This window comes from Micromys minutus (genome assembly GCF_963924665.1).
Source record: "Micromys minutus genome assembly, chromosome: 31".
Classification (NCBI taxonomy): Eukaryota; Metazoa; Chordata; class Mammalia; order Rodentia; family Muridae; genus Micromys; species Micromys minutus.
This window is the reverse complement of record NC_137966.1, coordinates 2,627,690-2,771,868: the sequence shown is the minus strand read 5'-3', so window position 1 is coordinate 2,771,868 and position 144,179 is coordinate 2,627,690. Positions and strand designations below refer to the sequence as shown.

Genomic DNA, 144,179 nt, shown 5'->3' with positions numbered 1-144,179 from the left:
GGGGCTTGCTTACAGTTTTAGAGGATTAGTTTGTCCTCACAGTGAGAGCAGAGAGGCGTGGCACAGAAGCAGTGGTGGAGAACTCACTTTAGGCGGGGGGGGGGGGGGGGGGGGGCAGACAGGCAGACAGACAGAGACAGAGAGAGACTGGGCCTGACAGGTTGGGCTTTTCAAATCGCCAAGCTCACCCCTAGTGACACGCCTCTGTTGGAGACTGGTTCTAATACTTTGATTCAATCGAGAATCTTCCTGTCCAAACGCTAAATGTCCTGGTCCCCAGTTGGTTTTTTTGATAGATCAAGATGCCAGCAGCCAGTGGCTAGGCAAAGGGAGATAGGGTTGGAGTCTTAGAGGAAGGAGAGAGGAATCGCCATGAAGCGGTGGGATACGAATGGATGTAGGAGCTGCAAGAGGTAAAGCCAATCAGCCATGTGAGATTTTGGGGAAGTGTCCAGTGGCCTGGGATAGCAGGTGGAAGATTAGAAGTGCCCAGCTATTGAGCTAGATGGCATATTAAAACTGAGCTAGTGTGTGTGTGTGTGTGTGTGTGTCTTTGATTTGTGAATCCAAAGATTCCCTGGGCAGGTGGTTGGAAGTGCAACCCACTGGGGGAATAAAGCAGAGTAGCTAAAAACTCATGTGACATGCCTTCTCCAATAAGGCCACACCTCCTAATCCTTCCCAAACAGTTCATCAACTGGGAACTAAGCATTCAAATAGATGAACTTACAGTGGCCGATCTCATTCAAACCAAGACACCGAAGAACATACATAGAGAAATACTACAAATACACACATAAAAGATGTTCTACATCCTACACATAAGAGGGTTGAAAATTGGAACAACATTACATAGCCATCAAAATATCTATATTTTTTATAAAGTGGGGGAGATGTTGGAAATAAGCCTCAGCAGTTGAGGGCACTGCTGTTCTTGCAGGGGACCTGGATTCAGTTCCCAGCACTCCAGTTCCAGGGTTTCCAGCACCCACGTCCTGCCTCCTTGAGCACCAGGAACACACAGCAATGCACAAATACTTCTGTAGGCAAAACATGCACACACATACATTTTTAATGATAAAAGAGCCGGTGAAATAGCTCGGTGTGTTAAAGGTGCCTGCTGCCAATCCTCATGGCCTGAGTTTGAACCAGGTGCCTACAGTGTGGTGGAGGAAGAAAACAGACTCTTGCAGGCTGCTCCCTGTCTTGGGCTGCTAAGGGCTCAGAAAAACTACATCATTTATGCGCTGCTGGTGAGACAATTTGCTCTCCGGAAGCGAGAGTAGCAACCACTGATCAGCCAACAGTCACACCCGAGCTTTTCTCTTAGGGAAAAAGGGATGTGTTCGCACCAGTGACTGTCGGGGATGGCTGGTTTTCTTCCCGGTGCCAGTCACTCTAAACTGGAAACAGCCCATATGTCCTCTAGTAGATGGGTGAATGGTTCAGCAAGCCTGCACATCCAGACTGTGAAATGTTGCTCAGTAGTAAAAAGGTACAGCCGATGGATACATGAACAGGCAGAAAAAGAACTATATATATTTTTTAAAAATCCATTATGCTGTAGAGATGGCTCAGCAGTTAAAAGCACTGACTATTCTTCCAGAGGAACTTGGTTCGACTCCCAGAACCCACCTACTAGTTTATAATTGCCTATAACTCCCGGATCTAACACCCTGACACAGACATATATGTACTCAAAACACCAATAAAATAAAAATGAATGATTTTTTAAATTGCATCATTGAGGCCAGTGGGTAAGGAGCTTTCTACCAAGCCTGATGACCTGAGTTAGATCCCCCAACCCCACTGTTGTTCTCTGGTCTCCAAAAGTGGATTGTGTTTCAAGAGCGTGTGTGTGTGTGTGTGTGTGTGTGGGTGGGTGCGTGCGTGCGAGCGCACCCAAATGAAATAAATAAACAAACAAATAAATAAACATTTATTATTCATTCCTTTAACCCAAAGGCCACCTAAAAGAAGAAACTATTAAATACATAAATAATAGTTACTAAAGTAAGTACTTACTGCCTATATGTATGTGGGCCTGTTCTGGACACAGGGAATAAAACTGAATAACACAAGACAATTATGGCCAGTGGAGCCCATTGGAAAGGTCTCAGCAAGCAGATCACATAGGGAGATTGGGATGTATATCTATCACTCTCACCTTGGGAACTGTTGGACTGAAGGTTTTAAATAAATAACTCAACATAAACAGAAGAGAAATGACAGCTCCAGGTGGCCCTGCAGAGATGCCAGTCGGAGGGACCAGGGTATGACCTTGCACTGAAATCGGTCTCAGGATTAAACAACAGCAACAAAGTGGGTAGGAAACAGCTCAATGGACAGGCACACCCCAACCTGGTTTTAACACATTGTAGATAAGAGGTAATCCACAGGCCAGACTAGGGATGTCTCTCTCTCCTTTATCAGCTGTGTTCTGATAAATTGACAGGGAGATTTTAGCAGCTTGGGGCCTGGGAAGTGGGGCCTCCTAAGCCTGCAGCTCTGCCCTCCTCACCCCACCCCAGGGACAGACACTCTTCCAAATGCTTTGCAAGCGACATCTCATTTTGCAGTTAACATTGTTTTTGTGGCAAAGGTCTCTTGTAATCCAGGTCGACCTTGAACTTGATATATAGTAAGACAACCTTGAATTTCTCATCCTCTGGTTCCTCCCTCCTAAGTGCCAGCATCACTATATCAGGTTTTATGTAGTTCCACAGACCAAACCGGCAGCTTTGTGCACATTAGGCACACTCTACCCACTGGGTCACATGACCAGCCTTTAGACAATATCTCGTTTAAACAAATACCATCTGTACAACAGTCGTAGGATCTCAGTCCTAACAATTTGGTTACAATAAGCCAATTCCCTATAAGAGACACCTTCAATTTTAGATTTTTTTTTTCCTCTCACAGAAATGTCCAAAATGGACGATAGAGTTGAGGAAATTTAGAGTGATCACATCCACTTCGCAGATAATGAAATCCAGCCTCCTATGCTTAGAAGCCAACAACGAACGCTGACTCTGCATTGTACTGCGTTTGCAGGGGACCTGGGTTTGACTTCAAGTAACCACACCAGGTAGCTCACAAACGCCTATTAACTCTCGGCTCCAGAGGACCCCACCCTCTTTTCTGCCCTCCAGGAGTTCACATGCTTACATGGCCCTCACATACAAATACACATAACTTAAAATAAAAATGTAATAAAGAGGCAATGATTCAATGCATACTGTCAAGCCCTTGAAAAAAATCAAGTTCTGATGAAAAAAATATATTCACATGGTTTTATGTAAAAATTATTTCAATGTCTGAAAAAACATTACTGACAAAAATGTATAATTTTAAGCAAAAAATGTTTAAAATCTGTACATTTATCTTTGTTTTGTAAAATAAAAAAAAAGAATAAAAAAAAAAAAAAAAAGAGGCAATGAGCAAAGGACTTGGACCCGTAGCCATTTCTTCTAGAAATTCCCACCATTAAGTGGCTTACAGCTCATCCAAAGCTCAGTGCGGAAATGCTGCAACCATCCTCTCTCCGCCACGGAGGGTTTGTCTCAACCCTTCAACAGTGGGCCCTGGGTTTGGCAGGTGGAAGCTTCTCTCTGTTGACTCCTTGCTTCACAGTTCTATTTTTGATGGTACATTTTAGACGTTTGCTCGTTAGAGCCAACGTGATCTTGACATCCTCCGGGTTCTCATCTCTGCAGCACAAACAAGACAAAATGCTTCCCTCGGACAAATCTTTGAATAACACAGAAGCATAAGAAAAGTGGGCCGTGCCCTTGCATGCCTGGAACACAATGATAAAACCCCTCTGTTTGGTTGTGTGTTTCCAATTAGTTGGCCACAGCTTGGGACTTGGCAGCTATAGGTCACAGATGAGAAAGCACTCTGGGTATCTGCATGAACGTGTGACTGAAGCCAACCAAGTCCGGGAAGATTTGCAAAATGAGATACCTGTTTCTAAGAACACCGCAATATTATCAAGCTGCAATAGGCAGAGAGCTCGGTGGGGAAAGTCCTCATCCATGAAAGGCTGAGGAGCTGAGTTCAGATTCCCATCACCCATGTGAAGAACTGGGTGTCGAAGTATTTGCCTGAGGTCCCCACACCGAGGAGCAGAGACAGAAAGATCCTGGGGTTCGCTTTTCAGTTCTGCTGGATGAACTGGGGAGCCCCAAGTTCAGTGAGAGACCCACCATATAGGAAGCAGAGAGAGCTCTGAGCAAAGACTCAGCCGTGTGGGCATTGCCCACATTAGCAGGCCACCTTAAAGACCCCAGAGATTTAGACCCATGAAAGAATGGAAGAGTCTTCACCTGGAGTTTGGTCCAGAGACAGGACAAAGCCTTCCAGAATATGTCTGCCAAAGCTTTCTCTCCTCCTGGATGTTTGAGGCCGGAACACTGCTCTAATACAAAGATGTCTCCACTGAAATTAGCTAAGCCCGACTCCTTGATTCAAGTGTAGCATAAGCCCAGCCTCATGTCAGTATATTCGCTAACCCCACCTCTTTGCTCAAATCTGCACAAGAAACACACTGAGCTACCTGGGTGCTGTGGTTTGTCCAGGGGAGAGAGCTAAGACACCTATACTAGATTGTCACCTGTGTGTCTGTCGGCTTTTGTCTTTTCTGCATTTCCCTCCCCACGCCCAGTCAGTTCCTGCTACTGTGCGTGGATGTAGCAACACTATCTTAAAAAATAAATAAATAAATAAATGGAGAGAGCCCAGGCAGTGCTGTCAAGTTAATGCCATCAAATTTCAACAGAGAAGTTATCCAGACTGACAGTCTGTGGCTTGTAGAATTTTATGCCCCGTGCTGTGGTTGTTGCCAGGGGTTAGCACCAGAATGGAAGGGAGCAGCAGCTGCATTGAGAGATGTTGTTGGAGTTGGTGCAGTCGATGTCGATAAACATCAGTCCATAGGAGGTCAGTATGGTGCCCAGCGATTTCCTACCATCAAGATATTTGGAGCTAAATGAAAACAAACCAGAAGATCACCGGGGTGGCAGAGCTGGAGAGAAGCCATTGTGGATGCCGCCCTCGGTGCCTTGCGCCAGCTCGTGAAGGATGGCCTTGGTACTCGAAGTGGTGGGTACAGTTCTGGAAAGTGGGGCAGAGGCGATAGTTCAAGTAAGAAGGATATGGTGGAGCTGTCGGATGACACCTTTGATAAGAATGTCCTTGACAGTGAAGACATACACATACACATTCATGAACACACACACATTCACTCTCAAACATTCATGAACACACACATACACACAAAGATACACACATTCATGAACACACACAGATACACACATTCATGAATACACATACATCTACCTCACACTCACACATATACACTCACACATACATGAACACATACACTCACAGAGACACATTCATGAACACACACAGACACACATATTCACAAACATTCACACACTCACAAACACACACATACACTCTCTACAAATCTCAGAAGGCACAACCTGCTCCCTGGTAACTCCCCCAGCTCCCTCCGGTCCCTCAGTATTCTCAGTGAGAGGTCACTTTGATGATTTTGGAGTCTGAGTGACGGAGGTGACAAGAGACATTGGAAAGGTTCCAAGTACCGGGTCTGGAAGGCTCTTCTTTGGTGTCACTTGCCTCTTGGGCTTAGTGATAGGAATCGTTGGAGCATTCTGAGTAGAACAGAGTCGCAGTCTGACTTGGATTATAGACCGAAACGAACAAGGACAATAGACATTACATAGTCAGGCGGTGTCATAATCCAAACAAGACACGGTGATGGCTGGATCCGGGGGTCACAGGGAGGGGTGGAGCAGTGATGTGATTTGAACTGTGACTTTGATAAATTTATACATTAGCTCCAGTTGCTGTCTGCAGACTCCTCGGCCTTTTCTGTATATAGGAAAAGATTTAGAAATAGGGCTTACAGTTCCACAGCCATGTGACTGTAATCAATGGCCCCAAACTACACATTTAAGCATTGCATTTAAAAGGCTGTGTGTGTGTGTGTGTGTGTGTGTGTTTTCTCGGACAGAATGTCATATATCTCAGGCTGGCATAGAACTTGCTAGGGATGACCTTGAGTCCCTGGTCCTCCTACTTCTCGAGTGCTGACTCTTAACAATATGGCAGTTGTGAGCGCTGAGTAACTGACTATGTAAGGAACATAACTATTGGTAAAGAAGACAATGGCCAGACTTGGCCTGGGTGTTCTCGGGAGTCAGTGCATGTTTTGAATTGGAGAGGTCTTTAAAGTGCCTAAACTTAGTTATTTTTTTTAAAGATTTATTTATCTTATATACATGAGGACACTGTCGCTGTCTTCAGACACACCAGAAGAGGGCATTGGATTTCATGTGGTTGCTGGGAATTGAACTCAGGATCTCTGGAAGAGCAGACAGCGCTCTTAACCCCTGAGCCATCTCTCTCCAGCCACCCCCCCCTCTTTTTGCCTACAATTACTTAAATTGGACACATTAACAGATACTATGCAATGCCTGGTAGAGATACATGTTGTGTGTTCTAACAATGTTAGAAATTCTTTGAGAGGCTTCGGAACCTGTCACTGTGATGCTTCGTGCCTGCAGTATTAATGCCATAGAAGCTAAGTGGAAGGCTCACTGGGGGTTTAAGGGCAGCCTGGGCTGGATGGTGAGCACTGACCAGGTCAGCAAAGCCTACATAGCAAGAGCCCATCTCAAAGAAACAAAGGAAGAAAAAAGGGAGGAGGAGGGGAGGGGAACAAGAGAGGGGGAAAAAGCTAAGCCAGATCAAGGCCAGCACACATCTGTAATAGGATCAGCAGTTTAAGGCCACCCTCAGCTACAGAGAGAATTGGAGGTCAGCTTTGACTTCTTGAGACCATAATCCAAAAAGCAAACAACCTCTAATTTTTTTAATAAAATGTATAGCATATTGTCACCTACAGTTGCCCTGCCTTGCAATAGACTCCCCCTTCCCCTCAGCTTCCTTTTCCCCAGCCCTGGGCACTTTCCCCTACTCGCCTCTGCCATTTAACTCAACTCCTATAAAACAAGCTCTAACCTTCTCTGGGTGAGTGACAGCTCCAAGGCCTGGTCCTCAAACCCGATCTTAGCAACCCAGGGTTAAGGGATGGACGGGTGGTGGAGAGTCCCTTGGTCACCAAGGCTGTCGGTAAACAAGATAGAACCTGAATCTCACCATCTGGGTGACCCACACAGTTTTAGGAGGAGGATGAGTGTCTCTAAACTCACACCGATCTCCTTCCGATGCTGGCCTGGTCCAGGGGCTCCGTTGTGAAGCCTGGGATGTACCTGGGGCCATGGTGTCTATAACCACTGGGTATCACTGTGGTGGGCCTGTCAGTGCTGGCTTTCATGCTCTACTCCCCATGGGTGACTCCCTAATGCACCCTGTACAGCCTCAGGTGAGAGGGGAGTGGTGGCCGTGTCAGTTAACTAGCCTAAACTGGTTTCAGTGGCTCATTGTGGTACTGACCCTGCAGAAGTCCCATGGTTTTGCCCAGAAGTAGTTTTTCCCATGGTGGGCCTGGTACTGGCTTTCAAGGTAGAAGTCCAGAGCTGGAGGTGTCTCCTACCATACTGATAGGGATTGGGGGAGGGGTGCCTTCCCCGAAGCAAATTTTCATTTTGTTTGACTAACAGCAGGATGCTCTCTCTCTCTTGATTACCTTCAGTTCTATGAAGTCAGTTTGGTGTATTAAAAAGCAGGTCTGAGTTGGCATGTCTGTGGAGCAGGCTCACTGGAGAATCTTGCTGGGCATCATCTTGCCCTGACCCCAGGACATGATTAAGAAAGGATAGGTAGAGGGCGTGGTCACAGGTGTACCAACAGGAGTCACAGGTGAGTCACACATCCCTTAACCCCAGGCTACTTAGCTGTTGCCAGGTCTGTGTTTGAGGACAAAGCTTTAGAACTGTCACTCCCAGAGAGAAGAATCTTGAGAGTCCTTGCTCACTCACAGAAGGTTAGATAGAGTTCATTTTACAAGCACAGTGGAGCTGCTTGTAGACCTTCCTCTCGTTCTTCTGGGTTCTCACATAGAAAAAGGACACATTAAATATTTTCGTGGAGAGGAGACAGAATCAAGCCGCCACCTAAGAGAAAGGAAGAGTGGATAAACTAGGACAATGGTTTCATTCCAGATCCACATGTCAGACTCACCTGGAGGACTTGACAAAGAGGAGTGCCCCAGACTCAAGAGGGCCAAGCTGGGACGTGAGAATTCTGATCACTTACAAAACCCCAGGTTAGACACATGTTACTGGTCAAGGGATTGCGTTTCTTTTAGTCAGGGTTTCTATTCCTGCACAAATATCATGACCAAGAAGCAAGATGGGGAGGAAAGATTTATTCAGCTTACACTTCCATATTGCTGTTCATCACCAAAGGAAGTCAGGACTGGAACCCAAGCAGATCAGGAAGCAGGAGCTGATGCAGAAGCCATGGAGGTATATTATTTACTAGCTTGCTTTCCCTGGCTTGCTCAGCCTGCTTTCTCATAGAACCCAGATCTACCAGCCCAGGAATGGCACCACCCACAATGGGCTGGGCCCTCTCCTCTTGATCACTAGTTAAGAAAATGCCTTATAGCTGGATCTCATGGAGGCATTTTCTCAGGGGAGGCTCCTTTCTCTGTGGTAACTCCAGCTTGTGTCAAGTTGACACAAAACCAGCCAGTACAGCCTTTAAGAACTGCTGCTCAAGAATACAGGAGGCTTGGCTAGCTGTGTGGAAGACTTACAGTGGGAGGCTCAGCTCTGGACCATGAGTTCACTGGAAGGCTATCACTATGACTTTGTGACTCTCCAGCCAGGATCAGCTGCTTATTGGCTGGTGTTACAAACAGACTGTTCAACCAGAGTCAAAGTCCGGCTGAGTGCTCGTCCCCTCAAGACACCAAAGAGTCAAGAACACTAAAGGTGGGTTGTTGGGAGGTAGGGGATGACTGACTGGGACACCTTGGAGTTGAATCTGGAAGAGGTAAAGAAAGGAGGAGAGATGGAGAGACCGGGGAAGGATGATAGGTGTCTAGGGCTTAGAGGAAGTGTGTTGGGGATAGTGGGAAACAGAGTCAGCAAGTGGTTCAAAGTTGTGTTTGTGGGTAGGGTGACACCAGAGCTGGTGATTGCGGGAAAGGACAGAGTTTCTTCAGGTATGCCTACAGGACTGGATGTTGAAAACTCCAAGGATCAAAGCAGACTCTGTGCTAGAGGTTGACAGTGAGCCGGGCATCAAAATCTTCAACTAGTCTGTGCCGCCTGGTGACTGTAATAAAGGAAAAGAGGTGGGAGGTGTGTGTCAGCGGCACAAAGTTTATAGCCAGAGAACTGAATTTGGCAGGAGCAGTCGGGTCCAACTGTCTGTCTGCCTGTCCATCTGTCCGTCTGTGCTTTGCTCCCTGGCCTCTAAATTAAACACCTGGGAAACTTAAAGCACATAATTGGCCTGGCAAGGAGCCCAGGCTCCGAGCCGTCTTTAAACCCCTCAGGAAATTTGCGTGAACAGCCATGGGAAAGAGCTAAGAAGTTGAAAGTGGGTACTGAGAGGGCTGACTTAGTGGCGTCTCTTGGGACACAGCGTCAGGATGAGGTAGAAAAGACTGAGAGGATGTGAGTCCGAGTGGACAAGGCAGGTCTGGGAGGACGAGTGTCTCATAGTCACAAGGAGGGTCTTAAGGCAGTAATGAGAACACAAGAGGAGGCGGATAGACTCACCAGAAATACAGGGAAGATGGAGGTTGCCTTGGTCATGGTGTCTCTTCATAGCAATGGAAACCCTAACTGAGACATTAGAGTTCATCTACAAAAAGATAGTCTACAGGCCTCCAGAAATCCAGAACACCAGAAACCCACTTCTGTCTTAGGGTTTCCATTGCTGTGAAGAAGAACCGTGACCAAGGCAAACTCTTATAAAGGACATTTAACTGGGGCTGGCTGACAGGTTCAGAGGTTCAGTCCTTTATCCTCATGGCAGGAAGCATGGCAGCATCCAGGCAGACATGGTGCTGGAGAAGGAGTCGAGGGTTCTACATCCTAATTCTTCTGACTAGAAGAAGACTGGAATCCTCTGGCAGCTAGGAGAAAGCTCTCTTCCTCAATGGGCGGAGCCTGAGCATAGGAGGAAAACTTCAAAGCCCAGTGACACACTTCCTCCAACAAGGCCACACTTCCTAACAGTACCACTCCCTAATGGGCCAAGCATATTCAAACCACCACAAACGCCTATAACCTATAGTGAAAATAATGCAGTTCAAAAAGAAGAAGAAGAAGAAGAAGAATAAAAGGTGCCTCTATCCTTTTGGCAATGAGCAAAGAGACATCTTGTTTGTGATATTGTTCATATATTAGTCAGGGGCAGAATAGGTGGCAATCTATTGCTCATTCTGAAAGACCCCCGAATTGGGACAGCCCCTCACTCTAGTACCGGGAGAATGAGAACCCGAGAACTCACAGAGAGCCTATTTTGCTACAATCAGGCATGAGGTTTATTGGGGGTTGGGGGGAGGCCAGAGCTCTGGGGACAACACATATCTCACACAGGAGATAGGGGACATATTTATAGGGAAAATTACATAAGCAGTTAGCAACAAGCACATAACAATTTCATTGGTTCATTCAAATTGGCACTCTCTGTCTGCTTTTGGATACGATTCAACTCCAGATCACTCTGTTCTGGGGCACTCTGACATTTATACTAGTTTTTCTCAGGACTGCAGAGTCAGACCTTATCGAGACCAGGTGGTCTTCCGTTTTTGTTCTCAGCCTTGAGACATACCTGTCCTCAAGGCAGGGTTTGTGGGGGCTAACTTGAAATTTTAACTCTTTCAATCCTAACTTGATGCCTGGCTTGAGGGCCAAACCTGTCTTATGCCTAGGCCTCATAAAAATCAAATTAAATCTGCTCAAATCCAGGCAGCACAGACCAGGAAGAGGAAGACAGAGAGACCTGCAGACTGCCACCCCCAGACCATCCCTCAGCACACGGTACAGGAGACCCATAGACATCCACTCACCACTATGCCATACAACACAAATGGAGGGTGTCACCCAGGGCCCACCAGCCGTGTGGCCAACCTGCACATGGTTGTGAGCATGTAGTGTTCAGAGAAAGAAGCAGAGCATCTTAAGTATTATGAAGAGAGCTGTAACTGGAAACTCGGGAGTAAGGAGGAGTATGTAGCCTGTTGGGATGGGCCAGTCCTGCCACTTGGGGCCATGATGAGATCTCAGGCCTGGCTGCTACTGAGAGCCACATCTGAGTCCAGGGCTATGCAGCGTCAAGGGTCAGTGTCAATGTCCCCCCGGCTAGTATATACCACTAGAGAAATAGGAGATGTCCCTATTTAGGACAGCTGCTAGGAAGCACATGGATGTCCAGGAGATGTGGCACTCGAGAGAGCTGGCCCCATCTCTCATCAGTGGCAGCCCTCTGGAGAGTAGGCCCGGAGCCTCACCTAGACAGCCTGGTGGAGGGGTGTGGGTTGGCCTGAAGGTATGAGTGTGGAAGAGCTGATCCCACCTGTGCCGTGTGGTACAGGTACAGAGGTGGTGCTACCCGTCTCCGTGACCCCGTGCCACCCCTTGACACCTCCAGCACTTGTCAAAGCTATGCCTGACCCTCACCAGCTTCAGCAATCAGAAGAGTGGGGTCCTGCACCTCACCTGGACAGAACCACAGAGTTGACCATGGTGGCAGGGGCACAGGTGAGCCAGCCCTGGGGCAAGAGCATGGGAGAGCTGGTCCTGCCACCTGTGTGCCAAGAGGTGGCATGGGGGTGGGAGTGGTGCTCCGCCTCTTGCCCCTCACTACCTGAGGCAGTTGGGAAAGCTGCCCTTGCCCCTCCACAGCTGCAGCACTAAGAAGAGCAGGCCCCGCGCCTTGCCTTAGCATCACAGTAGAACTGGTCCTGCTGGTGGGGTGAGGGTGAGCCGTTTCCCAAGGAATAGCTGGTCTTGTGACTCATCTCTTGAAAGATAGCACGGTTTAAGGGATGAGGGTGATGCCCCCTCACCCCCTCCGCACCCCTAACCACCTACAGTAGTTGGGAGAACAGGCCCTGGGGGTGGGGTCTTGAGAGTGGGTGAGCTGGCCTGCTACTTATCAGATGCAGCGCTTGGGAGAGTGGGCCGCGCGCCTCATCTGGACAGCAGCGTGGAGCTAACATGGATGGCAAAGGCATGAGTGAGCCAACTCCAAAGGTGTGAGTCCAGGAGAGATGGCCCAGCCAATTACAGGCTGCTGCACTTGGGAGAGCAGGCCCTGTACTTTGACTGGGTAGCCCAGTGGAACTGGCTCTGGAGGCATGGGTCAGGGTTTCTATTCCTGCACAAAACATCATGACCAAGAAGCAAGTTGGGGAGGAACGTGTTTATTCAGCTTACACTTCCACATTGCTGTTCATCACCAGAGGAAGTCAGGACTGGAACTCAAGCAGGTCAGGAAGCAGGAGCTGATGCAGAGGCCATGGAGGGATGTCACTTACTGGCTTGTTTCCCCAGCCTTGCTCAGCCTGCTTTCTTATAGAACCAGGTCTACCAGCCCAGGGATGGCTCCACCCACAATGGGCTGGGTCAGGGATGGCACCACCCACAATGGGCTGGGCCAGGGATGGCTCCACCCACAATGGGCGGGGCCCTCCCCCATTGATCACTAGTTGAGAAAATGCCTTACAGCTGGATCTCATGGAGGCATTTCCTCAGCTGAGGCTCCTTTCTCTGTGATAGCTCCAGCTTGTGTCAAGTTGACACAGAACCAGCCAGTATAAGGCATGAGTGTGAGTGAGCCACCCCGAGGGCAGGAGAGCTCACCCTGGTGGTGCACACAAAAGAGAGCTGACAGGGTGACCAGCTCAGCTGCCATCCGGGCCCTGGTCCAGAGTCCTGAGCATCCCCAAATCTACATCATCTGGGAATGCTTGGGACATGAGAAAGGGCCAGTCCTGCTGTCCAAAGGAGTGGGATTTCTAGGACACAGGGCAACAGCAGGATAACTAGGAGGACTTCCAACAGGGATCCAATATTGATGGTGTCACAGAAGCCATCTGCTTCTCAGACCAGAGCAGTGACTCATTGCAAGCGAAGATGCGTGGACAGCCGGATACACTGTGGGACACACTGTGACGTGAGCAGCTCCCACAATGAATTTTCTTTTTCTGTGCTTCATTTCTGTTGTTGTCTCTGTGTGTGTTTTATTTGGGGGATAGGTGACAAGGGTGAAGTACAAGGGGACAGACAGATGAGCAGGACTGGGGTTGCTTGATGTGAAACTCACAAAGAATCAATTAAAATTTTTTTCTTTAGGGGCTGGAGAGATGGCTCAGTGGTTAAGAGCACTGACTGCTCTTCCAGAGGTCCTGAGTTCAATTCCCAGCAACCACATGGCTCACAACCATCTGTAATGGGATCTGGTGCCCTCTTCTGGTGGGTCTGTAGACAGCAACATTGTACTCATCTATAAAATAAATCTTTTTTTGAAAAGTTTTTTTTTAATGCCTCTAAAGCAGAAAGCATGTCTGAAGACTTTCCAGAAAAGATGGCGCTAGCCAAGGTTTAGAAGAAAAGTAAGGTTTCTCCCGTGGTGGTGGGGTGTGGAAACACTCCCAGCAAAGACAGCAATATGAACCACTGTATTCCTTCTAATAAGGAACAAGTGAGAAGGTGGGGACAGCAGAAGGGACACCAAGATGGCACCAGTGGGCTCGGAACTACTCTTTGGGATACTGGAGCTAGCAGGGGCGGTTAAAGAGTGTGGCGAGGACTAGTCAAAGGGAGGAGCCCGCTGAGGAGACTTCTGTCAATGAACCCTGACACCACAGGGTCCCAGCTCTCAACTAGCAGCACAGAATGCCAACGCAGAGACGGAGCTCGGAGGTCAAGCCAACTCCTTTCCCAGTGACAGATGGAAAAGCTGCATCTGAGGAGATGTCAGATGCTAGGCCATACAGCAAGCGAGGGCAGAGGCGAGCCTGGCTCCCGCGCTCCCATGAGCAAGCATGACAGTGTGCTTCCGAACTATATATTCTCACGAGAGAAAATCGGAGGTCGGAGCAACCCGACATAAGGTCTGAAAGCAGCCGGAAAAACATATGCAGTAAATTCAGCAAAACAAGGCTTCCTGGTTTTCATTTATAACCTTGCTTTCCTTAGCAAGACTCTAGTATGTCAGAGATGGAAAAAGGACGGTTTCTAAGTGCTAGAGAGAGGGCCCAGTGTTTAAAAGTATTTATTACTCTTGCTGAGGATGGGCTTTAATTCCCAATACCCACGTGGTATTATACAGCCATACAAGTAACTCCAGTTCCAGGTGATTCAGCGCCCTCTTCTGGCCTCCGAGGGCGCTACATGCATATGGTATACATACATACATGCAGGCAAAGCACTCACAAATAGAATAAATATAATTTTTTTAAAGTTTAAGGAAAGCTTCTAAAATTAAAAAATAAAAAATGAAAGGCACTCCTATGTTTAAATTTTTTAATTTTATTTTTATTGATGCTCACCGTGTATGTATATGTATGTGTTTCTATGTGTGGATGTGGGGGAGGGTTCCCACAGAGACCAGAAGAGGACGCTGGATCCCTGGACTTGGAGTTATGGCAGTTATGAGCTGTTCAAAATAATTGCCGATAACAAAGCTCCATTCCTCCGCAAGAGCAGGATGCATTTTCAACAGCTGAGCCACCTTCCCAGCACCAGATACTCATATTTTTAAAAGTCTAGTTTTTCTGGAGAGCAAAGATGTATGAACAAAAACCGTGTGTTTAATCTCACAACTTGAGAGCAAGTGGAAATACACACATTTTATGTTTTTATACCTATACATTTTCACATATTCATACATATTTTGCATTTCATATAGTCACCTATATATTTCTCATATACTTATAAATACTTCATATAGTAATATACATACATATGACATATGTGTATATGTCAGATGCTAGTCCACACAGCAAGTGAGGGCAGAGGCGAGCCATATGTGTGTGTGTGTGTGTGTGTGTGTGTGTTTGTGTGTATACATGCATGCATTGGGAACTTAGACTTGGTGAGTGCCGTACTCTAACATGGTCATCAATGTATGTTGGTAGAGTGCTCTTGGTGGTCAATTTATTATCTGTCTCAGAGGTCACAAAAATGTTGCTAATGTTATATGAATGAATGAATAAATGAATAATTATGCAGAGTTGGCTCACCTGATTATGAATACTAATGGCTTCCAGGAGATGCAGTGAACAAGTTAGAAAGCTGGGTATCGTTGCACAAATCCTAAGGATGGATAAACAGGGCAGCCCATGGCGGAGTTCTTCCCTGAATGCTGGAAACTCAGGGGGAGCAATGTATACTCAGAGTCAGAGACTAGGAGAGCATGATGCTTTGACGAAAAGGCATCCAAGCAGAAAGGATTCTTTCCTATCCAGCCTCCCTCTTCCGTCTACAGAGCCCAAAGTTATTTTCTCCCAGAAAGACTCTCCCAGTCACACAGAGAATTGCTCACTCTGTGGGCACCCCACTGCATGATGAGGTCGACACACAAAATCAACCATCACACCTTTGATCACAGCAATTCCGAGTCTAGAAATGTTCCCGGCCAGCCCGGGCTATGGAATGAGACTATCAAAGAAAAAAGAGGGACGGGGAGAGAAACAGATGGACAGGCATACACAGACAGGTTGGAGTGGGGAGGCAGTTAGCTAGCTATGGAAGACACTTAATGAGACATGAAACATGTCTTTATTTTTTTAATTGTATGTGTATATTTTTGCCTGCATGTTTGCCTGTGCACCTCATACATTCAGTGCCCTTGTATTTCAGATCCTCTGGAACTGGAGTTACAGACGGTTATGATGAGCAGGTGCTGGACACCAAGCCTGGGTCCTCTGGACTAGCAGGCAGTGCTACTAACTGCTGAGCCGTCTCTCCGACCCGGAGAAACTATGTTTCAGGGCTCTTGGTGCTTATCATACAGAGAGAAAAGCCAGGATCTACATTAGAGTTACTGATAGATCTGATAAATACTAAAATACTTAATAATCTTAAAACTGATTAAATACGTCACGAGGCTGGGGTTGTAACTTAGAGCTATCATACATGTTTAGCCTGAATGAGGTTATAAGCTCAGTCTCCACTATCATGATAGACAGACAGATAAATGGATAGATGGATGGTTGGATAGATGGAGAGGTAGATAGATGATAGATAGATAGATATATAGATAGATAGATAGATAGATGATAGATAGATTAGATAGGTGATAGATGGAAAGGTAGGTGATAGATTGATAAATAAATAATTTTCATGTTAAAATATTTTACAGCTATTAAAATGTTTTTGGGAAGCCAGAAAGATAGCTAGTTCATCAGAGATAATGGTATCTCATTGCCCGAGTTCAATCCCTGGGACCCACACAAAATGGAAGCAAGAACCAACTCCCCAAAATTGTTCCTTGACCTCCACACAGGAATGCTCATGCGAGAAATGCTCATGAGTACACATGCTTACACACACACACACACACTAAATAAAAAAATAAAATGTTTAACCAAAAAAATTTTTAAAAATTTGTTTAACCAAAAAAACATTCTGAGAGATTTAAGTGACTTACAAAAACCCACAGGAGGTAATTTGGGACTTAAAAGTAGCAAGACATTAAACTATGTATACATCTGATGACAATCAACGATTCCATACCAGTTTGACTCATACTTACGTGGTTATCATTTACGTGATATACATCACAATCATTCATACCTAATATGGCCCGATAAAGTGGGAACTGTTACAATTACCATTTGTTAGCAGACTTCTCAGCAATCATCAGTGGGATAGAGTGGAAGTCAAAAGGGAACCTGAGGCCGTCTTACCCAGAGCCTTAGCTCTCCCCCTCTGAGCTGGTGGAACACGGGGCGTGGTGGTGCATGCTTGGTGGGAAACGCAGAAAGCAAAGCCATCCATCTAAATGTTGTGGCAGGTAAGGTTAACTTCCCTTCTCAGGAACTCAGCAGTAAAACCCGGAGCCTCCCCAGCTCCCTCCTGTCCCTCATTCGAGTCCACCTGACAATCCTGCTAGCCCAGGTTTTCAATTCCACTCAGCCTGTTCCCTTCTTCCACCCTTTGGCGGTAGCCTTGTGTACCTAGGCTAGCTTGGGACTCCCCACCTGCCTCCTGAGTGTTGGAATTAAAGCCACAACACCCAAGGACATTTTTAAGAAACAGATTTACTGGTCCTTCCTTCCACTCCTCACATCTTCCGGCTCCTTTCTCTTCTGTCTGCACACCTGAACGCTTTGGCTTCCGGGTGGCCCCAGGGAAATGGGGCCCTGTGGATGGCCATTGGTTTCCTCCACTTAAAGGAGTCTGGTCTGGTCATTTTTTACTGTTCAGTCTCAGCCTTCTTCCTGACCATTGTCTGTCTGTCAGGGGAGGGAGGCCTGGAAGGCTCCCTCGGGGTCTTTGAAGTTAATGGCTCCTTTTATTTCCTCCCGGTGCAGTGAGAAGTTCTTGCTCCCCTACACCCCACAGAAGCCTAATGGGGCTGGCACCTTGTTTAGAGCTCCCAGGCTGGGGCTGTGTGTGGCCTACGCGGAGTTAGAAAGAAAAACTACATTTTAAAATCAGGGTATAGAGATATCACTCAGGTACCACAGAAATTTTCACAGAATTTGCTTCAGGTGATAGAAAGCAGCGCCCTGAGAATTCGAATTCTTTTTAATAACAAAACTACATTATTTAATTGCTACAGTCATTTTCAATGTTATTTGCTCATAAGCGGGAGAGAATGTACCGTCAGTGGAGTGGCTTGTCATTTTAATCAGACAAAATAACACAAGACTACGGTAGCCACCCTTAAGTCTCCCTTCACTTCAAACTAGGAAATGGTGCCGCTGAAGTTACAGAAATCTGGGCTTTCTTTTCACCTTCACGCTAGCTCCCTCAACTCGACAGGATGCTTTCAACAATCCTTTTTAAAAAAATGTTACTTACCATATGTGTATGAGTATTTTGCCTGCCTGTGTGTCTGTAAACCATATGCATTCCCGATACCCTTAGAGGCCAGAAGAGGGCGCTGGATCCTGGGACTGGAGTCAAAGGCAGATGTGAGTCATCAGCCGGGTACTGGGAATCAATCCCAGGTCTTCTGGAAGAATAGTCGCTGCTCTTAACCAAAGAGCCATCTATCTCTCCAGCCCGATCTTGATGGCTTAAAAATATATGCTTAGGGGCTGCTTGCCCCCTCCTCCTTCTCTTGCTCTTGTTCTCTTGCTCTCCCGCCCTTACCCCTCCTCTTCCTCTTCCCTTCCCTCCTCTTCCTCCGCGTGCTCATGGCCGGCCTCTACTCCCCTATTCCTCTCTTCTCTCTTCTCTCTTCTCTCTCTCTCTCTCTCTCTCTCTCTCTCTCTCTCTCTCTCTCTCTCTCTCTCTCTCTCTCTCTCTCTCTCTGCCTCTACTACCCTCTTAACTCCCCCATGACTTGAATAAACTCTATTCCATACACACACACACACACACACACACACACACATGCTTATACAGAAAAGTTCAACCTATCACTGTGTACTTATCGTTGATCTTTATATCGTAAAGTTCCCATTTTAATTGCAAATATAGGCCTAGAGCTCTCAGTGGATAAAGACACATCCTGCCAATCCTTATGACTTGAGATCGACCTCTAGGACCCATGTGATGGAAGGAGAGAAAAGACGCGTGCCTGCAGCCTCATAAAATAAGTCAAGGCAAAATAATGTTTTTGCAAGCATAGCTTTAACCTACACTCAGAACCACTGAACTGCACAACCTCCTGAGTTGTGGTCGTCCATGCACGGGTGTTTAATTCTCACACAGTGGTGGAAATACTACAGAAAATAAATGTTACATGAAATTCCGATCAGCACTCCCTGCCGTTGGCTTACTGATGAATTAAGCAGAAAGAAAGAAAAGGGAAAACGGGTCGCCCCGTTGCTTCATTTCTCCATAAGAAAGCATATGACAGGCTTTCTTAAAATGCTATTCCCTCTGGGGACAAACTATGTCCCCAAACGATGTGATAAAGTGACTTTTATCTTGGGAACACAGTCATTGTGGACTTCATTGGTTAAAATGAGGCTGTCCTGGAGGCTGGGAAGGTGACAGCACTGTTTAAAGGCCATAGACTAGGAATTGCTCAGAGAAAGCGTACAGGCAAGAACAGCAATATTGGGGAATCTCTGAGTGTGATGGAGAGACCCTGCCTCAATGAATAAGGAAGCGTGATCGGGGATGACTCCCATAAGCCTCAGGCTATGTACCCAGGTCCACATGAACCCTTCACACAAGTCCCCACATGCTCAAATATGCACACATACACACATGCAAACAGAAAAAGAAAACGAGTCTATACAAGAGTGGAGGGGCCCCATAGTGCAATATAATCGGTGTATAACATGTCCAGGGAAGGACAGGAGGAAGACCTTTACCACACAGCACAGTTTGGTGCCATGTGACTACCCACCAAGGCCACCTGCTGACAATGGACTTCAGACCTCTGCCGTCCAGGACCGAGAGATCACTTCCTGTGAGGTGCTTGGTCACAGAGGTTCCAAAGTCATAACACCTTCTTTCTGTCCCCAGCCAATGCCTAACCTGTAGATTTTAGCGCACCTGCCTTTAACTCCCCTAGAATCTCATGCATCACAGATTGGCAGGAATTCTAGGCTCTCAAAGCACACGAGATGTAATATCCCAGTGGTTACAAGGACAGAAGAACACATCTTATTGCACATATCTGTGGCCTCGCCCACAAGGTCAGCTATTCTAGAAAATGTCATCACAGAACACACGATCAAAGATAAACTCTTAGAGTGTCAACAGACTAGGAATGTAGTTCAGTAGCTGAGTGTGTGTCCTGGATTTGACCCCCAGAATTGCCAAATAAAAGCTTACATGTGTGTGTGTGTATGTATAAATATATATACATATGCACATACACACACTATATATTTTTTTCCAGCAGGACAGGCTGAAAAAGAAAGACACACTATATATATAGTGTATATGTGTGTGCGAGTGCATGCATGAGTATGTGTGTGTGTGTGTGTGTGTGTATGTGCCATATAACTACATAGATCAGACACATGTATGTAGCTGGTCCTGAAGGAAATTCACTTTCATTTTGAATCTTGTTGGTTTTACTTTTATTTTTTTAACTTAAAAGGGTAATGAGGACCAGCTTTGCAAATGTTCTTGACTCTGTGTTTTGAAGCAAAATGCTACATTTTTAAAAATTCTTCTTGTTTGATTGTTAAGCTTAATTTGAAGAATTATTATCTAGACCAGGATCTTGGAGGACTTGGAAAATCCTCTTTTTGGTTCTTCTGGACACATGGCTAGAAACAGTTTGAAAGGGTTACTTAATTTTGGTCAAAGACCAGAGTGTGATAAGGTAGCCTTCTTCCTTCCTTCTGTCCCTATTAATGCAGCCAGCTCTCAGGTTCCGGGTTCTAAATCATACAAAGGCCAGAGGAAATGCTACTCAAAGTGTTGGCTTCACCTTCCCATAAGAGGCTCTTCTGAAGGAATTGTGTTAGCTTCAGGCCCAGGACCTTCTCCACAGTTCAGTGATGGCTACAAAAAGCTGCAGACCGTCTTGGTGTTCAGCAAAAGAAAATGTTCATCGTGATACATTCAACTGTGAGACACCAGGGTACCATGCAGCTCTGTGGACATGGCCATTAAAGAACAAGAGTAAAGGATGTTCATAGTGTGTGCCATCAAAGGAACAATGTCTATCTAATCTTCATCAGCTGCTTCAGAAGATTTCTTTATTTTTATGTATGTGCCTATGTGTGTGTATATGCTACTGTGTGCAAGTGCCCAAGGAAGACAGAAGAGCTGGGGTTATAGCCAGTCTGCAAGAGCAGCAAGTACTCTGAACCACCAAGTCATCTCTCCAGCATCCTATTCCCATGAGTCACCTTTGAAGGAAACAAGCTAATGGCTACTCTTAGTAACAGAAGAGGACCAGAAAGAGCTTATATCACATGAAAGGGGGGAGATGGGAGGAAGGGGAGAGAAAGTTTATTGTGGGGTTAACAGCCAGTAGTAACGTGGTGGAAATACTAGACTAGGCTGTCTCTAAGTGAGATTGGAATGGGCAGAGTTCTCTTCTCACTTTATCCGTGGGAAATCTGAAGCTAGCTACAATGTTTTTGCTTCAAACCTCTGGTTTCTTAACTGTTAACATTTGAGATGGAGGGCAGGGACGAGCAGTCACTATAAGTTCATAATAAGCACTTAATAAGACTTTTCTGAATGATCACAAACGTTTGGCCTCACTGGGAGAAGCAACCCCAGCTACATTGTTTCCAGCAGCCAGCACAGGAAATCGCCTCTGCTAAAGGGCACCTGTGGGAAGCCACCGACCTCTAAAAGCATCAGTTTATTGGCGAAATGTGTTTTTATTTTTCAGAGATAGTGGGAAAATGAGGGAGCCCTAAGGAGACACAAAAGACGGCCGGGTGAGTGTGTTTAGACTCCTCTAAGAACAGCTCCCAGAGAAAAGCCCCAAGTGTGCGTTTCTCCTTCCGTTATCAGCTTCCTCGATAAACTCATACCTAGTGTTTAGAAAAGGGAGACAATAAACTAGTGAAGGATCCAGGCTTTTCTTTTTCCCATATTGCCAGAATAGGAAGAGTATTGCGAAAGAAATAGTGTTTTTTTTCTTAATTTAGCAAACATAAACAATACTGTAAGCCCTGCGTTGCTAGAGCTAGCCCCCACCCCATCCCCCACCCCCAGCAAATGTAGCATACAGGTATTAAAAATAACATTTGCTCTTTTTTTTCTCTAGTTATGAAAGCAATATATGTTTCTTGTAGGAGAGTTAGAAAACACAGATATACTGGCAGGGGGTAAATTAAAGATTTTCCAGGACTGAAGAGGAAAGTGGGAGGTAAAGAATGCTTGCCTGGGATGTGCCAGTCCCCAGGCCCCCTCCTTAACACCTTCCGCTGCTCCCTCCCCGCCCCCCATAAATATCACTCTGATTATAGTCAGTACTTTATGGATATTTTTCTGTTTCTTTTGTGAGTAAACATGTCAGGAAGTAGTAAAAACATATTCTAGCCTCCTGCTTACTCAGCACATTGTGAATGTTACCCTACCCCCAACTCATGACGTATTCATTCCTTTCAAAAAGATCTTTATAGAAAGATCATCTTTAGCCAGTTCAGCTTGCCACTGCCCGTGTGTGTGTGTGTGTGTGTGTGTGTGTATGTGTGTGTGTGGTGTCTTGGTTTTGTTTGTTGAGATGAGGTGTCATTGTGTAACCCTTGGCTGGCCTAGAACTTACCATGTGCACCAACCTCTTAAACTCACAGAGGTGAAATGGTTTGATCAAAGGATACTTTTAAACTTGTTGATTTATGTTGTTTTTCAGAAAAAAAAATGGCATTTACCCACCTTAGGAGTTCTGTGCTAAGAATAAACCCTTGACAGTGGGGGAGGGTTGATGACTGAGACCAGTGAGTGACCAAGCACAGGTGTGAAATACCACCGTGGAGTTCATTACTTTGTATGCTAACCTACAAAATTAACAAACACAAAAACAGCCTTGTGTTTGTTAGGGAATATGGGCATGCATTTTTTTTTTCCTTGATGGCCTGCCTATCCAATGCTTTTCATCTGCTTCTGCAGGAGGGTTTTAGGTCATATTGATTGATCCAAAGATATACATCCATATATATCAAAATATGTTAATCCCAGATTGTTGTTTTCTTGTTTTTTTTGTTTTTTTGTTTTTTTTAAATGAGGGCTCATAAATGCTAAAACTACTTTTCAGTGCAAGTTCATCACAGCTTTAAGAAAAGAAGTCTCACATAACCTAGACAGGGCTCAAACTTCTGTGTGACGCAGGCTGCCCTTGAACTCCTGCTGCTCAAGCTACAGCCTTCTGAGTGCTGATATCTCGGCCATGCATCGCTATGACGGGCTTTCAAAGCTAAATCACACTTTTTAACAGGTAGAATTTGACTTGTGGCTTCGTGGTGGTGGCGGCACACACCTTTACTCCCATTGCTCAGGACTCTAGTCCTCCAAGATCTCCCGCAGAGCTCCAAGTTCGAGGCCAGCCTGGTTTATAGAGCAAGTTCTAGGACAGCCAGCACTACACAGAAAAACCATGTCTCAAACAACAAATTATATATATAATTTGTGTATAATATCTTGTAGAAAACTAGGCAGAAAGCCTTTTTCATGGTGATTATTTATTGACTGGTGACTTTAGTAGCAATCCTCTTTTATACCCTTTCTCATTTAATCATAATGTATCCCCAACAGATTATTGAAGTTTGTATCCCCCCTCAAGCCTGAAGCCTCCCTCTAAGTGGTTGAGGTTGGTAGATTTGATTCCAAGTTAGTGCAATCACCAAAGGGCTCACAAAAGTCAGCACAGCGGGATGTTTATGCCATTCTACTGCGGACTCCAGAAAATACCTTTCTGAAAATACGTGAATTTAAAGGTCTTTCTATCCCGCGACCTGCCATAATGTTTTCCTGCAATGCTCGGGACCGATGCACGCTTAAGAACACAATAAAATACTGAGCCCCCTTTACAAAGAGGAGCTCGTGCGTATCCAAGGATGGCTTTTCTGGGGCTCCTGTAGGAATTGTTTGAGAATCTACCTCCCATCGCAGGACAGGCTGAAAAAGAAAGAAAGACAGGTGGAAACGTCTGCAGGCTGGCAGGAGCAACCCATGCGGAAGTCAGAACTTTCTGGGGGCGTCCTGGCCGCTGGATCCACGCGCAGCGCACGCAGGTGGCGCCGCGTCCCCCGGTCCCCAGGATCAAGGGGCGGGGTGACTGGGAACCCCCACCCCCAACCTCAGAGTCCCAGGGAAGGTGAAGCCTAGCCTTCCTCCTGGGCGAGGGAGGAGGGTGAGCAGGAAGCGCAGCCCAGGGCCGGGGAAAGAAAGACTGCCATTCCCAGCCCCCCGCCCCGCGGGGCGCGGGGCACTGGCGGCGCATGCGCGAGGTCCGGCCCCCAATTCCCCGAGCGAGGGAGGGAGGCCCCCGGCGGCCCGAACTGCGAGCCGCGGCGGGACCGAGCGCACGCAGGGGCGCGCCGGTGGCCGGGCGGGACGAGCTGCGGAGGCAGCGGTCGCGAGCACGCGAAGCTAGGGGCCGGGAGGTCACCGGAGGGCACTACGTGCCCGGTGCGGGAAGGGACCCGCCACCCGCGGCCCCCCACGCGGGGACAGCGATGCGTGAGTCTCGCCCCGGCTCGAGGGCAGGATGTGCTAGCAGGACAAAGGCTGGGAGGCGGGGGAGGAGTTGGGGACTCAGAGCCAGTGACCCAGTCAGCCCCGGGAGAGCTACTGCAGCCGGCAACTTTGCAACTTTTGCAAGAAGGGGACATTGGATAGTCTGCAAGTTGTTGCACACAGTTCCAGATCGCCCCAGGTTGGGCGGGCGGAGGGAGGGGAGAGGGGACACTACTGGCTCTTCAGGACAGCGGGCGACAGCCAACTCCACGGTGCAGGGCAGGAGGGGGCGCCCGTCCGGGACTGGGACAGGGACCGTGGAGGATCAGGGTCACTGAGGGAGGGTTGGAGGAAGTGTCTCCGATCGCTGAGGCTCCTGGTGCCCTCACAGGGTGCGCCCCGAGATCCCGGTAGCCTTATATCTGCGGCGGTGATGGATGAACCGTGGTGGGAAGGGCGCGTCGCCTCAGACGTCCACTGCACCCTGCGCGAGAAGGTCAGTTCCTCCCCACCCTTGTCACTCGCAAGGACTGGGTATTTAAACTCACTTTCGCTCTCGTGTCTCAGGACGCCCCGCGTGGGAACTCTGAGCTCTTGGTGGCTTTCTGTTTGTGCGCCTGCTCCTTTACCTTCATGGGGAGTGTGGTCTTCCTCCAGGGAAAGGACCTGGAGCTTCAAGAACTTGAAGTTTGTTTTTTCAGGAGTGCAGAGCTCCAGGCAACTAAATGAAGAATAGTTCGCATCCCATTGGGTTTCCTCCCGAGATTACTTTACATGGTACAAGAATGGACTTAAAAAAAAAAAAAGTACTGAGTGTCCATTTCGGTGTGTAATTCAAAGACGCATAATACAGCAGGCTCTGCATACTATACACGATGCTGATTTTTCCTTTTTATGTAATAACGATGTAGCAGTTGCTTTTAAAAATAACCTGATTAGACTGGTGTGCAGCTCAGTGGTAGAGCAGATGCCTAAATACATTTATGTAAACATAGTAAAGTTACATACAGTTCGGGGTCAAGAAACATTAGGTAGATGGTGATAATTCATTGTTAAGGCAGGAACCGAATGACTGGAATTTAAGTCAGGGCTGGCGGTAATCCCAACACTGTGGAGACGGCAGAAGGCTCTCCACAAGTTCAAGGCCAGCTGAAGCATCATAGTGAGCTGCAGGAAGGACAGGTCTACACAGAAGGACACTTTGTCTCAAAACAAGAGGGGGAAAAAAACTCTAACCTTAACTGAAAGAGGTTGCTAAGCTAAGGGGGAAAACACATACTCCCCTGCCAGTTGGCCTCCGGTGGTAGAAGGTAGGTTGGCTGAAACTTGATCCCCTCTCAGTCCTCCCGAGGCTGCTGTTGGCCACTGGGAAGCTGGGAAAACCCAGAGGACTGGAGGCTTCTCTGTTTCTTGCTTCCCGTACCTGGGCTGGGAAGGGTTGTTAGGCGTGATGCAGGGAAGCAGAGCTACTGTAACAAAGTACTTGAGGCTGAGGGCATCCTGCAGCAAAAATGTATTCTCGGATGTTGGAAGGGTTTGGAAGCGGAGGGTGGGGGGGTCTTTCCTTTTGCTTTTGAGACAGGGTCTTGGTACAGAGCCCAGGTGAGCTGTATACTTACTGCAGCCCAAGCAGTCCTCAAATTCAAGAGCTCTTAACTTCCTCACAATATCTGCCTCTGAGTCATCTTCTGAGGGTCTGTGTCAGTTTTCTCATAGGAGCCCACCTGAACACAATAAGATGTAATCATACTCTAACTGGTACATCTGAAGTAAGTTCTCAGATTCCAGGTGGATGTGAATTTAGGGGAGAGGTATTCTCAATTGGTTTGTCAGGCCAATGTAGGACGGAAGTTGTCTTATTGGGGCCCGTGGGTCCCTGCAGAACGGGGCTCCCAGTTTTGGCTCATTCATACTCTGACTGTGGCAGGCCTGTTATCAAGTCCCTAGATTCTCAGGCATGTTGTGTGTGTCAGGTTTATTTTTCTCTTTTCCTCTACCTGTTGACCTGTCTCTCCCTGGCATAGCCTTCTCGTGTTGCTTTGTTCTCTCCAAAATGTTCCAGTCTGGGGACCTGGAGACAAAATCGGGTCCTCGTGGTTCTTTGCAAAAGCAGGGCATGGGAGGGAATACATTTAAAGAAGCTCTCAGAGGCAGGAGGGTCAGAAGTGCAAGGCCAGAAAGGCAGACCAGGGGAGGTAGGGATGTACATGAAATGGGATATTCTTAGCCCTTTCTAGAAATATTGGCTGCATGCAGGTAGGGAGGGCCACTGGAGAGCATGTCTTCCTGATTTATCGTAGCTCAAGTGGTTGCCATTGCTGCAAATGTATCTTAGGGTATGGTGGGAAGGTTTTGTGGAAACAATGTAGCTCCAGAGAGTTACTTCCCTGAGATACTCCAGGCTTGAAGCTGACCTTAGGGTCAAATCTCACATTCTTTTAGTTACATTGTCCCACTTCCTCCTGATACGGTAGACTGTATTCTTACTGTATTTTTTTTTCATCCGTCTTCAAAGGTATTTAAGAATGTTTGGCTTGATAGAGTTTTGAGTGAAAATAGATGGTAAAGGGACTGGTACCCCGCTGGTCTCCTGTCTTTGAGGAACAAGGGCTGGCCTTTTGTTTTTCCCAGACAGGATAATTTTTTTTTTTAATTAAACATCAACCCTAATAATGTGTTCCCACTAGTGCGGAACAACTTTACAAGTGCCTGGCACACGCTGGACACTCACCCTTTGTTGTTGCAGACGAACACAAAGCACGTTTGCATACAGACTGTGCGATTGTTTTTGTGTTACGGCCAGCAGCCATCCTCTCCTGGTGGCTGCAGAGGGTACAGCTGCCATCTCAGGAATGGTAGGAGCTGCACTTTGCTGGCCGAGAGAGTCTGGTGTGGCACCATCCTGACTCTATGGAGGATGTAATACCATGGAAACGCATCGAGGTGCCGAATGCAAACTAGCAACGGAGGTATTTCCCGAGCTGACTGTTTCACCTCTTCCCCACCAAAATTCCATTGTGTCAGCTTCTTGCTTCAAGACCCATAGTACTTGAAATAAAATTCCCAGGGGACTGGAGAGATGGTTCAGTGATTACGAACACTGGTGGCACCCGCAGAATACCCAGGTTCAATTCCCAGCACCCACATGGCTGCTCACAGCAATCTGTAACTTCTGTCCTAGGGTATCCAACCCCCACTTTTCTGCTCTCTGTAGGCGTTGTGTGCACCCAGTACTCAGCTGTACTTGTAGGTGAAACACCCACACACATGATAAATCGCCAGTCCACACTATTATCCTAGAGTTCCTGACGTGGCCTCCTGGCCCCCATTCTTATCTTGTCCCTTCTCCCTCCCTTGGAGCCACACAGACTTCCTTTCTGTCTCTTGAATGTGTCAAGCGTCTCTGTGCCTCAGGCCCTTAGCAGTGGCTGTTCTTTTGCAGCCTGTGTTTCTCAGTCTGTCTCGTAGTAACCTCCCAGTAATTCATTCTTCACTCATGGGAGTATTAGAGAGCATCCTGTTTTCGTCTCTTCATAGCATTGACAAGGGTCTGACATTGGTCTACTGGTAGTTTGCTATCTTTCCTCTGATTCTAAAAACATATGCTTCCCAAGAGTCTGGCTAAGTCTGTCTCAGGCCGTTCTGAGGCCTCTGGGCCTAGAATGGAGGTTTCCCTGTATGTTCAAATGATGAGAATGAGTCAATCAATATTTTCTCCTGTAAACTGGGGAGAAATCGTTTCTAGGAATATAAGGATCAAGGGAGATAATCGAAGAGTATGTAGAAGAGATGGGGCTGGAGCCCTGCCTTGCCCCTTAGGATTGTTGTGGGGGAGACCGATGGACCCCTTCATATAATGTGCGCTCAGCTAAGGCTTGGGTTTTTGTTTCTCATGGGGTCCCTTAGTGTGACACTGATACCTATAAGAATGGTGTCTGAGGAGTCTGGGGAGGTGGCTCAGTAGGTAAAATTCTTGTCCTGCAACTGTGAAGACCAGAGTTCAAATCCCAGCATGCCCACAGAAACCAGAAAGGCAGGGTAGCCCCTTATAATTCAAGCACTTGGGAGGCAGAGAGAAGCTGTTGTAAGGATAATAGGAGTTACAGGTTCAGCAAAAGAAATTTATTCAATAAATAAGGCATGAATGGAGAAAACAACCCATGTTAACTTTCAGGCATGTGCACACTTACCTACGGGACGCTAGACATGCAAACATGTGTGCGAGCCATACGTGTTCCATTTGGGTTGTTTGTTTGTTTTTCTTTAAAAAGAGATCTTAGCTATGTGTGGTGGCACACAACCACAATTCCAACACTTAGGAAGTGGAGGCAGGAAGATCAGGAGTTCAAGGCCAGCCTTGGCTATGCCGCAAGTTGGAGGCCAGCCTGGACTACTTTGGAACTTATCTTTCTTTCCTTCCTGAGGTGGGGGTGGGGGTGGGGGGTGTTGATATTGTATGAGGCCAGTGGGTAAGGCTCAAAGTGAAAGGGCCAAAGCAGTTTGCTTAAAGCCCAGGGATAAGATGGCTTACCCAAAGGAACTTCCGCCCAGCCTGAATAGGCAGCAGGAACTAATTGGGGGATGGGCATCTTTCTACTGAATGTCTCTGGAGAAAACGTCTCCCATTTCTCCCTTTCCAGGCCACCTCTATCCACACGAAGCCTTAAGTTCCTCCCTTGGTCCTTCTCAGTCCTGAAGGTCTCAGGAAGACCCCTTAATCCTAAAACCCTCTGCCCCTCAGTCCCGCCCCTTCCAACCTGTCCACTGCTGGTTGATTAGTGCAGCTCCTACAGGAGCATTGGGTTCACCCATGCACTGAACATGGGAGAGGATCATATCATGGCCTGGAAGATGGCAGTAGTGATATTTTTTACGGCCTATACCCTCTTGAGTAGCCGATTAAAACTCAGAGCTATTTTTTTGAACCCTCAGAAAAAAATGCATCCTCCTAAGTTTAAAGTTAATACAGTCCTCGGTCTTCTACCTGATAGGTTGGCATAAGTTTGGGATGCACATAGACTCAGGCTCAGACAGCACCTGCCCTGAGGCTCACCTTCCTCATCCCAGAAGCTTTGCCCTCCCCACTACGTGTCACAGTCCTACTAATCTTGCACTTACTTTCTTGTGATCGTTTTTTTTAACCGGTGCAGTAGCTACTCCCTCCAACTGGACTATGAGCAGCTTGTGGGCACTGTGCCACAACATTCCCAGGCCAGTGTATGGTGTAGAGAGAGCTCACAGACTGTTCCCTTTCTTGATACAAGCGCAGCATGCTGAGGGGCTAGAGAAAGGAACCAGTGGACCTCACTGGGCTGTGCTGTATAGCTGTGTAGAAGTGTGTTTCTGGGACCCTGTACCTGGTCTTTGGCATTGAACTGGGGTTGAGGGCAGTGTGGGCTCCTGGTTCAACTGAGGCAGATCAGACCCAGGAGCAAGGGGGAGCACTTTCTTGGCTCCCTAGACACCTGGGTACTCTCCTCTCAGATAGTGCCGGGAGGGGTCATGAGAAAATAATTAGTCACAGGGGCAGGTGTCCTGCCCTCGACCAAAGTACACTGTAAGTAGCTTGGAAAAATGACCACATATTGAGCTCAGATAATAGTAATAATTTCTCCCAGACTGCAGTCACGGGGATCTATTTGCCTTCCTGATTTTATCCCCGGTTGAGCAGCAAACAGAGATAAAGCTTGCTCGCATCCCCTTTGGACTTAGGTTTATAGCCCTTGATCTCCAGCTAGGAGGAGGGGGTTATAAAACCAAGCAAAGACAGTGTGTGAGGACCCTCCTTCGTGTCTGTGGTTTAATGCTGGCTTGGCATGAAGACCTGACTTTGGAGGTTTTCGGGGTAGATTCTTCACTCCCAGAGGCACGAGGCTGTCTCCCACCTTGGCATGGCACAGTAGTAGATCTAGTTTTCTGGGCTCTAAGGAGAATAAAGCCTGGAACCCTTTCCACTAGATATTCCCCATCTCCTGGGATGGAGTCACAGAGTGCCTCAGAGTCTGCTTATCCTGCCCCAGATTAAGATCTTCTTGAGCACCATGCCCAGGAGCATTTCTCCTTCTCACTGAAACGACAGTGCACTGAAAAGACCTTGCTGTGAGAGGCTTGTTTCCACTGACTTTGGTTCCGTCTGTGTTGCCGGGGATCAGACCCAGGCAGGGCCTATAGTTGCCAGGTGAGCACTCTCCCCAGGAAGCCATGTTCCCAGCTCTGCCAAGCCATGTCTTTTGAACCAATGGACTAGTAAAGGACAGTTTTAGTAGTTTGCAACTGCATTTATTACGGTTGTCCGCCAAAGCAGTGACAACAGAGGCTCCGTTCTTTGATGACGTCACCTGGAGCTACTGTACTTAAGGGATGTTTTACACCTTGCTAGCTAGCATCTGTCTGTCTTTATCTGATGATCCTCATCTTGGTTCCAGTGCTGAGGTTCGCCCATTTCACAGTGGGGACCTGTAATAACTGAATAACTGTCTTAAAATTACTTTTTGGGAAAAAAATGTTTTAGCAAAGAGTAAAAGCAAGCTAAGCCAGAAGGGGATTCAAGCTCTGAGTTCAGGACGCTGCAGTATGTTTTGTGGTGCTGTGGTTTCAAGGACTATGCTTTTCCTAAACCACCCCCAGTAGCTCAAAGCTGCGGGTGCTGGCCTCACTCTGGTCATTCAGAAGGGATCTTGTCAAGTGCAAACTCTTTGGTTGATCCTGGCTGTACTTGGTGCTTCACCTGTGTAAGATTTGTCCCTGCCACTGTCTGCCTTTGGGTAGACGGAGCAGCTGTTGTTACTTGTCAACTCTCTTAAATTCCTTTAATTTTCCTACACTAGGCCAAGCCTCTGTTTCCTAAAAAAACAAATAAAATAAATAAAATGTGACCCAGGTCCATGTTCAAAATTCTGACTAGGAGCCAGGCCTAATGGTTCAGGTCTTCAAACCTACCACTCAAGAAGCTGAGGCAGGTTGGGAGTTCATAGCCTGCCAAGGACACAGCAAACAAACCGAAGGCCAGCCTAAGACAACTTACTGGCATCCTGTCTCAAAATTTAACTTTAAAAAGGGCAGAGGGGGCTGGAGAGATGGCTCAGTGGTTAAGAGCACTGACTGCTCTTCCAGAGGTCCTGAGTTCAAATCCCAGCTGCCACACGGTGGCTTACAGCCATCTATAATGGGATCCGGATGCTCTCTTCTGGTGGGTCTAAAGACAGCTACAGTGTACTTACTCATATACAAAAAATAAATAAATCTTTAAAAAATAATAAAATAAAAAGATAAAAGGGGCAGAGGAAAGCTGGATGTGGTGGCTGGCTGGTTCCTGCAATCCCAGCTGCCTGGAGTTTAAGGACTACAGTCAGAGCTCCAGGCCATCCTGGGCGACAGAATAAATCCTTGTCTCCAAAACACAAAATAAATACGTGGTAAATAATTATATAAAGGTAGAGAATATAGCTCAGTGCAAGAATGCTTGCCTGGCATTGCTGAGACCCTAAATTAAATCCCTAAAAGAACAAAATAAATTGGTCAATAAACAAAACAGTCCAGCTGGTTACTGTCCACTTGCGTTTCCCATGTCCTTTCCTCTTTCGGCTTCCAAACACACCAAGGGCCATTTTCAATATGTCTGAGGCACACCCATGTCTTCAAATATAAAGATGTCCTGTCAGCCAACCATTGGATTGAGAACGAGGTCCCCAATGGAGGAGTTAGAGAAAGGACTGAAGGAGCTGAAGGGGTTTGTAACCTCATAGGAAGAACATTATCAATCAACCAGAGCTCCCAGAGACTAAAACAACAGCCAAGGAGCCAACCCATGGCTCCAACCACATATGTAACAGAGGATGGCCTTGTCTGGCATCAGTGGGAGGAGAGGCCGTGGTCCTGTGAAGACTTGATGCCCCAGTGTAGAGAAATGCCAGGGAGGGGGTATGAATGTGTGGGTGGGTGGGGGAACATTTTCATAGAGGCAGGGGGAGGGAGGATAGGATAGGGGGATTCCAGAGGGGAAACCGGGAAAGGGGATAACATTTGAAATGTAAGTAAAGAAAATATCCAACTTATTTAAAAAAAGAGAGAGAGAAGAAAAGAAAAAGAAAGGAAGAAAAAAAGAAATGCCCTGGTCACTTTTGATAGCTGAGTCTGCTCAGTGTAGGTCTAAGAGTGCTGGTCTTGGGCTATCTCATGGCTGTGGTCTTTACTGTCACTCTGAGCCCTTGTCCTTGGTGCCTCCTTCCTGGAAGTGACCGTAATACGTGGTGATAAGGCTTTTCCTGCTTCCTGAACTGTGAAGCTGACTTTGCTACTCTGCCCAGAGGAGTCAGGTCCTGTCTTGCACCTGGAGGGAGGGGAGTTTAGCACGGGGGAGGGGCGCTGGCAGAACTTGGTCTGTAGTGAGTGCTCTAGCAGAGACCACACGCCTGGGAACAGCCCCGGAACCGGCTCGGTGCACTGGGAGAGGAGAGGCTAGTTAAACCTTTGGGGAATGAGTGTACGTCATCAGTGGGTCAGGGTGCTGGGGATGCCTCATCAACGTGAGGAGTAGTTCCAGTAGGTCCAGTAGTACTGGCTACGTGACCTCTGGTGAGGCAAAGGTATAGGGCATAGGGTCACATGTGCTGGAGCATTAAGGTGTGGGGAGCAATCCTGTTCCTCCTGCTCATCTAAGCATAAGATTTCCAGGCTTGGACATGCCTTGACACACGTCTCCACCTTGACCCCACTCTTCCGTCAGGCTCCTCTGACCCACAGCTCCCGGGCCCCACAGACTTGGGCTGTCCAGGAGGACAGTAAGTACTGATGGGATGGGACACAACTGCTCAAGGACAGAAAGCTGCTGGGGGCCTAACTGGCATTTCAGGTGACATTCATCTGCCCAGCTGTGCAGCCTGGACCCCAGTGAATCACATCTGTGTGTGTGTGTGTGTGTGTGTGTGTGTGAGTGTGTGTGTCTGTGTATGTGTGTATGTGTGTTTGTGTGTGTGAGTATGTGTGTGTGTATGTGTGTTTGTCTGTGAGTATGTGTGTGTCTGTGAATGTTTGTGTGTCTGTGTATGTATGTGTGTTTGTGTGTGTATGTGTGTGTCTGTGAATGTTTGTGTGTGTGTGTATGTATGTGTGTTTGTGTGTGTATGTGTGTGTATGTGTATGTGTGTGTCTGTGTGTAACTGTGTATGTGTGTGTCTATGTATGTGTGTTTGTGTCTATGTATCGGTGTATCTGTGTGTCTTCGTGTGTGTGTGTGTGTGTGTGTGTGTATCTGTGTGTGTGTCTGTGTGCTTGTATATGTGTGTGTGTGTTTGTGTGAGTGTCTGTCTCTGTATGTGTGTCTGTGTTCATGTGTTTGAGTATGTGTGTGTCTGTGTGAGTTTGTATGTCTCTATGTGTGTCTGTGTGTGTTTATGTGTTTGAGTATGTGTGTCTGTGTGTGTCTCTCTGTGTGTCTGTGTATGTGTGTGTCTGTGTGAGTGTGTGTGTGTGTGTGAATTTGTGTGTGTGTCTGTGTGTGTGTGTTTGTATGTGAGACTGGGAACCAAACTGAAGACCTCACACAATTCTGCACCATTAAACTACATTCCCACCCCCACTCCCTTTTTTCCTTTTTGTTTTGTGCAACACAAATCTAATAGGCCTGTGCCACGAAGCTCAACTCCTTGTAAATGTCTCATGAGAGGAGAGTACACACTATGAAAAAGGACTCTGTGTGTTCACCGGAGACCTCAGTCCTTAGGATACCGAAGTCCTTGGTGTGAGCACAGGGGCCAGTGGAGACTTGGTCTCAGTGCTTTCTGTCCCGTGGAGGCCGGGTTCTTTTGATGTGTGTTTGTGACACAAACATACACATTGTCTCTGGGAGAAGACGAAGATGTGTGCTTTTAGTGATTCCAGTCTCTATTACTGGGATGGGATGCAAAGACTGGGCTGCACCCTGGCTGCTGGGGAAGCCAGTACCTGCTGGTTAAGTGAAGCAGAGATTGTAAGGTGGAGCTGGGCCTGAGCCTTTGCCCCGACTCGGTCTTTACCTTCTTAAGTTATTTAGCCCTTGTACACACACATGCACACAAAATACATATACACATACACACATGTACACACACATGCACACACAAATACATACACACATACACACACACATACACATACACCCATACATACACATACACACACATACATACATATACACACATATACACACATACACATACATACACACATGCACAAATACATATACACATACACATGCATATACACATGCACACACAAATACATATACACATACACATATACACACATATACACACATATAGACACATACACACAAATACATACACACATACACATATACACACATACACACACACACTCACACATACTCACACACTCACACACACTCACACACTCACACACACTACAGTTACCAGTTAACCTCTTCTCTAATCGACCCAGCAGTAGCTACATGTTCCTTGCTACGTGCCCCAGTGTTCTGGATTCCCGAAGGAAAGACACACAATGCAGCCTTATATTTTAATATGCCTTAGGCAGCTTAGTGGTTGAGCCACTCCCAAACCTCCACGTGGCTAACACCTCCCCTTCAATATTCCTGAGTTATTACTTCCTAAAATCTGTTCCGTTGTTGTTGCCCCAGACTCAGTTGGGGGGTCCCCTGGGGATGCTGTTCCCTGGCTCTTCCATGTCCGCTCTCTCCCTGTCCTTTATGTCTCAGGTGTGGTAACTATTCCTTTCCTGGCACGGTAGCTAACTCCTTCCTTCTCTCTCAGTCCTTTGCCCAGGAATCCTAAAGGTCTCACCTCTGTCTCTCTGCCCAGCCATTGGCCACTGGCCACCGGCAACTTTATTTACCAATCAAAACCAACTGGGGGCAGGGTCCTTCAGTGTGGTGCATGCAGACATGCAGATTCCTGTGTAATTTTGGAGACCAAATTAACATAAATAACATTGGATGAAACCCACAAAACACACACACACACCACGATGTGGGGTAAAAGGTTTTGTCTGTTTAGAAAACTGCAAAATAAAATAAAATAAACGAAAGAGAAGATGGAAGGGTGGTTCAGTGGTTAAGAGCACTGGCTGCTCTGCTCTTCCAGAGGACTTGGGTTCAATTCCCAACACCCACGAGGAAGATGACAGCTCTCTCTAACTCCAGTTCTGGGGATCCAGCACCCTCTTCTGGTCCTCCTGGGTACTGCACTCATGTGATGCATACACATATATACAGGCAAAACTCCATACCCAACTCAGGGGGAAAAAATCCAGGCAAGTTTCAAACCTGTGATCTTCCTGCAAGTCCTCAAATTAAGTGCCTCGATGTCTAGCCCATATCTTTACATTATATTGCCAACATTATGTGCCATGCTTTACTTTATGGTTGTAACATGATTTGATTGTCCTTCTTGCTGTAGGATTATGTTCCGGTACTTATTGTATGAAATTCAAGTGTGTCCGACATACAGGCATACAGTAGGAATTGTGCACACAGTTTACAGCATACTATGAGTTCTCACGGATGCACATAAACATGTAACTGGCACAGTACAGACAGAGCATGTTATGTGAACCTAAGAAACCCCCTTATTCCTCTCAGTCATTCAATCCTGACCCCAACCCCAGACAATCCTCAGATGACTGCTTCCTCTTACGGCTTAGAGTAGTCTTTCCTAGAGTTTTATGTGCATATAAATGGAGTCTCACATGCCCTTGTCTCTGTCTTTTGGCTTAATGTGATGTTTTTGCCATTCACCTTAATATGCTGTTTTGCCTTTCAGGACTATATAACATTCCTCTCCTGAATGTCTATTGGGTTATTTCAAATGAATCACTTAACTGTCTCACTTAATTGTCTATAGCATTGTGGTGATAAGCCTTATCTACCAGTCCGTCTAGGGATAAATTCCTAAAATGGAGCTGTTGTGTGACAAGACATAATCATTAAAACCCTTACATGTCGCCGGTCAAATTCTCAAGAGGGTCCAGTGTTGTATACTGTTGCTGGTGAGGATGCTTGCTTCCCAGTTACTTTGCTGGCCTAGATAAAATCCCTTTTAAAAAATTAGTGCCCTTGAATTAGCTAGAACGATGTCTCATTGGCTGTGTGTAAAAAGACCAGGACCCTAGAGCAAGAAGACTGTAAGACAGAAAGGCACTGCCAAGGGCACCCTCTCAGAGGCCCATGAACTCCCGGTTGTAGCAGAGACTGGACCCAAGACCCTGTGAGGGGCTGGGTGGGGGCTGCTGGGAGCCTCTGCTGGAAAACTCTTGCCCCTCTTAACCCCGGTGCCTTAGCGTGTGCTGCAAGTGGCAGGCACTTGGTAATTGGATGCTTTGGAAGCAGACTTTCAATTATCCTGAGTCTCGGGGTCCCTTGCAGGTCACTGGAGCAGATGGTGCCAGAGTCTGGAGTCATTAGAGTGAACCTCACAGACAGCCTTATCTTTCCCAGAGAAAAAAAAAAATCCAATCAGATCAGAGCCCCTCTCACTCCGGATCAAACCATTACAATTTTTTGTTATTGTTTGTTGGATTTGTTGCCCTTGTTTTTTTTTAACCTATGAAGAAATTTTTTGGACAAATTTATTTTGCACCCCCCCAGTCTGTCTGCCTCCTCCTCCTCCTGTGTGTGTGTGTGTGTGTGTGTGTGTGTGTGTGTGTGCGCACGCACATATAACAAGCCTTCCTTATATGGTCTTGGTTGGCCTAGAACTCTTTATATAGAGCAATGTGTTCTTGAACTCACAGAGTTCAAGACCTGTTTCTGTCTCCCAAATGTCAGGATTAAAGGTGTGTACCACTCTGCCTTGATTACCTTATATTTTTGAGCCAAGGTTTTTCAAGGTCATCTAGTTCCTACCTTGATGGGCAGCAAGCCCCAGAGATTCACCTGTCCCTGCCGTCCTTCCAACTTCCGAGGGCAGGGACTGCATCTCCTTGCAGGAGGGGCTGCTGCACAGTGGTCCTTGTCATGACATGCTCACCACAGTTGCCTTATGCAGCCAAGGACTGGGCATTACAGTTCACTGTTGACTCACTGGGCCCTGTTTCCACAGTCCAGAGGGACAGGTAGCTCAGGTCCTAGTAACTACCATACCTGTAGGAAAACAGCCTCAAGACCTGAAGTGTGCCCAAGGCCCCTATAAGTAGGAAGGTTATATTTGTGACACCATGCTACTTGCTGTACATGGAGTTCCACCTTAGCCAGGATACAGCTTTGCTGTTGTTGTTGTCCCTGTGTTTTCCTGGCTGGGCTAGAGCTTTTATGTAGTCCAAACTGGCCCCTACCTCACAGAGACCCACTTGCCTCTGCCTCCTGAGAGCTGGGATTAAAGGCGTGGCTCCAGACTTACTTTTAATGGGTGTTTGCAGTGAGTCAAGAAGTCGATAATGTCTGTATATGCAGAGGAAGTTGCAGCTGGGCTGATAGCCCTTGAACATATGACAGCTAGGCTATCACCGAGCTGAGCGAGAAGGCTGGTGTTGTACAGATTTCTGAGTTCGTGCTACAACCCCCTTTGCTGCTAACTTGGGTTCTGACAGAGCTGCAAAGGAAGAAGACTCAATGTTGTGAACGTTCAACACTTCAGCTTTCTCATCCTCCTCCCTACATATATTTCCCCAACCCAGCCACAGAGACAATGTTTCATCGCCCTGAATGCTGAAGCGTTTAGTTCTCACAGTTCTGGGTATTTATGACGGAGCCCAAGCTCATCTCAAACTTGCCATCCAGAGATTATAATCTTGTAAACTTTTGTCCAGTTCTTGCGGTTACTTTAAAGGCTAACTGTGAAGTTGTTTCTGAGAAAGTTTGTGGGATCGATGGGGGATACCTTGCGGTGGATGGGGTCCACCCAGGAGGTAATAATTCTCAAGGAGGTGATTCTACTCAGGGGGGAAAGCAATGTATCCACTTAGCCTTTGCTGCCTCTGAGTGGTGGTGGTGGGGGCGGGGAGCAGACTTCAGATATCTCTTTGGATCATTTTAGCTTTGTCGGCACTCAGTGTGAATCACACTGGACCCTCTTCATCTGCAGCACTTCATGAGCCCCATACATAATCTGCCATCCTGGTGCTCTGAGGACATTCATATAAAACTTACGGCCAAATACTAATGACCATAAGAGCCAATAATGACAGCACACCTTCAACTGGTGCTTACTGTTTGCCGAGACGTTGAAGGCTGTAGCCACTGTTAAGTGAGTGCTCAACTGTCTGCTGAGAGATGGATTTCCCTTCTGGTGCTAAGCCCCCTTGGGACCCCACTCTAGTGTGTCCTGTGTCTGCACTAAGTTTAGAGAGCTGAGTAACTTTCCCTAGCTCACAAAACTAGTAGGTTGGAAAATTCAGTATGACTCTGTAAACGTTCACCCCCTCTGCCAATTGAAGTACAGGGGATGTTGTTTGAAAGATGGGGGCAGGTAGAAACAGGACATGTGACAGTCACGCAAAGCTTGAGTCCCACAGGAACTGGCCTGGTGATTTGGAGGAAGATAGAAGACCCAGGAGTGTTGGCTTGTGGGGTGCTGATCTCCCTACAGGGTCATGCCTTACCCCCAAAGCATATGGAAAAGCAGCGAGAAGGATGGGAGGCAGGCATGCTGGCTCACAGGTATTGGACCTTGCTTATCAGGGGTGTTGTGACCATCCAAGGCAATGGTGCATGAACCAGCACAGTAAGGGTGTACACTGTCAGGTTTAGGCATGGGAGTCCAGAGACTCAGTGGACAGAAGCGAAGAGCTGCGTGTTGCTTCCTGGTTGGAACATAGGAGCTCTGTAGCTGAGTATACCCATCATTTTCAGAGCAAACATTGTTCCTGGAGAGTCTCAGAAGGAAGCACTGTCTAGTGATGTTGAAAGGCATGCTGCTTGCTACAGGAAGCTGCTCTCTATGGGACGTCCCTACAGGGTGCCCGCCGGAGACTGCCTAAGGATTCCCTTGTACACACACATAATTTCATCTGGTTATCGAAGTTGCCCCAGAAACACTGAGGATGTGTGTAGCCCGGTTGGTTGTGTGCCTGCTTAGCACACACAGAAACCTGGGCTGGATCCCCAGTATCACAAACAACATGGTGGCGCACCCCTATAACTCCAGTTCTCAGGAAGTGGCGGCCAGAGAATCGGAAGTTCAAAGTCATCTTTGGACACATAGCAAGTTGGAAGACAGCCTAAGTCCCCATCTGAAGAAGGAAGGAAGAAGTGGAGGAGAAAGAAAGGATTGCTCAGCCATTCCTAGCAGCCCTTTTATGTGGTATTCTGCATTTCTCCCTCAGATGACTGCACACCGGGCACCAGGAGCCCCTGTGATTTGAATGTAGAGCCCTTACCCCTGTTGAGCCGGCTTGCAGAGTACATGGAAGAGCTATGGCTGTCTCCTGAACTCTTGGTACCTTGAGTCCAGAGTTTGGGAGATGGATGTGGTTGCTAGGGCTACTGTAACTAAGAAGGAGGAGCTCTGGGATTTAAAACAGCAGGAATGCATTCTCCTGGTTCTGAGGTACCATGTGTAGATCATACTGTCACAGAGGGGGTCTGTCCCTGTCTCTCCCCATCTCTTCCCAGTGGTTGATGACAGTCTGTGGTTCCCTTATCTTCCGATTGCATCTCTCCTGCTCCTGCTTTGTCTTAACAAGATTTTCTCTTTATGCCTTCTTTCTGTGAGTCTGTGTGTGTGTGTGTGTGTGTGTGTGTTTTCCCCAGTTAGGAAAGATTTAAGATTTATCTTACCTTATATGAGTGAGTGTTTTACCTGAATGTATGTCTGTATACCATTTGCGTGCCTGGGGCTCTTGCATGTCAGAAAATGGCATTGGATCCCTTGGACTCGTGGACAGTTGTGAGCCACAGTTGTTCTGACTCTGGGAACTGGGCCCTGGTTCTACGTAGGAGCAAGTGCTCTTAACTACCAAGCCACCGATCTAGCCTTATTTTCTTTCTGTTAGAGGACGTATCCTAATCCATTATGACCCCATTTTAACTTGATTTAACCTAAGAAGGTTCTGTGTCTAAGTATGGACAGACTGGGTAGACATGGATTGGAAGAAGACACTGTTGAAGCCTGTCTAGAGTGGAGCCTCTATTTGTAAGCCAACCTTCAATAATTACCAGTGCATGTTGTCAACTGACCATCATTTGGGAGACTCAGGGGTGAGAGGACAGGGATGCAGAGACCCAAGCCATCAATAATGTTGGAAGTGAGTTTCCAATCACGACAGGAGCTTTCGCAGAAGAGTAGGTACAAGGCTGGCTGGCATCCTGGAGCACTGGTTTAGTATGTGCAGACCTTGGTTCCCTCTGCAGCAGAGAGAGGTGGGAGCAGGGAGAAAAGAGAAGGAGCTACTGCTCACTGGGCTGGATGTGAGAGAGAAGGGGAGAGGAGGGAGTAAGGGAAGGAGGGAGGGAGGGAAAAAGGAAGAGAAGGAGGTGATAGAGAAGAGACTTCTAAGGACTGGATCTATTTCAAAGCCGTCAGTGAAGCAGGGTCACACAGGTCCGACCCTAGATAAGAGGATGTAGGAGGGTGAGTATCCTCGGGCCAGGAGGTGTGAGGGATGTGGTCGTATCAGGAAGCTGTCTGACTTGAAGACCTTGGGTGAGGGTGGTGATGAAAGACACCCTGAATGTTATCTAATGGAGGTATTTGGAGAGCCCAGGGACATGAGTGGGATGGCATTACCAGTGGAGGGCGACCGGACATGTGTGGTGTGCGGTCACTGTCAGACATCCTGGCTGTACCTGGGCCCGGTACTGAATGCCGATTAGAGAGCACATGACCGCGGCTCTCAGGAATGAGAAGCTATTTCAAACTCATGAGTGGAACTGCCATTTGCTGAGGAGTCCAGGGGGACCCCATGACAGATGACACAGACATGTCCTCCCACCCCACTGGAAGGAAATTGGGCCTGACTTCCGCAGAACGGGATGTTACTGGCACTGTTGGTTTTGAAGAGTTTTGGAACAGTGCGTAACTGCATGTCTGTCAGATCTCAGTCTGTATCAGAAGGCTATGCAGAATTGTTTATCATAGTGAGAAAGCCAAACACATGTGAAGTCCTGAGAGATGCGTCAAAGCTTAGGGAGCTGGATCTCAGTGAATAAAAGGAAAGGCCCTGTCCTTCCTTGCCTTAAGGTGGCCATGTCTCTTACTTTAGCAAACGGCAGTAGCACAGGGCTTCCTTAGAGGCAGCAGGTCCGTGTTTACAGAGGACTGGAAGCCACCAGAATCGTATATAAAGTGTTTTGTATGAAATGGGGTATGGTGTGCGTTCAATCCTGACCCTTCCCGGTGCCTTAGGTAGCCACCCAACCCTTGGCTGCCTGGGGCTACCTCATACCAGCTTCTACAGCTCGTCAAAGGTCCCTCTCACACTGCTAACGCCATGGCCACGGGGACATTCTTACCGAGGCAGTTTGGCAGGGGGAAGCTGCAGTTGTTAATCTCTGAAGGCTTTTCCTAAATCTCTGGGTTTAGAGGAATCATCAGATTATAAAGCCCTAGGACAGGGATTTTCACAAGAGTCCCGCCTTGTGGACTTCCCTTTCCTGGTACCCTCTGGTGCTCATCAGCCAATCCCTAAACACTGTCTCCACCCAGGCCTTCTGGAATGCTGTTATTCTGTCTCCTCCACCCACAAAAGGAGGTGGTCATGGTGGCATCCTGTGGCAAAATAAATTAGATGTACAGTCCCCCGAAATTGCATAATAGTCTTCACTGAACAAATATTTCAGGGACTGTGTTGCTGTGTGCTTTAGGAGTGTGCAAGGTGATATGTACCATTTCCCACACCGGTCCATAGGACCCTTTTCTTTAGGAAGCATGTCACGTGGAGGGCACACTGGGAAACAATGGCTTTGAAGTGTCTGATTGGTAGATAGATACTTTATCTTTTTTTTTAAATGGTCTTTTTTTTTTTTTTAAGTGTAGAATAGTGTTTATTCAGGGCACGGGGAGGGGAGTTAAGGGGGTAGTAGGGGCAGAGAAAGAGAGAGAGAAGAGGAGGAGGGGAGTAGAGGCCGGCCATGAGCATGGGAAGAGGAGAGACAAAGGGGGAAGAGGGTGAGAAAGCAAGAGAACAAGAGACCATGAATGTTTAAAAAACGTCTAGTTACATACAAAATAATGAGTTTCATGATGACATTTCTGTGCACATGCCTCATGACACGTGCTCAGCTCATGTTTCCAGTCCTTCCTGAGGTTCACTTCACCGTCCTCCATGAAAGCACCTGTCCTATCTACACCTAGGCAAGAGAGATGCTCCCTCTTTCTCCTGGACTTACGTTCGCCCGGTTTGTCAGACCTCTCCTGTGGCCTTCAGGAGTGTTCCAGTGCCCACTGGCATGTCACCTGCCCTCACCGGTATAGCTCTACTAGTGTGTGACATTCTCAGCCTTGGGCATGTGCTGAGCGTCTCTTTTGTGTAGGGTAGTGGCCTCACAAGCTGAATGACATGGGCCTAATTCTCACCCCTGTGCTGTTAAGTGTGTCAGGGAAGGGCCGTGGAGTGAATGATCCGAGATGAAAGATCCGAGATGCCTGGGGGGGTGATTGGCAGGGAAAGGACTTTTAAGCCAGTGTATGAAGAAAGTAATGCAGACCAGGACACAGAGGGTGAAAAGTGGGGGTGTCACCTCCACTCCTGAGAGAGGAAGCCAGCAGAGACTGGATACAAGTCACAGCACACTGACCTTCATCTGCCAGGGTTTCAAGGCATCTGTGACCTCCATGGCTGCCTCTGAGCTCTTGTCTTACGCACCTGCACTTGGGGCTGACCCTGCACAGCAGAAGGGACAGACGCCTCTAAGACCATCACAGACATCAAAGAGTTTGCCATGCTACCAAGGGAGGGGTGGGGGCAGGAATCTGGGCTCTTTGCAGACCTGGCCAGACGTCCCCATTGCCTGTGTATGAATCAGCGTGGGGACTTTGTGCAGATTGTGATTCATGTCTCCTTACTCGTTTTTTTTAAGCTCTCCCTCTGGCGTAACCCCCTTTCAACTGGAGAGCCCCCCAGGCAAAGCCAAGGAGCAGCAGAAACTGCGGTTCCTTTAAATATACATTGCGTCTGTTTTCACTTGTTTTGTGTGTGCGTTGGTGTGTATCTGTGTGTGAGCACAGATGTGTACACCATGTGTGGAAGTCAGAGGGACACCTTGGAGCGCTTGGTTCTCATCTCTTCATAACATGCGTCCCGAGGACCATCGGGCACAATGGCAAGCATCTTTATCCTCTGAGCTAGCTTTCTCGCTGGCCCCAGGAGCAGTGGTTCTAATGCGATCTAGTCTGACTGGACATCCCCACCTCCCCTTCCCCCTGAATGGTTCTTTCTGGCTCAGAAGTGCTGCTCCTATGTCAAGGGGGGAGGGGGGAAGTCCCTCTTTGGGCAGTGATGCCCATGCATTGTTTTCCCAGAGGAGGATGCAGATATTTAAGGGAGCCTAAGGGGAACATGAAAGGCCAAAGGCACAGGAAGGATTCCTGGAGACATTCCATTCATTTAGCCACATGCCTTCATCGATTCAATAGGTGTTTATTAGCCCTTATGCTGGCTGCAAGTCACAAAATGGAGGGAATTCAATGAGTAACACTTTGTTTGAAATACCTGCTGGCCGTGAGAAACTCCTGAGATGCTGTCATGTGGGATAGAGGTTGGGGAAGGTCTCCCTAAAGAAAAGCGGAAGAACAGAGGGTCGAAGGAGAAGCAGTTCACGTTTCTTAAGTCAGGGTTTTACCGCACAACATTGTCACGAAGCGCTACGCAGCCATCGCAAATGTCCAAGGAGCCCTCTTGAGCAGGAAGCGGTTACATGATCCTCTGTTCTGAGAGCTGCATGAAGAAAACTCTAGGGAATTCATTGTCCTTTGTTCTGAATTTCTCTGAATCAGAAATCAAGCCTCACTTGGATATTTCGGCAGAGAAAGCTGGAGAGATGACTCAGTAGTTAGAAATGCTGAATGAGCTTGAAGAGGACCCAGGTTCAATGCCCAGCATTCACACTGGGTGGCTTTCAACAGCCTTTTACTCCAGCCCCAGTACGTTATACGCCCTCTGCTGGCCTCCAAGGGCACTACACACAAATGGTGCACATAAACTCATGGAGGCACACAGCTTAAACTTCATCCGTGAGCATGAAACTTAACTACTCAGTAGCTGGAAACCACTGAGGAAGACATTGGCAGGCTGTGTACATTGGAGAAGGGAGCAACAGAATGCTCACTAAACAGGGCAGCTTCACAATTAGAGCTGATTAAAGGGGCAGGGGAGAGAACTTTTGAGTTTGCCCTCAATATAGGAAGTGACCTGGTCCCCTCCATAACTTGTCTTTTCTTTGAGCTGGAAATCTAGTAATTGAATTACAAAATTATTTTTTATATATATTTCAGACAATGTTGAATAGTTTGAAAGCAAAACCCATGCAAAATACTGGCCAATCTCATCCCCTGCCCAGATAACCACTGTGAGCATTTTGGTGTGTGTCATACCAAAAAAAAATTATATTAGTCAATGGTAATTATTAAAAAGAAAGAAAGAAAAGGTGCCATAGTAACAAAAGCAGGCTTTTATAAGGTACATTTCCCTGAATTCTGACGACTGTGGCCATCTGTCCCTGGTTTCCATCTGCTCATCCTGATGTGCACCTGGGACAGAAGGTACTCCTGCCTGGCTCAGGTGATAAGGGGCCAACATCTGGGGAGCTGGGATCATCAGAGAAGCCCTTCCAATCTGTCCCTGCTGTCTCCCTCCCTCCTGCAACCTTGGTGCTGGCTACACTGGTGCTCAGAGGAAGGTCGCCCTGCCTGGTAACATTCCCACAGCCCACCCTGCCAAGCTGGTGTGTGATGCCTGCCAAGCGCCTGTCTGATCTTGAGAGAGCTTTGCTAGCCGCCCTGGGCAGGCTGCGCCTTTGTCCCTGAAATCCAGGCCACTCGCCAGGGAGGGCTCCTTCCTGTACTTAAGCTTCAGCAGCCCTAGAAGGCTTAGGTCAAGAGTGCTTGGGGAACGAAGAATGCAGATCCTTAGGGCAAAGCCCCGAATGAGTTCCGCCCCTCCACCCCCGCTAATTGGGTTAGCCATGTAATCAGCTGGACTTCCAAAGTTAAACAGGGCAAACATGTTGCTGTTCCTGGGACAAAGTAGCACCCTTTTCTGGGGGAGCAGGAAGAAGCCCAGGCTCAGCGTGACTAATTCCATTTGGTTTGGGGACCTTGCAGAACACGATAATAGACAGTTGTCCTTTTCACCAGAGGCCTCCTGGGCCCCAGCTGTCCACACACCCCAAGGTAGAAACTTTGTTCCATGTTAGACAAAGCAAGTTCCCTTTACTTCGAAAGTCCTCTAGCCTTCCACTAGGCTCTGGGCCTCAGATAAAGGCTGCTGCTTATCTGGAGTTTGATTACTCAGCTCCAGGAAAGGGCTGGATCTCCATTCTCATTTGGAATGACTGGTGTGTGCCAAATACGTTACATTTACAGCAACATGACCCACATTTCTCAGACAAGGTCGCTGAAAGTCAGAAATCTGTACCCGAGGTTAGTGAATGAGCAGAAATGAGTTTTCCTAGCCAGAGCTGACTTCACGGCTTGATTGGAGCTGCTACCACACATCGGGGGTGTTTGTTACAAGGAACTATGGCCAATCCTTTTCGCTTAACATACGTTTTTCAGCTTGTGTGTCTGACTTGAAATTGGACGTGGGACAGACTGTATATGTGGCACCTGGCCTAGGCTCTCTGGAGTCTGACGGTCAGTGGGACGACACACACGTATGCAAAATCTCCGCCATTAGGAACAAGCACTGAGAAAGTAGGTCAGTGGGTCATGTGCTTGCCTAGCATACAGGATCCCTGGCGTCACATAAATATGTGGTTGCACATACTAGAGATCTGTCATCCCGGCACTTGGAAGGTAGAAGGAGGAGGATCGGGAGTTCAAGGTCACCTCTGACCACATCGAGAGTGGAGGGCCAATATGAACTACATAAATACACCTCTCAAAGAGGGGGGAGGGGCCAGAAAAAAAAATAAGCAGAATGGGAGAGGGGAAAGAAAGGAGAACCTCTCTTTGGAAAATAAAAGTCAGGGGAGCCTCTCCAGGAGTATTAGAAGGTCAAGATAAAACAAGAAAAATGTCTCAGAGAGACAGCTGTGGCTGTCAGGATCTTGTCGGCCTGTGACTACTAGTCCTTTCTAAGAAGCCTTGCCCTCCTTGGCTCCTTGGTATGCACTGCCACCTGTTACCTTTTCCTGCTTTCTTTCTTTATGCTTCCTTTTCCAGAAGCTGCTCAAAGGGGTGGGGGGGGGAGCCATCCTGCAAGAGGACACACAGGGCACTCACCCTGGGGAGGGAACTGGGAGCCGCTGAGCTTTGCTGCCTTGAGCTCTGAGGGAGGGAAGGGGGGCCTCACATATCTGACTTGTGGCTGTTCTGCCCTGGTGAGGGAATCATGGGGCTGCCAAAGGTCATTTGGCAAAGGCTAATTTGGCAGCTGCAGCCTGACAGACTGCATGGGCTGAATTTAGAGCCCCCGTCCTTAGAGGAAATACCCAGGCAGCTGCCAAAGGGTAGGAGTGGATGTTGAGGGGGCTGCAAGCCCAGGGCAGCTCCCACCTGCCTGGCTTGAGCCCAGGACTGGGCTGGTGCAGAGATCTTAGGGAAGGCTTCTCAGGCAGGTAGAAACCCTACTCTAAACCTTTCTAAGACTCCTCTTTTTTCTCTCAGGACAAGACAGAGTTCTTGCATTCTACACAGCTGGTATCCTACGCACCTTCTCAGTCAGCTTTATCCAAATGCAGCTTGCTTGGCTTCTTTTCTCCCTAATTTCTTTATTTACTCACTCTACATCCTCACTGCAGTCCCAGCTCCCTCCCACACTTTCCCCATTTTCTTTCCCCCTCTCCTCATGGGTAACTAACCCACCCTGACACATCCGGTCGAAGCAGGATTAGATGTATCTTCTCCCACTGAGGTCAGACAAGGCAGCTAGACTAGGGGAAAGAGATCCAAAGGGAATCAGCAGAATCGGAGTCAGCCCTTTTTAGAGGACCCACATGGAGACTGTACTGTGCATGGTTTTTCTTCATAGCCCTGGCTGTCCTGGAACTCACATTATAGACCAGGTTCCCCTTGAGCTCACAGAGGTCCGACTGCCTCTGCGCCTCCTGAGTGTTGGGATTAACAGCCAGCTATTTTAACCGCATTAGATGTTACCTATGCTTTGCAGGTGCTATTAAGCAACCCTCTGTTGCTCCATCTTCATAGGCAAATTCTCACACTCCAAGGCTTGGCGCTCTGGGCAAGGCACACATTACTGATTCTGGCACTCAGGAAGCAGAGACAGGAGGAGCCAACATTCAAGGCCAAGCCAAGGAAAACTTGTCTTTGTCTCCTTTCCGATGTCCCCCAGCATCTCCCAGGCCCAGAGGTGTGCTTTGAATACACTTCGCTCAACAGCTGGTTATTAAGCATCCAGCTGTCATGGTCATACTGAAGTGCTAGCGTTTGAAACTCACACTGAAGAAGTTTGGACTCTTGGAGTGGTCACGCCAGTCTACCCGATAATACAGGCAAAAGGCTGGCAATGTAGGCATCCATTTTCTTAATTTAAGCTGAGAATAAAATGTCTTCGTGACTTCGAGAATAAAATGTTGGTCTCCTCATGGTGGCTCACACTTGTAATTCCAGAAGCTACTGGACTAAGGAGGGAGTTCGAAGTCAGCCTGGGCCGACTTACCAAGTTTGAGGCCAGCTTGGATGACATTGTAAGAAACTGACTCAAAAATAAACAAATAAATAAGGATTTAAAAATAAATCAGCCAACCACATTGACTCCCACATGCAATTTCTGCGCCTGAGAGGAGGTCATGGCGGGGTCAGAAGTTTAAGGTCACCCTGGGCTGCACAGTGAACTAGAAGCCATCGTAGGCTTCAAGGAGACCTTGTCTTAGGGGGAAAAAAAGGACAAACAGACCATTTACTGGGTTACACAGAGCCCGCGGAATCACTGAACTAAGCAGCTGCCAGTGCCTGCACTGGGTCAGCAGTCACGCTTGGATGGGGGAGGGGCTCAGGGAGCCTTGTTCCTTTCTCCTGAATTTGCTACTGTTGGCTAAAATCCCTTAGCAGGGGGAGAGGTTAGGCCATCCCTTCTCCTGAGGCCTCAACTACTAGGTGTGACTCAGCCACAGTTCGCCCTAGAGGAACCAAGGAGCTTATAAGGCTTCCTTACAGAACATAAAGGAGGGGCTACTTACAAAGGCGTGAATGTTCCTCCACTGAAAAAGTCACACCTGGAAAGCCTTGAACCAGCAGGGATGATGGCTTCTGCTGGCTTGGTAGATAGAGGCTTCCTCCCAGAAGCTGCGTGTAATTAAGGCTGCATTGGAAGAGATGGTAGAGAGTGGCTAGGTACTTAGGTGATGGCTTCCTGACCCCCAATGGGTATAAACAGGCAACAAGCCTAACTGGCATAATCCTTTTGCAAGAGGGCATAGCTGACTGTCCCAAAATGGTGCGTGCTTAGAACACTTACAACACTACTGATAGTCATTGCGCTCAGTTGCGTACCCACTGGTGGCCACACAAGGCTGTAATGGATACTTCCAATCTAGAGCTCTGGTTAACTAAATGAGTCACACACACACACACACACACACACACACACAGAGAGAGAGAGAGAGAGAGAGAGAGAGAGAGAGAGAGAGAGAGAGAGATACAATGATACATGCATACTAAAATGTCAGAATGAAGCCCATGATTTTGAAAGTCTTCTGGCCTTCAGCTCTCTTGCTAATTCAGAAAAGCCTTCAGTATTAGAGTGAGCCTACGAGACAGGAAGGAACTTATCCAGGCTCGGCGCATCTTCCGCACAAGGCTCTAGGGCTGCAGAGACAGCTAGCTGATTCTGACCTTTTGAATTGTAAGGACCAGCCTGGAGGGAAGACTTGGTCAGGGGTCAGAACCTACATTTCAGCCGGGCCTCCCTCCCTTGAGGGAAGTTGGAGTGCCGCAAATGTGCAACTTTGTAGCACAGTCGTTGAGATATCTGAGGTATCTCTTTTAGGTCTTTTAGCTAGAAGTGCTGGCTCATTTGGTAACAGTGTAATAGGATTTGCCTCACTGCCTCCCACAGTAGACTCCGTCTGACCCTCCCACTACCATATACAAGGGTCCTATTTGCCCACATCATCTCCAACACTTGTTTGCTTTAAACTTGTTCAGATCTTTGTTTTGTTTTTGGCTTGTCTGTTTTTGTTTGTTGTTGTTGTTTTTCATTTTCAAAGTAATATCCATCCCAGGGAATGTGAAAGATTATTCCCCTGTGATTTGGTTTTTGTTTCCCTAGGGATTAGCAATGTTCATATCTTTTCATTTGCCTACTTGCCATTTTTTAATCTTCTTTAGAGAAAGGCCTTTCCGGTCCTTTGCCCATTTTTTTCATCTGTTTTATTTTTTAAGATTTGTTGTTACTTTGTATCTATGTATCTAAGTGTATGTGTGCAGGTACCTTCAGAGACCAGAAGAGGGTATCCAACCCCCTGGAGCCCCAGTTGTCTGGGCCCGAACTCAGGGTCTCGTGAAGAACAGCAAGCCCTTAATCGCACAGCCCTCTCTCCAGCATGAAAGTCTAATTTTAAAATGTAGCTTATATTTCTTTTTTTTTTATACTTCTGCTTTTAGAATCATATTTAAGAAACCATTGCTTTGGAGGCTGCAGAGGTAACTTAGCGGTTCAGAGCACCGACTGCTCTTCCAGAGGACCCAGGCTCAAATCCCAGCACCCAGGAGGCAGCTTACAATTGCCTATAACACCAAAATCTGACACCCTCACAAAGGCATACATGCAGACAAAAACACAAATGCATATAAAATTTTAAAAATTAATTTAAAAAGAGAAAGAAACCATTGCTTTAATCCCAGCAATGACGGCACACGCCTTTTATCCCAGCACTCCAGAGGTAGAGGCAGGAGGAGCTGTGAGTTCGAGACCAGCCTGATCTATAGATCGAGTTCCAGGACAGCAAGGGCTACGCAGAGAAACCCTGCCTTGAAAAAAAACAGAACAAAAAGAAAGGAAAAAAAAGAAACCATTGCTTTGCCTAAGGCCCTGTGTATTTACTCCTGTTCTTTAAGAATTTCACAGTTTCAAATTTTATATTTATGCCTGAGTCTGTGCTACTGAAGCCATGAGCGCGGGCCCTGAAATAATGTATAGAAGGCCTGTGACGCTAAGTGAAATGAATGCGTTCATGTCTCTAGTGAATGAATGAACAGAGACACTTCTTTCTTGTCCCGGTCTGCAGCTGGATGAGTAAAGGCTTAGAGGGACAGCGTGCCCGGTGCAGTGTGTCGGGCCCTGGCCTAGCATGTGCATGGATCTGAGTTCAGTCTTCTCCACCATTTGAAGGGTGGCCTGCCACAGAATAGGGCACCAGTTCGCTTGATGTCACCAGTACGTGCTCATAATCTCTTGACTGCCCACATCCCTCCCATTTTCCTTCCGTTTGGTTCTTTTCTGTTTCCCTATTTGACAGAATATCACTAAGATGTGTGCGTCAGACAGACAGACAGACAGAGGTACATAGGCTATATTCAACCAAGTGTGAGAGCTGAACTAGTCCAGCATTGCCACAGGTCCAGGCCAGAGGACCAACAGGGATGTTTGGGTGTGAGCAACGCAGGTAGTTTTAGCAATCAGATGGTGGTGATGTTCCAGGGCCAGTGAGACACACATTACTGACAGCCCAGCAGCGTGTGCCAGCATCCAGCCACCAGCGTTCCTTAGCTCTGTGTCCATAGCCTTCGGGGTGTACAGGCCAGCGTGCATCCCGACCTCCGCCTCATCTTCTGGCTCCAGCCTGTTCACTTCTTCCTCCACTTTGCTCTCCTGACTCCAGAGCTTCTAGAGAAAATAGCACCAAAGCCGAGAGCACTGAGGTACTTCCGAAACAAATAGTACCTAACCTAACTTGCTTAAAAGGCAAATATTGCTGGGTCGTGGTGGTGCACACCTTGAATCCCAGCACTCAGAGGCAGAGGCGGGCAGACCTCTGTGAGTTCGAGGCCAGCCTGGGCTACACACATGCTACCTTCTTTTAGGAAGGGGAGGGGGAGGAAATGGGTATGATGAGTAGTGAGATAGCCCAGTGGTTAAGAACACTTTTTGTTCTTGCCACAAGCCCGAGGTTGAGTTACCAGAAGCTCACAAGCAGGTGCTCTGGGAGATTTAATGCCTTCTTCCGGTCTCCTAGAGCATCGGGAATGTACAAAGACATTTGTGTGCACATGCACACACACACACACACACACACACACACACACACATACATATAATACATACATATATGTAAGCCAATACTCATACACATAAAATAAAAATGAATCTCAAAAAAGAAAAAAAATTTTATGGCTTACATCTGAAGTCCCAGAAGCTGGGAAGGGGACATAACAGGCTTTATATGACTTCAAGACCAGCCATGGCTGCAAAGTAGGTACTAGTTAGTCTGAGTCATAGAGTAAGACCTGCCTCCAAAATTAATAAGCACATTCTTAGTTTAATATTTCTCTCTCTTGTTTTTCTTGCATTCAGCAGATACATTCAGGAAGCATGTCGGTGTAGAAATTACAAAGTAGAAGTTACCTTCTCAGAGAGAGGAGAATGAATCATGGTGTTCGGGCCCTGGAGTGGGAAGCCATGTGTGAAGGGTTAGACAGAAGGCTGGCTGTCAACCGCTAGTGATCACAGTAGACCAGACTTGCTGGTTCCTTGAGTTAGTCTTTCAAATCTGTCTGTTTACTGAGGCATCCTTTTACTATGTGGCCTCTAGAACTCACGGTATAGGACGTGCTGGCCTCAAACTTTCCTCCAGCCTCCTGCCTCTGCCTCCTGGGATTACAGTTATGTCCAGCAACACATTCTAGTATTCTTTAGTTTAGTTTAGTTTTCCTCAAAGTGGAGGAAATGATCCCTCACAATCCTATGCACAGAGAGAATTAGAGGTTCCTGTGTGCTGGATATTTGGCATACATCCTCATTAAACCTCAGCTACCGAAGAAGAAGCAAAGGAGAAAAAGTGACTCAGCTGTGCAAGAAAACCAGAGTTTGGGTGTGGGTCTCTACCTCTGGGCCACAATTCTCTCATTACCTTGGGTATCTCCACAGCACCTTTCTGCGGGGGAAATGCCAGGCTTTCTCCATCATTGTGCTGGAGCTGTGCTTAAGGGGGTGGGTGGGAACCGGTCCAGAGTTTCTAGGACAGAAGCATCACCATCTGAGATTTTAAACAAAGGCTTAAGGGTGTGGCGGGAACGGCTGCCAACCCGCCAGTCCACAGGCCCTGGGTCTTCATATTCTTGACCCTTCTCCGTTCACTGTCCACCAGGAACTGAAGCTGCCCACCTTTCGCGCCCACTCCCCGCTCCTGAAGAGCCGACGGTTCTTTGTCGACATCCTGACCCTGCTGAGCAGACACTGCCATCTCTGCCCCTCGGCCCGGCACCTGGCCATCTACCTTCTGGACCACTTTATGGACCAGTACAGCATCACCACCTCCAAGCAGCTGTACACTGTGGCTGTCTCCTGCCTCCTGCTGGCAAGTAAGTAGAAACTTCTGCTGTCAGCCCAGTTGCTGCTGAGCCATCAGACGGTGAGCAAAGGAGGAACACACTTAAAAACGCTCTCTGGTGGACCAAGATCCTCAGTATAATGTCTAACCCTCAAGCTCTCTCCCCTCTGGATTCATATCTTTCTCCTCATCACTCCCTGGATGGCAGCCTCACCGGTAAAACTATCCCATCGCAGACCATTGCATATGGTACACTCTTTGCCTTCATTGCTTCTTTCTGCCTTGGTGGACTTGGGCTGCCCATCCCTGCTGGAAGCCTCCCCTATCTTTCTGCGTAGCTGAGGTCACAGATATATAAACACACAGGACTTAGCATTGGCACCCACTAGGAATGGAGAGATGTCCCAGTGGGTAAAGTGCTCGCTGGGAGTCTGAATCTCCAACATGCACATTAGTGTCAGGCTAATGTGGCAACCCTCCCGGCATTCTGGAGGCTGAGACAGAAGAGCTTCGGGGCAAGCTGATTAGCTAGACTAGCTGTGAATTTCAAGTGAGAGATCCTGCCTTGGTCTATAAGGAAAAGAGCAATCTAGGGAGATGTTACTATCAGCCTCCAGCCTTCTTACACAAGGGCACACATGTACCCATACACACGTGAACACGCATGCACACCCACAGAGAGTTGCAGAGAGGGGAATAGCAAAATAAATGGAGCTTGGGGGTCCCTCAGAACTGGGGTTCCACCCTCTGTGCTGCCCCTTAGTGCAGGGAAGTGGAATGTTCCTGATGTCTCAAGCTCAGACTAGACAGCTGGCATTAAGGACATTGCCTTGGCATCTAATACCAATATTTGACACGTAACCTGCGATCAGATTTTACATTCTGTTTCGTGCTGTACTATGATCCTACGCTATTGACTATTGATTAGCTGATGCTATAGGAGGGTGAACCCACTTTCTGCTGTGTTTTTTTTTTCTCATCCACCTTATCGCTCTAAGCCCCATGATCACCATCACCGAGTGTGTGTTTGTGTGTGTGTGTGTGTGTGTGTGTGCCACACAGCTGTCTTTAGAGTTTATTTGGTTGGTTGGTTGGTGACTGGCTGGTTGGATAGATAGTTTGTTGTTTGCTTGGTTGACTTTTGAGATGGGATCTTCTTATGTAGCCCTGATGAGTCTGGAAGTCACTATAGATCAGACTGCCCTCAGACTTTGTGATCTCACACCGTGTTGAGATTACAGGCATCTGCCCCAGTGCCTGGCAAGAGAAGGCCTTTCAAGTTCCCCAAACTCCATCTTCCTTTCCCCTAGGACCTCTACCCTATTGTACACTGTTCCTAATCCAGGCCAGCTAGAATTTGCGAGTTATCAGTGGGAGCCAATTTTGCTCAGAGCCCAGCCTTTTGTAGCATCTAGTCATCTCAGGAAGAGAGGCGGAGACCTGTGAGGTGTCTCCATCGGAGAAGGGCAGAGCAGGCATCATGTTTCAGGCACACCATGGCCTTTGGCCTGCTGCTTCTGTGATCTGTGGCCTGCATCGAGGCCTGCTGGGGGCAGGGGACTTATATTTCCTTGGGGCCATGGAGTTCTCCGGAGCGTCTGTCTGGGGAGCCAGGATGCAGGACTCACAGTGAGGACTCCATTGTATTGCTGTCAGCAGGGTGGAGGAAGAGGGCCTTCCAGATGGAGAGGCAGACGCCCTCACCCACATGTTGATGGGCTCAGCCAGCCTGGGAAGACAGGAATGGAGTTTCAGAACACCTACCATATGCTCCAGGCCCAAGGAAAGAAAAGTTTCTGTGACTGCCTGAAATCCTATTTGCCCTCCCTCCCCTCTTTCCTGGGCTCACTGGCAGCCACAGGGGCAGGTGGCGGTGGGACACCCCAAGTTCTGCTGATTCAGTCCCAAATCACTCTGAGATAAGAAAACCTGGCTTCCGTGTCCCACCTGTGAGTTTAAAGAGTTTTGCATTGTGTGTGTGTGTGTGTGTGTGTGTGTGTGTGTGTGTGTGTGTGTGTGTGTGTTCAGAGGATCTGACCTCCTGGGAGTTGGAGTTACAGGTGATTGGGAGCTGCCTATTATAGATGATGAGAATCACACCGGAGTCCTTTGCAAGAGCAAGCGTGGTCTTACCCTCCGAGCCATCTTTCTAGCCCCACGTTCTCAGGGTTCTGTGTGTATGTGCAGGTTCACGCGTGTGCACCTGCATGTGGAGGCCAGAGATCTTTTTGAGACGAGGTCTCTCACCAAACTGGGAGCTTGCCGGTTTGGGTGGGCTGGCTCAAGCCCCTGGAGCTCCCCTCCCTCCACCTCAGCAACACTGGAGTTACAGGCGCACGTAGCTACTTGCCGCTTTGGACAGAGCTCAGGGGATCCCACCCTGGGACTCTTTACTGGCTGTGTCACCTTCCCAACTCCAAACTCTGAGTTCTTATAAAGCTGTTTGCAGATAAGGAATTTCGCATAGATGGAGCCTCTCTCCTGCCTAAGGTCCCTCTGTTCTCACGTAGGCCTGCAGGACGAGGCGGAACAGCAAGACTCTTAGGTAAACACACAGCCTGCATGTGGCAAAGTAGCCCCTTAGTCCCTGTGACTGAGTTAATTGTGTCCCCTACCTCAACATGGTATAGACTCATAAATATCATACAGGGCTGGGGTTAGAGTTTGGCGGTAAAGACCTTGCCTAGCATGTGCACCCCCCCCTTCAAAAACAATAAATAAATAAACATCATGGCATCGCAAATCTTTCGTCTCGGCACTGAGGTAGTGGAGGCAGAGGCAGTTTGATCTCCATAGTGAGTTGTAAGGTGGCCAGGGCTGTACACTGAGACCTTGGGCCAACAATAATAAAAACACAGCCGTAAGTGTGCTGTGGAATCACCGTCCTCCATCCCCCAACTGTCCTACTTAAAAGCATTACCTGGCAACATGGAAACTTCCAGACCTCGCGTGAGTGGCTTCAGCACGTCCTATTAATTATTGCAAGTGGTCCCAGCTCAGAACCGGTGTGGGTGGGCATGCGGCAGCCTGCCTATGACTCTTAGGTTCGAAGAGCCTGTGTAACTTACCCCGAAGTTACACAGCTTGGTGGGGTTTTGTTTGTTTGTTTCTTTGTCTTAAGATAAAATCGAAACAGTATGCCACCAGTTTGGCCACTTCAAAGTGTACAGTTCAATGGGATTTAATCCAGCTAGTGTGCAGCTCTCTCTCTGTCTAGGTCTAGAATACTTTTTTTTAATCCCCCGTGATGATGGCGGCTCAGGCCTGTAACCCTAAATATTCTAGAGGCTTAGGCAGATTCAAGGCTAGCCTGGACTATGAGTTCAAGGCTAGCCTGAGCTACGAGTGATTTAGTGATTTAGTGAAATCCTGTCCAAAACAATAAAAAGGTAAAAGAGGGCTGAGAATGTAACGCAGTGATGAGCGCTTGCTCTGACAGACAAGCACTTCCTGCTCCTTAACTCTGCAGCCTTGGCCACCACTAACATGGTGTCTGGCTTGTGCATCCTGGGGGACCATCCAGATCTTCTGCTGACTCAGCTCATGTCCTCTGTGAGTGGCATTTATCCAGTCCTCCGCCCACAGATCTCTGTGTGGCTCTCACTTCTCTGGGGCTGCTGTGAACATTCAGGTACACGTCTCAGTGGGAGCCCCTTTCCAGATCATGCATTAAGGCTTCGCTGTGCCGTCTGGAGACCCTGAAGACTGGGGACTGATGCTCAAAAGTAACTAGTCCTTAGACCTGGACAGGGAGAGTGACTCAGGACAGAAAGCCAGAGAGGCCAGAGTGGCTTTTGTCAGATCCCATGTCCTTGGATGTAGGGCTTAACAGTGTTAGAGAGGGGGGGCGGGGGAAATGCTTTTATTATTTTAAAAAAGCAATTAAAAAAAAGAAAGAAATGTACAGGGTTGCTGAGATGGCTCAGTGGGTAAAAGTGCTTGTGGTTTGAACCCAGAAACCTGAGTTCATAAACTCTAGACATTAATGTAGATAAACCAGTCAACAGAATTGTCCTCTGCTCCTTTCATGTACCCCGTGGTTTGCACACTTACATATAAATATCATGAGCAAACATGAGTATGCATATACAGTAACATTTAAAATTTATATATACTATAAATAAAATTTATATATACATATATGTATGTATGTATGTATGTATGTATATGTGCTACAGGAGTACCACCCACAAATGTTAATGTCTCCCTGTACTCAGAGTCCATATTCAAAACTGGTTTTTATTCTTCCTGACTTGGGTATCTTCATAACTGAAGGGAGGAGAGAAACTATTCTCACTTCCTGGCCGGAAGAGCTATAGATTGTCATATCCTCGCAAACCCCAGTAGACGCAAAGCCGGGCTCCCTCTCACCGGCCTTCTCAGTTCTTCCTCCTCATTTTCAACCCCACAGGCTTTGTCTACACAGCCTGTTGCCTTTCATGGCCATTTCCAGGATCCCACACCCTCCCTGGGAAAACAGTGCTCACTGCTGAGTGGTTTCCTGTGAGCTAGAAACCCATCCGGCCCCTGGCTGATCACCTCGGGTCTGGAAAGCTGTGGAAGGTGGGGGGAGTGGGATAATGGTCCTCCTCCCTCTTGGGGTCAAGTTCCGACAGTGTGCGTGTGCATATGCCGTGCATTCACACGCATCCACGTTTCATACTGTGCATGTCAGAAGACAGTTTGTAGAAGGGTAAGGTTTCCTTCCATCCTGAATCCTGGGGATCAAACTTGGGTAGTTTATCATTCTGGGCAGCAAGCACCCCGACCCTCTGAGCCATTTCACCAGCCCCTGATCTTAGTTTTTAACAGGTGAGACTGAGTTCTTCAATGACTGTCGTGGGGGTTGGGAATCCTTCATTTCATTCCCAGGAGCCCACAGGAGAGAGAAGAATGGGAGATGACTCTGTGATCTCTCTGTCTGGAAGGAACCCTGTCTGGATAGGATCCTTTTTTAGAGGGCGTTTTTATTTGTGTGTTTGTTTATAGCCCAGGGCCTCAGTATAGGTCTTTAAAATTAGAAATGCATTATCAGTTAGAAGTGGGATCAGAAGAAGAAAATACAGTCAGTCTCCACCCTACCGGACAGAGGAAAGCTCTGGAAGGCTTCTGTATCCTCCCTCAAACCGATCTACTGAATTTTCACGGAGACCTTCTGTGTCTGTACGGGAACACAGCTGATGCTCAACAGCCATTGACTTTGCACGTTTGCACGGAAGGCTCTGTCTGACGCCCACCCCCCCTGGTGCTGGGGAATTGCACACAAGGTCTCCTGTATGCGAGGCAAACACTCTTCTGCTGAGCCCCACTGCCAGCCCCTCACTGAAGAAACAAACACTAAGCAAAAATCAATGCTGATGCTTTTATGCACACACAGGGCAGAGCATTGGGACGGTTAATTGCCTTTATATGAATTCCCAGCCGGGATGGAAGGGGCGGCGCTCTGCCTTTCATCTCTCCTGTGATAAACAAGTCCTGGTATGGCCGCATTTCCTCCAGGTTTGTGAGTTTTATTGATGGCACTGCTATTCCAGGTACCCGCCCCCTGCCCCACACCCCAGCCTTGCACAGCTATTGTCCTCTTTCCTACGCTCAGGAAAGCTGTGTTGTGTCTCTTGGAGAAGGTGCATGTATGACCTCCCAGGCATTCCTTGTGTTTTGGTTTTTTGGTTTGTTTGTGTTTGTTTTGCCCTGAGTTCAGTGTTAAGGAATCCTCAGCACCTCCTGTTAGAGGGAAATAAACAATGCAAACTTACATGAGCTCTCCGTTGACTGGCTGACGAAATGTGGTTGTTCCCCATCTCTGTCCCCAAGGGCAGTGGTTCAGGGTGACTTTATAGAATGTGACCTTCAATAAGAACAAAACCCCATCAAGATTAAATTCACCTAACTGGGGCCTGTGAGATGCCTCAGCAGGTAAAAGCGATTTTCGGGACCCATGGAAGGGTGGAAGGGAAGAACTGATTTCCCAGAGGTGTCTTCTGACCGCCATGGGCTGCTGTACTTGTGGCCCATGTTCTGCACCGAAGCAACTCTGATACTCAGTGCTTACTCAGTCTGTCTGGGAACTAGGGAGTTGCCCGTGCTCTTTCTTTGTTCCTCCATTTTTATCATTTATTTAATGAGATCTCTGTTGATGAGACTGTAGGTTGGCGTCCACTCCCCCCTCCCCCGCGCCGCAACCCCCTCTCCCCCCCCCCCACGCTCTTCACAGCCAGACAGCTACTGTCTTGTTCTTGTAGTATTTCAGATTCGAGTCTGTTTGGAAGATGAAGTCCTGTCCCACAAGTAGAAGCTTTGGCCATAGAGCAAGTAAGGGGCTGGAAACATAGCTTGATGATAAGAGTATTTGCTGATCATATGTGAGGCCCAAGGCTCAATCCCCAATAACACACACACACACACACACACACACACACACACACACACACACACACACAAAGAGAAAGAGAGGGAGAAAGACTGTACATGTTCTGAACGTTGTCAGGGAGTGCTTATAGTGGTAATGGCGGCTCAGCAGTTAAGAGCAGCACATGAGGACCTGGGTTCAAATCCCAGTACAGATGTGACAGGTCACAATTTTTATAACTCTAGTTCCGGGGGGGGGGGTGTCTGATGCCTTCTTCTGGCCTCCTCAGGCACAGCACACATATGGTATAGGTAGGCAAACAGCTCATCCCATAAATAAAAATGAAAGTCGTTTTAAAATATGTTGGTAGGAATTTGAACTGAACTAGGAGTTAGGTCTAGGTGATACCCTTATGTATGGTTGTTTGGTTGTTTGTTTGTTTGTTTCGAGGAATTATTTTTCCTACTGAACAGACTTGCTTGGAACTTGCTATAAAGCCTAGGCTGGCTTCAGATTTTCCGTCCCCCTGCTTCAATCCTCCTAAGTGCTAGAGTTGTAAGGATGGTACGCTCCCATCAATAAATTCCCCAACTAAGCAATAAACTGTCAAAACTGAGTGGGGTGTCTGCCTGACCCTGGCTCTCATTGGGGTACGGGGCGGCGGACCCTCCCTCTGTGGGTGCATTCCATTTTGCTCTCATCCCTTGCCCTGTCTGGGATGCTCAGAGAAGGAACGGGAAGATACTAGTTGCTTTTAGGGCTCCTTAAAGTGGAAATCAATCATCTTGTCTCTTCAGGCAGAAACCAGTAAAGGCCAGTGCCCGTCAAGCTCCTGCATTAGGATCCCAGGAGATTATAGGAAAAGCCTGGCCTTCCCCCAGCGCCCCCTCACCCGTGCACGCCTCCCCGGCTTTGATCACTCAGCAACCGTTGCTTCTGCCCAGCTGCTTCTCCGACAACGGAGTGGGAGGGGGCACCCTTTGGAGATCTTGCTGGAGATTTCTGGAACTTGAAAGCTGTCTTAATCCCTTGTGGTAGGCCAGAAAAACTAAGCCTGCGGAGACTGAGCACTACATTCCCCCCACCCCGCCCCACAGAGCTAAGAATGCTTAAGATGCCTCCAAGGCTTTTCCTGTAGCCTTGATTCTCAGTCTATGGGTCAAGACCCCTTGGGGGGGTGGAATGATTCTTTTGCGGGGTTGCATATCAGACATTCTGTATGTCAGCCATTTGCTTATATATTCATAACAGCAGCAAAAATACAGTTATGAAGTATCAACAAAAAAATAATTTTATGGGGGAGTCATCACTACAGGAGGAACCCTATTAAAGAGCTGCAGCATTACGAAGCTTGAGAACCTCTATATTGTAGGCACCAGAAACAAAGGGGTGATTCCGCCCCCAGGTTTCTGGCAAGGTGTGAGAATTCTAGCCAGAGTCAAACCCAAGTCTCCAGGGAAACAGATCCTAGAATCACATGGGGAAACTTATGTTTCCTCATAGCTTGTAGAAAAGTGACAGGGGGAATACTCCTTTTCCTTTGTCCTGCCCTGGGAACATTTGCAAAAGCTTCAGCTCACAAGAGATGATGTCACATGGGGGCCTTATATTTTGTGCTTCAACCCTACCCCTCTGCGCACACACACATACACACACATACACACAAACACATAGACACATACACACACATATACACACAAAATAGACACACATGCACAAGCACATAGACACACATACTCACACACATAGACACACATACACACATACACACACAAAATAGACATACATACATAAAATAGACACATACACACTCATATACACACATGCACACACACACATACACGCATACACACACACATACACACAAACAAGTAGACACATACACACACAAAATAGACACACAGACACAAGCACATAGACACACATATACTCACACACATACACACATAGACACACATACATACAAACACATAGACACACATAGACACATACACACACAAAATAGACACACATACATAAAATAGACACATACACACCCATATACACACATGTGCACACACATACACACACATACACACATTACACACATACACTCACATGCACACACATACATCACACATTACACACATACACTCACATGCACACACACACATACACACATTACACACATACACTCACATGCACACACACACATCACACACACACACACATATAAAAGCTGCTACAGCACCCTGTGGCTTCTTTTCTCGGCAGTGGTGTTTGGGTGGAAAGTCTCCCAGCTGAGAGGTGTGCGGAGCAGATCTCAGCCCCAGTTCAAACAGGACAACCCAGAAAGCAGGGGACATGGTGATTTTTCCATTTCCTGTTCCCATCTCTGCCTCTGGCAGGCTTGGAGCCATGTCAGGAGAGGGATTTTGTGTGTGAGCTGCCTGTCAGGCAGATGAGTGGGCCAGAAGCACTTAAAACTGTAGAAAATGCCTTAGCGGGTTAGAGCCTAAACTTGTTTGTCTGGGAACTGAGGTTCTGAATTTTTGTAGTCCCTGCTCCCCAGGGAGTCTTAGGTTTCAAGTTGCTTGAACCGATTGATTCTGCCACCCCACACAGGTGTTAGGACCCCTCCCCCATTCTATAAGGGACACTGTGGTCTCTAGAGAGATGATCGTGAACACAAGTGATGTCCACAGCACCCCTGGATGAAGACGCTCGGTAGAGAGGGGGCCAGGCATTGGGCTGAGGGTGGGCCATAAAATAAACTGCGCCCCATCCTCAAGTTGCTCATCATCTGAAAAACTCTCCAAAAGATGCAGGCTTAGGCCTGCATTGCCAGCACAAGAGCTAAGCCCTTCTAGGAGGACAAGGTGTCCTTGTGAGGGGAGAAGCAATCTGCTCAGCAAGCAGAGAGAACACCAGAATGATGGAGTCAGGCGCCCCTCTATGCTCTGTGCCACCTGAGAACTGGTGTTGAGCTCAGCTATAAACTCACCCTCTGTGGTGAATGCTTGCAATTTTTTTAAAGTTTTTTTTTTTTAATGTGTATGAGGGTTTTTGTTTGTCTTTTTGTTGTTGTTGTTGTTGTTGGGTTTGTTTTTCTTGTTTGTACGTCTGTGTGTCGTGTGCTGCTGTGCTTACGGAGGCTTAAAAAGGGTACTGGGGGCCGGAGAGATGGCTCAGGGGTTGGACTCCCAGCACCCACATGATTAGCTCACAACCTAGCTTCAGGGGATCTGACACCTCTTCTGACCCCCCCACGGGACAGGCATCAGGCACACACATGGAACACATACATACGTGCAGGCAAAACAATCATAAAACAAAATAAAAGTAAATAAATAGATAAGTCTTAAAGTAAAATTTTGAAAGGTTTCAGATACCCTAGAACTAAGAGAGCTTGAAGCTACCATGTCAGTGCTGGGGAATTGAACCCAGGTCCTTTGGAAGGGCAGCCAGAGCTCTTAACTGCTGAGGCATCTCTCTAGCACCACATATTGGCTGGCCTCTTAACCAGATTGTGCACCTTATCAGTACCTTATGGTCTTTCTCCTTTTGTTTCGAGGGCTTGGGACCAAACCCAGGGCCTCCTGATGCTAAACTTTCAATATATCGCTAAGCCACTCCCTCCTGTGCCCTGGTCTCCAGTTTCCTACTGGCATCCTGGAAGAATAGCCCAGAAGTCATTGTTTATTATTTACCCGCGCTCTCCAGGAAACTCATGATGAGAGTTTTCTGCGATCAGAGCCCATGCCTTGCCTTCCTGGGATGCTCAGCTTCCTGGGGTAGCAGTTTCATTATTAAGGGGTGAACCTTGGTCAAAGCAGCTTTCCCTTCAGCTGCCCCCCATTCCCGACCCCTGACCCCTGGTAGGTTGTTGTAGTCAGCATTAAAAATCATTTCCTACCCCAGGGAAGTATGCTGCCCTAGTGGTAAGCTGAGGACTCGCTGCTGTATTTGTTGTGTTAACATAGAATTTTAAGTTTGCCTCAGGAAACCTCTCACCATTCATTTTAATTACAAGCATTTTGATGTCTAGACAGGAAAAGGCTCCTCTTTGTCACCCGGCTTGGCTGGCTGTGGTGGGGTTCCTGGGACTCTTGTAGGAAAATCTGACTTCTCCTGACTTGTGGGCACTTGTTAAAAGCAGGTTCCTGCCGGGACATTCCTGGACTCAGCTCACATTCTGGAATCTCCTCTGATAGGTTTACTCTGTCATTTCTAGAGTCTAGGTTCCCTCATCAGGGCCTCGCCCCCTGAGGAGCCAAAGGTGTTTTTCCTCTGTGGGAGAGGGATCTCTGTTTCTTGTGGAAATTTTGAAAACAGGAAAAAAAATTGTTTAAAAAAAGTAGAAGCGTCTTAAGGCTTAACTATATTTACCCCCATCATCAGAATGTGGAGGTGGGAGGTAAACCTGTGATAAATGGAATCGGTAATGTTTATTGAGAGTGTGTGTGCTATGAGAAGCTTTATGTTTTTTATTCATTTTTACTTCATTAATTCCCCCACCCCCTCCCAAACCCCCCCAAGAAGTTGAGTGTTGTTTCCCTATTTAACAGAGGTAGAAACCAAGCCATCAGGAAGTTTTCTAAAAAGGACACAGCTAGGAAGAAACGTGAGTGGGAAAGAGGACCAGGCATTTGACTTGGGATGGCTTGTTAGGTCCGGGCTAACAGCTTCAGCTTTGCCTTTCACCCGGGCACCTCTGCTTGGTGGTACCAAGAAGACACAGGTCAGCAGGCAGGTTGTGCAAGACCTCTGCTCCCTAAGCCACAGACCCACACTAACTGGAAGATTGCATTAGCCCTCCGGACTGTCCTGTGTCAGGAAGTGGCTCTCTTCATAAGTAATGGCAGCAGCCGTGTAGCCTCTCATTTGCCGTTCGGTACCAGAAGCCCCACCAGAACCAGATCATGCAAGTGGGAACGGGCATTTTACTCAATGGTTTCTAATGGGGCTTTATTCATGCCAAGACTCTGCACTTCCACACAAAGCCCTTACCCCACCCTGGCCCTGGTGCCAGCCACACGTGTGACAAATCTCCTATCTCACAACCCTAGATTCCAGTTCGTAGAGTTATTTAGGTCACTTATGAAGTGGGACACAGTGGAACCAGGGATTGGCTGAAGCTACCCTATGAAATCATCGCTCCTGTTTCTGCGTCCTGAGGCAACTACGTCCTCCCAGTGAGAAGGGAAGCTAGTGTGTGACCCAACTGGCTAACCGCCACCACCGACCCTGGGAGGCATTTCCACAATTTCCTCTTGAAGAAAACAGCTACTCACAGCCTCACCTTAGGCCCCTCCCCAAACCGGACTCGGGAATTGATTCCGGCCATCAGAAATGTGCTGGCCCTCCTCCCTCCACCCATCCGTCCGTAGGTCCATTCATGCATTATTTACCCAGCCTGCTCTATGCGCACACTGGAGACACCCGTCGACCAAGTGTCTTTGCTTTGTGGAGAGGGAGAGGAAGGGAGCTTTCTCTTTGTTCTTACAGGAGGAGGCAGTTCAGTCAGACAGGGGTCTCAGGTTCACCTTCATACCAGATATGCTCAAAGACTGTGGTACTGAAGGTTTGTTCCTCCAGAATGATTCTGACTTCAGCATCTTCACAGAGAACAGAGATCGTGAACCCAGCTGCAGCAGGCCCATAGAAACAGTGGGATTGGGGCTGTCTGGTCCCCAAGCTATGTAGTTGTCATAACTGCCTTTCTTTCCTACCGAGCACCAAACACTAACTAATGCAGAGGGACCGTTTCCTCTTTGTCCCTGGCTCTCTCTGTGTCTTTATCAAGGTACATCCAGAAACCTGTCATTGTACCTATACCCGAGGATGCTGCTAATTCTGGATGAAGCAAGATCTAGAAAAGGGCACCATTCTGAGTGCCCTGGATACCACTCCACTCCTCCTGTCATTCCCACGTCTCGGGCCGGGCTCCAAAAAGCACAGGCCCAAGAGGCTGAGTCTCAGCCCAGAGTATGTGGCAGTGAGTGACTTGGCTGAGCCTCTGACCTCTGTCTGACCTCTGTGCTCCGTATCTCTTCAGAGGATGATGTCCTCAGGTGGTTTCTGGGCTATTGTCTGATCAGCTTTATGGCCTTGTTGCTCCCTGTGTGCCCTAGTTCCTGGAAAGATACATGTTGTTCCCTGCCTTGGGGACAAAGGAAGTATCCTTCCTATCTGCCACCATTAACTACAAAAAGGCTGGGATTGGGTGAAGGACGCCTTCACTGAGGAGACCCTAACGTAGTGTGTCAGATGTCAATTCTATTGTTCATAGAAAACACCCTGCCAAGCCTACAGTCTTCCCTGGCAAAGCTCTGGAATCCAGTCGCTCATTAGCATAAGGGAAATTGAAGAGGAAAGTGTTTGTGGAGCCTGGGGTGGTGGCTAGACAGGAAGAGGCCTCCACAGCTGGCCTCACACCCAGGCCTATGGGAAACATACACCCACAAGGTCATCCTCTGAAACTGGGTTGCCTTGGGACCGTGTATATGAGGTCCATGCTTGCGATACAGAAGGTTCTAGACTTTAAAACCATTTGCTCATTTATGAAGGAAGACCAAAGCTATCTGTTGAGTATTATCCTTCGGCCAGAAGTTGTGCTCTGGTGGTTTTCGTGGCAGATGTGTGCCCTGGCCTCATGAAGCAGGTAGCCAGGGTTGATCCTGCATAGATTCAGGGTAGCCAGGTGTGGGAGTGGGGGGGGGGCGTGCACAGCAAGCTGGGGTGCAGCAACAATCAAGGGTCCACCTCCCATAACTCACAGCTCGGTGGGCAGATTCTCACGTGCTCACCAGCTGGAAGCAATCCTATTCCTGAGACGTGATATCCGGGGAGAGGTTCCGAGCCAGCACTGCTCTGTCTAATTCTGTCCCCCGGGCGTTGTAATTACCAACTGGCTGCGTTCAAGGTGCCTTAGGTAAGGAAGGAGGCTGGGACTACAAACACCCACTCTCGAACCCAGTACATCCGGTGGGGGGGGAGCTGAAGATGCCTCTGGTTGGAACGATTTCTACTCCTTTACAGAACCTTTTGAGAAAATACCTTCTGACATTAGCTGTCAACCCTAGCGGGTCATCTGTGCCCTATTGACTGGACTCTCAAAGTTGTCTGTTCAGTATAAAAAAATAAATATCATATTCTGGAAATAATACAGCAGCAGCTGCTACTGCCGATGGGCACATCCCACGTGTCAAGGGTTCCTTTGTTTGGTATGTTCCCTGGGATGTCCCTTGAGCCCTCTCTGCTGCCCTGTGAGGCATCAGCTCAATTGCTTAAATTCGCACAGAGGTAACTAAGTGGGGATAGGAAATTTGAGCCTCAAGAGAGGGTGTCCCCCAGAAGCTCTGTTCTCTCTAGTCACTGGATCCGCTACGATAAACAAAGCTGGCTGAGCTGTCCCCCTCCTGGTGATCACATCTCTCTGAGGACAATGGAATCTGAGGAGGGAAAAAGACAGAAAGAAAGGGGGAAAAAGATATTTCAGGGATTTTGTGTTAGCCTGCTTTTCTTAAGCTGTCACTCCTGAGACCCTGACCTCAGTTCACTGTCCCTGGAAAGGACTGGCATCTGGTAGGGTCCTTTCCACCCAAGTCCCCTGCAGGACAAGCAAGAAAGCTCTCGTGAGGCTCCTACCTCTGCAACCTGGCGTTTCCTATAGCTCCCTGGAAAGATCCATGCAGGCAAAGCCAGGAGCAGCTTTTGTCCCTCTGACCCAGCTCTCCTCTGGCTCTCACGAACGCCATGCTGGGTAGGCAGTAACCAGCCGCCACGGTTCTGCCAGGTGGCCAGAGTCCCAACTCCTGATCCAGTTATGGTTCATGTACTCAGATGAGGGCAGAGGGGTTTTTTTAAAAACGGAGACCAGTGTCGGTCGGATCTACTTTCAGAAGCATTGCCAGTTGTCGCTGCTTTAAAAATTTTGTTACTGTACCATAAATTTTCCAGAGTAAAGAGGTGGGTTGTTGTTGTTGTTGTTATTTTGAACAGCACTTAACAATGCTTCTTCTCTTGGCTCTGACCAGAATCCTGTCTGATCTGCGTCTGCCTTGTGGTTGGTTCGGTTGCCAGGACAAGTAGGTAGGAGCAGATGAGCCAGTCTTCAGCCCCATTCATAGAGGAAGAAAGAACAGCGGTTGCCAGGGCTGAAGTGGGCAGTGTTTTGTGAGGACCAAGTTTCGGGTCTGCGAGATGCTGGGTTCAGGACATGTGTGGTGGTGACGGTTACAACCATTGTGAAATACATGATGTCACTGAACAATACATTTTAAAATGGTAAATCTCCTGTTGTGTGGTGTTTAGCTTTACAGAGGGCCGTGGTTTGGTTCCCAGCACCCACATGGTGGTTCACAACTGTCTTAGTTAAGGTTTTACTGCTGTGAACAGACATAGTGACCAAGGCAAGCAAGGACAACATTTCACTGGGGCTGGCTTGTAGGTCCAGAGGTTCACTTTCATCAAGGTGGGAACATGGCAGCATCTAAGCGGGCATAGTGCAGGAGGAGCTAAGAGTTCTACATCTTTATCTGAAGGCTACTAGGATAAGGTTGACTTCCAGACAGCTAGGGTTGGGGGTCTTAAAGCCCACACCCATAGTGACACACCTACCCAACAAGGTTACACCTCCTAACAGTGACACTCCCTGGGCCAAGCATATACCCACCACCACAACAACCATCTAGCATTCAGTCCCAAAGAATCCAGTGCCCTCTCCTGGCAGGCGTGCACGTGATATACAAAATTACGTGCAGACCCGACATTCTTACATACAAGATTAATGGTCTTAAGCCAACCCAGGTGCCTTGGTTCACCTTTGTAATCCTAACCCTCGAGAGGATGAAGCAGGAGAATTGACACTTTATAAAAACTGAATACCTTCTTTTAAGAAGGTGGGAGTTTTAGGCCACTGGGTTGGAATTGGTTAGCCATTTAGCCCACTGGTATGAGCTGCCAAGAATACGCCAGATCTTTGTTCACCAGTCTTAGGGGTTGCCACTTAAGTAGCTAAGTGTGCAGATGGAACATAGGAAGTACTTTGCTTACATACCTGATCTCTGGGAGACATTGTGAGTTCTTCTATAAGTCCGTGGTTGTTTTTAGTATTAGAAAGGTGTCAGCCAGGTGGTGGTGGTACATGCCTTTAATCTCAGCACTCAGGAGGTAGAGGCAGGCTGACCTCCATGAGTTTCAGGCAAGTCTGCTCTCACAAAGAGAGTTCCAGTACACCAGGACTACTCAGAGAAACCCTGTTTCAAACAAACAAACAAAGATGTCAAGACTTTTAGCTGTTAAAATTGAGACAAGGAGAAAATTAAAAGAAAACAGAAAAAAACAACCTTTTTCATTTCAGGATAATAATTTACTCAGGAAACTACCATCCACAGATGTCAAGCCAGTGAAACAGAGTTGTAGGGAAACAGGACAATCCACCTCTGGGCATCACCGTGGCTTTACAGGTCCCTTGTGAATCTCACAAGGAAAGAGGGAAATCTTTAGAATAGGAAGAACCCATGACGTCACCTTAGCTAAGAAATACAACCTGGCCTTTCTGGAGCAGGGTTACATCAACCATATCTGTAAATCCCAGCAAGATGTGTCATGGAGGACTGGGCCTCATCTCTGTGTTCTTCCTGCATACTGTTCACAATGTGCTGAGCCAGACGGAAACAATCTGCCCAATCAAGAATGGGGAATGTTTTAAGAAGACAGCTGGACTCTGTGTACCCAGAACACTAAGAAATCAGACAGAAAAGACTTCAGAATCTTTGTTGTGTGAACCTAGTTTGGCTCTGGCTTCCAAAACCAATGGGGATGGGAAATGTGTTTCAGAATCTGTGGCGCAAGTCAAATATGGGCTGAACATAAGAATGTTAGGGTCGGCAGGCCTCTATCCCAAGAGGACCAGAACTCAAGGACAGCCTCAACTGCATAGTGAATTTGAGGCCATCCTGGACTACAGGAGACCCTGTCTCAAGAACAAAAGATGTTGTATTCAGGGTGGTGTTCTGGTGCTGTTACTATCTTACTATTTGCAGGAAGAGACATTAGGGTGCTGGAGATGGTGGCATAGCCCATCTGTAACTTTCGAAGCCAGTAATTATACAGAACACATGGAAACGGGGTATGAACCAAGTGTCTGCAGCCGGGGGACAGGGAAGAAGAGCTGGGTATATTCCTCCTCCTCTGATCTCTATTGATTCAAAGACTTTCGAAATTAAAAGTTTGCCAAGGAAGTTGGGGAAAGACTGGCCTTCGTCTGACTCCTGTCTGTGTCCTAGCATCTCTCTGGGTGCAGCCCTGAAGACCCACAGACAAGTCTTCTGTGCATTTTGCCCATAAAGCGGAAATGGCTAAGTATAATGGTGCTTGGTGGTGGTGGGGACAAAGGGCTAGAGCATTTAAGATGCCGGAGGAGGGAGATGTCTGCTCCTGTGCAGTGCTAGGAAACTCATAAAGCCGGACCTGGCTGCTAAGTGGGAAACAATGTGGAAGCTGAAGTCATTGTGGGTAACAAAGAGAAGGGACCAGAGACCACATCTCTCCCATCATCTGTGTTTGGAGCCCTGGGAATGCTAGGCGTTCCTTTGGGGACTCGGTGTGGAGAGACTCTGTGGCATTCTGTGTGCTGGGTGCTGGAGAGGCACTTTTTATTCCGCATGATCGTTCTTTTTCCACGTGGGGTATATTTCTAGCCATAAACAAAAGAAGGGCCTGGAGGGTTTCCTGCCGCTAGCTAGCACGGGAGCAAACTCATTGAGGATTCAGGCCCAGCCCTGCCAGGCTGAAGCCTGCAATGTGGAGGGTCCCCCAAGAGACCTCCCCTGCATGTATGGGGAGTAGAGGGAGCCAGGAAAGTGAGATCCCTTCTCAGTAAGCTGTGACCCCCTCCTTTGGGGGTTAATCCTCTAAGGCCTGGGCACAAGGTTCTGAAAGGTTTGAAAAGCAGGGAGTGGCAGAGGAGCCTAATCTGACTGAACACATCAGCTGGTGCCTCCAGAAAGATGGTTGGCTGCCAGCCATGATGCTGCTGCGGCAGAGTCTCGGGGCCACCCTCAGCACAGTGTATAGTCCTGCCTGGACTAGGAACCTTACTCTGACACTATGCTCCTGCTACCCTTACCCCCCCCCATAAAAATCCTCATGGGGGGACCAGGGTGTGGCTCAGTGGTAGAGCACTTCCTTGCATGTGTGAGGATGAGAATCCAATCACCAGCACCAGTTGGGGGTGAGAGTTTCAACGTACTACGTGTGCCAAAGATCAGCTCGACTCTGTATAAGGTTCAGGGAAAGCTGGGCAATTGGGGGGGGGAGGGCATGGCTCAGTAGCTAAGAGGTTGTGATGCTCTTGGCTGAAGACTGGTTCCCAGGACCCACAACCACCTTTAACTACAGCTTCAGGGGATCTGACACTCTTTGGCCCATAAGAGCACCTGCAGTCATGGGTTCTTTCTCTCTCCCCCTCCACTCATCTTCTCTCCCTCTTCCCCTCCCTCCCTCCCTCTCTCTCTCTCTCTCTCTCTCTCTCTCTCTCTCACACACACACACACACACACACACACACACACAATTAATATTACTAAAAAGCAAAGTATGATTGTACACACCTTTAATCCCAGCACTCAGGAAGCAGAGGTGGGTGGATCTCTGTGAGTTCGAGGCCAGCCAGAGCTATAGAATATGACAATGTCTTGAAAGAAAAAAGAAAAAAAAAACAGATAAATATTCTTTAAAGAAAATTGTAAATTCTTTAAAAGTTCTTTGTTTTTCTTTACTCTTTAACAGAAAATTTAAAGTCTTAAAAAGTTAAGTGTGTGGTTATTGAAGAAAAACGTAGGGGGCATAAATTCCCCAGTGAAACTGCAGGAGGTCTTTGAACCGGGTGGTGGTGACATTAATGAGGTTTTTAAACTAAACTTTGAAGGACACAGGATGAGGGAGAACATTAAAAAAGCACTCCACAGAGGAGGGTCCTCGTCCATGGGCCACATCCTGTGGGGGAGGAGGAGGGCACCTGGGTGTGAGGTGCAAACGCCACTGGGGCACCGATTGCAGCCATAGTTTGGATAGTTTGTACTTCCTGCTCCAGCTCTCTCCATGAAGGCCACACCCTCTGCTGGCAGCCGCAGGTAGCCCCATTGCGTTCTGGAAGGAGCTCGCCCCTGAACAGAAAGAGTAGTCTCTGCTTTTGCCGTGTGTGTGTGTGTGTGTGTGTGTGTGTGTGTGTGTGTGTGTGTGTGTGTATTTATATATGTTTATGTATATGTGTATATATGTATATGTATGTATGTGTGTATATGTATTTGCATGTTTATGTATATGTATTTTTATGTGTGTGTATGTATTTGTATATGTTTATGTATATGTATTTGTATGGTATATGTTTGTGTATATGTATATAATGTATATGATGTATACGTATTTGTATATGTTTATGTATGTGTGTGTATTTGTATAGTATATGTTTATGTATATGTATATAATGTGTATGGTGTATATGTATTTGTATATGTTTATGTATGTGTGTATGTATTTGTATAGTATATGTTTATATGTATATAATGTGTATGGTGTATATGTTTTTGTGTATGTTTATGTATGTGTGTGTATTTGTATAGTATATGTTTATGTATATGTATATAATGTATATGGTGTATATGTATTTGTATATGTTTATGTATGTATGTATGTATGTATTTGTATAGTATATGTTTATATGTATATAATGTGTATGATGTATATGTATTTGTGTATGGTATATATGTATATGTATTTGTATGTGATGTATATGATGGATATGTATATGTTTATGTATGTGTGTGTGTATTTGTTTATGTAGATGTTTATGTAGTATATGTTTATGTATATGTATATAATGTGTATGGTGTATATGTATTTGTGTATGTTTATGTATATGTATATAATGTGTATGGTGTATATGTATTTATGTATGGTGTATATGTATATGTATTTGTATGTGATGTATACGATGGATATGTATATGTTTATGTATTTGTGTATGTGTATGTATATCCACTTACTCTCCTTCCTTGAATTCACGTCCATCCAGCCTTCAGGGCTGTTGCTGGCTCCCTAATGAGACACATCTCGGGATGCCCAGATTGCATTATCTTTGCCCTGGCATCCTTGCATTTAGAATGGGAGTGTCTGCAGAGAAGCCCAGGGTGGTGCTCTTGTCTTTCCAGAGAGATGGAGAAGCTGGTGACTAATGGGGTCCGGGAGTCCGTGGCCATAGCCATGAGAAGGTATGCAAAGGCATCCGTGTCTTTCCCACCACATAGCAGCTGCTATGCATCCTGTGAGACTGCTTGGAGATCACAAGTGACTAGGCCAAGGCTGACCCTCAAGTGGCTCAGTTAAGGAAGGCTTGCCTGAGGCAGTGACTTGGAAGTAAGAAACACATCAAGCTTGGCTGGATGGAGAAGGGCATTCTGGGATACAGAGCTGTGCAGACAAGTCCAGGAGACATAGTGCTTTCAAAGAACCTCTAGGGATAGTGTGATGGTTTGTATAGGTTTGGGGAGGGGCACTATTAGGACGGATGGCCTTGTTGAGGTAGGTGTGTCACTGTGGTTGTGAGCTTTAATACCCTGACCCTAGCTTCCTGGAAGTGAGTCTTCCACTAGCAGCCTTCAGATGAAGATGTAGAACTCTCAGCTCCGTCTGCACCATGCCTGCCTGATCTCCGTCTGCACCATGTTCAGTCCTATCTGAGCACCACCAAGTTCCCACCTTGATGATAATAGTCTGCACCTCTGAACCTGTAAGCCAGCCCCAATGAAATGTTGTCCTTTATAAGACTTGCCTTGGTCATGGTGTCTGCTCACAGCAGTAAAACTCTAAGACAGATAGAGTCCACTGCTGGATATGAAGTGGTATCCTAAGAAATCAGTGCCTAGTCTGAAGTCTCCACCGCACAGAAACTCACACAGTGGGCCTATAATGTCCCCCAATAGCTTCCAGCCTTAGTGCTGGAGAAGCCAGTTAATGGCTGTTGAAGGTATAACCCAGGATCTAAAGCCTGTATTTTTAACCATTTCTCAGAATCTCTTCGTATGTGATCAGGCTCCAGTGGTCCACATCTGTGCCTCTAAATGATCCCCTTGGGGCTCTCTCCCTTTCCCTCTTTCCTTCCTCAGCTTTCCAGTCTTTTTTCTGAACTCACCTTCCAAGCAGCCTTGTTTCCAAGGCAACCTAAACTAAAACTGAGATGGTTAGAATATGAGGTTCATGGAGGACAGTGGTGAGCTGTGGACAGCCCCTTCCTGGAAAGATGGGGTCAGACTTGCAAGGCCATATGGCTCTGCCTGGATGGGTGATGGCCAGACAGAGAATGGGGAAACCTCTCTCCTAGAACCTAAAAGCGGCTCCTGACTGTTCCCCGCTGCATTTGATGTCCTAGGCCTATCTGTGCATCATCTCATGGATTCAAACAAATGCCTCATCCAGCCAGCAGTTCCCCTTGCTTGCAGTTTGGAGCTACAGAGAGATTGAGACTTTCTATATGACAATGACATAGCAGGGAGTGATGTCTTGAGGATTCCAAATCCAAATGTGACCTTTTATTCCTGGGGGTGGTTGGGGGGGGGGATTCCCTCCTCCCTGTCCCTTCCTGTCCACACTGTCAACAGCATCCAGACATCATAGGGGATGAACTGCTACCCTGAGTTCTGTTTCCTCTAGTAAATTTCTTTTTCTGCCTCCCTGTAGGTAAGTTTGAGGACCGGGAAGACCGCGTGCCCAAATTGGATCAGATAAACAGTACAAGGATCCTGAGCAGCCAAAACTTCTCCCTCACCAAGAAGGAGCTGCTGACCACAGAACTTCTGCTCCTGGAGGCTTTCGGCTGGGACCTTTGCCTGCCCACGCCGGCCCACTTTCTGGACTACTACCTCTTGGCCTCCATCAGCCAGAAGGACCAGCACTGCCACACCTGGTCTACCACCTGCCTCCGGAAGACCAAAGAATGCCTCAAGGAGTATGCCCACTACTTCCTGGAAGTTACCCTGCAAGGTGAGAGGGTAAAGGCAGTGACCTGAGAGGATCATTGGGGCTGGAATCGGCTGCCTCAAGAGTGGTGTCATCCAGAGAGGGCCTTCCTTCATGCCTAGAATCCCCCGTACCCATATCACTCCCACTCTGCAAAGAAACGCAGGATATACCCAGCGTTTGACACAGAAACAAAATAGCAGCTTACCCCAAGAAGTCACTGGTACCTAGAGACTAGCAACTCACCCGGGAAGTTTTCTTATGTGCTTTAAACCACAGCAACTCACAAGTAGCTCATTTCCCAAGGGGCTGTCATCACATAGATTGAATAGGAAGGGGCAGGTGACAACTTTCACATCTGCATGGGCAGTAAGTTTTCTTGTCTGGAGTGCTGGGAAGACAGCGCAGGCTGTAATGTGGTTGCTGTGAGCGTGGGAATTCTGTGTTCAGGCATCAGGGTCCACAGATGTCATGGCAGACACACCTGCAATCTGAGAGACAGGAAAATCTCCAGTGTTTGCTAGCTAGCCCGCAGCATGATCAATGAGCCCTAGGTTCCAGTGTGAGTGCTTGTCCCAAAAAGCAACACTGCCTTTTGGATGGCTGCCTAGGAACACCTCATGCCTACCTGCAAATGTGCACTTACACACATGAAAACACACAAGTTACCCTGTTTGGAGAAAAACTGTAACCTCTGTCTGTCTGTCTCTCCTTATCTCTCTTCCTTTCTCTCTGCCTCTCTGTGTCTCTCTTGGTATGTGTGTGTGTGTTTACAGAAGCCAAAGGAGGGTAATAGGCCAATCTGTTCCTTTGAGGCGGGGTCTCTTGAACCTGGGGTTTGCTCAACTAGTCTAGAAACCAGGAAACCACAGTGTTCTTCCATCTCTGCTATCATCACAGTCAGAGCTGCAGGAGATGGCAGGGTGACCAACTTGTTAGGTAGTTGCTAGGATTCTACCCCATGGTTGTAAGGTAAACGCTCTAAAGCTGAGCCATTTCTGCTGCCTTCGAAAACAGACTTTTTGGAAAGATACTGTTTGGAAGTACCACTGAGATACCATAAGACAAATAGCCCAGAGCTGGGATATCAGTGATTTTGGATTATTAGGCATTGATTGAGCACTTACTATATGCCTTGCTGCAGAACTTTATGTATACTCACTCATTTGAACTTTGCAGTGACCCTGTGTTGGCTAGTTTTATGTCGGCTTGACACAAGATAAAGTCACCCAGGAGAAGAGAGCCTCAGTTGAGAAAATGCTTCCATAAGCAAACCTGTAGAGAACTGTCTTAGTGATTAATATAGGTGGGCCCAGCCTATGTGGGTGGTTGCCATCCTAGGTCCAGGGTCCTGAGTTCTGTAAGAAAACAAACCTATCAAGCCAGTGAGCAGCACCCCTCCATGGCCTCTCCATCAGCTCCTGCCTCCAGGTTCTTCCCCGGTTGGAGTTCCTGCCCTGGCTTCCGGAAGTCCGTGAACTTTAGATGTAAGCCAGATAAACCCTTTCATCCCCAGGTTGCTTTGCTCATGGTGATTTGTCACAGAAATAGGGACCCTAACTAAGACAGACCTCTTTCAAAGTTGTTTCGGCCAGACCCATTTTATAAATGAGGAAATTTATACTCAAGAAGTGAAACCACTTCCCCGAAGGTCAGATTGAACCTGTAAGTCTATGGCTCTACCGATAACTGTCCGGCCGCAAACCGATGGATACTTTCAAAGGCAGAAATTGAAATAATTGGAAGTTATGAGCAATTGATGGCAAATAATAATGTACCAAATATCCATAAAAAGCACAGGAGTGCCCACTGCACCCATTGACCTGTCTTCAGATGTCTTCAGAAAATGGAAAATTTCCCGGGGCCGGTGAGATTGCTCAGTAGAGCTGAATTCAATCCCTAAATCCCACTTGGCATGAGAAAAGAACTAACTCTAACAAGTTGTCCTCTGCCTTCCGCATGTACGAATATCCTACACACATCATGTGCCTGCATTGTAACGTAAATAAATGCGATTTAAATATCTTTATTGTTACTTCGCAAGCCTAGGCCAAGTTATTAATATCAGACTCATACAGCCACCCATTTCTCTTTCATCAGATTTCCAGTGCCTGCTGAGGATCAGATACTGTTGCTATGCAAGCAGCCATTGGCCATATTCTGTCCATCAATAATAACCAAAGAGAGGGCGAGAGAGATTTCTGTGGTTCTGTTTGTAGCCCATCAGCAAGCATCTTGAAGCTTTCTGGGAGTGTAGACAGTGTTTTAAAAATTTGTCCCTGTAGGCTGATACCAGAAGCCACAGACTGAACCCCAAAACCTTTAAGCCCAAACAATGGCACCTGATGTTTTCTAGTTTCTTACCCCAGCACTGCGCAGCCCTTGAATGGATTCCTTTGCCTGCTGTTCTGTGGACCAATCAGGAGACTCCGTGGGGGCAACTTTCCAGTGCTAATACCCTCTGCGATTCTCTTTCAGATCATATATTTTACAAATTCCAGCCTTCTGTGGTCGCTGCAGCCTGTGTTGGGGCCTCCAGGATCTGCCTCCAGCTTTCTCCTTACTGGACCAGAGACTTGCAGAGGGTCTCGAGCTACTCATTGGAGCATCTCAGCACGTGTATCGAAATCCTGCTGGTGTAAGTCCTCTCCTGATTGGCTACATTTCTGAAATACTGACCTTCTATTCACTCTTGAGGCCTCACTAACGTCAGAGGGGGAATTCCCGAGTCTGGGACAGACAGTAGCTCCCCCCAGATAAGGTGTTGCATGCAAAATGGGCAGAGTGACCCCTGGCAGAAGTGGTACTGGGGAAGCCAGTATGGCGGTATGCAACTATAATCTTAACACTTGGGAAACTGAAGCAGGGGGATTGAAAGCTAAAGGCCAGTTTAGGAGAAACAGTGGAACTCTGTCTCAAAAAACTAAGACTGAGGCTTCGAGAATTGGCTGATGCTTTGTATTTTTAAGATTGGGGGGAGCCGGGTTGGGGCCACCTGCTCCTTTATTTATGACTACACTTATTCTGTCCCTGTATTTGTTATTGTGACTGGGTGTCACATAGCCCAGGCTAACTTCAGTCTCACTATGTAGCTAGTGGGCTATCCTTAAACTTCTGATCTTTTCTGCCCTTCCATCCTGAGTGCTGGTATTACAGGAGTGTGCCACCATGCTCAGATGATTTAGTGCTAAGGGTCAAGCTCAGCTTCCTGCGTGTTAGGCAAGTTCGCTATCAACTGAACTCCATCCTGGGTTCATTGGTCTAAGTCACAGCCAAAGAGATCAAAAATAGCTACCAGGAGGAGAGCAGACGGAGCAGAATAGCCCTTGAGTGGCACCTCCCTCTTCCACCAGCAGGTAGTGACAAACTCTGTATGCTGGCCTGACTGACCAGGGTCTGGGGAGCAGAAGTAGAAGTCCCGAGGTCCCCAAAGAGCCACCTCTCAATGTCCCAATGCCAGCAGTTTTGGAGCCCCACTCTAAGATGTTAGCCCTGCTCCCTGGGCTGCCTTTAACTGTATACTTGTAGAAGTGCCCAAGTCAAGCCAGGTGATGGTAGGTGGCATCCTTAATGCCAACACTGGGGAGGCAGAGGCAGGCAGATCTCTGAGTTCAAGGGCAAACAAGTTCCAGGCAGCCAGGGCTACCCAGAGAAACCCTGTCTCAAACAAACAAAGGTCCCAAGTCAGAACACAACCTGTCTTGACCACGGATGGCTACGCCAGTATCAGCCACCAGGCCCATGCTGCTTGTCACCCTGGAAAAATCCTTGCTCAAACAAGTTGCACACTCCATACATTTCTTTCTCGCAGATGCTTCTGATTGTACTTTTGCAAAAAGGTCTGTTTGTTTGAAATGGGGGAAATAACAAAAAACTGCCCACTGTGTCCCCTTCATTCAGATGAAGGCTTACAGAGCCCCGTGGGTAAAGATTCACCCGGCGGGGGTTAGAGCTAGTCCAGAAGAACCTAGAGAGTATTGATGGTACCCTGCCAAGCGCTGAGATGCCGAGTGAACTGAAGCAGGTGGGACCCAAATTACCTGAGGCTTTAACAGCCAAGATGTGTTGTCACAGGGGCTGCACAGGAGCAGAGAGGTTTAGGGACAGAAACAGCTGCAAGCAAAGACCTGGAGCCTGAGTCTAGTCGGTAGATTGCCTGCCTTGTCTGTGTCCTGATGTGTCATCATAGACTGGTCTGGCACCATCCCACGTACTGACTGGAGCCTTTTTCCTTTTAGAGCATATGACAATGTCCTCAAGGATGCTGTGGCAGTCAAGAGCCAGGCACTGGCCATGGTGCCGGGATCATCATCAACTCCCACCCAAGTGCTGTTCCAACCACCCACCTACCCTACTCTCAGCCAGCTGCCACCAACACTAGCCCAGTTCCAGAGTCCAGCACAGGACCTGTGCTTGGCCTATCGGGACTCATTGCAGGCCCACCGCTCAGGGACCTTGCTCTCAGGAGACACTGGTCCATCCCTCCACACGCCATACCCAACCCTTCAGCCCTTGGATATGTGTCCTGTGCCCGTCCCTGCATCCCTTAGCATGCACACGGCCATAGCGGCTGAACCCAGGCACTGCCTTACCGCCACCTACGGAAGCAGCTACTTCAGCGGGAGCCATATGTTCCCCACGGGCTGTTTTGACAGCTAGGCCGCATTTGGACCACAGGGAAAATCCTGAAAGACCCAGACAAAGGAAGGAAATCACCTAAGATGAGAGCTCTTCCAGGTGAGGCAAAGAACCTAGTACCTTTCAATAGAGAGGATCTGTGCTCTTTAAAAAAAAAAAAAAAACAAACAAGCCAACAAAACAAAACATCCAGGGACATATCTCACCCAACAGCATCTCTCTAGGGAACCTCTTCCTTGTGTGCCTAGAGGACAGAGACATGGCTCTGTGATCATTCCCTTGAGCTATGGGATCCAATGGAACATGTCAGACTTGGACATTGAAGACTGATTCAGACCAGTAGCGCTTCCGGGCTTCTCAAAGACTACTTTTCACAGCTCTGCCACTGAACAAGAAGGGCCACCTGGCATGTTCGTCTGTGTCCCTAGAAGATCCGTCCTGAGTTTTTTTTTTTTTTTCCTCTCCCTAGGTCCGCTCTGTGGGCCCCATGGCCAGTGTTTATGCCCAAGCACTGACCCAGTGCGGTGTGGTGAGCGGCTGTCTTGCCCTTTGTGTTTGAACCCCGAATCTTTTCATTCTTCTAGATATTTCATACACTGCTGCTTCTGGAACAATCAGCTCTCTATCCTGGAGAAAAAAAAAAAAAAAAAAAAAAAGAACCCATCTTGTTTACACACCATGTCAGGGATTTTGTGATACTTGAAAAATTCCGTAGGAGCAAAAAGTTTGAATTGCCACACTGTCTGATCCAAGTGAGGCTGTGTCTTTTACGAACCCAACTTGGGACCAACTGGTAGATAAGGACATCAGGGATACCACACCTCTCAGCTCTGGAAGAGTCCACCCCTGGGATGTTAGTGCTCACCTGTTGGACTTGGATTACTGCCCCCTGGTGGGGGAATGGTGTTGAGAGGAAGACGAACGTTTGAACCGGTCCTCACTTCTCCCCACCACAGGCTTAGGTGCTGAGGTTAAACAGATCCCAGCTTTGAGTTTGGCCAATACTATAACCATACTGTGGAATGTTAGAAACAGGGGAACTGATGTGGTATATCACACCAGCATTGACAGGCAAGAGACTGCTGGAGCAAAAGCCCATGTCTGGGATCTGCAGTGGGAGGGCTCAGGAACGATGTCACCGTGTGCAATATGTTATGACTCTGACTTATATAGCCTGTGCTTAAGATGTTCTTGTGGTTGGTTTTTTGTTTTTGTTTTGTTTTCCTGGTCAGGGGACATGCTGTTCACCCGTCAGAATTGGAAGGGAGGTGCAAAAGACCACAGAAACAAATTGTAATTTTGTTTTGAAATGATTGTGTCTCCATTGGTTTTTGTTTCTTTCCCTTTTTTTGGGGGGGGGCCTTTTTTTTTTTAAGATCGATCTGGTGTAGCTAAGGCTACCCTCAGACTTAATGCATAGCCAAAGCTGGCCTTGAACTCCTGATCCTCCTGCTTCAGCCTCCCATGTTTGCCCACACACACCTTGTCTCCCATCTTCTCTTTTGACTCATTTGCCAATCCAAGAGACCATAGCAGGGACTACCAGGAAGGCAGCTGCATGCTACTGAGTCAGATTTAATGGCGATAGGGCTTTTCTGATCCGGTGAATGTCTCGTGGAAACAGAATAAGGAAAGAACCCGACGCAGATGAGGCGCTGCCATTTTCTCCTTTAGCATGGAAACCTGCACATTCGTTTGTTATTTGTATGTGTGTGTGTGTGTTTTGGCTCCTACCCCTCCCTCCTTTATCAGCCTCTCTGTATTTATATGCAACTGGTTTGGAGTCTTGTATCTGTCTGTTCTGGGCTGGGGCTTTTGAGAGAAGCGTCTCCACCGAGGCCCTAGAACTAGCCTGATTCTCAGGACCAGATGTCCTGCAATAAACACATCACCTGCTCTTGGTCTCTGCTGCCTTTGTCTGGACATCTCTTAGCAGGTCAGCCCTCTCCCCCCCCCACTCGATCTCAGTGGGAGTCTCCTTTGGGTGAGCAGTAAAAGAGATCAAGTGGTTTATGAGCTTTCTCGTGTCTGTGACAAAACGACCCAATCAATAAAGCAGCCTGAAGGAGAAAAATGTGTAATTTTGCTCATGGTTTGAAATGCAGTCCACGGTGGCAGAGAAGCCATGGTGGGCATGAGGAGCTCGTGACAGCTATGGCAGGAGGTCGTTTGCTCACATCTCCGTGGATCAAGAGCAGAAATGGGACAGGAAGTAGAACCAGGTTGTCATTGTCAAGGCTGGGTCCCAAACCCAATAGGTTCTACCACAACGTCCCAAGACAAGGCCACCAGCTGAGGACCAAGTGTTCAAACACACGACCTTTTACCACATTGGAGCTGTCAGCAGGAAGACCAAGGCCTGTGGACCTCAGGCCTTCCCTGAGCAGAAGAATGAGTAAACTTGGCCTCCCAACCTGCTCTCCCGCATCGACCATTGCTCTTCAAAAGCAACCCAGTGGTAGATTGACTGCAAGGAATTGATGCGCACAGCCATGGAAAACTGGCAAACCCTGAGCTCTTAGACTTCATGCCAGCAGGTTAACAGCTGACCTGCTACAGCAGTGAAGTCTATACTTGGCAGGGTCAGCTATCAAGCCAACTTGGGTAATTTCTTTGTTGCAACCTTGAGCCCTGCATTCCTCTTCTGGGAAACTTAAAACATTGTTCTTTAGCTAGTTCAGTGGGACCCCATCCACCTGCTGTTTTTGAAGCCACACATCTAAGAAATAAGAAAATCTGGGAGAAAAATCATCACAGCAACACCTAGACTAGCTTTTTATTAAACAATGGCACTACAGCCTCACAGAGTGAGCCTGCATGATTAGCTAGAGTTGGTAGCCCTTGGGAGACAATTGGCCAGGCTCTCCTAACCTGTTTTTACATATTAAAATGAGGGTGGTGACCACACTTGCCTGCTGGGGTCTCATGACCAACAATAGAATATGCATCAAGGCCAGCATCTTTAAAATAATGGTGATTATTATACAACTCCTAAAATCTAAGATGGACTGCTACTTATGATGACAATAATTGCATTTTGCTTCTAGTAACATCAGACTATGTTGCCCAGGCTGGTCTTGAACACCCGGATTCAACTGACCTTCCCATCTGGGCCTCCCAATCAGCAAAGACAGATTCAAGGGCTGAGAATGTAGCTCCGTGGCTGGGCTGCAGAGTACTTGGCTACCATGCACAGAAGTCTGGTTGTAGTCCCCAGTACCACTGAAGGTAGAAAAGGCAAAGAGGGAAAGAAGGAAGGGAAAGCAAAAGGCAGAGAGAAGATGGCTAAGTTGGTATGGTGCTTGCCTTCCAAGGATGAAAACCTGAGGCCAGATCTCCAGAACTCGCATCTTTATGTGCCAGACACAGTATTGTACATCCACAGTCCCAGCACTTGTACAGCAAGATGGGAGGTGGAGACAATACTCTTTATGTGCTCCATGCAGCTTCATATGCAGCAAGAAGACACCTAGTGTCAAGTAAGGACCATGTCGAAGTTGCCCTCTGACCCCCCACACATGGGTGCACTTGCAGAACATATATCACACATATATCACACACAGATGTTTTTCTTAAAGGTAAAACAGTCATCCATGGTAGCCTACTACCTACTGCCATCATCAGTGGGTAGAGGCAGGAGGATTGTGAGTTTGAGGTGAGTCTGGGCTACACTGTGAGACCCCAGCTCAAAACTACAATGTGTGTGGTAAAATAAACCACAGTCTCCACTGAGGTGGAGAATGGCACAGTGTGCTCTCAGCCCCTCTGCTCTGTTTGGCAGGGAAGGCATTATGAGCACTGCCATCCCGTGGGGTGTCTGGCTGGGTTGATCTTCTAAGGCATAAAGAGTGAGGCCATACTGAGGATGTCACTCAGCAACCATGTCTTGGTAGAGAGCAGAAACAGCACTCACTCACGGTTCGCAAGACCCACTGAGGCAAGGGGCTCTGGGCTTAGGCGACTCAGATAAAATAAATTGAGTGCATGAAGAGTAATGAATTCTCCTGGACACATCCTTTCCTGTGGCTTTATTCCCCATCTGTTACCATGGAGACCATTGAACTTTTGGCCCGGTGGTGTGAGCTCTAGGCAATGCTGAGCCACGGAGTCACAGCCCTAGCTTTCAAGCAGAAAGAGCAACGGATTTCTTCCAGACATGGATACTCTGTTTAGACTTTGTTGCCACATCAGATCATGACTAGAAAAGGTTAAGGAAAAAAGAAGAAGCAGAGATGGCTTTATGCACAAGTGTGCAGGCCCACATACACACCCTTAATCCCAGCAGGCAGGCTGATTATTGGGTCTGAAGCCAGCCTAGTTTATATAATGCCAGGGATACATATTGAAACTCTGTTAAAACACACACACACATGCAAACACGTGCACACGCACACACAAGCAAAAGTGGCCTTAAAAGGTTCCCAAGGGCTATCTGTCTGAATTCAGCACATCAAACCTGAGCAAGTACAGAATGACCTGGAACCTTCTGTAAGAGGGACGGGGCCCAGAATCTGCATGTTTAGTCAGCTTCCTCATAAGACGGATGTGAGAATTTTCCAGAAATCCAGGGATGATGAAATATACAAGGGCTGGCTGGCATGCTCAGAGGAGAATGCACATCTGGACCCGTGAGTTCTCAGCCTCTCTGTTGTACAGCTAGGTATGGTTGTGCACACCTGTAGTCTTGGCCCTGGGGAGGCAGATGAGTGGAGTTCTCCACAAACAAACCAAAAACCCCACCTTGGTCCCATACTGTATTTCTTTCACTGAGCTGTGTGAAGGGTTGTGACATCCAGACTCCTTTTCCTAGGAGAACCTGCTTCCTTCTGGGCTCATACTGCAAATGCCTGGCTCCTGACACTTCATCTCCATGCAATGGGCTCCTTGCCTGTTGTACCAGCGGACAGCAGCCAAGGTCACATTGGGAACCAAATGGTTGTATTCTGTGATTGAGTGGGGTGCTTGAGGTCTTGGGTTATGTTGCAAATGGATTCTGCAGTACCTTGAATTCTCATTCTGTATTTGCATCAAACCATCCAGGATGCTCTTGTTTAGCGTCTCCTTGGTAACAGGGAAGCCCTAAGCTCAATCTTTGGGAACTTTCCCACTTGCCGCTCACAAGCCCTTTTCACACAAGAAATTTTTTACATGAATGGGATATATGGGGATCTAGAATAAGCATATGGATCAAATTTACCGATAATAAATCATATTCATTTCAAGACAATTTTAGATTTATTCATTTTATTTATGTAAATACACTGTAGCTGTCATCGGATCCCATTACAGATGGTTGTGAGCCACCATGTGGTTGCTGGGATTTGAACTCAGAACCTCTGGAAGAGCAGTCGGTGCTCTTAGCCACTGAGCCATCTCTCCAGCCCAACAATTTTAAATGCATAAAATTTAGCACCTATTAAAGCAGATTTGCATATTAGTGAGATAGATATGCATTTTAGAAATTTTACATGAAGAGCTAAGATTCTGGCTGAACGTCACGGAACATACTGGCATCTTTGATATAGTGAGTTTGAGACAAGCCCAGGCTGGATACCTTGTTACAACCAACCCATAAACAAATGTAATGTTTAAAAAAAAAAAAAAAGTAAGGAGTTGCTGCATCCTCTGTCCATCGCCCATGGCTGCCTACAAACTGTGCTGATCAGGCTTGGCGAGAGCACCTGGAACCTGGAAAACCACTCCAGCCGCTGGTACGACCCGGACCCGAGCCTGGTGGGCCAAGAGGAGACAAAGTGCGGCGGGCAGGCGCGGGCGTTGCGAGATGCTGCCTATGAGTTTGACATCTGCTTCGCCTCCGTGTGAAAGAGAGCAAGCCGATTCCTCTGGACAGTCCTGGATGGCAGGGACCAGATGTGGTTGCCGGTGGTCAGGACTTGGCGCCTCAGTGAGCAACACTGTGAAGGTCTAACAGGTCTCAGTAAAGCAGAAACTGCTGCTGAGCATGGTGAGGCACAGGTATCTAGAGACGATCTTACAATGTCCCGCTGCCTCCAGTGGAGCCTGATCATCCCTTCTACATCGCAGGCAGGCATACCTTACTGAGGGCCAGCTGCCCTCCTGTGAGAGCCTGAAGGACACTTGCCAGAGCGCTGCCCTTCTGGAATGAAGAAATTGTCCCCCAGATCAAGGAGGGGGTCAATTGCTCCCCATGGCAACAGCCTTTGGGGCATCATCTCTCAGAAGAGGCCATCATGGAGCTGAACCTGCCGAGGGGCTTTCCCATCGTCTATGAACTGGTGACTTGAAGGCCACCAAGCCCACGCAGTTCCTGGGAGATGACACCAGGAACTTTCCTTGGATGAAAAGTCAGATGTGGCAAGCACTCCAAAGGAAGAAGATGGAAACAGCCCTGTTCTGTGCTCTAGGTTAGGCCCACTGTAGTGAGGGGCCAGCAGGCTGCCTGCCTGCTCTGCTCCATTCTGCCCTGTGCCTGGACAGTTTCCCATCAGTAGACACAAACCTGCTACTTCAGAGGATTTCTTAAGCCATGGCTCTAGTCCCCACCCCCCCGAGGGACCACGATTGCCAGTGTAAGGAATTCCCAGGAGTCATTAAAAAAAAAAAAAGGACTCAAATAGTATGCAAAAAGCAGAGTGTTTACTTCTGCAGCATGCAGACTGTCACCCCCACCATCCCACCATGAGTTAGGATAGGCTTGTCCTGTGTTCACAAGGCTGCCTAGAAAGCCTCACTCAGCAGAGATGAATAGCCACATAGACAGAGCCTCCCTTCCCTGGCCTTCCAGAACCTTTATCCTCTGGCTCCTCCCTGAAGTCATATGCGATTAAGGCAGCTCTGCGTGCAACAGGCGATAGGGCCAGGCTGGGTTCGGCACCCCTGCCACAAGGGGTGTAAACAGTCGACAAGCCCAGCTGCAATAATGCTCTTGCACAGGGGCACTGCCGGACTCCCCAGGATTGCAGTTGTTTGGCTCAGAGGATATTAGCATAACAGGTGTCCTCTCAGATACGTGTGTGTGTGTGTGTGTGTGTGTGTGTGTGTGTGTGTGTCTGTGTGTGTGTGTGTGTGTGTGTGTCTGTGTGTGTGTGTGTGTGTGTCTGTGTGAGGTATGGGTGTGGTGTATGAGCACACACATGGCAGTCACAGGAAGATATGGGGGGGGTTGCCCTGTGTGTCTCCCCTCCTTCATTGAACCAGGATATCTCACTGAACCTGGAGGTAGGCTGGAGGCCATGAAGTCCTCAAGATTCTGCAGTCACTACTCTCGACAGAGCTGGGGTCACAGGTATAGGCACAGCCACGCCCGGATTTGAACTCAAGTCTTCATGCCTGCTGAACACTCTCAGCCTCTCAGCCGTCCCTGTAGCTCCGCACTGTGCCCTTAAAGGAGCCTACCAACAACACAGAGGCACACGGCACAAGATGCCCACAGAAGTGTACCACGGCCTCCAAGGACACAGCACTGCATCCCACATTCAACACTCACACCTCCCTCTACCGTGGGAGAGCCCTCAGGTCCCTCGGGGCCAACAGCTGGCCTGCTTGAATGCTTCCCGGGGCTGCCCTGAGACTCCCGGAAACAGAAACAAAGAAACTCTGGAGCTAGCAGAGTTTCCATAGCATGCTTTTATTGGTGGGTTGTGCTTGCAGCCCCTCAGAGCCCAGCCCAGTGACTCAAGCCAGCCTCTTGCTTACACGCTCATAGGTCACATCACCGATGGTGGAGATCTGAAAGAAGAGACCACATCAGAGGGAGTCAGTGTGCTCCCCCCCTCCCCCGCAGTGGCACTGACGTCATCGAGGGGTGTGGCCGAAGGAAGGCCAGCTAACATTGTTGGGTTATGGGTGGATGGATGCAAGGCAGGCTCCCTGCTTTCTGGGCCTTAGATTACAGGCCAGTTACGGGAGTCACATTGCAGAGAAAATGTGGTAAAACGCTGAACCGGGGCAGGAGTGAGGGCATGTTAGCCCCTAGGCTATCACCACTCCTTTTGACCACCGTATGCCAGGCCCCTTTTCACACTATTCCGTCTCTAATTCCCAAGAGCCCCAGGAGGTTGTTCCCATCACACAGAGGAGCAAACTGAGGGTTGGTTCAGTGTTTGAAGATTAAGTCTTGTGGACACAAACCTGGGCTCTCTGTGTCCGGCCCTCAGCTCTCCCTTGCACGCCTAATTTAGAAACTAGGACCCACTGACGTTACATAGGAAAGTGTTTATGGCTCTCATCAAATCTTCCAACAGGCCAGATTTCACCCAGAGCAGAAGATGCTAACTTTGATTCTTTTCCTATGTGTGTGGGTAAAAACGTGGCGCATGCAGAGGTCAGACAACAGCCGGCAAACTGCGCTCACCTTCCATCACGTGGGTCTCAGGAATTGAACTCAGTTCCTCAGGCTTGACAGCAAGCCCGTTGACCCTGTGGTCTGCCTTTGTCCTCTTTATCCTTCCTTTTCTAATGCTTCGACACCATTTCATTGGTTTTCTCTCATTTGATTTTGACAGCACTAAGGGGTGAACCCAGGATCTCGTGCACAGGCAAACATTTTCCACTGAGATATATCCTCTGACCTCCGTGTGAGTGCGTGCGTGTTTGCGGTCAGTGTCTCGCTCTAGTCAAGGCTGACTGCTTTGGCCTCCGGAGAGTTGGGATGATAGGCATTTGCCACCATGATTAGATGTATTTTAGTCCTACAAGAAAGAAACCTGGCTAGACAAGAAAGAAACCTGGCTAGACAAGAAAGAAACCTGGCAGTGTGGCCTACTGATCCTCTAGGAGAGGCTGAGAATGTCCTCAGGAAGTCAGCTAGTGTGGCCGTGCCTCTGTGCTGTGTGACCCGAGGCAAGCCACGGGCTGTCCCTGAGCCTCACCAAGCACCTCTTTAAAGTAGAAACAGTAAGAATGTTGCACACTCACCTCCACCAACTTGTCACCCACGATCTCCGAGGTCTGGTGATAGTTGGGGTAGTCGAATACCACCTTGCCGCCCTCCATCTTCACGATAGCCTGCGAGAGAGAGGAAGTGTTGGACATGAAACCTCTGGTCGTGGTCTAATGATTCCCTTTTTTGGCATCGCTTAGGTCGTTTTTAAGAATAACACACGTAGGGCTGGCTCCGACGACAGAGTAGTTGCCTGCCATTCCCAAGGGTCTCAAAAACAAGGGGAAGGGAGGGGACGGCAGAAAAGAATGCTCAGTTGGTAAGGAAACTAGAGTTTGAATCACCAGCACTCACATTAAAAAAAAAAAAAAGCTGGTCATGCAGTGTATGCCTCTAACACCACCCCACACCTCACCACCCCACACCTCACCACCCCACCCCACACTACCCCATACCACACCACCCCACACCATACCACACCACCTCACACCACACCACCCCACACCACCCCACACCTCACCACCCCACACCATACCACACCATACCTCACCACCTCACACCATACCACACCACACCACCCCACACCTCACCACACCACCCCACACCACCCCACACCTCACCACCCCACACCTCACCACCCCACCCCACACCACCGTACACCACCCCACACCTCACCACCCCACACCACACCACCTCACACCACACCACCCCACACCACCCCAAACCACACCACACCACACCACCCCACACCACCCCAAACCACACCACCCCACACCACACCACCCCACACCACCCCAAACCACACCACCCCACACCACCCCACACCACACCACCCCACACCACCCCAAACCACACCACCCCACACCACACCACCCCACACCACACCACACCACACCACCCCACACCACACCACCCCATACCACCCCACACCACCCCACACCTCACCACTCCACACCACCCCACACCATACCACACCACCCCACACCACCCCAAACCACACCACCCCACACCACACCACACCACCCCACACCTCACCACCCCATACCACCCCACCCCACCCCACACTACCCCATACCACACCACCCCATACCATACCACACCACACCACACCATACCACACCACACCACACCACATTACCCCCATACCATACCACCCCATACCACACCACACCACACCACATTACCCCCATACCATACCACCCCATACCACACCACCTCACACCACATTACCCCCATACCATACCACCCCATACCACACCACCTCACACCACATTACCCCCATACCATACCACCCTCAATGAGAGACATAGATGGTAGATAGGTGGACAGATACATGACAGAGAGATAGATAATAGATTGAGAGATGATAGGTATAAATATAGGTAGGTAGGTAGAAAGACAGACAGACAATTCAGTAAGTGTCTGAGGTGAGTTACATGAAATGCTCAGCTGTGTGTGTGTGTGTGTGTGTGTGTGTGTGTGTGTGTGTCTTCAGACAGGATTTCTCTGTGTATCCCTGGCTGTCCCAGAACTATGTAGACCAGATTGGCCTGGAACTCTGCCCCCCAAGTCCTGAGATTGGTGCTGTGCACAGCCCACTGTGACACCCAGCCTACCAGCTTTTTGTGTCTGTCTTGGGTGTATGTTGTGTTTCTGGCTGATGGCAGAAACGTTAAACTACCAGGTAAGAAAGCTTTTCATGGGAGGAGGACAACATTTGAAATGTAAATAAGTAAAATGAAAGAGAATTAAAAAAGAAAGAAAAGCAAGCTTTCCATGCTGAAGGCTCGGCCTGGGGAGCAGAGGGTCATATCTAAGCTAGAGAAGCTGACTTCTGGCCTGGGGAGACAGAGATGAGCAACCAGAGGGCCTCTCACCTTGAACTTCTTGCCCCCCGTGGTCTGCATTTCACATTCTTTGCCGATGGTGAACTTGTTGGTCATGATGTTACCCCCAGAGTAAGACTGGGACCAGGTGAAGTCCTGTCCGTCCTGCTGGACCTCTGTGATGATCTTGAAGTTACGTCCCCTTTCAATCACGTCTCCTGGGAGACCTGGGCCCAGTGACAAGCAAAACACATGGGATCTACTTAGAGCCCTGTGATGTGGTGAGGGAGATTGTCTCCCCAGAGGCAGGCTCGCCTGCAGATCTGAACACAGTGTCTGAAATACAGACGGCACGTGCTTTCAAAGTCCAGCTCTGCCAGGGGACCAGTGCTTACACAGCACCATCTCACAGTGTGGTGGCAGTAAGGTCCAACCCTCAGAGCTGAAGTGAGCACTAAATTCAGTGTGGTTGTATCTCTCACAGCTCCTCATGACTACTTGATGCTCTTCAATAACAGCAAATTGTGGGGGCTGGGGAGATGGCTCAGTGATTAAAAGCACTTCTTACAGAGCATCTGGGTTCAGTTCCCAGCACCCACATGGCTCCTCACAACCTTCTGAAACACTGGTAAACAGACATACATAGGAGAAAAGCACTCACATACATTAAAAAATCCTAATTAAAAAAATACCAGATCTTCCCACAGTAATATATCAATATTGCAAAAGTTTGCCTAGCCCAGGAAGTTTTAGAATGAATGCAACCTTTCAGATTGAGTCTGCTTTTTTTTCCTAAGATTTATTTATGTTATTTATTTAGTTAGTTATGAGTGCACTGTTGCTATTGTCAGACACACCAAAAGAGGGCATCAGATTTCATTAAAGATGGTTGTGAGCCACTGTGTGGTTGCTGGGAATTGAACTCAGGACCTGTGGAAGAGCAGCCAGTGCTCTTAACCACTGAGCCATCTCTACAGATTGAGTCTTCTAATACTTCTATTTTATAAGAAACTGGGGCTGGAGAGCGGGCTCAAAAGTTAAGAACACTTACTGCTCTTGCAGGGTTTGGTTCCCAACACCCATATGGCAATTTACAGCCATCTGTAATTCCAACTGTAAGGAATCTAGTGCCCTCGTCTGACCTCTGGGGACCTGAGGCACTTACATATACAGGCAAAACTCTAACAGATATAAAATAAAAATGAATAAATCTTACAGTGCGTGCGCGAGCACACACACACACACACACACACACACACACACACACACACACACAAGAAATGAAGACTCAGAAGAAAAAGTAGCCTGCCCACAAGGCCTTATGGGACAGAGGGACAGGGCTCTGTTTTCAGGGCCACTGTGACCCAACAGAAGGACAAAAGGTACAAGAGACTGTTCATTGGTCTCATGGAACTATCCTTTTTTTTTTTAACAGTCCCACAAGCCCTGGACTGTGGATGACCTTGAACTTCTGACCTTCCTTCCACGTTTCCTGAAAGCTGGGATTACAGGCACTCACTGCTTATGCGGTGCTGGTGATAGAACCAGGGCATATGCCGACTACCACCCGAGCTCCATCTGACCCTTGGCGATCACATGGCCTCAATGCTTGTGCACAGAAATGTTGATAGGACTGTCCAATCCACTTCTCTTTGACACTTTGCAACTGACCGGTGTCTAAGGTCAACTCACCACAGACCATTGTCAAAAGGCAAGCAGCAACAACAACAACAGCAACTGGTCTCTCTACCCAAAATGCACAGTAAGGGAAGAAAGTTTGTTGATTAGCTATGTGGACTGTCTCGTTAAACCTGGTTTCTATATTAACTTTTTGGTCATCTCTCCCTAGCAGGATATATTGACACTATTCATGATAGGGCTCTGAGTGTTAATGACCTCTGTCACTGACTTAGGTAAATCATGCTGAGGTGCCTTGTCAAGAATATTGGGACAGTGGACTGGAGAGATGACACTTAAAACAAAACCAAAAGATCCCAAATAATGGTACAGACTTTGCATGTAGCAGACGTTAAATAACTTTGAGTAGGACTAGGGATGTGGCTCAACTGATACAATGCTGAGGTTGCATGAGTGAATCCCTGGTCCTCAGCACTACGTAAAACACGATATGCATATGCCTATGGTCCCAGCATCAGAAAGAGAGGCAAAGGGATCAAAATTTCAAAGATATCCTCAGCCACATGGCGGTTTTGAGGCCAGCTTAGACTACATGAGACCCTACTTCTAACAACAATAATAAAAACATTTGAACAATTAAACATCAGATCTCTACTTCACCAATCACTACTATGTGGCCTTAAATGTTGATACAACTTTATCTGAGCCTCCTGCCTTCCATACACAAAGTAGAGATACTAAAATTCTCTAAGTCTTTTAAAATCAAAGGATGTGTTACAGCTTTGGTTATCCTTAGAAACAGAACAGAGTATTTGCTCAACAAAAGTGTGAATGGATGGTTGGTTGGTTGGTTGGTTGGTTGGTTGGGTGGTTGGTTGGTTGGGTGGGTGGGTGAGTGGATGGATGGATGGATGGATGGATGGATGGATGGATGGATGGATGGATGGATGGATGGATGGATGGATGGATGGATGAATAGATGGATGAATGGATGGATGGATGGATGGATGGATGGATGGATGGATGGATGAATAGATGGATGAATGGATGGATGGATGGATGGATGGATGGATGGATGGATGGATGAGTTCTGTCCTAATCTACCCCAAGAGTTTAGGTTCCTATCCCAGAGCTGGTTATAAGCAGCCAGCCCCAAGGAAGGGACACAAAGAAGTTCACTCACCCAGACGCTTCATGAACTCGTCGTAATTCTTCTCACTCTCAAATTCATATTTGCCACTGAAGGCCATGGTGCTGGGAGAGAGCTGGCAGCCAAGAGAAGCTGAGGAAGAAGGTTGGTACTGAGGAGTCTGGAGTCCTAGCTTATAAACACTCCCAACTACCAAGGTTTAGCCCCAAAGTCACCCCACTTCCCAGTCCTGCCCCTAACCGGGAGGTGCTTGATGTTTTATGATGTGGGCAGGAGCCCCAAGGTTATTCACCTTGGGAAAAACCACCTATAGTCCTATTACCAGTCTCAGCAAGGCCAAGGCCAGGACAGCCTCAGAGTGGTCATTCACCTCTCTGCTCATCCCCTCTCTGCCCATCCCCAACCTGTCCTCAGCCTCCAGTCACCAAGTACTGTGCACAGAACTGCATGTGGCAGTCTGGAAGACATGAGCCTTCCCCGGGGAACACCCAGGCCAACCTAGACCCAAGTCACACAAGTGCGGTCTGTAAGCTACATGTCATAGGAGCCACTTTACATATGGGGCTCCGGTCTTCGGGGTGACAGATGCCAGTTTTGCTTGTGGGGTGGCTCCTGGGCCACACTAAAGTAGCAATCATGTAAAAGTCCTCATCAGCACCTTCACTGTTATTGCTGTTAATTACGAAGTTTCACCTGGGCACTGTGGCTGACACCTATAATCCTGGTACTTGGGGAGCTGAAGCAGGAGGATTGTTATAAGACCAAGAATGGGCTACAGAGCAAGACCCTGTTTCAGGAACAAACCAAAAGCAAGCAAACAACAACTCTCCAGTCCTGGGTTCTCCTCTCTATGAAATCCTGTCATTTCTATTCAAAGCAGAATTGACCACAGTTGCTGACTATGAAACCAGGGACTGGTAGGTTCTATCAATCTATGTATGTATGTATGTATGTATGTATGTATGTATGTATGTATGTATGTATCTATCTATCTATGTATCTATGTATGTATCTATCTGTCTATGTATCTATGCATGTGTCTATATATCTATCTACCTATCTATCTATCTATCTATCTATCTATCTATCTATCTATCTATGTATCTCTCTCTCTCTCTCTGTGTGTGTGTGTGTGTGTGTGTGTGTGTGTGTATGTGTGTGTGTATGTGTGTGTGTGTGTAACCAAATTTCAGAGATTCAGGTGAAACCTGGCAGCAAGTACTTTTCTCTGCTGAACCACCTGAGTGATTCTGTGCTGCCTGAACTGATGAGAAGTCAGCTTTGACACAGACTACGCCAGTCTTCAGTTTCCAATCCTAGAACTCCTTATCTCAACTAGGTTTCCCTCTTTTTTTTTTTTTTTTTTTTTTTTTTTTTTTTTTTTTTTTGTCTTTTGGTTTGTTTTTCCCTTTTGAGAAAGAGTTTTGTATAGCCCAGACAGGCCTCAAACACCCTACATAGTCTAGGATGACCTTAATCTCCTGATCCTCCTGACATACACTCCCAGAAGGTAGGAATATAGACACACACCAGCACACTTGGTGTTTATATCATTTTAAATAGCTCAGTGGTACAGAGCTGGCCAGGTATGGGAATGGTCTATCTCCGGTATCACAATCAATCAATCGATCAATCAATCAATCAATCAGTCACATTCTAGTCTATGTATAATTCACTTTCTATCAGAAACTTTGGGCTGTTTTCTATCCTCTTCTATCATAAATAAGTAAATATTATTCATACCTTTGGGTGTATATATGTCAGATGACTAGTTAGGACTAAGCTAAGGATGGATTCTTAAGCAAGAAAAGAGCCCATATGACTAGGAAGAAAAAGTTCCAAGGGAGAGGGGAGGAAAGACAACAGCAGCATAGAAAAGGGAAATATTGGGGGCAAAGGGTACCATGGGGAAGAGAGCAAGCAAAAAGGTACCATGAGGAGAGGGCTGAGGGGAGGAGAAGGGAAGGACCAATCAAAATGAAGTACATAGAAAGCTCCATATTTTGTACAAAGCCCCTATTGCTTTTCTTAAAAGATTTATTCATTCATTCATTCATTCATTCATTCATTTATACACAATGGTCTGCCTGCATATATGCCTGCAAGCCAAAAAAAGGGCACCAGATTTCATTACAGATGGTTGCAAACCACCATGTGGTTGCTGGGAATAGAACTCAGGCCCTCTGGAAGAGCAGTCAGTGCTGTCAATCTCTCAGCCATCTCTCCAGCCTGCCCCTATTGTTTTCTTTACAACAAATGTAAAAAGACTGAAGGATGGGTTACTGGGACAAACAGTCTGAGACAGGGTGTACACTTTGTAGATCAGCCTGGTCTTGTACGCACAGAGATCTGCCTACCTCTGACTCCCCGGTCTGGGATCAAAGGTGTGCGCCACCACACCACACAAAAACGGTCTTATATGTAAAATATTGATATCCAGAAGGGCATTATGGTACATCTCAGAACTAGGAAGACTGAAGCAGGGGGATTATCCAGAATTCCAGGACAGCTGATGCTCTAGAGTGAGACAGTGTCTTAAAAAATAATAACTGATTAATTTAAGAAATAACAAAACAGGGTCATCAGCAAATGGCTCTACACCAAGCCTGATGGCCTGAGTTTAATCCCCAGGAGCCCATGTGATAAAAAGAGAGAACTAACGACAGCAATATTGCCCTTTTGCACACACACACACACACACACAAGCACATACACACACACATGCACACACAAGCACACACACACACACACTCGAACACACATGCACACACATGCACACAAGCACCCACATGCACACACATGCACACACACACACACACACACACACACACACATACCCCATCAGGGCAAGGTAATAAATTCCCTCCCATAGCCATACGAGAATTTTCTCTACAGAACAATAGTACTGAGGAAGTAGCACTGACAGTAACAGGTGACAGGCGTTGGGCATTTTGTGGCTGATCCCACTGACTCTCTCTCTCTTCAAGACGAGCGTGGGGAAGTAGCAAACAGGAGTTCACAGCGGTGGGCCGGAAGCCGTGAGTGAGTGAGAAGCTGGCAGGGCGCACCCACGGCCTCTCTAGTTCCCACTTAGCTCCCTGCCCGCCAGCTTCTCCCAAACGGGGAGAAATGCTTCGTCCAAGCTGCTCCGCCAACAAGGACCGGAAGGGAGTGGCAAGGTCCGGGTCGAGACGACACTAGCACCGGGGTGCCTGGCTTGGCTGCACCCTCTTCCCATGATTCATCTGACCTGCCACCCTCCATCCACCCATATCTCTCCTCTTATTCTGGGGTTCATCTGCTTGAACATTTTCCCCGGAAAGGTAAATGAACTCCAGCTGCAGGTTTTATGGGGCCGTTGAACCAGTGGGGCAAATACACCCCAATGGAGATAAGAAAGTTCCAAGGCTACCCTTCTTGGACACCTGGACTTCCCACCTAGACTCTGGCTGTGTCTCAAACAGCCACCGCCATCTTGAGAAGAATATGTAGAGAAGGGAACTGTTTGGGTCCCTGATCAAAGGGGGAACCCTGGACTTCCTTTTGTTCGCTTTATCCAGGCACGGGGTCATGCGAATCGTATCTGTCAATTAATTCTCTCAATTCCCTGAGCCCCGAGTTATGTGTGAGAGGGGAGTGACATAGCAGATAGTTTAATCTGGAAGCTTATCCCCATCCCACACCCCCTCTTTAGCCCCTAACCTTTAGCTTCTTTCCTTCCCTGTCTAGCCTTTGGATATACCATTTCCTCCCTCTGGAGTCTCTCTCTCTCTCTCTCTCTCTCCCTTTCCCCATCCCCCCCTCTCCCCATCCCCCCTCCTTCCCCCTCCCTCTTTTTCTCCCTATCCCCCTCCCCCCTTTCTTTCTCTGAGATGCTGTAGTCACAGACTCCTGTCTGTGCAGACTGAGTCACTCCTGTCACCGTGGTCTTCCAACTAAGATGGGCTGAGACGCTCTGAAACCATTAGACAAAATAACTCTATTCTAAGTTATTTCTCTCTTGTATCTTCTCACATAGAGGGGGAAAAATCACTAATATACCTGAGTTGGATTCAAACTTGTGATCCCCCTGCCTCAGTCATCCCTGTGCTGAGACTACAGATGTGTGTCACTCACCACACCTGGTGTTTGTTGTTGTGTTTGATTCTGAGATAGAATCTCAGTGCGTAGTCCAGGTTGGCTTCAAACTTTGAAACCCTCTCCTTGCCTCAGCATTGTGGATACTGGGATTCCAGGAGTACACCACGACACCGTTTTGGATTGTCAGTCACTGTGTAGATACATCACCATTTACTCCACCAGCGTCCTGGCGTCGGAGACTGTGGTTAGGGAAAGTGCATGTGCATGAACAAGAATGATAAAACCTTGTCATTACAGATGAGCGTGCACTGGCAAGAACAGTGTTACTTGAGGTATGTGGGGCGGGGCTGGACTTCCACCGGAAGTCACAAGCAAACAGAGGATAGTGGCTATTGAGTGGGATATCACTAGCCCAGAAAAAAAGGTTTAAAAAAGTATGGGGTTAGATGTGTATAGTACAGATTAAAAATGTAAGGATCCTTGGCATGAAAGTAGCCCTGTGTCTGAATCCCTAGCATGGTAGCCCAAAAAGTATGGTTTCTACCAGATTCACGTAATATCTGTACTGAAGTTCTAAGTAAGCTGTCATAAGCCAGTGACAGCCTAACTTAATAAATATTAGCTAATAAGAAAATATGGGCTGGGAGTGATGGCCCATTCCTGTAACTCCTGGTCTCAGGAAGCAGAGGCAGCTGGATCTCTGAGTTGGAGGCTAGCCTGGTCTATGTATCTATTCAATTACAGGACTACCAGAGCTAAATAGTGAGAACCTGTCTAAAAATGAGGAGGAGGAAGAGAAGGAGGAGAAGAAAGAGGAGGAGGAGAAGGAGGAGAAAGAGGAGGAGGAGGGAGAGGGGGAGGAGGAGGAAGAGTGAGAGGGGGAGGAGGAGGGAGGGGGGAGGAAGAGGAGAAGGAGGAAGAGGAGGAAGAAGATGACTAGAGAGAGGAAGGTAGTTCAGTCGGCGGGCTGCTAGCCCAGCATGCACAGAGCCTTGGATTTAATAATCCCCAGAATCACATAAACTAGACGTGGTGGCTCATGCCTGTGATCCCAGCATTCTGGAGGTAGAGGCAGGAAGGTCAGAAGTCCAAGTTCAACTTTGGCTACATGGCAAACTGGAGGTCAGTCTAGGCTACCCTGTCTCAAAAATATACCAAGAAAGTACAGTTGGCCTAGTTAGAGACGTGTGGTTTTGGTTTCGGGGAGCCTTGATTGATAGTTCCATGAAGATGCACTGGCTGAAGGATCTTCAAAGATCAGCTCTTTGAGGAACATGGTAGGATTTCATTGGAAGACAGGCAGTTGAGAGTAAGCAGGCCAGAAGATTAGAGCACACTCTGACTTTCCAACTTCAGTTGTGAGCTGTTATGTAGGTGCTGGGAATTAAACCCACGGTCTCTGGAAGCGCAGCCATTGCTCTTAAACTGCTGAGCCATCCCTCTAGCCCTCAGGGTAAACTTTTAAGCACAAAAAAACCATATCTTGGGTTGACATGCTTCAGTTACCAAGAACAGAAACGGAACTGCAGAAGTCAGAAGGCAAGGTCTGTACATTTAGAGACCTTCCCAGAACTGTGGAGGATTGGGTCTTTGTTTTCATCTTGGTAGGTGGAACTATGTACTGAATTTTATGGCCTAAGTGATTGATACCTTCATCATGGAGTCGGTTGTGCTATGCTCAGCTTTTATGGTCAGAATGGAAAGAAAAGGTGTCCTAACTCTGTGTGTCTAACAACATCCAAGCAACCTCACCTGCAAACTTACACCTGAAACAGTCTATGACTCCCAAAATCCACCGCTTCGGGCCAGAGTCAGATGCCAAAGGATCTTCCTACTCTGCATGCAATTATCCATCACCCACTTTCCTGCCGCTGGCTAACCGTGATTAATTCCTATGGCAGCCACAGGAATCGTGCCTAATGAATTTCTAATGAACCCATTTGGTGTTAATGCAGTGTGTAATTCTACAGGACACTTATTATGACTTAGCCTTATTAAGCCTCTAGTTATCGGGAACTACTATTGCTCTAAGCTCAGATGCAAAGAAAAGTAATTACATAGGGCAGGCAGCTAAATTATGGAAAGGATTGGATAATGCCAAGAAGTGGCCTGGTCACTCCTACATTCCTCTTTCTTTTGGATACCTGAAGGTCAAAATGTTTTAAAGTCATCCAGGAGGCCCAGAGCATACAAACCCCACCTCCCTGTCTGCTGCTTAGGCCGAGATCTCTAACCTGAGGAGGGATGCTTTTACATTTGAGGTGCCATTCCAGGCTTGGAGGTGACGCATAGAACAGTCCACAGAGCAGTCCGAGATAGCCTGTCTCATCTAATCATCAGATCATACCATCTGCTATCACTGAACCCCTTTGACAGATAAGGAAATTGAGGTTCACAGAGGTGAGGCAACTGAGTTCCAGGACCCATACCCATTGGATTCCCAGCTTACTTCTCATTTCTTGCCAACTATGATTTTTTTTCATGCTTATGGTTTATAGTCCCACATGAGCCCTTTAGAGTAGTTTATCCATGTGTTTTCTTGACTTGAGTATTGTATATTCTCTATTGTTATAAGGAAATACCACAGGATAGGTAACTTAAGATGAAACGAAATGTACTTTGCTCGTAATTTCTACATGCTGAAACTTCAGATGGCATACCAAGTCTTGCAAGGGCTCCCTGACTACATTATGCAATAGCTAATAGTCTTGGAACGCTTATGAGAGACAGAGCGTTCATATGGTATGGGGTAGCCCAGATTTAGGCGTGAAAGTCCATGCCTGTGATCTCAGTGCTTGGGAAGGTAAAACAGGGCTGCCAAGGGTTTCAGACCCCTCTGGGCAATATAACAATACCTGTTTCTGAGGGCTGGTTTTTGATAGCCCACTGGCATACAGTAAAGCCCTGGATATATAGCAGTGTAAGCTTAAAGTTTGGGCACTGGCAAGGGGCAATCAGGAGGATCATGAGTTCTAGGTCATCCTTGACTACAGAGGGCCAGCCTGGAATATATAATACCTGTTTCATAAACATTTTCCATGAACTATCAAGAATTTGGTAAAGGTACTAGACGGTCAGATGGCACCCCATGGGTTTGATGTGTGGCAGCTGGACTGGCCTCACTCAGGTGCCTGGTATACCAGTGCTCCTCCGTATGGCTCCCCCTTTCATGTGACCAGCTAGGCTTCCTTCCAACACAGCAGCCTCAGGCTAGCTGGACTCATTCATAGATAACCCCCTCCCAGTCCTCTCCAGCATGGCTGCAGGAATGTCAGAGCATTGCTTCCACAAACACTCAACAGGAGGAGAACAGATTTTTTTTTCTTATTGACAGATGGTAGGGAAGATACAAGAGTCGCTGGCAGCCACCTTTGGCAACTGCCATTGTGGGAATGTGTACTGAATGTCAGGGTGGCTGTCTGGGCACACTGTGTGTCTGAAAGTGTGCGACGAATGGGAGATGTCTGTGTGGGTGTTGTATGTGAGTGTGCACTCATTTGTTTAGCAGACAGGCCTGCTTGGGCATGAGTGTAGAACTGTGTCTGCCTATACACGGGAGGTTTGCACACATCCAGGTCTCTCTGTGATCCTGAGCTAGGGGCTATAGCACCAGGAAGAAGGAAATGTGTGCTAGCTTAGGAGAGGAAGTCCACGGAGCTGACCCTCATTAACAGAGTCGTTCTTGGCTAGGATCCCTGAGAGCAAATCTTCCATGATGCAACAAACTAATCATTACTGGGATCTTGTCCTTCACTGGGAGGCCTTGGGTCCCCAGCCAAGCGGAAGATCCTGCCCTTGCCACACCCATCAAAAACGTCATGTCAGCAGTAAAGAAGTAGATGTCCGTGTCGATTTCATTCCCTAAGCCCCTTGCAGGCCTGGCAAAAGCTCTGCCACTGTTACTCCCTCCCCACCCCCACACTCCTTACCCCCTTCTCTCCTCTCTGGAAGTCAGAGCTCAAGGGCAGGCTTCACATTTACCACAGTGTGTTCCATAAAGAGGAAAACCAGTGGTACCAGGTGGGCTCCCGCAGCACCCGCCCTCCAAGTGCTCAGGAGGTTGAGCAGAAGGGTCACAGGTTTGAAGCCCGCTTGACCTATAGAATGAGAACCTGTCCAAACTGAGGAAGGAGAGGCCAAAAGACAATGCACTTAACATCAAGTCTGATAACCAGAGCTCAATGCCCAGGACCCACATGTTAGAGACGGGAGACTCCCATAAGTTATCCTCTGATCTCATGCATGTATACATGCATGCACACACACATTTAAATGTTTATTTTTAATTTAAAAGGACTAAGAGGCAGAAAAAGATGGTTTGTTAGTTAAGACCACTTGTTCTTGTGAAGGACTGAGGTTCAATCCCAGCACCCTGATACTTCACAGATATCTGTAACTGCAGTTTTAGGAGACCAGATGCCCTCTGCTGACCTTCTAGGGCACCAAGCACACACAATGCAGATGCATGCGTGTGGGGGTAAAACATTCATAAATAAAATGACTAAATAAATAAAGTGACTAAATCTAATTTTTAATTTTTTTATTTAAAGAGGATTGGATGGAAGATAAATGTGAGAGTGAGAGGGGAAGAGAGAGTAAAATGAAAATAGAGGGAAAATAAAGAAGCCAGGCATGGATGTGGTGATGTATGCTTGTAATCACAGCAGTTGGGCAGCTAAGGAAGGAGGATCATCTTAAGTCCTTAAGTTCGAGGCCGTCCTGGGTTACATAGTGGGTTCTTTTATTTAAAAAAACAAAACAAAAAAAAAAAGTACAGGGCTGGAGAGATGGCTCAGCGGTTAAGAGCACTGACTGTTCTTCCAAAGGTCCTGAGTTCAATTTCCAGCAACCACATGGTGGCTCACAATCATCTGTAATGAGATCTGATGTCCTCTTCTTGAGTGTCTGAGGACAGCTACAGTGTGCTCATATATAATAAATAAATAAATCTTTTTTAAAAATATGAAGAGAAGAGAGGAGAGGAAAGGAGAGGAGGGGAGAGGAAGGGAGTAAATGGGAGGGGAGGGAAGGGGAGGAGGGAGAGGAGGAAGGGAAGGAGAGGAGGGAAAGGTGGGGGGAGAGGAGGGGAGTGGAGGGGAGGGGGGAGGAGGAGAGGGGAGAGTAGGGGACAGGAGAAGTGCCATGTCCATTGGGGGCAGCAGAGCAGGGATTTGATCCTGGTGGGAAGAAAGCGGATGTATCATCATTTCTGAGACAGGGTCTCAGGTAGCCAGGCTAGCCTCAAACTTTCTATATAGCTGAGGTTGGCCCTGCTCCACCTCCTTAATATTAGGGTTATAGGCACAGCACCATGCCTGACGTTGAATACTCTGCTATGGCCAGTAAGACGGTAGCTGGAAACACCACAACTCGTTTGATTTCCCATCTCTGAGAGTCTGTGTGTAGGATCCATCCCTTCAGTGGCAGAGCTCCTGTGAGGGCTTCCACCAGTGTGCCCTTTCCCCGGCCTCGACAGTGTCTGAACCATCTCATCCTTCCTACCACCCGAGGAGATACGGGTGGTATCATCACTACGGCACGGTCGGGGTGAGGGGCTTCTTCCCTTCTTTGTTTAGGGCTTTCCTGACTAACTTATTGGTGGCCATCATCTTCCCTTAGAGAGATTGGAAAGCGTTTGGACTCGGCAAACTCCTCTTGTTCCCCAACCGCCAATGTGTGCCAGTCCGGGGCAAGCTGCTCTTGTTCCCCAACTGCCATCTGCCAGTCCGGGGACATCCTTCTCTCTTACCCGACCAAGTTGAGAACAGTCAGGTTGACACTGATAATGTATCCCAAACAGACCTGTGCTTCTCTGGGACTTCCCAGAGAAGTCCATGGCACAAAGACGGATAATGCTCCGGAAAGACCCAAGGACAGGAGTTCCTGTGGCTCTGCTTGCCACAGAGACCGCTCCCCAAAAGAAGAGCCCAGTCAATGGGAGGAGAGGCCTTTGGTCCAGTGAAGGCTCCGTTTCCCCGTGTAGGGGAACACCAAGGTGCTGAGGTGGGAGAGGGTGGTTGGGAGAGGGAGCACCTTCATGGAGGCAATGGGAAGGGTGAGCGGGGAGGGGAGTGGAGGAGGGGATAACATTTGAGATGTAAATACAGAGAATATCTATTAAAAGAAAGAAAGAAAGAGAGAAAGAGAGAAAGAAAGAAAGAAAGAAAGAAAGAAAGAAAGAAAGAAAGAAAGAAAGAAAAGAGCCCAATTAGAGGGGGCATCCTGTTTTCAGTTCCCTCTGCCCAAAAGTGTTTCTCTCTGAGAGTTCAAAGATGGTCCCAGCTCTACTTTAGCTGGTCAGGTGGCCTTGGCCTATAGACTAACTCCATGCACAGCTGTAAGCATGTACAGCCCTGATACATTATGCTTACAGGTTAAGCAGTCTGTCCAAGGATTCGAACCTGCTAGTACCACATTTCACCTTGGGCTGCAGCCTGTTTGTCCTTCAGTGAGATAAAGCAGTGTTACTGCAGTTAGCTGCTTAGTCAGACAGCCAAGTCGCTGTGGACCAGACTGTGGAGCCACCAGGGTTAAGACGATCACTTGTCCCTTTAGTTTCCCCAAGGCAGGCCTTCCAGGAAGTGTCACTGTCTTTCTGGTTTTAGGGGAATTCAGCTTATGCTGTGACCTCCCTGGTGAGCAGGCCGATCACATGACTGCCCTGTGTCTCACACTGGCACAGATGCTGACAGAGACTGAGGAGAAGAGCTGAGGGTAAAGTAGAAGAGGAAAATTCTGACGAGAGAAGAGAGAGAAACAGCAAGGAACAGAGAAGAGAAAAAGAAAGGCCTCAGGAACAAAAGACAGCAAGCCTCCCAGGCAGCTGGCGGCCCTGGAGACAGATGCTGTGAGTTGGAGTGCCCCCTAGCGGTCACCGTCATATAACCTGGCCAGGGAGATGGCTAGCCCAGGGCCTGCTGCTCTCTGAGTACTGCCCCAGAAAAGCCAGTCTGGTAATAGCAACAACCGGATCCCCACGAAAGAGCCACAGAGACAGCTGCGAAGAGGAAAGTAAAGAGTCCCCGAGCATCCTGACCCGGCATCCCTTTCTTTTGCCTCAAATGACTTCTTCCCACCTCCAAGCACATACTGGCTTCATTGCTTCTGACCGGGACCGGCTCACACACACCACAGAGCAAGACATGGCAGCATTGCCAATGGTCCTTGCTCATGTGTCTACTCGGTAAACCCGTGCTAAGTGTCTACTGTGTGTGCCAAACTGTAGGCTCTAAAGGGTACAGCAAAGATAGGCCAGAGCTAGGTTATGGAGACAGGGAGGAACTACCCTGGGCTATGCAGCAAGGTCCTATCAGACCTTGTCCACACGAAAGGATGTGGAAGGAACCAGGTGTGTTGGTACTGATCAGTGATCCTAGAACTCGGGACAGAGGAGCAGGAGGATCAGTATTTCAAGGCTGACCTTGGCTATATACTGAGGGTGAGGCTAGCCTGGGCTAAATGAACTCCCGCAGCCACTCCCCCTCCCCCAAAGAAAGCGGCAATGTGCCCCTGTGAGCCAGCATCTTTCAGGCAGAGGGGCTGAGGATGGCCCTCAGTGATACACTACCTGCCCAATGTGGAGGGCCTAGCCTGGGTCCCCAGTAAGAAAGAGTGTACAGTGGGTGGTGTACAAATACTTGAAAAGGTCATTTTCACAGTGTGAGGGAAGAATCTGGTCAGACAAACAATGCTTGTGTGGATGCCGTATGGGTGGAGCCACGTGGGTGGAGCCACGTGGGTGGAGCCACGTGGGTGGAGCCACGTGGGTGGAGCCACGTGGGTGGAGCCACGTGGGTGGAGCCACGTGGGTGGAGCCACGTGGGTGGAGCCACGTGGGTGGAGCCACGTGGGTTGGATGCAGACCAGCAGGGGGCGTTTCAGGCAAAGGGTCAGCTTGTACAGAAGCTGGGGAAACAGGAACATAACATACTGAGTGCGTTGGTAGAAGCAATGTGTGTGCGCGCGCGCGCGCGCGTGTGTGTGTGTGTGTGTGTGTGTGTGTGTGTGTGTGTGTGTGTGTGTGTGTGTGTGTCTGGAGCTTGGTGGCAGACGGAAAATGAGATTATCTACAGTAAGAGAGGAGCGTGGACTAACAGCTGAGATCACGTCACCAGATAGCTTTGATCACGGGGACATCGTGAGTAGATTTGCACTGACTGGTTGGTTTATTGGCTGATTCGGGGCTTCGTGTATGACCCTGGTTGGTCTGGAACTCACGATGTAGACCAGGCTGACCTTGAGCTTCAGGATAGTCTTGTCACTGTTTCCCAAGGACTCGTTTTCAAGGCCCAAGTGGCCACATTTGACGGAAGCCCAGGTTGAACTTGTGCTCACTACGTGGCCAAGGATGACCTTAAATTCTTAATTCTCTTGCCACTGCCTCCCGATTGTTTCCTGATTCCTCCCCACCCTCCAGGTCTGACTAATTAGTTATTATGCCTTTGTTTCGATTTGTTTGTTAGTTTGCTTGGTTTTTCAAAACAGCATTTCCCTGTGGAATGCTGGCTATTCTGGGGCGCTCTCTGTAGTCCAGGCTGGCCCCAAACTCACAGAGATCTGCCTGCCTCTGCCTCGTGCTGGGACTAAAAGCCTGCACCAGCACCACCTGGCTTTGTGGCTCTTAGAAAACGGATGCTACTTATTTTTGGCTATACTTGGACTGAGAAGGAGAACCTTCAGTGAGGGCTCATTACGTCTCTCAGCAATCTGTCCCTAATGGTTCTCTTTCACCTCCATTGTTCTCTTAGCCGAAAGCTTAGCGCGTTCTACAGACTCCTCCTCTTCACTTTTCTCAGTGTGTCATTTGTTCTTTGGAGCAATGGGCCAGTATTTGTGTTGCAGGACATGTGGAGTGACAAAACACTGAATTGTGGGTGCTCTGGTTTCGCTTCTTTGCTTAAGGGTTTTCCGATTAACATACTGAGGGCATCATCTGATTATTTATTTATGTATTTAATGTATGCGTGCTCTGCTGCATATATATGCACACGTCAGAAGAGGGCATCAGATCCCCATGTGGTTGCTGGGAATTGAACTTGGGACCTCTGGAAGAGCAGCCAATGCTCTTAACCAACCACTGAGCCATCTCTCCAGCCCAAGGACATCATCTGCTTTAGAGAGATTGAAAAGCTTTTAGATTCTGCTAACTCTTTTTACTCCCTAACCACTGAGGCACAGTAGTATCTGTCAGCCTGGGAACATCCTTCTCTTCTCTTTTATATGACCAGATAGAGGACACTCGGATTGGCATCCATAATGTATCCAACAAGACAGATCGCCTTAGTCTATAACAACAATGTCCTGACTGAACAGAAGAGGCACTTTTCATAGGTCAAGACACCCTGCTTCAGACCACATAACCTTTCCATTTGTCTTAGGGCGTTGCTGCTGTGAACAGACACCATGACCAAGGCAACTCTTATAAGGACACCATTTAACTGGGGCTGGCTTACAGGTTCAGAGGTTCAGTCCATTATCATCAAAGTGGGAGCCTGGCAGCATCCAGGCAGGCATGGTGCAGAAGGAGCTGAGAGTTCTACATCTTGTTCCAAAGGCAAACAGGAGAAGGCTGGCTTCCAAAAAGCTGGGACAAGGGTCTTAAAGCTCAGGCCCACAGTGACACACTTCTTCCAACAGGGCCACACGTTCTAAAAGTGCCACTACCTGGGCCAAGCGTATACAAACCACCTCATCACTCTTCACCCAGGGCAGCAGCAGTGACTCCTGTAGCCATGCGCTCAGCACAAAGTTGTCAGTCATCCACTTGGCAGCTGGTGGCCAGGAACGGGATTTTCAGCCTCACCTCAACACAGCTACCTAGGAGGTGCCATGGCAAAAGCAGCTGATTTTCATTTTTATAACAGCTTCTTCCGTCTGCTTTGTGGAGAATAAAGACTATAATGAGTGAGCAGGGAAGCAGGAAAACCAGGGAGGCTCTGTGATCCTGATTTTTTTTTTAAGGAAAGAATGTACTTTGGCTCACCATTGGAGAAGATACAGTCAGTCATGGCTCATGGCGAGAAGGTGTAGCAACAAGAGCTTGAGGGTAAGACAACTGGTTACATTGTGTTTGGAGAGAGATGAATACTGAGACTTCCTAATGAATTTAAAAGGCAAGGTGGACAGGACCTGCAGGGAAGCATCTGGATGCAGGGGAGCATCTGGGTACAGAGGAGCATCTGGACACAAGGGAACATCTGGATGCAGGGGAGCATCTGGATGCAGGGGAGCATCTGGGTACAGAGGAGCATCTGGACACAAGGGAACATCTGGATGCAGGGGAGCATCTGGGTACAGAGGAGCATCTGGACACAAGGGAACATCTGGATGCAGGGGAGCATCTGGACGCAGGGGAGCATCTGGACGCAGGGGAGCATCTGGACGCAGGGGAGCATCTGGACGCAGGGGAGCATCTGGACGCAGGGGAGCATCTGGACGCAGGGTAGCATCTGGACGCAGGGGAGCATCTGGATGCAGGGGAGCATCTGGGTACAGGGGAGCATCTGGACACAAGGGAACATCTGGATGCAGGGGAGCATCTGGACACAGGGGAGCATCTGGACACAGGGGAGCATCTGAACGCAGGGGAGCATCTGGATACAGGGGAACATCTGGACGCAGGGGAGCATCTGGATGCAGGGGAGCATCTGGATGCAGGGGAGCATCTGGATGCAGGGGAGCATCTGGGTACAGGGGAGCATCTGGACACAAGGGAACATCTGGATGCAGGAGAACATCTGGACACAGGGGAGCATCTGGACGGGGAGCATCTGGACGTAAGGGGAGCATCTGGACACAGGGGAGCATCTGGATGCAGGGGAGCATCTGGACGCAGGGGAGCATCTGGATGCAGGGGAGCATCTGGGTACAGAGGAGCATCTGGACACAAGGGAGCATCTGGACGCAGGGGAGAGCACAGAACAGACTAGGTGCTTTCCATTCCTACTCCCAGATGGGTGGGGAGCTCACTCAGCATCTCTCAGGTTAATAAGAGGAGGAAGAAGGGCCCAGACTCTGGCAGGAGAGAATGGAGGTCCACAATCTTTCATGTGTTCAGAACGTGGAGACCCAGGGGCCTTATGCTGTTCTCCCTTTGTCTGCGGCCCCTCTCCTCGCCTCCACTTCTCTTTCCTCTTCCTCCTCTTTCTATTCTTCCCTCTGCAGCTCCTCCTCCCTCCCTCCTTTCTTCCCCACCCCCACCCCGAGGCAGGCCTTGTCTGGAGGAAGGCTGCTGGAGGAGCTGCTGTTTCTGTGAAGCAGTCTGAAGCTCTCTGCCTTCCACATTCCTCAGAGCTCCTCCCCAAATCCACGGTTCACAATGGGAGACCCATTGTCTCCCTGGGACCTCTGGCAATTTCTGGAAACATTTGTAGTTGTCGTATTGAGAAGCCACAGATCTGACGTGGAACGGGGTTGTGGGAGTCATGCCCGCACTGGGCCAGCCCCCAGGACATAGAACGTCAACAATATGGAGGCTGAGACCCAGCCTCAGCCCCTGTTGTCACAGCTGGCAGGGGCTGTATTCCCTTGAGATTTTTCTGTCAGCATGTGGCCGTTTTCTCAATGGGAACTGTGTGTCCCTGTGCTGTCTTACCCTGTCCTTCCCACTACGCAGTAGGCAAGAGTATTTTACCCAAGATCCCCTCAGGCAGTTACAGGGGTGGAGCCCGGATTTGTAGGCTTAGGCTTTAGCTGGCCTCCTCTAGCGAAAGGGTTTTTGCAGCTCATGTCACTGCTCTGAGCAAAGGAACATGCTGTTTCAAGCCACGTATGTCTTCCTGGTAAGAACAGTATGCCCAGACAATGAGAAGTACTTGGATTCAGGCGGTGTGGGAGGGACTCTGAAACCATCTGCACATCCTGGCAGGGCCACACTCCACAGAGACACCCAGTTGAACACCGCATGAGGCGTGGGGATGCTACCCCCATAGGCTACCTAATGGGGCTGGTAAGGACTGAGCTGGAGGAACCATCAGGTTCTATGTTGGGTATGAACACATATTGATTAACATAGTGTGATGGTTTGTATATGAAAGGAAAAGATGATGGGGCACCAATGAAAGGAAAAGTCACTGAAAAGGAAAAGCAGAGACCATGGAGGAACGCTGCTTACTGGCTAGTTCCTCATGGCTTATTCAGCCTGATTTTTTTTTTTTTTTTTTTTTCTTTTCTATACAACCAAGGCCCTCCTGCCCAGGGGTGGCACTGTCCACAGTGAGCTAAGGCATAACATATCAGTCATTAGTCAAGAAAATGCCCCTCACAGACTTGCCTAAATACCAATCTGGGGCTGGAGATATGGCTCAGCGGTTAAGAGCACTGACTGCTCTTCCAGAGGTCCTGAGTTCAAATCCCAGCAACCACATGGCGACTCACAACCATCTGTAAAGGGATCTGATGCCCTCTTCTGGTGTGTCTAAAGACAGCGACAGTGTACTTATATATAATAAATAAATAAATCTTTTTATTTTTTTTTTTAAGACCAATCTGATGGAGGCACTTGTTCAGCTGGGGATCTGTCTTTCAAAATGACTCTAGCTTGTGTCAAGTTGACAAAAGCAAGCAAGCAAAAAAAAAAAAAAGGAAAAAAGAATCTAACCAACCAGCACAGCAGACAAGTCAATGAAGTGGTGTGGGGGCGGGGTTTCTAGTGGCTGTGAGTGTGTGGTGTCTTGCTCCACTACCCAAGGACGTGGTAGGTAATAAATTCCACTAACTCAATTGTAACTCACAAAGGAAACCAACCGTCAATGTCTTGCTGAGACAATAAAAGAGAACAAAAATGCCGGGTGCAGAGGCTTATACGTCATCTCAGCTTTGAAGGCTTGAGACAGGGGTTTGCAGAGAGTTGTGAAGAGCAGTCTGTGACCCCAAAACAACACCAAAAGGTGCCTCTCTATGTGTGTTGCCCCAGGGAAATAGCCACCCACCATGGCCTCTTTCCCCAGAGCACTGCTGGGTTTCCCTCTGGGCCATGCAGCTGTCCACCTTACCCTCATTTTGCCTGATTCCTTTATTCTCATTTTTAAAAAATTATTTGCTTTACATCTTACTCCATGACCTCCTCCCTGTCACCGGCACCCACAATCCTTCCTCCATTCCCCCTCTCCTTTTCCTTTGACTGAGTGGGGTTCCCTGGGTATCCCCCACACACACCTTGGTAATTCAAGTCTCTGCAATTGCCTGGATTCTTGTTTAAACAGAGTGCATCTGATGTTGGCTTCCCCCCCCCCCCCCCCGCCTTCTTATTCCTCTGAGGTAAGTTCTGAGTAACTCAGTGCTACCTTCCTTAACAAGCGCGTGACCCTAGGTGTGACCCACAACACCGACGGTAAAATAATAGAATTAGGAGCTGGAGAAATGGCTCAGTGGTTAAGAGCACCGACAGCTCTTCCAGGGGCCCTGGGTTCAAATCCCAGTAACCATATGGTGGCTCACAACCATCTGTAATGATGCCCTCTTCTGGTGTGTCTGAAGACAGCTACAATGTACTCCTATGCATAAAATAAATAGTTCTTAATAGTTGTGACAATAATACTTAGCACTTTAGGGGCTAGAACTGGCAATGGGAGGCTGCAGGGGGATGACCTTCCATATTGCACCCCATGGAGACATCTTTCTCTCTATCTAGCCTGATCCTCGCCTTACCTCAAGCTCATGGGCACGTCACCTACTTTAACCAACAGGACCAGCAGACATTCTGGAAAATCAGACAGGAGGCACCGTTCTGTGTATAGACTCAGGACCTTCCACTATGGCGTGAACTGTTCAAAAAGAATATCCTTTGCCTGCATTCAGTCCTGTTCCCAATTCCTGGGATGCTGAACTGACCCCGCCCACTGGGGGGAGTGGTCTCTGTGGTTTTTCCAGAGCCTGGAGACTTAAAGACCTCTGATAAACACAGATCCACAAACATGAGGCAAGCCCAGGGGACTTCTTCAGCAGCACCTGTTCTGTGCTAAGGAGGAGGAAAAGGAGGAGCAAAAGAAAGGGGGTGGGAAGAGACACTCTTTTGTGCCTCCTGAAATGTGCACCATCAGCAGCCTATTGAAGAGAAAACTGAAAATGAAAAAGGATCACGATGAGGCTTGGTACCTGAACCTTTAGATGAGGAAATAGCAAGGCCAGCATCACACTGAGACTGGGCTGAGGGGCAGGCTCTCTGCTTCTCACGTCGTTGTCCTGACCTCAGATGCACAATTCTTCATTCCGTACGCGTACACTCAAGCCTACTATGCGCTCAGTTGTGCTGGGCTTAGTCAGCATCCCGCTATTCTGAGGGAGTTGGGATGCTGAGGAGGATGGTACTCTGGCCAGCAGAGTCCTGAGTGAGAGAGAGGTCCAGCAGGGGCACTGAGAAAGCATGGAGGGGTTCTGACGGGGCTCAGGAGCATTGTTTGTGCTGCCATAAACACCCTCTGCACCCAGGCTGTCTTTCAGCAGAACCCCGGCCCATAAGCCATGCGTGACCTCATTGTGAAAGTCACCACTGTTTTCTCAGCCCAGAACTGATTCTATAGCTGATTCTATAGGTCCTATAGCTGGTCTGCTGGTTCCGTTGGAGGCGCACTATAGGGCACATCGGGTGCCTATTGGATGATTCTGTGTCAAGTTTATGATCTGTCCTAGAGAGAACAGAGACGAGGAACATTAGGTATAGGCTAAGTACAATGACAGTTACACACAGAACTGTGTCAGATGTGGGAGCTCCCGGGGGAGTTGGTTGGGGATGGAAGCAAGATGGCGTGTGCAGGGGAATTCTAAGGAGATTCTGGGAACTCGCTAAAACATGATGCGCAATAGGAAGGCAGGCAGGTGTGGCCAGGAAAACCTGGTTGGGAAGGTGTCTGGGACTAATAACCCTAACCCTAACCCTATGAGGACCCGCAGAGAATACAAGAGGGGAGGGGAGCTGACTCTTTAGGGAGTCAGAGGAACAGAAAGGACATGACTGGGGCTGAGGAAAATCAAACTGAGGAGGATAGGGAGAAAGACAAGCCAGATGTAGGTGACACTAGATCCCAAGGTGCATTTGGACTCAGTGGTATATGCCCATAACTTTTGTTCTTGGGAGACTGAGGCCATCTTGGGTATCCTGGTTTTCTTTCTGTCATTGTGACAAAACATTGACCAAAAGCAGCTTGGGGACGGGGAAGGACGTATGTCATCAGTCCACCCTGAAGGGAAGTCAGGGCAGGAACAAACGAGAAGAACCCGGACCTGAAGCAGAACCACAGAAGGACATTGCTTCCCGGTTTGCTCTTCTATGCAACCCAGGACCACGTGCTCACAGGTGGCGCCTTCCACAGTAGGCTGGGCTCTTCTACATCAATCATTAATGAAGGAAAAGCCCCCACAGACTTGATACAGGCTAATCTGATGGAAGATATTTTCTCAACCGAGGTCTCCTCTTCTCAGATGACTCTAGCTTACGTCAAGGGGATGAAACATTAACCAGCACCCTGGGTTACACAGTGAGTTCAAAGTCTAGACAATACAAAGACCCCACTCTCAAAACAAAGCAAAGCCAAACCAGGGCTGGGAGAGCTGGCTGGCTGGCTCAGTGGTTAAGAGCACTGGCTGCTCTTCCAGAGGATCTGGGTTCAATTCCCACGTGGCAGCTATAACGTGGCAGATCCAGGCTTCATCTGGCCTCCAGAGGCACCAGGTACACATGTACATCATAGACATAAATGTAGGCACCTATACACATAACATTTAAACATTAAAAAATAATAATAATAAAATAAAACCAACGCAGCAACATGTAGCCAAGGTCAGACTCGAGTGTTATCCCAGGGACACACCAGGAAAGGGGGTGAACTGACTTTCTCAAGTTGTTCTCTGACGTTCACATGCATGTGGTGAGACATGCTCCTGTACACATTCAAGATACAGGAATAAACATGATAAGTTATTTCTCCACTGGCGAAATGAGCCAGTTCAAACCAGATTAGATGATACTAAGTGCAGGTTTATTGGGAAGCTGTTCTTGGTCAGGTTTACTGGCCCCGAAGACCAATGCCAAGGGAGTTGTCATGAGAAGGGGGAGGAAAGAAAAAGAGAGAAAGGATGTGCAGAGAGAGAGGAGGAGGAGGAGAAAATGAAGACAAGGGAGAAAAGAAGAGGAAGAAGAAAGACAGAATGTAAAAAGTCTGTATTACACAGGGAAGAGCCTCTTGGGGTAGTCCCTACCCTACCCCTGGGCTGGAAAGTTCAGGGTTGGGGTGCAGGTTATGCCAGGTAGGGACTGGGGGATGCTGCCTGGAGACCACATCTGCTTTGGTGTGTAAAATATGCACCCCAGTCCCTCGTATCCTGGGTCCGAAGCCAAACATCTCTAAAAGCTCTAAAGAAATGGTTACTTGGGTTCCTGAAAACAGCCACTTGGGTTCCTGAAAACGGCCATAGTGAAACTATTGGAAATGGAAAAAAGAGCTGAGAACAGAAGGAGGTGTGGTTGGGGAGAGCACAGGAAGCGTCAGGGGTGAGAAGGAGCAAGGCAGATAAAGGACTGAGCATGACCAGCAGGCTTCACGCACACAGGAAAACGTCATCATGAAACCCATTGCCTTACGGTGCGACTGTTGTGCAGAGACTCCGAAACCACGGCAGCTCTTACAAAGCAAAACGGTTCACTGGGGCTGGCTTACAGGTTCAGAGGTTTGGTCCATCATCGTCATGGTGGGAAATATGGCTCACTGTGATGAACTGGTGATGCTGGAGAAGGAGCTGAGAGCTCTGGTCCTCGGGCAGCAGAAGGAGACTGTGAGGTGCTTGAGCCTCAGCTTGAACATATGAGACCTCACAGTCCCCACAGTGACACTTCTTCCTTCCATAAGGCCACACAACCCCATAGTGCCACTCCCTATGGGCTAAGCATTCACATGAGCGTATGGGGGCCATTCCTATCCAAACCACCACACCCATTACTGTACAGATTCGATACAGTAATAAAAACTAAAGGGCCTGCGGAGATGGCTCAGTGGTTAGGAGTACTTGCTCTTTTTTTTTGGGGGGAGGGCTTGAGTTAGGCTCTCAACACCTAACTGAAAACCACCTGCATAACTCCAGTTCCAAGAGAACCCACACCCTTTTCTGGCTTCCAAGGACTTCCACACACACATAGGGTGGACATAAACCCATGCAGATAGGCATACATATAAATAATTATCTTATTTTGTTTCTGAAGTAGGGTTTCCCTAGCTGTCCTAAAACTGGCTATATAGATCAAGAGAGTCTTCAGCTCAGAGGTCTACCTGCCTTTACCTCCCAAATGCTGGAATTAAAGGCATGTTCCACCACAGCTAAAAACAATTTTTTAACCTAGGAAAAATTGCATAGTTCGAGGCAGTGGTGTGCAATGGTCCATTTCTTTAAAAAAAAATAGTACAAGGAATGGAATGTTCAAGCACACTAAGCACACATAACCATCAGAGTACACGCCAGCCCCTAATTTAGAATATCACAATAAGAAGAACTAAAGAAGCGGGGGGTGCTAGCTGGTTTTGTGTCAACTTGACACAAGCTGGAGTTATCACAGAGAAAGGAGCCTCAGTTGAGGAAATGCCTCCATGAGATCCAGCTGTAAGGCATTTTCTCAACTAGTGATCAAGGGGGAGGCCCAGCCCATTGTGGGTGGAGCCATCCATGGCCCAGCCCATTGTGGGTGGAGCCATCCCTGGCCCAGCCCATTGTGGGTGGAGCCATCCCTGGCCCAGCCCATTGTGGGTGGAGCCATCCCTGGGCTGGTAGACCTGGGTTCTATAATAAAACAAGCTGAACAAGCCAGGGGAAGCAAGCCAGTAAGTAACATCCCTCCATGGCCTCTGCATCAGCTCCTGCTTTCTGACCTGCTTGAGTTCCAGTCCTGACTTCCTTTGGTGATGAACAGAGATATGGAAGTGTGAGCTAAATAAACCCTTTCCTCCCCAACTTGCTTCTTGGTCATGATGTTTGTGCAGGAATAAAACCCTGACTAAGACGGGGGTTGGGGGAGGGGAGAGGATCAGAATGCTTGTCAGAGAGCCTGCTTACACTATATGAGGCCGCTCTCTTGCTCTCCTCTTAACTCTCTCTTCTCTTGCCCTTCCCCCTTTTGTCCCTCCTCTCCCCATTCCCTTCCCCCCCCTCTCTCCACAAGCTCATAGCTGGCCTCTACTTCTCTACTCCTCTTCTCTTCTCTCTCTCTGCCCCTACTACCTTAACTCCCTTCTGCATGCCCTGTGCTCCACCCCTAGCTCCGCAAAAGGGGTGGGGAGGTAGATGGGGTGCTAGAGAGATGGCTCTGTGGTAAGACTATCTCTCCAAAAAAAAACCTAAAAGAAGAAAAAAAATGGGTGAACGGGCAAGCTCTCAGTTCTGATCTTTTTTTGCCCATAAATTGGGGCTGCATCATTTTTTTTTTAATATCATGTATCGAGGATAACCGAGGTAGGGCACCATAGCAACTAACACAAGGGGTTGTCCCTTCATAAGCGGTAAAGAAATGGGGCAAACCTGGTATGGTAGCATCTGTCTGTCATACTAGTTCCCAGAAGGACGGTCACCAGGTCAAGGCCAGCCCAGACTACGTAGCAAGAACCCATTCTGAAAACAAACAAACCCCAGGAAAATAAAAGGAGTAAGTGTGAGGCCAAGGTCACCATGCTGTCCCCTAAGTCTCCATATACTGCTCAGGATATACGACAAAACCCAACAACAAAATAGCACGGCGCACCCAACCCGGCTGTGGCCAGACTGTATCCCTCCCATCATACCTGTGGGGTGTCAGAGCCTTAGAAGGCGATTTTGCTTCGTCTGTTTGTTTGCTCGTTTTTATGAAAGAGTCTCTTATGGCTCAGGCTGGCCTCAGACTCCCTAAGCAGCAGAACTTGGAACTCTTGATCTTTCTTCATTTCCTGGGTACCAGGATTACAGGCAGTAGGCACAACCAACTAGTCCTCAGCACCTAATTGTTAGCATCTTTACAGATAACCAGTTCCAGGAAGGCTAAGGGACCAGCTCAGTAGTCCACAGCACAAAGACACATTTCTGTTCTAGTACAATCTGATAGCTGTGCTTTTTGTTTTTTGGGGTTTTTTTTTTTAAGGTTTTAGATGGATGGAAAAGCAAACATAAAAACAGAAAGTAAAATTGCTTGATGTTAGAGCATTTTAAGGAACTCAGATGGCTTTGCCAGGTGCGGTGGAACCCACGGTAATCCTAGCGTTTAAGACTTGGAGGCAGGATCAGGAGTCAATGGTCAGCCTTAGCTGTGTGAGACCTGTCTCAAAAAGCCTAAACTAAGGGGGCTAGACATTGGGGTCTGGATTACAAATAAAATATTTCTTTAATTAGGGGATGGCTAGAGAAATGGCTCAGCAGTTAAGAGCACTTGTTTTCTTGCAAAGGACCCAGATGCAGTTCCAAATACCACATGGTGGCACACAGCCTTCTGTAACTCCGGTTCCGGAAGCTCTGATGCCCCTCTCTGACCTGCATGAAGACCAGGTACATGTGTGGTTGACACACATAAATACATGCAGACAAAAACTCATGCACATAGAATAAATCTTTAAAGAAAAATTTAAGTCACAATTAAGAAAATATTTATGTGAGATGTAGCTTCCACAGACAAGTTTTGTGGGAATCTATTCACAGTTCCTCACTCATATCTTCTTACGCTCCCTTTGTTATAACAAACGGCAGAGCTGAGTCATCATGAAGACAGCTTCAGCAAGCAAAGCCCTTCTCCAGCCTCTGAGAGCAAAGGGGTGAGGGCCTCTGCCGCAGACTATACCGGCCCATCATAAGAAAACTGTTTGAGACGACCCAGGGTCCACCCGGGGCTCTGGAAGATGGAAGTTTCTATGGCAGACGAAGGAGGACACGACAGGTTGCTTCAACTAGGGAGGACCTTGGAGAAATTCAAGCCCAGTTCTGCCTCCTTCCTTTAAATAAGAGTAGTTAAGGCTCAGAGAGTAGAGACGGCCAGCATGGCGGAGGCCAGCATGGCGGAGGCCAGCATGGCGGAGGCCAGCATGGCGGAGGCCAGCATGGCGGAGGCCAGCATGGCGGAGGCCAGCATGGCGGAGGCCAGCATGGCGGAGGCCAGCATGGCGGAGGCCAGCATGGCGGAGGCCAGCATGGCGGAGGCCAGCATGGCGGAGGCCAGCATGGCGGAGGCTGCCCAGAAGGTGGGCGGCAGCACGGTTTGATGCTGCCTCCCTCTTAGCTGGGGAGACACAGACCTAAGCCGGGGCGTCTACTGTGTACCTCGGACCCCAGCAGCCTCATTTGTTCAGCTGTGATTTCTCCAAGCGAAAAGGGGGAGGTGCCTGCAAAAATCCACCTCCTCCCTTTTTTCCTTTGCTCTTGGCACAGCACCCACTTTGACTCAGGAGCTAAGTAAGCCCTCTGGTTTCCGCAGTCAGCCGGTTACTTGGGCACAGGTTTTTTTTTTTTTCCCCCCCTTCAAAGCACAAAAGACACACTGCTTTCCCCGGGCTCTGAAGCAACCTTTGATCTGCTTTGAGTAGATAAAGGAAAGCAGGGAAACAGCTGGAGAGACAGCCTGGACCCTCCACACTCCACATCAGCTTTCCTCTTAGTCATCCTAGCCTCCCACCTGCTGGGGTCCTGCAGAGACCAGGCTGTCTCTTTCAGGAGTGCTATCCCCCCCACCCCTCCCGGAGGAATTCTAGACGCTATTTCCGGGAAGACTGGGGTGGGGGTGGGGAGGTGGGGTGAGCCGGAAACAGTTGGAAAAGCCCAGTGTGCTGGTTCTCTGGTTTGCAATCTCAGCACCACATACTGAATTCTGCGACAGTGTCTCAGAATAAAACAAAACAACTGAACTGTTTTTAAGCTAGACCGAGGGCGCTGGTTCCCCCAAGGCTCCCACATTCCTCAGCACCCCCAGCTAGATTTGAATACTGGCTCTCCCTTCACTAACCATCCTTCCAGGGTGTCCTTGGGTGCATATAGATCCTCAGCAGATACCTCTTGGATCCTCCCCTTCCTCTGCTTGGCTGCTCCCTCTCCCCTTCCTGCTCTGAACCCTTTGCCAGTCCTCTCAAACCCCAGGTCTTGTCAAAGGAAATTAACATTTTTTCCTACCCCGAGGACATTATACTATTTGTCCCCCTATCTGGAAAGTTCAATGTCACCTTCTCTGTGCTCAAGGAAAGCATTTTATTTCATTGTCATTAAAATAAATAAAAAGGGACAAAGATGGTGCCCTACAGATCAGCGATTGGTGCTTCTAACGCATGCTCAGAACCAAGTGCCCACAGTCTCTGGGGTAGTTCCGGACCTTAACCCCTTCTTTGCCCGTTAAAGTTCAAGGCCCTCCGCATCAGCAGCCCCCAGCTTCCTCTTGTTCCTGATGCCACCTTACAATGTCTTGCTTCCTGCCCTCCCCTGACTACATCCTTATGAGGAAAGCTAGAAGAGCAAAGAACGGGTGCTGCTGGCTGTGACAGCCCTGAGGGACACCGTTCCACCTAGGGCCCTGGGGTATCAATGAAGCTCTGTCAAATCCCGTTGAGAAGGTTAGCTTTAAGTCCGATCCTAAGTACCATAAGATGTTATTGTTTCAGTGAACGAGCCATAGACATACATCCGGAAGTAAGCTGGTCCTGCCTTGGAATGGAATGGTAGCTGAGCAGGCTAGTATTTTCTTAGCTTGACTGAAACCAGAGTAATCCGAGGAAAGAAAACCACAATCGGGAAAATGCCCCTCTACAGATTAGCCTGTAGGCAAGCCAATGGGGCATTTTTGCAGATTAGTGATTGATGGGAGCCACACGTGGGCAGGTGATTCTGGATACATAAGAGACCATCTGAACTAGCCACGGAGAGCATGCTATCCAGCAAGCAGCACACCTCCATTGTCTCTATGTCCCAGCCCTGCTTGATTAAATTCCTGCTTTGACGTCCCTCAATAATGGACTACTAACCGGGAGTGTCTGATGAACTAAACCCTTTCCTCCCAAGTTATTTTTGGCCAGGGTTTTATCACAGAAAAAGAAAGCCTAACTAAGCCCAGAGTGGGCAACAGCTGGCTAAGAAACCCCTTCCTGACAGTAGCCTGGTCTAGCAGCTCGGAGGGCTCGGCCACTTTCCACCTACTCTGGGGACCCTCTAGCTGCAGGGACCACGGCCTTGAAGCCTCCCTGATCCAGAAGGTGCTGCTCGGCCACAACCATCCCAGACAACTGTGTAGGCCCTCCTGGAAGACAAGCCCGAAGAAATTTAGGTGGCCTTCAACTCTCTGGTTTCAAAATGGGAGAAGCAACTCCTCAGTACCTCAGCAAGTAGCCAGTGACTGACCAATCAGCTAGGGATATACCTCAATTGGCAGAGTTCTTGCCTAGCATTCATGATACCCTGGGTTTGAGTCCCAGCAACACATGAACCCAGATACAACAGCTCACAGTGATCCTAGCAGTGCAGAAGTAAAGGCAGGAGATAGGAGGCTCAAACTTTGAGGTTCTTCCTAGGTACATACTGAACTCCGGGCCAGCCTGGGCTACGTAAGATTTATCTAAATATATATTGCTCTGGTCCATTAAATTAGGGTAGATAGGTTTGGTCATTTGATGTGTTACGGTTGTTATCATCTAGGGTAGATGGTTGTTATTAGTTATGATTAGCGATTAATAAAAATTTAAAGTCTTTTTGTTTGAATAATCACATATTGACAGAGACTTAAGTTGGTTTGTTGGACTATTGTCTATATTGTGCATAAGCCACTTATTTAAAATGTGATGGTTCTTACAGTTATTTACATTGTATGTAGATTGTTAGTGTTAGAGAAAGCCAAGACTCTTAAACAGAAAGGGGGAGATGAAGTGGAAACTTCTGGCTTCTCTGGAAAATCAGTTATGTTGAATAATGGTTTGCTAAAGCACACACATGAAAGGATGTTTCCTTGAAGCAGACACAGGTAGGGAAGGATGTGAAACATCCTTATATATAGCAAACATGGGAAAGGATGCATGGCATGTCCCCCATAGACAGCGGGGGCTCAAGCATTGGTGTGCTTGGCTTCACCTCTACTCTTTACTGACAACACACATAGGTCGGTTCATCTCACATTGTGTTGCTAAGCTTTGTTTGTGGCGACTTCCTAGAGATAAACTTCCCAAAGAACTTCTTGTCGAGGTTCCTGCAGCTTCTTGCTGCTTCTGTGGGCTTGGGCCGGTTGGCAAGCCTTGTGGACTTTTCTGGATTGAACTGTTCTTGCTGGTTCATGTGTGGTGTCTGCTGAGTAGACTGGACGGCAGCTGCTGATTCGTGTTTGGTGTTTGCTAGTGAACTGGATGAAGAACAATGAAGAGTGAACTATTTCTAAACAAGCCCACTTACCCCATATCCTGATAACCTGCTTCCGACCAGGCCCCTGCCACGTGACCACACTCCCTACATAGGAACATGACCTATGCTCATGAAGATCAGAACAGAGTTCTCCCTGCTGAGGTATCTAGAGACCCTGAGGGCTTATCCAATAAGCTTCCCTTCCTGGACATTCCTTTCTGCAAAAGGTATTTAATATCTGATCCACCCTGGAGGATGGCATGCACCGATTTTCCACAATGAACAATCAATAAATAGTTTATAACCAAGGATTGTCTCTTTCATCAAGAACCACCGTGGGGAACATGGAGAAAGCCTTTGTCTACCGAGCCGCACAAACTAAGTTTCCTGAAGAAGGCCCCCTCTGCCCTCCCAGACAATTGCTGCTAACCTAAGGACAAGCTGGACCCAACTCTGTTCCCAACTCCCCATGACCCAGTGGTGTCTGGATGTCCAGGAGTATGGGAGCCCCTGGCCACAGGTTTTTCATCACAGGCCTATGGACCTCCACCCTCCACCCTCCATTCCCGACTCTTCTATGCAACTTCCAGGGGCAACTGAACACCCAGGAGTCAGGGAACCCCAGATTTGACCTCCCACACCTTAGGCTTCATTTTTCCTCCCCTGGAGCAGTATATTGGAGATTCCCTCCAGCCTAGCACCCAACAGCCAGTGTCAGGTAAATGTAGTCTAGCGTTTCATGTTTCATCTACCCAGCAGAGTTCCTACACCCCAGCAGCAGAGCAGAGTGCAAAAGCACACACATATATATGCAAATATGTTTATGTATACATATATAAATATATTAATATTTACATGCATATATACATATATGATTGGCCCCTATATAGGGCCTCCGGTTGGTGGAACTGAAAATCATGCTGTGATTGGTGCAAATGCAATCCTTCATTTGCATAACACATCATCCACATCACAATTGTATCTCTACACCTCTTCTTTCTACATAACTAGTCTATACAACTCGCTTTTCTTTGCTCTTGATTTTTGTTTTGAGAAAAGAGCTCATGTAGCCCAAGCTATTTTTAACTCCCGATTCTTCTGTCTCTACCTTATGAGAGGTTTAACTACAGGTGTGCATCATTTGGTCTGTAAAGGCTTTTCAGTAATGGTCTTTCTTTGGCTGTACATCGTGTTTGTGGGTAGAGCAGACACCAACAGGATACAGCGCTGGGACAGACAGAAGAATCAGGAAGGTAACTGATGAACTGCAAGGCAGCCAGAGTGGGCAGGACAGGCAGAGACATCAGAGGAGGATGGAGGACTTTCTCAGATTCAGAAAGAGTTCCAGGAAACTCCTGAGCCTTCGAGGTTTGGATATTCTAACACTAGCTAGTGCTGGCTGCTCCAAGCTGCTGTAGGCAGCAGCTCAAAGATTAACTAGCTGCTGGCTACTGGGTACTAGGCCACTGAGAACCCAAATCTCCAACAGGAGAACTGTAAGTCTCTGGCTTCTAAAGCCAGGAGTTAATGTCCAGTTTTTTGAGGCTTGAAGTTGTAAGCTCTAAATCAGTCAGAGACCAGCTTTGGAAAATGGTTCTCAGGACTGAACTGTTATCAGGCCAAGAGTTTTAACCTGCAGAGCCACCTGTTAACAGCCCTGTTTCACTTTTGAAGCAAAGTTGGTCTCTATCCCCCAGGGTTCTCTTCTTCACATGTTTATCTTCTTAGCCCTTTTCATCCCAGTAAGATGCCAAGCCTCCAGGCTGGCCCAGGCTTCTGGATCTAAACAACTGTGACAGTCTCCTCTTTGCAAACTCCACAGAACTAACCTCCAGGCACACACTCTCTCCACACTGGATCCTCAGCCCCCAGACATGCCCCCACACTATGCACGCTTCCCCTAATACCCTAGGCCTTCTGTGCACATCTACATCATCACAGCTAATACCTGCAAGTCCTCACCGACTACAGGATAAAGCACAGACTCCAGCAGTTCGCTAAATCTCCAGCTTCCCCTCTCACTGTGGAGTCTGGTTGTCCTACCTCTCTAGGATTCTGTCTGTCTGGTTCCTCGAGAAACAGATTCTTTTAAGAGGAAACAGTGAGTAAGTGACTTCCCTTTAAAAAGAGATAAGTATACTGGGGTGATCCCAGGAGAGACAGAAGAGGGACTTAGCTGGTGAACATGACTGAAGAGGCAGCAAATAGCATGCCAGCACCCAGAAACAGAGGAAAATGGATGCTCAAAATGAAAAGGCCAGTTGGGTATTTTGGTGTTCTCTGGAGGCAGAAGCAGGTGAAATTCTAAGAGTTCCAGACCACCCTGGTCTGCATGACTTCTAGGACAGCCAGAACGACACAGTGAAGCCCTGAGGGGCAGTCACTGTTCTATTACTATGAAGAGACACCATGGCCAAGGCAACGTTCATATGAGAAAGCGTTTAATTGGGGGCTTTCATTACAGTTTCAGAGGTTCAGTCTATTGTCACCGTGGCGGGGAACATGGTATCATGCAGGGACAATAGCTGAGGACTACATCCTGATCCACAGGCAGAGAGAGAGAGAGAGAGAGAGAGAGAGAGAGAGAGAGAGAGAGAGAGAGAGAGCGCACCTCTACCTACTGCAATGTGAGTGAAAGACACCCGGAAGCCTGGGTACCACTAAGGTGGAGAGATGGGAGGAAGAAGATGCAGAACTGAGCAGTGAGGAACAGCCTGAAGTGAGCAGCCTACACTGCTACCAGAGGCCGCGATGGGGTTCTGGACTGTGTTGCCACTAAGGCCCATGGCTGAGTCTGTGTCCCTGTAGCAAGTGGTAGTCTGTGCTGATGTCCCATGTCTGTGGCCCATGTAACGAGCAAAGGTCATGTAGCCACCTCTGGTCTGGGCTACCCCCTCACTGCCTGTGGTAGGTGGGAGAGGGGAGCTTGGGTGAGTTGGGTCTAGCCTGGGTAGGGTGAAAGAGCTAGCCCCACCCCTCAAGGGCTGCAGCCTCCCATGAGCTACCGTGCACCTTCTCAGGAGCATTTCTGGAAATCTGGCCCTGGTGGCCTGAGAGAGAGCTAGCTATTGGGCTGACCGACGCAGGGCTTTGAGTTGACCGACTCTATTGATGAACTGCTGGAGCACATGAAGGGGCCGGTCCTGCAGAACCAAAGTGGCAGGGCCTCCATGACACAGGGCAACAACAGGCTATCATATTAGTCCCCTGGAGGACCGAGTATTGTTAGGGTACCACAAGCCAGAGGCCTTGAACCAGACCAATGCATGACTCACCGAAAAGAACATTTGCACATGAAAGTGCTCGGGTAAAAGGGTGTAAACTGTGTGACGCTCTGCAGCATCCACAACAAGACTTGGGGGGTTGGGGGGGGTTGAGGATGTCGGTTGAGGATGTTGCAAGGGCAGGGGTGGATATTGAGGGAGGGGGAGATGAGTGGGATTGGGTGCATGGTGTGAAAGTCACAAAGAACTGATAAAAAGGTGTGTGTGTGTGTGTGTGTGTGTGTGTGTGTGTGTGTGTTTAAACCATAGAAATGGCTCCAAAGGTAAAGGTGCTTGTTGTCAGAACTACAGAACAGAATCTCCGTGTCCCATGTGACAGGAGAGAACTAACTCCTACATGTTGACCTCTGACCCTTATAAGTCACACTTCACACTCACAAGCGTGCCTGTGGCACCCACGAACCCTTCCCCACAAATAAGTAATACAAGGACGGTAACAAAAAGTGAATTCAGTACAGCTGGGTGCGACAGCAGACTTGTAACCCTCAGAGGCAGAGGCAGGAGGATTGACGCAAGTTTAAGGTCAGCTTGGTCAACTTCAGACCAGCTGGTGCCACATGGTGAAACCCTATTTCAACAAAAGGGATGTGTGTGTGTGTTTAATATAAATATTGCACATAGTAAGGTCCTTCTTACAGAACTTAGTTGTCATAACTTCCCTCCCGGGAAATCTCTTTTTCTTTATGGGTTTGGGATCAACTCCATGTTAGACAAAGACTTTTACCACTGTCCTAAGCTCAAGAGCATCTGCCTCCTAAGTTCTAGGGTGCCGGTCGCACCCCATCACACCTGGCTTCCGGAACTTATCAGCCACGGAAGGGGGAGGAGGTCGACACCAGACAGCCTAGCTTCTGCTCATCTCTGGGCTGCTCGAAGACTCGTTCCAGGGAAGACTTTGATGACACAGCCTTTGTTCCCCACACACCCCCTTGACTTCTCATCTCGCCTTCAGAGGCTGAAAGCCCCCGCTCCCCTCGGTAGCTCAAGATACTGTCTGTTACCTGAATATGGAATTGAACGTAGGATCCCATTGCTCCTCTGCCTCATATCAGCCTAATGCTCAGCTCAGCCAAGGAACCCAGCAGGGAAGGGTAGTCATTTTCCGCTTGCCTAACCCACAACAGTAGCTGCTCAGACACTTGCCTCTTGCCTCTAACTTCCCCCTTCTTTTCCTCCCCTGCTTAAAATATTGGCAACTCCTTCCTTCCTTCTTCTTCTTTTTTCAACTGCGCAGGCTAAAAAGCAAAACAAAAACCAAAGCGTAGTCACTTCCTACTGTGCTTAAAATAACATCTTCATCCCGGCCTTCAAGCAGCTCTGTCTGGCTTATCTGGACTCTGGTCTGTCTATCTCCGGAACTCTGTTTCCCTTCAGCCCTCAGGTCACAGGGGAGCTCTGTGTCTCCTGGTTACTATTCACTCCCTTCCAGTCTCCTCCCTTTACCTGAACCTCCCTGTTTCTTCATTCAATTGTCAGTTTTTCTCCAGCCTCCCCCCATCCCCCAAGATAAACCACCTAAGACCAGGAACCCCCTCTGACTTGTTCATGGCTGTGATCCCTGAACCTCGAACATCACAACCCCCACGTATGGACTCTTGGGTGAATGAGAGAATGCATCGATCTTTTCACGAGCCAGACTCTTGTTCTAAGCAATTTGCCTGTACCACCTGACAGAATCGTTGGGGGCGGGGAGTGGGGGGGGATAAGCTGCTGTTTATGCAGGTGTAGACCTGGCCAAGGTCACCCGGCTAGGAAGGTTGAATTCAAACCAGCCGGCTCCTTCTAAGGCTGAGCATTACTGCGGGCAGCTGAGCTCTATAGCAAACCCCCACATTGTGTGCATGAATGAATGAATGGGCCGATTATATAGGCCTGCAGAGGTGCCCGCTGCAATAAGGACCTTACCCACTCTAAGCAGCTCTATGGGATATTTTGGGGTGGGGGAGAGTCTGCTTTTGGCATTTGGAACGGAGCAACACCCTCTAAATGAGATCTGTACATGAGATTCAGAGGGCCTTGTGGTTTTCTCTTCTGCCCAGTGCTTCCAGCACCACTAGCTGCCCAGGCTTGAAGATAGGCGATGGGGACTGGGAGGTTCTGGGGCGGCACCCGGGGACGGTCCCCTGGTAGTTGTAGGCTCTCCCAGGGTGGCTCTGCTATCTTGTGAGAGTCATATCTCTGGCTAGCTGCCATTCGCCTGGCAGCGCTAATGTCTCATCTCATCAATCATCGGGCTACACTCATCCTAGCTTGATCTCCGAATGAGCCGAGTGTGCAGAAGATGGAATGGCCTGGAGCTCTGGAGGGAATCGAACCCACTATAAGGGAGGTAGAGGAGGACCACGGAAGCCTGAGGTCTGAGTAGTTTCCTCTCAGCTGAGGACGGTCCACTAAGAGAGGAGGGGAGGGCAGGGAGAAGAAGGGAAGGAGGAGAAAAAGGAAAAGCGGCCGGGGCACAGGAGTAGAGGTGGAGGGTGTTGGTTTCCTATGGCAGTTGAAATGTAGACTCCTCTGGAGCTCCGCGAGCTTCAGCGCCCCGCCCCCCATCACCGCCCCGCCCCCTGCTGACAGCCTAGGAAAGCAGGCAGGTTAGGGAGGTGATTTATTGCTAGCTCTGCTTCTAACACCAGGCTCCTTGGCCTGCCTTCTCTCACCTGCCCAGCACTTCCGGGTAGGAACGGGTCTAGGAAAGTCTGAGTTTATCCCCATCCAGATGCCTCTTGCCTGGTTTTCTTTCCACCCCAGCCTCAGAGCTCCCAGGGACTAAACCACCAACCAAAGAGTACACATGGAGGGACCCATGGCTCCAGCCTCATGTGTAGCAGAGGATGGCCTTGTCTGGCATCAATGGGAAGGGAGGCCCTTAGTCCTGTGAAGGCTTGATGCCCCAGCGTAGGGGATGCTAGGGTGGTGAAGCAGGAGTGGGGGGGAGGGGTATAACCCTCATAGAAGCAGTGGGGAGAGGGGATGGGATAGGGGCTTTGAGTAGGTGAAACCAGGAAGGGTGATAACATTTGAAATGTAAACAAATAAAATGACCACTAAAAATTAAAATGAAACACATCATCATCAGAATGATATACTCATCATCATTTTAAAAATTGATGTTGTCAAAATAAGTAAGTAGCTGGGTGGTGGTGACACACACCTTTAGTCCCAGCATGGGCAGAGGCAGGCAAATCTTTGTGAGTTCGAGGCCACCCTGGTCTACAGAGTGAGTTCCAGAACACAGAGAGATGCTGTGTTGAAAAAGTAAATAAAAAAATAAAATAAAGTGAAATGTAAACAAACCAGTGTGGTACACACCTGTGATCCCAGGTATTCCCCGGGTATTCCCTCCTTCCTCAAACATGATGAGGACAGGAAATGGTGGATGAAGGGAAGGCACTATGAGGGTCAGGCATTCCTGCCTTCTGCTTCCAGCTGGGCCATTTATTAACCGTCAACTGTGCCTTGTGGTACAGGTTGGTAATTGCAGATACCCTGGAAGGCTGAGGCAGGAGACTCACAAATTCAGTGTCAGCCTGCCGAGTTTAGCCAGATCCTGTCTCGGCATTAACATTTAAGAAAGGAAGAAAAAGAGTCCAAAGAGGTCGCACCATTCATTTGTGTGTTCATGAGGTAGCGTGAGGTGGTCTCTCTCTGCTGTTATGCACATCCACCTGGTAGACTTGGAGTTCCCAGGGATTCTCCAGCCCGCCTCCCACGCTGTAGGAGCACTGTGTGCTCTCATTCCTGGCTTTACATGGATTTTGGGAATTTGAACTCAAGTCCTCGAGATTGTGTGACAAGTGATTTACCTGCCGAGCCATCTCTCCAGCCTTCCCCCAAAAGGTGTACTCTATCTGGGCATGCTGGCCCAGGATTACAATCTCAGCACTCAAGAGTCAGGGCTAGGCAGATCTCTATGAGTGAGAAGCCAGTCTAGTCTTCCTGGTAACAGCATATCTCTAAAAAGGAAAAGGACAAAAAAAAAAAAAAAAAAAAAAAAAAAAAAGGAATTAATACCTAGTAAATCATAGAGAAAACCATAGTTTATGTGGAATGTCTCAGTCATGTGATATTTTGTGAGAAGGATTTTTTTTGTTCAGATAGCTAAAAGGAAAAAAAATGTCTTTACTCTCTATTTTTATTTTATTTTTGTTTCTGAGCATTGTGTGAACGTATGTATGTAATCACATGCTTGCCTGCAGTTCTCTGGAGCTGAAGTTATGGGTGGTTGTGGGCTGTCTCTTGAATGTTTGTGGAGCTGAAAATTAAACTAACAAGAAAGGACAGATCTATCAGGAGAAAAAAACAAAATAAAACAAAATCCCAAACAAAAAAACACGTTTAACCATGTCCCCACAGAAGTCTGCAGAAACATGTGGGAGGGTCAGCGCAGGGCTGGGGAGACAGGTTAGTTGGTAAGAGCACTTGCTGCTCGAGTGGATGCATATTCAAGCCTCAGCGCGCACACGGCTGTCTGTAACTCCACTTTTAGGATATGCCTTCTCCATCCCCCAAAGGCACCTGCACACATATAGTATACACAGATACATTTAGACAAAACCATACAGATACATAAGAATAAATCTTAAAAACAGAGAGGGGGGGTAGCTAGTGGGGTGTAGCTCAGGGCTAGTGTTTGGCTAATATTGATGAGGTACAGGGTTCTGAAGTGGAAACGTAAGGGTTGTCTGGAAAGTCAGTTGTGTTGGACCGTGTTTTGCTGGGTCAAACGTGAGAAGCAGACACGGCTAAAGCAAGCACACGAAAGGACACGTGATGGAGGAGTCTTCGCTAATGACACACACGCGTTGGTCTGCCTTACGTTTTGAAGTTGAGCTGCATTTGTCGGGACTCTATAGAGAGAACCGCACCCAAAAACTTCTGGTGGTGTGCTGCTGCTTCTTTCAGCTTCCGGGGACTCGGGCTGATTGTCAGAATGACGTCAGCTGAAACGGATACGTGTGCTAAGGCAAGACACTGGCTGAGGCTAGACCCATAGAGGACATATGATGTTTAGGGGGAGTCTAAATAGGGCTCAGTGGCCAGTGAAAGAGGCGGGGCTTGGCTTGCTGGTCTCATCTCTTTGCTGGTCTTCGCTGAGAACTGCTGGTGTCCCTCCTGGTCCTTCCTGCTGACTCATGCTGACTCAGCTGTGCCACTGTTACTGCTACCCCAACAGTACTAACGGGGCTGCTGGTGTGACCCTGAAGTATTTGCGAGTGGGTCGAGCTGCCGCTGCTAACATGCCGCTGCTAACCCGCGAACTGCTGCTTTCCTAACAACACAGAAGGGATCTCCTCCAAAGGACCATTTCTAAGCATCCACTTCCTCCATATTTTTTCTTTTCCATTACCTCTGGTGGGCTAGAAGGGAGGTTAAAGCATTTAAGAACCATCACTAAAAATAGAATTTGAAAAAAAAAATTAAATTTGCAGTGTTCAGTCCCTAGTACAAAAGAAAAACTGGTGAAAAGAAAACTTAGAGGGACAGGAATGGGCCCTTCACTAACTGGATGGGAGATGATTTTGTGACAGCATTTGTTTGAGTGTGGTAACTTCCAGTCTCCAGAGATCAAAGCCAATTTTCTCTGGTTGGACATTTATGATTTGGGTATGTGTGTGGTTCCACTTTCAAACAATACATGATGCCAGGAACTGAGACCAGCCTGTAGCTCAGTGACAGAATACTTGTGCTCAGTTTGCACAAAGCTCCTGGGTGCATGGTGGCTTGCACCTTTAGCCACAGCACTGGAGAGGCAGAAGCAGTTGGACCTCTGTGAGTTCTAGGTCAGCCTGGTCTAGAACAACAAGTCCAAGGCCAGTCAAGAATATGTAATGGCACCCCGTCTCAAAAACAAACCAATCAACAAACAAGAAAACCATATGCAAAAGGCCCTTGGTTCAGTCCCCAGGAGTTCAAAGGCTTCCTGCCACAAATAACTTTTACATCCCAGTGATGTACTCTGGACTCTTTCCCTGCAAAGTCCCAGAGTGAGTGACCACAGCACCAGCTGTCCCGGAAGCTCCAGTCTTCAAGACTTCAACACCACACTTTTTGTCTCCTGAGGTGAAGTCCCATAGTTCAGATGGACCTGGAACTTGCTTGCTAGATCAGGCTGGCCTTAAACTCACGATCCTTTTGCTCCAGTCTCCTGATTGCATATGCCACTAGACTAGGCTATTTCTTGTTCTCCATCTCCCCTGTCCTCTCCAGACAGGCTGTAAGGCATCCCAGGCCTGGGCCTTCTGCCTCTACCTCCCACAATCTGAGACTACAGGAGTGTGCCACTGTGGCTGGTTTATGTGGCAATAACCTTCAAGCACAGGGTTTCATACAAGCTAGGTCAGCGCTGGCCAATTGCCCTATCTTCTCCAGCCTCACCTCTTTTTTGTTGTTGATACTGTTGTCTTTTATTATTGTTGTTGTTGTTGTTATTGTTAAATTTATGTGTATGAGTACATTGTAGCTGTCTTCAGACACACCAGAAAAGGGCATCAGATTACAGAGGGTTGTGAGCCACCATGTGGTTGCTGGGATTTGAACTCAGGACCTGTGGAAGAGCAGTCAGGGCTCTTAATCTCTGAGCCATCTCTCCAGTCCCAATACTGTTGTCTTTTACATTTATTGATTGTATTTTTATGTTTTGAATGTTTTGCCCACATGAAAGTATGTATAACATGTTTGTAACTGGTGCCCAAGGAGGTCAAAGAACACACTGGCTTCCCCGGAACTGGAGTTACTGGGAAGTGAGCAAACACTGAATTATCTTTCCCGTTTATGTTTTTGAGACAGGGTCTTGCTTGATAGCCGCTAACTTATGGAAGTTCTCCTGCCTCTGCTGCATCCTCTGTCTCCTCTCCCCCCTCCCCTCCCCTCCCCTGCCTCTGTATCCTGAGATTACAGGCCTGTGCTAACATGCTTCACCTTGCAGTCTCTCCCTCCCTAACCCTTTGCTCTGTTCTCCGGCACACTCCTTCTCTGGCTTGGCTACAGGTCCTCCATTGCCTCCAGATATGCACCGAGGTAATTACTGGCAATCTTACTATTCCCAAGAGTTCTAGCAAAATTCCTTGATCTTGGGCCTGCTGGATTTGGGGTTCCAAGGCAGAGGGATGTAATCTGGTGATTGGCTGGGCCTGGCACACATGCTCATCCTGAAGCCCAGTATTTGAAAGTCAAGGTCAGCATCTTGCTGAGCACAAGGACTGAAATGGGGGAGTGGTTTCCTGAACGGTAACTCATCTCTCTCTCTCTCTCTCTCTTTTTTTTTTTTTTTTTTGTTTTTAACAGAAGGACCACAGAGGGTGCAAGACGTGGAAAGTTCTCAGATGCCCAACATGGAATCCCCACTGAGGGAAGGGCTGAGCCACAGGATCTCTGACGGTAAGAGCTGAAACCCACTCAGAACTGGGCCCATGGGAATTTTCCTGTGACAGCAGCTTTTCTGGGGGTCCAGAAGCTGATGCCTGAAGAGAAAATGTCCTCCGTTTCTCCTCGGTCTTCTGCTGGAAGGATTCTGGTTCACAGCTGGCTACCAGGCTCCACGGTTAGGCTCCTCCCAGGAAGCTCTGTGCTCTGGCCATCTGCCAGGTTGGCATGACACCCACCACTAGCTGCATACTCTCCCTGACACAGACTGGGGTTGGCATAATTTCCGGGGTTCCTAGGGAGCCAGAAGAGGGATCAGAGAGGACAGTCCCTGAGTGAGTAAGGTCCACGGGGTGAGATGCTGTCTCTGCCCCTCCCCCAACTTGGACCCCCCCCCCCATCTCCAGACTGGAGAACAAGAGCCACACCTATTCCAGCCCACGGCAGCATCCTGTTCAGACCTGTTTGCACACGCATAATGCCCAGGGCACTGTGCTCAAGGAAAGGGAGAGTGAACTCAAGCAAAGCCTGCTTGAATGGGAAAGCATCTTTCTGTGTTCTCCCCCACTCCAGTTCAGATGCTCAGTGGGGGCTGAACAGGATTAGTGGGGCATTCCCAGGGGTTCCTGCCAACCTCTTTTCTTTCTTTCTTGTTTCCCTTCCTATTCTCTTGCCACAGAGCATTAAAAATTGAAAACCGGTAGTTCACAGTCCAGAACATGATGTGTTTGTCCTTTCCACCATTTAAGAAAGAAATTGAGGGCTTGGGCTGTAGGTCAGTAGGTAATGTGCTTGTCTAGCAGGCACAGAAACCTGGGCTCAATTTCCAATAAGGCATAAGCCAAGCGTGGTGGTGAAAACCTATGATCCTAGCATTCAGGCGGCAGAGGCCCTCTGTAACCATGGATTGTGAATTTCAGACCAGCTTGGGACAGATGAGACCCTGTCACAAACAAAACGAAGCAGTGAAAGGCTAGAAAAGTGTTCGGTGTGAATTGATGGTATGGTTAAGGGGAAGATTTTTATTGTAGTAGATGAGAGAGAGAGGAAGGGAAGGAGGGAGGGAAGGAGGGAGGGAGAGGAGGAAGGGGAGGGAAAGAAGGAGGGGGAAGGGGAAGGGAGAAAAGGAACAAGCAGCCAAGGATGTTTGAAAGAGTCCAGAGCAGAGAGAGGAAGTAATAGGCTGGATGTAGCCAGCAGACTAGACCCAGTCTTGAGAGAAGCAGGAAGCGGGGAGGGGAGAAGGAGGGAGGGAGGGAGAAAAAAGAAAGGGGGAGGTGCCTGTGGTGGGGAGGGGGAGGCAGACAGAGAGGGTATAGCTGCAAAATCAGAGTTATAAGGAGACTGAGTAGCCTCAGGGAGGGAGTCTGTAAGCTGGAGGGCGGTCTGAGCAAGGGAGGAGGAGAGAAGAGCTGGGATGTGGGCACTATCTGGACACCAAGGGAGCCCCCAGGCCAGCATTCTCTTTGGTGTGCTAAAAAGGAACCACAGGCAGCCATTTGTCCCTTCTGCCGGCGATGAGGGAAATGACTCTTCTTTGGTAGACAGGCTTTTATCTCAACACCAGAAGTCTTCCTATGGTCACAGCTGGGCCTGGTTTTGGATGTTTGGATTGCCATTTTGGAGTCCTTGGGTATAGTGCTTGCAGCACAACCTGATGAGCCACCCAGCCCATGCAGAAGCGGGTATCACATAGGGTTCTTCTCTGATTTACATGTCCGCGGTGGCACAGGCACATGCACATCATACACACATACTTGTGTTTTTTCAAGAGGGAAAAATAAAGAAAGAAAAAAAAATTTTTTTTAAATGTTGATCTGGAAACTGGGAGAGGTTGCATACCTGTAAACCCCACTTGGGAAGCCTGAGGCAGAAGCTAAAGTATAGCCTGAGCTACATAGTGAACCTCAGCTCAGCCTGGGCTATACTGCCTTAAGCTGGATGTGGCCATGGATACGTCTGTTTAAAGCCAACCTCAGCTACATGATGGGTTTAGGATCCGCGGGGGACCCTGTCTCAGAAAAAAGCAAAACCAAAGGCTGTTGACATGACTTCAGGATAAAGAGCATTGACTGCTCGTCCAGGGGCCTGGGATTGATTTCTAGCACCCATATAGCTGCTAACAGCTCGATAACTCTGGCTTCAAAGGGACCCCCCTTTCTGGTCTACCGGGGCACTAAGCGAGATAACCCAGTCACAAAAAAACAGACATAATATGCAGTCACTGATAAGTGGATACTAGCCCCAGAATACCCAAGAAACAACTCACAGACCTTATAAAGCTCAGAAAGAAGGAAGGTCAAAATGTGGAAGCCTCAGTCCTTCTTAGAAAAAGAAAAGAAAGAAAAAGAAAAAAAAATTGTATATTCATCATATATTATTATGTAACTAATTTTATGAGTTATAATAATATTTTATAAAAGAAATAAATTAATAAAAAAAGAATTGACATCTGAAGCCATGTTGATGTCTGTGGGACATCCTGTCTCCAGCAGCCATGTTTAGGTCCACGGTCCTACCCCAGACAGGGGTTCGTGGTCTGTCCTGCCAGCCAATGGAGACCATGCTGAGGTCTGAGGCACAGGCTGACGCCTGAAACCATGTGGAAGTCCACGATCTGTGCTCCCACTGTTAAGGGCAAGGACGCTACTTTTTCTGTAGTATCAATGGTTAGAAAATCACAGTTGAGAAAGAGGGACATAGAAGGCTTTTGCGACAACCCCTACCGCTGTTCCCATCACCCAAGAAACTAACACTTCTGCCTCGGCACTGGGGTATCAGAATGGGGATATGCGGCTCAGTAGAGGCGAAACCATTCGGTGTTCTCCAGGTCTGGGACAGATGTTATAGTTATCAAACTCCTGTGTACCTGGATGTCACTGGAAACTGAGAGTTGGGAGTGGGTTCCGCAGGCCTCCACTGAGCACCGGATGGGGTAGAATCCGGCTTGGCTCCCAGTGAGTGCCAAGAGTTCAGAAAGGCTGGAGGAAAAGCCCCCTGTGGGAAACTTAGGCCTGGCTTTGCATGAAGAAGGCCTCCCCCGACTTCCATGTTGGTTCTTGATGAAGGAGACAGTCATTGCTTGTTCAAACTGTTTTATGTATGGCAGATGAGGATGTATATGATGATGTCTTATTCAGGGTGAATCAGGGATTAAATACCTTTTGCAGGAAAGAATGCCCCAGGAAGGGAAGGTCATTGGCTAAACACTCAGAGCCAATTTAGAGACCTCATTAGTATGGAGTGCTCTAGGTTTTCATGCTATGTGAATGGTTGTCATGGTCCTCTTAGTGGGGTGTTCTGGTCACGTGTTCCAAGGTGTCACACGTCTACCGTTCCCAATTCTGAGTATTACTGAGGTGTTTTTGAATCTGCTTTGACCTTGCTAGTTCTTTTGTCTGGTGGCACGGTTCCACTTAAAAGTTGTGATAAGGATGCTGAAGGGTAGTTCTCCAGCATCGATGGCTTTTGGTGGGGATGCAGACAGGAAAGAACTCAGTGTTCTTTAAGGGGTCGGCCACTGGAAGTTTGATCAGGCTTCAGTGACTATACGGGCAACGCACATTGACTTGTTTTTTTTTTTTTTTCTCCTTCTGTAAAAGTTGAGGCTTTTCTATACCCACTCTTGCTCTGAATAATGACACAGAACCCTTTATATTTATTTAAAGCTTCAGGTACTATACCTAGGCAAACACTCAAGAATTCTAACACAACAATGCTGGCCTGGCTTACTTCCCAGCCACTTGGCCCATTACCTGCCATCTTAGTCTTGCCCTAGCCCCTTCTTCTTCATTCATTTCTCGATGTCCCTCTGGTTCCTACCTCAGACCCTCTCCCCCCTCTCTCTGGGCCCAGAAGTCCTTTCCTCTCCTGCTGAGCTCTAGGCTGTTCGGCTCTTTATTTAACCAATCAGAGGGTGATGGAGAAGAATGTTTCGTAAAATACTGAGTCAGAAGATGCTTCACAATAATGTCAGTACCAAAGTCTGGACTGTGACCAGATCTCTGGGTACAGAAATCAGCATCTAAGTACACAGTGCACAAAACCATCCTCCAACATCTCCCCCTTTAGTCCAATAAAAGGCTCTTTGTCTTATAGTCATAAACTACACACAATAAGAACAATTATGAAAGATATCAGGTAAGAATTAACATTCACAATATGGAGTCCATTTGTATTCAGCAACCTTGGAGAAAGTACTTTAATCTATCCCACCTTGATGAGTTCAAAGTTCTGACTCAACTTTCTATCACAATTTGCATTTATCAACCTATGACTATGTTTTTAGACCTTAAAACATCTTTTAGATCCTTAGCTAGTTAAGCTTAATTATGAGACTATTGTTATCTAATCTTTAGCCCTATCAGAGATGAATAAATGTTACCTCTGGGTACAGGATGGCTTTGTGTGTCAGCTTGACACAAGCTGGAGTTATCACAGAGAAAGGAGCCTCAGTTGAGGAAATGCCTCCATGAGATTCAGCTGGAAGGCATTTTCTCAACTAGTGATCCAGGGGGGAGAGCCATCCCTGGGCTGGCAGTCCTGGGTTCTATAAGAAGCAAGCCAGTAAGCAGTACCCCTTCATGGCCTCTGCATTAACTCCTGTATCCAAGTTCCTGCCCTGTGTGAGCTCCAGTCCTGACTTCCTCTGGTGATGAACAGCAATGTGGAAGTGTAAGCCGAATAAACCCTTTTCTCCCTAACTTGCTTCTTGGTCATGATGTTTTGTGCAGGAATAGAAACCGGACTAAGACACTATGTAAACAGAAGGTGCGAAGCAAGCAGCTCCCAAATCTATAGAAATGACAAAGGTTGCTGTCTACCAGAGATTCCTTTGCAATGTTGGAGCATCAATTGTCAGCCTTCTGGCCCGGTGTATATCTGTCAGCCTTTTCTGGGAAGTAGGAATTATAAAAGTTTTGCTTACCTTGTCCTGGTAAAGTCTGGCAAGAGACTTCCATGTCTTGCTTGTTCATGGTTTGGACACTACACTGTCAGCAGTCAAGATAAGGACAGTTTGTAGGGCTGGAGAGATGGCTCAGTGGTTAAGAGCACTGTCTGCTCTTCCAGAGGTCCTGAGTTCAATTCCCAGCAACCACATGGTGGCTCATAACCATCTGTAATGGGGTCTGATTCCCTCTTCTCATATGCCTGAAGATAGCTTCAGTGTACTCATATATAATAAGTAAATCCTTCTTTAAAAGGACAGTTTCTTGCCCAGCAGCTTTACATTTGAAACAAACTCTTCAATGCCCACCGTCTTCTTTGAGTAATATTGAAGTGCACCCAGGAGCTGATGAATCACTGCCATGAAAAGCCTTTTGTGATCAGAACATCTAAAATGCTGCATTCTGTAGTTCTCCGAAGGGCTTGAAGACCATCTGTCTAACTAACGTGAATCTGGATAGGCAAACATCGCATGTTCCTAGCTATCCACTATTTAACTTTGAAAATATTCATGGGGGGCTAAATAAAGCTTATTTCTGTAATTAACTAAACTAGTACCTAGACTCAGTAATCTATTCTTTTCTTCTATCATTTCCATACCCCCCCTCCTTTTTATCTCTTCTTCCATTTTCCCCTAATCTTAGAAAGGGAAGAAAGAGAGCTATCCCTGAATCTAACCTCCTATACTTTGTTTCCACCCTTACCAAGACCTTTAACAGCTTGTAATCAAGCCCCCTTAAACAATGACGACATCCATCACCCACCAAGTGACCAGAAACTACCCACCCTGTTTATGGGGAATGGGGCATCATTCTCCTAAAATTGTTCTTTTGTGAGGGTGTCACAAGGGTGATGGGGCAAACATGGGGGAACTCGAAAGTGTGATCAGAGCTCAGGATGTAACTGTCAAATCATCGATAAAAATATTATGGAAAGTTAAAAAAATGGTATAATTAGGGAAAAAAAAGCAACCGGGTATAATGGTACAAACCTTTAAATTAGTACTCAGGAGGCAAAGGCAGGTGAATCCCTATGAGTTAGAGGTCATAGATCAGCCCCAAGATATGGCACTCCTGAACTCAAGCAGCTATGGTTAGCTAGCTACAGAAGATCTGCACAAGACTGGAACCATTAATGTACCTTCATGGAAGAGGTAGGGACTTGTGAGGATGTAACACTGTTTAAGAGTCTATGAGCAGTTCATGGCAGCTGGCAGAGGGATCGTCAATTAGCTCAGTTGTGGGGTAAACATATCTGTACTCCTGTAACCAATCAGGTGGAAGCCACTGGGCTGCATCCCCACAGAAAAGACAGTGTGCTGACTAGTCTTATGTCAACATGCCAGACAAGCTAGAGATGTCTGAAAGGATAACTCGAGAAGAAGCCTCCGTACAATCCAGTTGTAAGGCATTTTTGAAAATTAGTGGTTGATGAGGCAGGGGCCAGCCCATTGTGGGCGGCGCTATCCCCTGGACAGAGGTCCTGGGTTCTATAAGAAAGTAGGCAAGGGAAGCACACCAGTAAGCAGCCCCTTCCATGACTTTTGCATCCGCTTCTGCCTCCAGGTTCCTGCCCTGTTTGAGTTCCTGTCCTGACCTTCAGTGCTAAATAGCAATATGGAAGAGTAAGCCACATTAACCCTTTCCTCCCCAACTTGATTTTTGGCCATGGCGTTTCATCACAGCAATAGAAACCCTGACTAAGACAGACATGGATGTCGAGGGAGGGGTGGTTGTAAAGAGGAAAGGGATTGGCGGTGGCGATGGGAAGGGACATGAAAAATTAATAGGTGAATAAGATCAAATACAATATTGGGTGTGTCAGATGGTTCACAGGTAAAGGCGCTTACCACCAAGCATGGTGATGTGAGTTCTGACATTTCCTACTCCCACATGAATAAACAGCTCCTGAGAGTTGTCCTCGCCCCTCCGTGTGTGGCACTCATACATAAGTAAGTGCAATTAAGTCAGGTGTGGCGAAACACACCCTTAGTCCCAGTGTTCAGGAGACAAACATGGTGGATTTCTACAAATTCAAAGCCATCCTGATCAGCTTAGTGAGTTCCAGGCTAGTCAAGGCTATAGGGGAAGACTCTGTCTTAAAATAAAACTAAACAGAAAGAGACCCTGCCTCCAAAAAAGAAAAAAAATTAAAAATATTTTAAATACATATATATAGTAAACATCAAATTAAAATCCTGTATTATGGATAATTAGTAAATTAATTGAAAACATTTTTTAGGAGGTCTGAAACTCACTACATAAACCAGGCTGGCTTGAACTCATAGAGAGCCACTTGTCTCTGTCTTCCTATATCTGGTATTAAAGACATGGGCCACTGAAGTGGGAACTTGAGGGTTCTTTGGAAAGTCAGTTGGATGGTGTTTTGTTGGGGCAAACACATGAAGGAACATTTAGTTAAAGTGGACACAGGTTAAGGCCGACACATGAAGGAATGTTTCTCTGAGGCAGACCCAGGAGAGAGGATGTTCTGTTAAAGCAAGCGTATGAGAGAGCACAAGATGGATTCTTTGCTAACAACACGTATGTATTGGTCTGCTTTTCAGTGCATAGTTGAGCTGCATTTGTTGGGATGCCACAGAGAGAAAGGCGCTAAAAACCTTCTTGGGGGTGTGCTGTAGTTTCTTGCCCCTCTGTGGACTCATGCTGATTGGACGCACGGGCTGAGGCCAGGTCCCGGGCTGAGGCCAGGTCCCGGGCTGAGGCAAGGCACGTGCTGGAACAAGGCACGTGGAGGGTGCGTGATGTTTGGAGGGTATAAATAGGACTCTACGGAGTGACGGAGACAGAGCTTGGCTCGCGGGTACAGCTAGCCGTGCAACCTTGTGGGTCTCATGTCTTCGTTGATTTTCACTTTCCGGAGGAAAGCAGAGCTGAGAACTTCTTTTGGTGTCCTTTCGGTCCCTCCTACTGCCCAGAGCGGAGGCTGAGGCCAGGCTGTCTCCGATAGGAAGTGTCACCGCGGTTGCTACCCCACTCTACCGAACTGGACTGCTGGTGTATCTGTGAGGTGTTTACGAGTGGATCAAGCTGCTGCCACTGCCTGCTGACCTGTGAACTGAACTTCGGATTTCCGGACAACGCAAATGGGAGCTGCTCCGAAGAACCTCGGTAAACAGGGGTCCACTTCCCCTGTATCCTTTCTTTCCCACTACCTCTGGTGGGTGATGGGCTACAAGGAAGGTTAAAGCGTTTAAGAACCATCATTAAAAATAGGATTTGGAAAAACTAAAGTGAGAGGCCACCTTGCCTGGTTAATAAAAAACATTTTAAAAAACGATTTATCTTATGTGTGGGAAATAACTTATCAGCTATCAATCCAAAGCAAGGGAGAGGGATGCTAAGAGAAGGGGCGGGGGAGGCCATGCTTTCTGTTTCCTTGAGACAGGATTTCTCTGTGTATAGCCCTGGCTATCCAGAAACTCTGTGGACCAGGCTGGCCTCGAACTAAGAGCACCGCCTGCCTGTGCTCCCCCAGTGGGGTTAAAGGTGTGCACTCTCATGCCTGACCTCTTGCACCCAGGTGAGAAGTCAGAGCTTTGTAAGCAAAAGCAGCTTCTAGGTGCCTGTTAACCAAACACACACATTCCCAGCTTCAGTGAAGGGTCAGTGTCCAGGTAGCTTAGACCCCTTCTCTGTGAACCACCAAGAAGGACCTAAAAGGAAGGCATTCTTATTTTTGCTTGGAGGCAGGTGTGTGTGTGTGTGTGTGTGTGTGTGTGTGTGTGTGTGTGTGTGTGTGTGTGTGTGAAGGTTTTCCAGGTTAGATAACCTACCCAATCACAGTATTGGCGCTCAGCTCACTGGGACTACACCGTTATCTGTTTCTCAAGGTTACATTTTGTCTCCCCTTAGAAACAAACAAGTTGGACTAAGGGACTCCTAAAGGTCATGCTTATAAAATCAAACACGTACAGAGCATGCACAGTGGCCATATGTGCCATGGACGTCTCTGAGCTCCGGAGCTGGGCTCTTTTGTCTGTACACAGGAAGAAAGCACTAATTAAGGCCTGGGCCCTGGCTCACTGATTTTTTTTTTTTTTTTTTTTTTCTGTCTGCCCTGCAGGGTTCAAACAAAGCACAGCTGTGGTTTAGCAGCTGTGGACTAGGTCAATAGCAAGATACCAACTGCAAATACCTCACAGTCTTTCCCCTCCGTTAAACAAAGGGCAGGTCCTTGGGCCTGCTGATTAGGCTCAGTCAGGTGGATAGATGGAGGCATTCTGGCGCTCAGGGTACACAAGCCGGGTAGATGGTTTCTGGCCCATAGGACCTCCCCACCGCTGCCTCCACAGTGGTGCAGTCCTTGACCCAGAGCACACACAACTCCATTTGCTTCTGCTGCTCCCTTAGTTCCTGGTTGATCTGACTAGACCTTTCTAGAATGTTCTCCTACTGAGCACACCCCCAGGAAAACGGAAATTGATGATAATTTGACTCTGTGCTAAGAGGCTTTGTAAACTGGTCTCATTTAAACTGATTTTGCAACGTGGCAGAGCATATGTAGTATAAAACCCACAGTTTTCTTTTGCATGGTACTAGGGATTGAACCCAGGACCTTGTGAATGCTAGCTAGTCCTGTGCTCTCCCATAAACCTCTTCTCCAGCCTTCTTTTCACTTTATTTCATGTCTGTGTGTGTGTTTGAGTATGTGTGAGTGTATTGTGAGTGTGTGTGTGAGAGAGAGAGCTTCTGGGAGTTGTTTTCTGTGTTCCACCTTGCTGAGGCAGCATCTTGCTTATTTATGACGCTGGGCTTGTGTGACGTATGTTTTCTGGCTCTACACCAGAGCTTCTCTGCTGTTCTGTCTCTGCTTCCCTTCTCCTCTCAGCCTGGATTCTCCTCACAACTGGGGATTCCACTCAAATTCCCACTCAGATCCCCATGCTTGCAGGGCGGCTGCTTACTCACTGAACCATCTTTCCAACCCCTCCCTTTTTATTTTGAGACAGGGTCTCACTAAGTTGCCCAGGTTAGCCTTGAACTCACTTTGTACTCCAGGCAAGCCTTGAACTTTATATCCCAGTCTCCCTAGTAGTTCTTCCTCCAGGCCTGGCTTGTTTTAACCATGTTCAAGTTACTAGTCAGCGGTATTAGGTACATCCATTTTTGTACAGTCAGCTACCGGTGGCTACCATGTTTTCTGTCTTGTGATGTTGCCTTTTCTAGGTACCTGGTTTTTTGTTACTTGTCTGGAGACAAGGTCTCGTGTACCAGAAGCTGCCCTAAAACTTAAGGCCCCCTCTCTTTCACCTCCCAATGCTGGGATTATAGGTGCTTACCATGTGCCCGACTTTCCTCTCTGGTTTACATATGGGTGCAAGACTGAAGAACAACATCCTAAAGCCCAAACCCTTCCTATACATTCCAGAGTGCTGTGGGTTTCGGGTCTGAACGAAGCGTCAAACAGGGCTGGGAAAGCCGGGTGGCTTGTGTGTCCTTTCAACATTTACAGTCTAGCAGGAGAGAAGAAAGACACTAAGCAGAATTACACACACTACCCAACGATAGTTATGGCAGGTGCTTCCCTGGTCCACCACGGCTGGCCAGCGGGCCCTGGAGCTGCCACACAGCTCTCCAATCCCAAGGCTGCATCCACCCATCCACCCTCCAAAGGCATCTCCGTCTAATGTCCCTTCAGCCTATTCCTCGCCTAGCAATCCTGATGCTGATTTTGACTGTAAATTTTCAGTGCTCCCAAGGCCTCAAGGAAACGTATAAAAGGTTCACATGTCCCTGCTGCCTTTGTCTCTCCATGATGGTCAGATGGAGACTTGAGACTTGCGGATCCCCAGGCTCTACCCAGGGATGCTCTATCCTGACACTATGGACAATTGAGTGGTATCTGTCACACAGGGCTGTTCGGTGCATGGTAGGGTGCCCAGCTGGACATGTACCATGCCTGTGATTGTACACTGATCACCAGTTCGAGGCCAGCTTGGACTACCTATCAAGTGATTCTAAGAGCAAGCAGACCAGTCTCCAGGATAACTATGAACCCTACTTGGCCAGGAGAGCAATGCTATAACTCATCAGTAAGCAGTGTTCACCTAAGCAGTAGATCTTGGGGAGTGCAGCCAGCTCCTGGGCTGAGGTCTTTACCCTACAGCTGCTGGAAGCTCTGTGGAGGGAAACCCAACTGAGCCCCTCTGCAGGATTTGTTCTCAGAGCTGAGGTACCACTGGTCCACTAGAAGCTCTTCAGTTGAAGAAAAAGTCAGCATGGGTTGTTTGAAAAAAAAGAAAAGGCCCCCATAGGCTCATAGGGAGTGGCACTATTAGGAGGTGTGTCCTTGGAGTAGGTGTGGCCTTGTTAGAGGAATTGTGTCACTGGCTGTGGGTGGTGGGGCTTTAAGGTCTCAGAAGCTCAAACCTGGCCTAATGGCTCACTTGCTCTTCCTAATGCTCGCCTATCCAGATATAGAACTCTCAGTTACCTCTCTGGTACCATGTCTGCCTGCACGCCGCCATGATGACAGTAGACCAAACCTCTGAAATGTTTTCCTTTTAAGAGTTGCCATGGTCATGGTGTCTCTTCACAACAGAAACCCCAACTTTGTTCCCTATGGACCTTTCTTACGATTATACTGAAATTCAGCGTTCCCTCTGCTCAGTGCTGTTCCCCAAGCAGGTTTGTTTGAGTTTAGTTTTGTTTAGACATAGGGTCTCGTGTAGCTCAGGCTAGCCAAGGATGACTCCTGGTTTTCCTGCCTCTACCTGCCACATGTGAAGATTTCAGACATGTGCTACTGTATTTACTGCACCAGGCTCATCCCGGAGCTACTGATCCTGAGAGCCTGGATGGTAAAAACCCTGCATGTGATCCTTGTCTTGAACTTCACGTCTACGCTTGAGCCCTTCATTTGACACTTGGAGGTAATAAACAGAGTTTTCCCAAAATGGTCCTGGCACCTATACTGAGATCCAGAACCCAGTCCAGCCACATCCTTGCTACCAGAAAACAGAATTCCTAGTCTAAACAGATTGCTATGTCTGTGGGTGTTAAATCGAGGCCGACTGGGGAAATTAAGAGGGGGGAAGTCACAGCTGGATAAGCACTGTGGCCTTCTGGAACAGTTTGTCTTGCTGGGAAGACTGTGAGTCCACTCTAGAATCCCCCCAGCCCCCCACAGCAGCAGCTCCTAGGGAGTTTCGAACAGGGAGGGGACTTCTGCAAAAACAGTGTGTGCTCTAACTGCTCGTCAGGTCCCAGGGCAATTCCAATTCCCTAAGCTCCAGAAAGCAGTGCATAGTGGTGAGCTCCAGTGAGCTCGACCTGGGCTAGAGGAGGATTTCTTGTGGTGACAAAAGCCAGCATTTCTTAGAAACTTGTGAAACCAGTTCTCATCTGTCAAGAGGAGTCATTTCCCTTACCATGGCTGAAGGGACACATGGCTACCCATAACACCTATCAGCATTTCAAAGCTCCTGCTGGCCTGCAAGCTCTCCCAGTACCACAAGTAGCTGTTAGACATTTTAAAGCCCATACTAGCATCCTAGCCCTTCTGACCCCACCAGGCTCCCGTCCTCCCAGAGCCATTTGTTCTCCTCATAAGGACTAGGTACTCTCAGCCCCGTCCCCACCCTGTTCTTCACAGTCATCTGGATTCTTCCAGGTGCCACCCTCCCATGTTTAAATAACACATCCCCCTTAACCATACCATAGAATGGTCATGCCAGGACTGTGTCATCCCCATCCCCACACGCTAGTGAACTCTCTCTCTAGCTCTTGATTTTTTTTCTTCTTCTTAGTTATTTTGAGGGTTTTGGGGGAGGTTGTTTTGAGACAGAATTTCAGGTAACCGAGACTGGCCTCCAACTTGTTATGTAGACAAAGGCTGGCTGTGGACTCCCTGTTCTTCCTGTCTGTACTTTGGATTACAAGCATGTGAGGACAGGCATGTGCCTTCACACCTGGCTTGTGTGTGTGTGTGTGTGTGAGAGAGAGAGAGAGAGAGAGAGAGAGAGAGAGAGAGAGAGAGAGAGAGAGAGAGAGAGAGAGAGAGAGAGAGAGATTGGGGATTGTATAACTAGGGATTGAATGTATGGTTTTCACATGCTAGGCAAATCCTCTACCACTGAGCTACATCTCTACAAGCCTGACACTCCTTTCTGTGAGTGTGTCTGTGTGTGTGTGTGTGTGTGTGTGTGTGTGTGTATGCATTGAGTGTGACCATGCTTGGTTGTCCTTGTCACTCCTCAAGAAACATCTACCTGTCTCTCTGTTTATTTATTTATCTATTTAAAGACAGAGTCCCTCGGTGGCCTAGAAATCCCCAAATAGTCTACACTGGATGGCCAGCAAGTTTGCAGGTGTTAGCATTCCTTTTCCTTTCTGCCCAGTGGTTACCTAGCAACAGCCAGGTAGGCTTGGCTTGCTATAAAAGGGACTGTTTGGCCTCTCTCTCTCTCTGCCCTTCTGCCTCTGACTCCTTTCTCTCTCTAACCCCTTTCCCCCTCTCTCCGTTTTCCCCTACTCCTCTTTCCACATGTTTCTGGCCAGTCTCTCTCTCTCTCTCTCTCTCTCTCTCTCTCTCTCTCTCTCTCTCTCTCTGTCTCTACTCCCTTCTCAACTCCGAACTCATGTCCTAAATAACCTTTAATCTACACTATACCTGGTACCTCAGGGGGAAGGGATGCCTCAGCAAGGGCCCACAGAGGCACCCCTCCCACTGCACCATACAACACCCCACCAAACATATCCTGGCTGTTTATAATGCTGGGCTTACAAACCTGTTATGATACCTGACTCCTTTTTTCTTTTGTAACTTGGGTTCAAGGGATTGGAATCAGGTGCCTGTTTTTACGGGGTAGGGACTTTCCTGACTGGGCCATAGGCTCATGTAGTCCAGGATGGTTTTGAAGTTATGTAGCCAGTGCATGTTCAAGCTATGAGTTTCCTGACTTGGGCTCCCTAGT

At 47.9% G+C, this 144,179-nt stretch overlaps 2 protein-coding genes and 1 pseudogene across 3 annotated transcripts; 2 read left to right on the top strand and 1 right to left on the bottom strand.

Annotated features, from left to right (window-relative positions):
• Positions 1-24,678: 24,678 nt before the first annotated feature.
• Positions 24,679-78,814, top strand: CCNJL (cyclin J like; the record flags this gene model as incomplete). Its single annotated transcript, XM_080942220.1, has 5 exons — positions 24,679-24,741; positions 52,624-52,837; positions 73,877-74,179; positions 76,634-76,793; positions 78,394-78,814. The coding sequence occupies 5 exons, from the start codon at positions 24,679-24,681 to the stop codon at positions 78,812-78,814; spliced, it is 1,161 nt and encodes a 386-aa protein (XP_080798346.1).
• Positions 78,815-84,431: 5,617 nt separating this feature from the next.
• LOC308440254 (phosphoglycerate mutase 1-like) lies at positions 84,432-85,184 on the top strand (annotated as a pseudogene). Its single transcript has one exon. The product of its transcript is annotated as a phosphoglycerate mutase 1-like (transcript).
• Positions 85,185-86,449: 1,265 nt separating this feature from the next.
• Positions 86,450-92,373, bottom strand: FABP6 (fatty acid binding protein 6; the record flags this gene model as incomplete). Its single annotated transcript, XM_080942547.1, has 4 exons — positions 92,304-92,373; positions 89,534-89,709; positions 87,692-87,781; positions 86,450-86,503 (listed from the first exon to the last, which is right to left on the bottom strand). The coding sequence occupies exons 1-4, from the start codon at positions 92,368-92,370 to the stop codon at positions 86,450-86,452; spliced, it is 387 nt and encodes a 128-aa protein (XP_080798673.1). The 5' UTR covers positions 92,371-92,373.
• Positions 92,374-144,179: the final 51,806 nt, after the last annotated feature.